The following is a 144179-nucleotide window of genomic DNA, read 5'->3' on the forward strand; positions in this document are numbered from 1 at the left end:
AGCTGGAATGGGGTAAAATAGATTAATGCTAATTTTCAGAGCGGGGTCTCAAAGAGACCATTTATCACCCTTGGGAGAGGCCCTGCTAGCAACACAGTGAGTGCTCCCAAGCATACCCAGGGGGTGTAGAGGAAAGGATAGTGTATGAGCAAGGAAGACACACTTGACAAGGTGTTACTCCAGTGACGGCTTGCTTTTTAAGTGGAGATTTACCAATTGGCAACGAAGGTGACAGCCCTTGGCCCATTAGCAGTCCTAATCTAGCTGTGCAACGCCATTGAAGGAATGACTACCCTTGACCTACTTGGGTGGTATCCATAAAATGCAGAAATATTGAAGATAATTCTGCAACTTTTGAGTGGCATCAAGCGTCTCTTTAGGCGCACAGCTTTCTGGTAGACAAAAGAGCATGCATTGCTTGTTTGTAATATATCTATTAAGTTAGTTGCCATATAGAACTACCTAAAGTAAAACTTATGTGTTCTTTTGGTAATTCCTGTTGGTAAACCTGCTGTAACATTCATTGTTTGGTCCCATTTTTTCAAAGGTTTCCTATATCCCTTCCGAAATGCTGCTATAATGTATGGCATTTTGAAACGTTTTAAAAAAGGAAATCATGCAGAAAATTAACCACTTTTTCTAAATATAATCAAAATCGTCTCAGGTGGAGAATTCAGGTGTTTCGCAAAACTCCCTGAGTGATAGTAAGGGTTTCTTGCAGAGTGCAATTGGGTGAGATTTACACCCCACCTCAACTAAAACATCCTCTACTACAGACCGGATAGGGCCACCACTGCTGTCCTTCTGGGGCCAAATGTTTAATTTTAATTTGATATTCCATTGGTCACATGAAAGTGGTCCAGGCTCCATGAACGTCCCTGCTACAAGAGCCTCTTCATGAATGTGTGAAACGTTGCCCACTCACTCGCTGAAATACAGAATGGAATTGAGAGGATGTTCTAAAAGTGAAGTAAAAAAAAAGCCACCACAAGATGTTAGCTTCTGTGACCTTCAAAAATTTAAATTACAAACGATAGCAGTAGCGGAGTAAAATGTCAGTGTAATGTTTTCATTTATTGATTTTTGTCAGTGAGTAAGTAGATGTGTGTAGGGATGATAGTCTTGCTTTTTGCTCCATCTTGTTTCGCCACATTCACTAACAAATGGTGTGCCATGATTCTTGTTAGAGTGACCAGTCTTTGTAACTTTATCAAGGACAGGCTGATGTCTTCACTTTTCAGGGATCACCTTAAATAAAACTACACTAGTGCAGCCTTAAGCAATATCTGACAATACATTATTGTCCCAACCACCTATGCGTATTCTACAGATGGAAGGAAACCGAAGGCTGTTAAAGTTCATACAACTAATGGAGTGGTTAGGCATGTATGGATGAAAAAGGCACTGAAGATGAAGAACTATGGAGTCAATGTGGACTAGCTAGGTGACCTACAAATGAGGTGCTTCAGGGAATGCTGAAAATAAGGTGAAGTGCAGCTTTTTGGACCCTCAAGAGTCTAGACAGAAGATGGTTCTCATATCAAGATACAATGAATTTCTGTAATCAATAAGGAAACTAATAATCGCAAGGATACCAGATTTGCAAGAGTCAAGAGGGGGCAATGGGATGAATTTGCTGAGCATCCGAAGAAAAAGCAATTGGCAGCAAAACAAATGAACTGAGACAAGAACAGATTGTTAACGTTTTATCCACCAGGATCACCCCAACCCTGATCCAATTCAAGAAACAGTTGAAGACATACTTCTTTAAGGAACACTAATCATTTTCCAGTAAAAGCCCATTAACCAGGAAACTCTTAAATCACTTGACTTTATCCTTGCCTTTGACCGGAGGTCCACTGTCTTTAGGTAGGTTTACAAATACCACATGCAAATATATACAGAGAAATCCCTAGTTCTTAAAAGATTTGGTCAGGGTAGGGGTACACCAGGATCAGTAGACTCGCAGTCGGAGGACCATAATGTGAGTGGTCCTCCACTGATAAGAACGTTAGCCATATTGGAGTTAAGCTTAAGAGTGTTCATGTCTGTCCATCTGGCTACTTTTGCAACACAGTTTCACAATTAGACTGGGTGGCCCCTTGGTTATCATCCATATTAAGGATCAGTTGGTTAACATCAGCATACATCATACGTGAAAGACAAGAAGTACAAAAGATTTGTGCGAGAGGGGTAACAGAGGCTAAAAACAGTGGGCTTTGTGAGGATCCATGGGAGACCCCACAGCTAAACGGTTTCTAGGTGATCTGAAAGTTGTAAATGAACTTAATGGGTATACTATTAACCAGAATAAGATGCAGTTGATCATACTGCTAATTTGGTCAGGATTGTGGAGTGAGCCACCATATCACACAATGCTGAGACGGCCAGGAGTATTGGGACGGCCCAGCCAACCTGATCTGCCCAAATGGCATATTCTGTGCTGTAAAGGGGGCAGCGGTATGTACTGAATCTTTTTTTTATTCCAAGATCCAGATTAAGCCAAATTACAGTATACCAAAAAAACACTAATTGATTTCGTACAATTTTATACAATATCACACAGTTCTATAAAGTATTCATAATATTTCATATGGTTACATACAATTTCGAATTCATCCATACAAAGTATCCATGAATGACCTACCTAAAGCTGCCTTTACAAAACATTATTCCACCATAAATTGGGCCCACAATTTATTAAAATTTACAATTACTCTACATAAAGTAGCATATAATATCCCTTTGCTTTTTCTTCATTTTCCCAATCCACTCTCCAATAGGGAGGATTCCTTTTATTTCACAACAACAAAGCTCTAAACACCAGCACAGTAACAAAAACCTGCTTTTGGTGTCTGGAAGTTAATTTCAAAGTGGTATCATAACCCAGTTATACCAGCGAAGCACTAGGTACAAAGTGTATTTGCAAAGCTCTCTTCGGATATGAGAAATTGCTATCCAGAAATCTCGAATAGCTGCACAATACCAGATTACATAAGACCAATTTGTACTTCAATTGATCCGCATCTAAAACAATGTTCCAACAACATTGGATTTATATCACAGAGAAGTTGTGGAGTTAAATACAAAAATCAACTACTTCGCAGAGAACTGCATTTTACACAAATTGTCTCAAACTAAGCATGTGAAGTTCAATTTATTAACTTTCCCCACACTTTCCTTGGCAGTACAAACCCATCATATTTTCCCATGTATTGAGAGCTTTTTGATAGGTATCAATCCCTCTACTTGGTGAGAGAAGTTATTTCCACCCCTCTGCTCGCTTCAGGGTTGAGGTTTCAGTTAGTGACCAATTTTTTGAAGCTCAATATCGATTGCCTTTAGTTGTAAAATTAAAATGCTATATGAGCACTACAGCCAATAATTCTCCCCTATGTGTGCCTTAATTTCAGGCCAGGTGTTCCACCTGTCCCCTGTAATAAAATATGTCACCTAGGAGAAACCCATTGTGCCCCTTTAGATACAGTTCTTTGATCAATCCTCTCCCTTACACCCCAGACTAAATTTGACAAGTGTGTGGCAACATTAATATAGATAATTGAATAATAATTATAAAAATCCATCTGTTTCTCTGTTTTTTTTTAAAGACAGTGTGAGATCTTGTAGAGAACCTTCTTAAGGGATTTAGTCAACCTTATAACATCGATTACATTATACTCACTTAAAATCAAATTCATCAGGTCATTCTTAAAAGTTTCAAATAACTCTAGTATTGTATGAAATCTAAGCATATTTTATACAAAATAAGCATAGTAATATTCCCACAGATTGGGAGCGGCTGGGCCATCTTCCTTCACATCTCTTTACCAGTTGCTAAGTGCTAATTTAGCACTTTTATTCTGCCAGACAAAAGATGAACACAAGCATTCAACATCTTTTAAAAAAAAGGCAACATTCAGCACACAAGGTAAAGCAGAAAAGAACAAATTAAACAGGGGTAGAATCTCCATTTTTATAAATGCCACCCTCCCCAAAAGAGAAAGGTGGAGCGCTTTCCATTGCATCAGCAGCGGTTTAACTTACAGTAGCAATGGGCAAAGGTTTAACTCAAATAAATCTTCAACGTTTAATGTATATCTAATACCCAAATTGGTTCTTAGATCAGTTATGCATGCAGCCTCGAAGGTCTGGAAGCAGAATGTCAGTCCCACTATTATATAAAATGACTTCAGTTTTATTGATTCTGTAACCTACCGTCCCTTAAAACATGGTAAATGTCTCAAAAACTCTTTTCTGTGTAATCGTCCTACTATCCAATAATAGCATTATATCGTTTGCATAGAGCTTTATCTTATCCATCCTTGTTATATAATGTCGAATCTCAAAATCTTTTCATATTGCAGTTGCCAATGGTTCGATGAAAAAGGCAAAGAGAAATGTATATAAGGGACGGTCCTGTCTAGTTTCTCTTTGCACCCATACCATTCCTTCCTCTGATGCACTGATAATTATTTTGCCTATGCGTTCTCATACATTTTCTGTATCAATCTTGCTATCTGGGAGGGTATCTTAAATCTCTGTAAGGTGCTAAAACGAGACTCCCAGGCCACGAGATCAAAGGCCTTCTTGACATGCAGTAAAAAGACTGCAGCAGGAATTTAACTTACAGATAGATAATCAAGCGCTTCTGCTCAATAGTGTGTGTTAGTTCCTAACTGACGCCCCACAAGGAAGCTGTTCTAATCATATTAAATCAAGTTAGATGCTATCTCGTTAAATCTATTTGCCAACAACTTCATGATTATGTTATAATCCAAATTCAATAATGCTATTGGATGATATGAATTTGGATCCTCCTCATTCGTCCCTTTAAAAAAAAAAAAAAAAAAGCTGGCCACATTACCTAAGTTAAAGGAAGATGCGTTAGGACCTCCTTCTAAAATAAAATTGGTTACAAAAAGCAGATATTTCCTTAAGACATCTAAGAACTCTTTAGAACTCTGACGGAAAGCTACTGGGGCACAGACCGTACACTTTAGCAGACTGCAAACCACTTCTATCACCTCTTCCTTAGAAAATGGGCTGATCATTTTTTTCCTATATTCCTCTGAGAATGTACGCTTGTCTAGTCCTCTAAAAAAATTGCCTTGAATGCCTCTTTATCAACTATCTGATTATGACTGTAGATCCGATTATAATGTTCAAGAAAGATTTCATTTATCTTTCCCTTCTCCTTACAGGGCAGCCCAGATACAGGACATTTTAATCCATGTATGGTGGCATTTTTGCTACTTTTTCCTCTGGTTTGGCAAGCCATAAACTTCCCAGCATAGTTTCTCTCATCATAAATCTTCTACATATAAGCAGTGTTATTTACATAACTTGGTATAAAAATAATCACTTCGGGCACGCTTGGTTTTATTGAGCACCCTTCTGGTCTCTTCCATGTACGGCCTGGACAGCTTATCATATGCTTCTTTCACAAGCTTTTCCAAAGCCAGTCTTTGCTCCTTAGCTTTCCTAATGGCAGCCGATTTAAATATGAACTGCCCTAGTTAGTAAGCCTTCAATGCATCCCATACTTTATTTGGTGGAGCTGTGCCATGGTTTCTAGTCAAGAACTCTCAAAAAATGATCTTGACATACTCTGCCCAATCCTCTTCCTGCAAATATCACTTATTAAAACTGCCCCTCTTGAATTGGGGCTTTTGCCTCTCACCAATAATGTCCAGCTCAAGAATCGAGTGATCTGAGAATCTGTTAGGAAGTGTCTGAAGACATTTAAAACCCAAGTTCTTCGAAACCAAGAATCAATCGATCTGGGAGGCAGTTTTAAATCTGCAGAAAAAGCATGCCTCCTTTCTGGGAATACTTCCCTCCATGGATCTACAAGAAATAGAACCCTTAGATAGTTTTGTATAGTTCTTATTACATTGGACTTCTGCTGCCTTTTACAATCTGATGAAGAGTCCACCCGGCAAAACCTTCAAATCGCCTCCTATAACAATTTCACCAGGAATTTGCATTAAGGATTGAAATAGTTTTTCATAAAATCTAGTATTGTCTTTATCAGGGGCATAAAAACCTATTATAGTAAACCACGCTGAAGAACCAGAGCAGTTAACACAACACCAGCGGCCCTGCGTGTCACTTGCCCAGCCATGAATCTCTACATTCAAATTTCTGGTTATAAACACGGCGACTCCAAGATTGGCCACCAGGGCTATTGAAAAACCTCTAAAACTGGCCCATCTCTTAAACATTGTAAATTTCACTGCTTTGCCGGTACAAAGTGGATCTCCTGTAATAACACAACAGATAGACTACACTCTACTTTCCAAGCTTCAATAACATACTTTCTTTTTATTGTTTAACCCATTAGGATTGAATGAAATAATCTTCAATATATTTCTTTGAATTCTTGCAGTACTCATGTTGCTACCAGTGAATTCCTCTTAAAGTGCTTAAATAAACCATAAAGTGTTTCAAGCTGCTAAAGTGCTCCTTGCACTTAGCGAAGGTCAACGACTCATGTAAGTAAAGCTACTGCCATATTTAGAAGCTCTCCCAACTAAAGTGCCTGCTTTGCTAGCTCCCACCCCCTTTAACGTGCATGAATAACACCTTAATGTGCTTAAAATGTTCCAGTGCTTTATGTATTTGGTAATAATTGAGAAGCTTGCATAGATCACACTCTCAAGTGAACCATCATAGTTTAGGTTGCTTCGCCTGCTAAAAAACCTATTCTGCTTTCTTACTTTCCTTGTTTAGCTGCTCTGGACCTCGTTTTACACTGTTCCTCAAAATCCCTCTTCCTCACCCTCCTCTGTCCACATGCCCTGGCGGGAGCCCCGTCCTTTCACCCAATCCTCGCATCCCTTCCTTCCCATAGACGTTTTGGCACTATATCTGAGTGCCAAGCTCTCCCATCTCTCCACCTTCTGGCCCCACCATCTACCTGAAGGTGAAGCCACAACCCAAATCACATTAACTCACTGATTTAAAAAATGTAGTGGTTTATTTGAGTGTACTAAGTGTTTGGGATACACCTTTTAACAGTACTTTAAGTTTTGAGACCTGTGGTATCGATGACTGTGTGCCAACCGCTTGAACCCTTGGGATCATGCTTTTAAACTATTTTTGTCTCCAAGCTGTTTCTGTCATCATTTCTGAAAAATTCGAAAGACAAAATGATTTTTTGCCCTAAATGACTGCTCCTTGATTGCCTTGGCCAGTATCATCTCCTTAACTCTGTAATCCAAAACGTTCACCAGCATGGTCTTACGATACTTAGCTTGACCAACAGCTTGAGCTGGGACTATATGAGCCCACATGATTGTCAGATCCTGGGTGTAATCTAAGATCACATATGGTTTAATTAGACTCTCCATCAAGGCTATATTGCCAGTGGCGCCCTCTTTATGTTCTGGGATTCCAAATATCTGTAGATTGGAACACCTTGCATGGTTCTCCATTTGTTCTTGCTTATCCTTAAGTCACAGTATGTCCTTTTACAGACTTTCATTGACTTCTTCAAGTAAGTGAACCTTATCATCGGACTCAGATACTCTTTGCTCCATTTCATTGAGTGTACTAGAGAGGTTAGGTTCCACAGGGGTATACACACATTATCCAGCTGTTCCTTTAATTCATTTGACATTTATTTTTGTGTGATTTTAATTGCTTTAACCTTTCTTAATACCTCCTGTGGCATACTCAGAAAACCTGAGGTGTCTTCACCTCCAGCTGAATTTTGTAATAGGATACTGATACACCTCCTCCCCCTGCAATATGTGGGGCTCAGTTGCTCTTCCTGAACTGTATTTGTCGCACACTGAATGCCAGGTAAGTGATTCGCCAGGCCATCAATATTGGGCGGGGGCTTGGTACCTGCGCCTGGAGCAGATTCTTCCAGCCTCCCCTAACTCCAACACTCAGTGACCTGCTCCAATTGTTCCAGTTGCTTTGCCTGTGCCAGTGCTTGTGGTGTTTGTATTGCAACCACTAAACTAGTTAATGCTGCTCGGCTATTCCCTGTACTCTGTCCCTAGTTCATTTCCAGCATTATCTCAGGGCCCGGTGGACGAGGCTGTGGCAATGCTTGACATATTAACAGATGTTCCCCCGTCTTCTTCCACAGAAGTATGAGCTACAAATGCAGCTGTTACTTCAGCATAACCCAGAGAAGCTTTCTGCATGCTCATTGAGTCACGCAGTGAGGTTTTCCTCTTCTTATTAGTGTTTTAATGCCTTCAATAATTTAGCTGGTTTTATTGGAATTGTAGTGGGGTAGGCTTGTCTTTGGTGCTAGAGGTGTATTGTGCAGTTCGGACTGGACTTTTCCCATGGGGAACAGGGTCAAGACTGATTTGCATATGGCCGGGCCCAAACTGGAATTGCATGGCAAGCAAAAAAACTGATGGAGTAAATCCAGATCTGTGACTGGGGGTGAATGTTTGATTTGCTCTGCATTCAATCCATCATCTTTTGTTTTTGCATTTGTTGCCCCGAGTGGGAAGGGTATGCCCAGACGTGTGTGTCCCGTGCTTGCTATGCCACCAGAAGCAAGCTAGCCTGGCTGATGAAGGGTGATACCCTTAAACTGGTCCCAGGATGCTTGTTTCTGGTCCAGGGAGGGCCTGGCAGTTCGGACTGGACTATTCCCATGAAGAACAGGGTCAAGACTGATTTGCACATGGCTGGGCCCAAACTTGAATGGCATGGCAAGCAAAAAAACTGATGGATTAAACCCAGATCTGTAACTGGGGGTGAAAGTTTGATTTGCTCTGAATTCCATCCATCATCTTTTGTTTTTGCAGAGGTGTATTGGTGGCATGAGGGGGGTGGGGGTTTGCTTGTTTATAAAATATAGTCACTGATCAAATGCAGAGACTAGAGGAGGGAGCACATCCACCCACCCAATTCTTGCCCACACTAGTGCCCCTTCTTCGGGAGAGCAAACAGTTCGATGCTCAATAGTACAAAGAAACATATTGCTCTCTACTTGGCTCTGACATGTTTTCACAGCGATGATTTCGCCCAAGGACGACACTGTCCTTGCCAGAAATATGCAGCTGTATCTTTAAGGTCAAAAGTTTCCAAAAGTGCTCCCTCAAAGCAAATGTTTCCCCCCTGATACCAGGTCACGGAGGTACGCCAAGATGCCGGCAGCTGAAAACGCTATGCTTAGATCTGCTGCTGGGGTACCATGACTCCTCCAATAGTGGCCAGCTCCCGCTGCAGGAAACACAAGATCAGGGTCGAAGCAGCAGAGAGGCAGGTATTAGGGGACGTGCTTAGGTGGAGAGGGGTATGTACTGAATCAAGACATTGGCTGGATTCAAGAAACTCAGTGTAACGGTTGTTAGCCTGCCTTTCAAGAATCCAAGAGACAAATGGCTGAAGAGAGGAGAGGCAATACTTGCTAAGAATGGCAAGGTCTAGGGAAAACTTTACATTTTCCACAAAGACACAATGCATTCTATCTTGAGGTACAAAACTTTAGTTAGGTAATTGTAAAATTCCTGTGAAGGAGGGACGGCACTGTTAAGGCAGTAGAGAATTATATAATGATTTTGAATATTTGATTGGCAGAAATATTGTGAATTGTACATACAAGAGATATACAATAGAGGTCAGTTTTGGATGTGGACATTTTAAATGAAACAAAACAACTGGCTTTAGTGTGACTGGTATAATCAGCTCACCATTTCCTTTCCATGAGCATTACATTGGTGTTTGCATGCTGTAACCTCTTTGCTGCACCATGGAGAGGAGGCAGTGCTTTAAATGGGCCCGTACTGTCGGGTACTGAGTACCTTCACTTATTTATTTTGGGAGGAAGAATACCTGCATTATCCAGAGGAGGTCCAATACCTTTAATTGGAAAGTGCTAGCACTTTTCAGGAGCAAGAGGGTACTTTTTGCAATGTCGATAACTTCACTTAAGGAAGGATTCTTACACCCCAATATTTGTTCCTGAATTTTTTTGTTATAACAATTGAAAACCAATTGATCATGTAAATACGTATCAAGATTCAAGCCAAATTCACATTTAGCAGCAAGTACTCTTAAAACTGCCAAATAATCTTCAATGATTTTGTCTATCAGTTGTTTTCTTTTGAAAAAATGGTGTCTTTCTAGCATAACTGATGGTTCATCAGAATATTGTTTGACCATACGTATAGTAGCTTCTATATACGTATCCCAGGATTCATCACCAAGTGGTGCAACAATAGGTGGTAAGTTATCAAAACCTTCTTTTCCAGTTTCTCCTAAAGGATTAAACAACAAAGCTTCTCTACGTGTAGCATTGTACTTAGAGGCATCAATAGCTACCAAATAATTTTCAAAGGTGCATAACCGCTTTCTCCACGAAACTGGAGGTCTTCCAGGCCTTTGCAGAAATGGTTGAGGTTGTATACAAGCTTGAGATGTAGCCATGGTAAATGTTAAAAAAAAAAATATATATATTATGTTTACAAATGTAATTGTTCTTATAAATAAAGGTTGTCATAATAAAGAACAAATGAAGGGGGTGTGCCTGTCACCGCGGTAACAGGCGAGTTGCTAGAGAAAGTGGTGTGCCTGTCACCATAAACTTATTGCAACCAATTCTCAATTAAAATATCTAAAACAGGTGTGCACATCACTGTGGAAATATGCACACAATAACGTGAAGATAGGATAATATTTAAAACAAGGTGTGCACATCACCGTGAATACATGCACTCAATAATGCAAGATTAATGCTGGTTCATGAAGATCTGCCCATGATCCAAAGATGGGTGCCAAAACATAAATGAATGTTTCTAGAGGTAGTGGAGCTTGGTACACGAGCATGAAAGTCATAGGTTTCTATAGATTGTGGAGCTTGATTTGTGAACGTGGACAATGTGTGTGCGTAGGAGATCCACACGAAGAGTGACGTAAGCAGGCACAAAGAGCTCATGGAGTAGAAAGAAAGCAGTTAGTACAAGAGGAATTCAACAGAGATTCAAAAGATACAGAGGCAAGCACGAATGTGGGTTCTGCAGCTTCTGAACATGACATTAACCTACAAGAAAGTGCTGAGTCTTGTGTCAACAGAAATCTTAGTAGGAGCTATAGAACTAGAAATACTCCTGTTAATTTCAAAGAATATATTAGATACTAATTATTTGTCTTTGTTGTTGTATTTAGAGGGAAGATGGTGTTATGTGGGTATTAGTGTCTATTAGTAGAACTGTGTACATGTCATTTGGTGTCATTGTGTGTGTCTTCTAGAATTCTCTAAGGGGACTTGGTCAGCTGGAACTTTGTAATCCTAGCTGTGAGTGGTGGGTCCTTTTACTGGAATAAACCTTTTTCCTGGACTATATCTTATTCCATTTGCTGTCTATTTCTGGTGACTACAACAGCTTCTTGCTCGGTTAAAGTGTTAAGAGGTTGAATCAGGACCATCCAGTCTTGGTATTTGGAACCCTTAATATTCATAGTGCTAGCCACAGAGTTCTGAGCAAAACTTTAGGCACCCACACTTATTAGTTTACAAATTAAGCACTGTTCAGGTGTGACATGTTTCAGCTCTGGGGAGCTTCGGGTATGAAGAGGGAACGTTGCACTTGAACACAGAGATGAGTAGAAAACTTGATAAATGGATGTGATTTCAAGAAACTGATACTTTACAAGTTCTACATCTTGCACACCCTCCTATAACCTTTTTCGTAAATCTCCCAGCATCCATGTCATAAGGTTTTAAGTCTGATATTCATCCTGGTAATTACCTGCTGATTCAGCCACTATGGTTAAAACCTTGACGCATTCCAGGAGGCATGACAAGGCCAAACAGAAATAATAACAAACCTTTTTTAATTTTCAATTAGAACTCGATTGGGTTTGCCTACTATTTCAGACCATTGCCACTTATTGGTGGTACGTGAGACCAAAATGTTAGCTTTACTGTTTTGATTAGTCAAACCACCTCATTTCACTAGTGTGATCACTGTGCACCGAGGTGTGTGCACCCACTGCAGTGGTCTGTCAGTTTAGTATATCATGGCTTGCAATACATTACATGTATTTTATTTTTGGGCCTGTGACAGTCTTCTTAACGTTATTGCTTCTTTTAAACATTTGTGGCAACTGTTGCCATACTTATAACTGAAAAGGTGTTTTGTTACAGCAAATCTACGGAACAAATGCCATTCTTTCATCTTATTGGCAAGGTTCTATTATGAATTTTAGGTTACATATTCATCTTTCTTGTCTTTGGCAGTTGTAAGACACTGGCATTTTAAAAATTTAAGGGACAAGGCAGTGAGCCCAGGAGATCAAATGATTTGCCCAGAACTGCATAGTTACAGGGAGTGCAGAATTATTAGGCAAATGAGTATTTTGACCACATCATCCTCTTTATGCATGTTGTCTTACTCCAAGCTGTATAGGCTCGAAAGCCTACTACCAATTAAGCATATTAGGTGATGTGCATCTCTGTAATGAGAAGGGGTGTGGTCTAATGACATCAACACCCTATATCAGGTGTGCATAATTATTAGGCAACTTCCTTTCCTTTGGCAAAATGGGTCAAAAGAAGGACTTGACAGGCTCAGAAAAGTCAAAAATAGTGAGATATCTTGCAGAGGGATGCAGCACTCTTAAAATTGCAAAGCTTCTGAAGCGTGATCATCGAACAATCAAGCGTTTCATTCAAAATAGTCAACAGGGTCGCAAGAAGCGTGTGGAAAAACCAAGGCGCAATATAACTGCCCATGAACTGAGAAAAGTCAAGCGTGCAGCTGCCACGATGCCACTTGCCACCAGTTTGGCCATATTTCAGAGCTGCAACATCACTGGAGTGCCCAAAAGCACAAGGTGTGCAATACTCAGAGACATGGCCAAGGTAAGAAAGGCTGAAAGACGACCACCACTGAACAAGACACACAAGCTGAAACGTCAAGACTGGGCCAAGAAATATCTCAAGACTGATTTTTCTAAGGTTTTATGGACTGATGAAATGAGAGTGAGTCTTGATGGGCCAGATGGATGGGCCCGTGGCTGGATTGGTAAAGGGCAGAGAGCTCCAGTCCGACTCAGACGCCAGCAAGGTGGAGGTGGAGTACTGGTTTGGGCTGGTATCATCAAAGATGAGCTTGTGGGGCCTTTTCGGGTTGAGGATGGAGTCAAGCTCAACTCCCAGTCCTACTGCCAGTTCCTGGAAGACACCTTCTTCAAGCAGTGGTACAGGAAGAAGTCTGCATCCTTCAAGAAAAACATGATTTTCATGCAGGACAATGCTCCATCACACGCGTCCAAGTACTCCACAGCGTGGCTGGCAAGAAAGGGTATAAAAGAAGGAAATCTAATGACATGGCCTCCTTGTTCACCTGATCTGAACCCCATTGAGAACCTGTGGTCCATCATCAAATGTGAGATTTACAAGGAGGGAAAACAGTACACCTCTCTGAACAGTGTCTGGGAGGCTGTGGTTGCTGCTGCACGCAATGTTGATGGTGAACAGATCAAAACACAGACAGAATCCATGGATGGCAGGCTTTTGAGTGTCCTTGCAAAGAAAGGTGGCTATATTGGTCACTGATTTGTTTTTGAATGTCAGAAATGTATATTTGTGAATGTTGAGATGTTATATTGGTTTCACTGGTAATAATAAATAATTGAAATGGGTATATATTCTTTTTTTGTTAAGTTGCCTAATAATTATGCACAGTAATAGTCACCTGCACACACAGATATCCCCCTAACATAGCTAAAACTAAAAACAAACTAAAAACTACTTCCAAAAATATTCAGCTTGATATTAATGAGTTTTTTGGGTTCATTGAGAACATGGTTGTTGTTCAATAATAAAATTAATCCTCAAAAATACAACTTGCCTAATAATTCTGCACTCCCTGTACATCAAGTGATGGAGATGGAATAAGAATTCTGGTATCTTGGCTCTACAGACAACACTGAATTGACTCTAGCCACATGGCCTCTGAAATGTGTGAAGCTGTATCAGAGACAACAGCACAACCTTTGTAAGAGGTCCTTGTTAGAAATGCCTGGACTGTTAACTACCCACTGGGGCCCCATGGGGTGAGACAGAGCAGATACTGCAGAACAAAACACAAAGCCTGCTCTTACTTGTGAATGCATGCTTAATGGAAAGCACCCTGTCAACTGCCGAATCTCCCAGTAATTCCCAAAACAACCAAACTGGGCCCAAGAGTTACACATCACTAAACGTTTACAGAGCTAAAGCGCTATGCAAACGCCCACAGAATGACAAAAAATAAAAGGTCCTCACCGGGAACAACTAACTTGTACGTGTACGGGCACTGACAAATCTAACTAGTTTCAAAATGCGTCTGCTCTTGGTGACCACCTGACTCTATGCCATAGCGGACAAGGTTTCTAGTCCTGGGCATTTCACATCACAAATTAGTGCATTTTAGGTATTGTAGTCTTGGACTGCTTCCATTTAATCAATTAGACCAATGACCGGACAGCAGTGATTTGTATGTAAGATATCCAAGACTGGAACTGGAATGAGAAAGAAACTCTGAGCGTCCAACAACAACTCCAACATTATAACAGAGCTTTGCTATCAGTTTCTCTCGCCCTCTTTTAGCTTTGTTTTGCTGCCTTTAAAAGGGTGTGTTGTATCTCCTAGTTAGGAACAGTGGCGTTAGGAAACTAGATATGCCCTCCTTGCAAAGTACAAGGAGAGGGCCCCCTTCAAGCTCACTGAGGAGCTCTCGGGCCACGGTACTGTGCTGCGGGTGCCTTTGTTAGGCCACTGGTTATGAAAGACATAACTTCTCGAGACTTTCTCCCTCTGGAGAAACCCTGCCGCTTCTCTCAACATCCCGGCCGGCCCCTCTTTCCCCGGCCCGCAAACAGCCAGCTCAGACCCCCGGACCGCTGATTACTCTGCAAGCGCGGGCCGCGACCCACACCGTCCCCCAACCAGCAAGATCTGACGCTTCGGCCAGCTCAGTGCAGAGGATGGAGGTTTCCGGGCCCGTCACGTGACCCTGACAGGTCCTGCCTATCGAGGGAGCCGGACCACCCACGTGGAGACGACGGGGCTGCTTAATAGGAACAGGCATGTAATTGTGCGCGCTCCCCGCACTCGGCGTGATGCCCGCAGCCCGGGAGGAGGCGGAGGATTAGCGCACGCTCGGCTCCCGATGGCCCTGCACTGCTGATACCGGAGAGCTGCGCACCGGAGCTCAGACCGCGCCGGCGGGACGCCCGCGCCCCGGGGGACATGGTAAGGGGCGCTGGCTGGGAGAGGGGGACGGGCCTGTGGATGCGGGGACACGGCGGATCCAGCCTCCCGGTACCTGCTGCTTGAGGTTCTGTGTTAAGCATAAGTGCCTCTGTACCTGCTCTGAGAGTTTGTCGTGCACCTCGGCGGAACGGTCTAAGATTGTGGCTGCTGGCTTTTCAGCGGTGTGATGCGCTCTGGGAGTTGATCAAAAGGATAAAATTGATACAAATGCTGGCTACTGAATCATGTTATTTTTATGGGTATGTAGTTGTGGACTGCGATTCCTTTTACAATATAAGGTACTTAATTTCCGTGCACCAAGGTTTTGCCGTGTAAATGTATGTATGTCTGCAAGATTGCAAGCGCTTTGATAACTCGTGTGCTTAGACACTACATAGATTGATTTGTCTTTGGTGGGTGCGCACAGCATACAAGGGCATCTCCCTAAGTGGGGATTGCAGTTAGTGCCCCTGTTGTGTTATGCACTAGCCTCCCTTGAAGACATGCAGACGTATGCTATGACTCCTCTGTGATTTCTGTTGAGTGTTAATCCTCCGGGGGCATTGCACAGGAAGGGCAAGGACGGGGTGAAACGGATGAATGCTAATTTTCAGACGAGGTCTCCCGGGTCCCATTCTTCACGCTTGGGGGATGCCCTCTTCGGTGAGGGCCCGAATCCCAGCTGTGCTGCAGGGAAGACACAGGAAATCTCACCCACACACCTCGGTCCGGTACAGTGATGCTGTCCCGGGGCCTATGGGAGGCGGGTTGGGTTCCACGGCAGGTAGGTGTGCTGCTGACACCACATGCAATCAGCCGATGTGCTTGTTGACTTTATTTCCATCTTTGGCCCGAGTAAAACCAGTCTTTAAGGTGGACGTTCCTGATGGGGTCTAACAGGAATGGGCCATCTGTCACTCAGCCTTAAAATGGTGGCGGGCTGTTTGGGTACAGTCGGCACCTGCTAAATGCTGGGATATCCTGTAAAAAAAAGTAGGGTGCTTATCTGCTAGTGAACCTCACATCCCAAACGAGTAATGCTTTGAAGGGAAATGAAATAAAAGATGTCATGGGCTTCTTATTGCGTCTTAAACAAAAGTGGCAGTCTAGCTTAAAACATAGGTCTGGGTTTGTCATCTTTAAACCTGGCAGAGAAGCGTACGGCTTAACTCTGCGCACGGCAGCTCTTGGCAAGGCTGCACCACTTGGCTTTAAAGTTGGCTCCCTGCTTTACAGAATATCCGATGCTTTGAGAAACGCCGACAGCCCTTAGCACCTGCCAGGAGGACGGCACGGGTCAGCCTTCGGTCACACAGTTTTAAGAAGACGATCCGCAGCCTCCCGGTTCCCCTTGGTTTCTGTGTACACCTCCTGTGAGGGCTAGATACATTTACCCTCTAACGCTTGTGAGATCCTGGGCGGTAGCATAGCTCGTGGCGAGCCCGGGCATCAACTGTCCCGTGCGGTGGATATCCCTCGATAGCCGTGGCTGTAAACCCGGGAGCGGAGAGCCCCCTTCCACTCTCTGCGCCCCCTCTCTCACGCACACCGGGTCCACTCCGCTGCCACACACCGCGCGGAGCCCCTCGGAGACGTGTAGGCGGGATGTGTAAACCGGATTAGCAGTGTGAAAGAGGGGCGCACAATGCGCCCCTATTGTTTTACCCCTTTCATTTCTCACGCCTGTATCTGACTGTGGTAACGTGTTGCGCGAGCAGTGGGTGAAGGGGAGGCGGCCGTGGCAGGGATCAATAATGTACTTCTTGATGCCAGGAGATGGGCTGTGTAAATCTTGCCCCCGCGTCGGATGGGATTTTGCAACCTGGCACAAGGTTGTGCGGGTCCGCAGCCCTGACGAAAACGAGTTTACCCCTCAGATTGACCCGCATTCTGGAACGAGACAGCTGGCTGCATGTTGTAGACGGGCACTCGAAATCATGTCTTGCTTTTGAGGTGTAGTAAACTCTTTATCTAGGAAAAACTATTAAATAATCCCTGTGACCGTCGGCGTTTCGCCAGTTTCCCAAAGGCCCCAGTTGATTTAGATGAGGAAACGGAAGGTCGGGTGATAGGGGTGGTCTGACCAGGATCACACAGCGGGAAATCCGGGATTAGAGCCCTTCACCCTTAGCGCCATGGTCGGTAACGCTTCTACAGGGCCACATCTGCTGGCTTCTACGTGTAACGTGCAGTGCCATGTTATGACCATCAGCTTATGAACAAGTATGCCCAAAAGAGTCTTAACATTTCCAAAATATTATCACCATTACTCCATTTTTTAACGCAGAGTACTCTACTCACGTCCTTGTTCTGGGGGTGGATGGTCGGCCAAGAAAGCCACACATCTGTCCAGCTCATCTCGCTGGACCCTCGCATTGGCCTTTTCATCGGCGGTCCCGTGAGACGGACCCTTCCCCAGAGACCCCTCTTCCTCTTCACTTCTTCCGCATCGTTTGAGTGTTTACCCGGAGAAGAGGGCACAGGAAGGCCTGATTTCGCTGGGCCTTGTGTTTGTGTTGAATGCTCTCCCTTGAGGCGGTCTGGAAGACCTCTGGTGCCCTGCTCAAAAACTGCAAAGGGAAAATAAGAAAATAGTACACCAATCGTACAAGAGAACGCACATCTTTTTATAGAGGATAATACGAGTGTTTTAGTTATTGTTTATTAAAAGCTGCAAACACACTTAGTGAACACCGAGATTGTAACATTGTTCAAACAAATTAAATTGTGTGTTTTTTGTACTATCTAACTGACTGACTTACTCTGCACTATGGCAGTGAATAGGATGTGCTTAAACGTACTGATGTGACACTTAAAGGAAGCTCGCCACCTGCCTGGCGCTTTATCTTTCTCTCACTTTGGCACTAGACTAGATACTGGATGGAGCTTCCCAAGTTCTTTACACGGCCTTCGGAGATGGTCTGTGCTGCCCCCATAACCCTCCTGAACTCTCGGAGATGGTAAATGCTGACCCCTGAGCTCTCAGGGATGGTACAAGTTGGACCCTAGCACCCCCCCCAAACCCCCCCGACTCCCGTGCTCAGGCCATGCATATCAGAAGCACAAAGGGCGCGAGTGTAAACAGCGCCAGGATTGATCGGATCGGCATTATAGTCAGCATTGTCGCGCACATGCATCAGCAATGAGGCAAATTGGGGGCAGGCTCGGCCGGGCCACCCAGGTCGCGGGCAGACTTTTTACACTGACACCTCTCCCCGCTCCCCCACCCCTCCAGTTCTCTTTAAACATTACAGAAACAAGGCCAATTAGATGCCAGCGGTAATTCATCTCCTGCGCGCGGAGCAGGCAGGACCACAGGGGGAGAGGCATTAGGACGGAGCCTGTTTGGTTTGAGGCTGCGCCTCGCGCCCCTGGAAGCAGCGGCAGGAATGCCCCATTGTTCCTCTGTTTGGGAGAATTAGACGTTATCCGCGGCGGGTGAGGGCGCTGGGAGTGGTTTGGGGTTGGCACAGCTCGGCGCACTTCCGCTGGAGTGAGCTCTGTACCACCAGCTCGGCGTGAGAGGGTCCGGGCCACAGCAAGTGACACGGGCTGCTGGCCCTCGCAGCCCCCGAGTACCAACCCGGCTCGAGGGGCCATGCTCGGTCACGGCCCCCTGCATAGTACCAGCCTGCAGTGAGGGGACGGGCCTGTGGGCACGGGGCACTAGGACCACACGCAAACCAGGTGTGCAGGGCGATACCACAGGGCCCCTTGGGGGGGGGGGGGGGGGCATGGCTGCACACGCACTACTGCGGGCCACGCAGCCTGCTTACAGTTGTGATTTTTAGGATCGAGTTACTCCAAGCCCCACACACAACAGTTCAATCATTTTGCAATCCTCGGGTCACGCAGACACCTTTAAAGAAGTATTGTGCCTGAATGGGACTTGCATGGACGACACTGACATTTGCTGGGCCAAGCAGCCACCGCTTAGAGTGCCTTCATGGGAATAGGGGCGGAGCCAGGGTTCCACCGACTGCTTCTGAGCCGCATAGATGTCTTTAAAATGCAAACATGCTGGCACGGGGACCTGGGGCACACTGATTAGTGTTCTTTATGCGTTGTTTGATTCTAGAGTACCAGCCTGGCGGGGGAGGGGATGCCTGGGCCTGTGTCATACCGATTCAAAAACGACAAGGTGATGGATGGAATGCTTGAATTAATCTCAGTCTCTGGCAATCGCTTGGGGCCGCATCACAATTCATCATTTTTTTCCCCCCACCATGCCACCCAAGTTTGTACCCAGCCTTATGCAAATCAGTCTTTACATGTTCCCCATGGGAACAGTCCAGACCAAGCCGCTAGGTCTCCCCTCGACCGACAACAAGCATCCTGGGACTAGTTTTATGGCATTTTGTGCATAATTAGGTCATGTGACAAATCCATATCATCTGTGTAGTCCCCACATTTTAGCCAAAGAATGTTTTCAGCTCAAATGTATCATAGGGTACTAAAACAGTAGTGACAATTGTTGCCATAGCGGAAGGCCTTTTGCATAGGTTGACTGGTTACATTTCAGTTGCTTATTGCTGTACCTACTTTTAATTGTATTTATATAGCTCTTATTACCTCTGATGAGGCATTGAAGCACTTTATGGTGAGTAGCATTACACTCCAGAACCTAAGGTTAGTGGTTAATCCATTGGGTTATTGTGATTATTCATATGCTCTCAAGAAAGAAAAAACAAAGTTTGCATCTATTTACTTCAGTTACTTTGTGATAGTTAATATTTATAGAAGTTAGGTGTGATTATTAGTGGAGACTGTGGTTTGAGGTGGATGGTTGGTGAGGTGGATGGTTGGTGAGATAGACTGGCTGATGGAGAGTAGATAATGTTGGGTTGTAGGGGTAGAGTTTTAACACAAGAGGCTGTGATCTATGAAATGAGTTGTCAGCATTTTGCAGAATTACAATAAGAGGGACTAAGGCAGGTAGGAATGAGATTGAGAGGAGACTTCGCTCAGAAAGGAAGCTTGTGGACGATGGACGGTAAGAAGAGGGCCACTCCGAAGAAAGAAAGGGAGGATTCCAACTGAAAGGAGTCGAGTTCAGTTTTTCATGCTGGGTTTTAGGAATATAGTGGGAGACAGCCTTATTTAGGTGATAAACGAGCTAATGAGGTGAAAGTTTTGCTCAAACACTGGTAACGTGTAAAAATGTCAAGATAATAAGTTAATACTATCACATATGTACTGCATTAAACATTTGTCTTTCTTGCCTCTTAATTTTAATCAGCCATGCCACAAAGTTTAGTCATCCCCTGCCATGTTCCAGTGGCCCGGGTCATAGTATGTCACAGTACTCAGTACAGATTTTTAAACCTCCCCTTGATCCTGAGAATCTTTGGTCAACTCTGTATAGAATGCCTTTCCAGTCCGACAAACTTCTTTTCTTCTCCCTGCTTGAAAGGTACGATGTGGGTTTTGTGTCCTCTTTCTGTGCGAGACCCAGCTTGATTTAGTCCACTAAACGCTTCTTCCCCTGCGTGCACAAGTTAAAACTCAATGAATTCCTAATAGGTTCATATTAAAAATGGTTAGCGACCATGTAAAGAGGGTGTTCCAGTGTTGTGTGTGTGTTTGTGTTTTTTTCTTTTTTTCTGAAACCGTTGAAACTCCAGGAGACAGCAAACGTCTTCTGCACAAACCTACACATAACTGGCCCTTCTTTTGGCAGTTGTGTTCATCTGATTGTGTTAAAGGGGTCATCCTCTAAATGATGGCACACTATATCTGAAAACCTAATCTGACGTCAGCCAACGAAGTAACATTCTGGAATGCCTATTGTTGGTCATTGTTAGCAATGCTTAACTGTGTAAAGAGAGCTGTCTTTTATCTTTCTTCACTTTGGATGGTACCTTTAAAGCCAGCAATGCGTTGGAATTGGTTGATGTACATATTATGTGATCCAGAACAAAGAACAGCCACTCGCACTACCCTGGTTAGTTTGGAGATGGATGAATGATTCCGAGGACCACCCACTGCAGTTCAATGGGCATTTCTTGGCTTTTGTCCAGCCTGCACCAAAGCTGCAAAACACAGTTGTTGCTGTAGGCAGATTAAAATACCACGACTTAGCTCTAAAAGCGAGCTAGTGTGTTGGATTGTTCAGGCTATGCGCGCCTCCCAATTCCAAACAAGCTTTCTTTAGTTGTAGGTTCAACATAGCCTTTGCGCAAATATGACGGGGGACTTTTTTTAAAATTGTTATTATAATTATTAAATGTTTCCTAAAGCGCCCATCATATCCAGTACATGCCCAGCTGCCGATGGTTTAAGTGCAGTGTCCCCTTTTCACCCAGCAAGTTTCACCTACCCTCAAATTTAGATTTGTGCCCTCAAGTGTAGGTTATGACCTCTGAATACATAAGAAGGCAAGGCCTTGTAACAACACAAGGCTACTATACATTTCTAACTACGTTAGCATTGCTCCACGCATTAGTGTCTATGTAAAGCCATGTTCCAAGTGGTAAACATTTGGATACACATATGAAGAGCCTTGGTTCATGTAAGGAGTGTTATTCTGAAAAGATGTACCTGCTATGTGGAAGTGCTTCTTCCATGGAAGGTCCCTACAGCATGTTAGAGATTTCATCTTAATAGGATACCGCTGCTCTTTACATATATTTCTTCTCTGTGAAATTGTAAATGGATCTGCTTGGTGTACAACAAGAGCGGTTCCACCTCAAATTCTCAGACTCGGACACACCAGTAGCAGAATGCGTGTTGTCTACATGCCAAGAACACTACACAGCCCTGCTCCACACAGAGCGCCCCGGGCCTACACGTGTGACCAGCACAGCTCCATCCTGGAAGAATCCAGATGGGTTCACAGTGTGATCTACAATTTAAGATGCCTAACCTTCCTTTTGAAGTGCAGGCTTCCTGTAGGAGGAGCCCTATGCCATGCTTGCAGAGGTGCAGTATATGGTTGACTTCCTATAGTGTGCACTGGTTGTTTTATGAAGAAATGCATTTCCTATGTCGAGCAACCTACTGCATGTGAGAGGAGACAATGTCAATGCAAGAGAGCTTCAGCTTGGTAGATGCCCCCTGCTCATCTAGGAATGAACTGGCTCTGTGTAGGAGACCTAAGTTCTAGTTAAGGATACCCATGTTCCATATATGAAGGGATCCCACCCAAAAGACTGCATCAATAATGGAGTTCTCTTGTTCTCCATGAACAAGGGGCATTAGTAGCTGCATGATTGAAGCAGTTCCATATGAGACTGCGTTGCATCACATGTGAAAAGTCCCATTGCACAAAGGAAGAGGACACCGAGGAGATCTGGCTCATGTAAGAGGAACATATATGTGTACATGAAGACCCCTGAACTGGGAGGAACCTCTGGAGCACTAATAGCAATAGCAGCCATACTAATAGTAGGCAGTGACCTATATAAATAATAAGGAAACTGTCAAGTACGTTATTCCCTGTAAGGGGAGACCTGGTCCATGTCAAAGTCCTGATCCATCTTACTAAGAACTCTCTTACTTCTCCCTCGAGGCGTCCTCCAGCTAACAGTTGTCCTTTTAAAGAAAAGGAACACAACTGTTGTAGGAACGTGAGTTGTACTGAAGGTTCTTCAGTCTAACACTCCTGCTCCTTACATTGGAAAAAATATTTAAGAAAATAAAAATTTCCCTTCAAGCTATGGAAGGCCTTCTGTGTTCGTGTTACAGCCATGCTTGAAGTCTCAATGTTCTTGTTTCTCAAAAAGGGGTCCAGTTGCAAACATGAATCCTTTTCTGATGTGTGAGGAGTCCCGTTGTGACAACACCACACCTCGCGCCATATGCTGTTGTGATTCCTCCCGGCAAAAAGAGCACTGTTCCAATTAAGGAGCTTTGCTCCAGGTAGAGGAACCTCGCTTGACCCAAGTCACTCAAGTTGGAGGAGCCCTGTTCAGTGCATTTAGGATCTGGCTTTGTTGCATGTAAGTACTTTGGTTTATGATTATCCATTGTTAGTTTTATTTAATTTTTTTCACACAGTGCCGTAAGTCCTTTTTTGTATCCTTAAGAAGCGTCCATAATGTAAGGCACTCATAGACCTAAAAACAAACAAGCATTTGCAATGCAGAGAGTCTCGCGTTTGCTCGAGTTAGAGCTGTTGGCGCCAACCGGACTTTTCTTGCCACACAAACTGAAAATTAAAACTATTTCACATAAGCGAGCGGACGGCCGCCATGAACACGAAGCAGACACACAAAAGGAAACAGAAGTTCGCTTTCAGTGAAATTTATCAGCAAAAGTGCAATTATCCATGTAACTGGCATACGTGCAATTATCCATGTAAGAGGATCGATGTCATGCAAAGCGCTTGACTACTGCCCAGCGAGATCACACTGGATACAAAAAAAAAAAAGAAGAAAAAGTAGTCCAGAAACCATACGGAAAACATAGAGCCTCGTATATTTTCAGTATTTGGCCGGTGCGCTCGAGGAGGGCTAAACACCGGAAAGGCATGATGTGTGCATGCCTTTCACTAATGAAATCAAGCAAATTTTAAAAGGCAAGCCCACGAACCAACCAAACTGATGGGTGTGGTTAAAAGCCAATAGAGAGATTACACCAGGAACAGAATGCTTTGCGCTCGACCCTAAAAAAAAACAGCAGTTCTAATTGAGAGCCATGCTGTATGTAGTTTGGGAATTTTCCCATGGTATGGATGGACCCATAGCTCCTTTGTTAGAATTCTCTCCAATGAACATCGGAAAACCTCAGGCATGCTTCTAGTTTCTTCCCACATGTGTACCCAGTGCTCCCGGACTTCTCCAAAGTACCTGTGTATCTCTTTCCACCCATCCAGTTTAAACTGGGATTTTAACCTGTTTGACCATTTGCCAATCATTTCTTCGGTTCTGCTTGTACAAGTATTCTCTGCAAGAGCCCGTGTTTGTTCCTCTTTCCCACACTGTACTGGAAAGCTCGCTCGTGCCCTCGGGTCTAGTTTGTGCTGTAGAAATAGATAAACAACATGCATGCTTCCTTTGTACAGAAAGCCTTTCTGGTTGGTGCTTGAATCATGCCTCCGATACAGTGGAAGTATGCTTCTTGAATACAAAAGCCCTTTTCTTCATGTTTTGTTTGCCGGAGCCGCTCGACATCTAAGTTTACTTTCGTGTGGGCGTTACAGCCCTGCTTCCTGAATCGAGAATCTGCCAGGTGGGCCCTTCCTAGTACATATTATAGCCTGCCCGCTATACGTTTAAGCTCCACTCCTTGAGAGTTGGATTTGTATACATTAGATCCCTTCCCCAGTATATCCGAGTCTTTGTCAAGCCTGCTGTGCCCCTGCTCCTTCCCTGGTTCAACAAAGGAAGAGTTGTGCATCTCTTTTGTAAGAGTCGTATCACGTACCTTGGCGTATGTGTGAAGGTGTCATCATATATTTTTCAAAAAAATTTGTGATCCGTCTGTGCACGAACCTGTGTACTGTGTTGCATCCCAGCATCATATGTTCGGCCCTTGCTGTGTTTTAAATCATATCCTTCCCAGTCAATGTCTCTAAGAATAAATCTGTGAAGTTATATTTTGGTTGGATGTGTGATCTAGGCTTTAAAGAGCACGTCTGGGACAGTGAGTTAATCTAATAAAGTTAACTAGGGATCGCTTAGATTCTGAAGAAAGCTGCTTGACCCACGGGGCAGGCGAAGGCCGCCTGAAACATGCAGACCTAGAAAGATGTTGGAGTATTTATGACCTCCATGAACATCAGATCATGTTTTTAACTTTCCAAAGCTCCCCTTGTAATAAAGTGAGCTCCAAAGGGTTTCTCTTTAGGCAATAGTATTCTAAGGCACGCTCCATATTGATACCATAGTGCTCCCTCCAGTAGTGAGGTAGAGCCTGCCCAGAGGTATTAGACTTTGTGGGTGCGGACTCTGTGATGAAGCTTGCCACAGGATTTATGTGGGTGAGAGCTCTATGAAAAATAGATCTGTCTCGGAGGGGTATAGGGACCTGTGTCTGCTGCGTTAGTAAATATACCCGTCTCGGGTGGGTAGATGGACCTGTGGGATTCGTAGGCAATCCCTTGGTTCACATGAGTATTTGTCTCTCACAACCATACCACCTGCATAGCTGAAAAGACAAGAAATACTTGAGTACCAAGGAGGCTTCTCTCTGAAAGGGCAACTGACCTCAAATGTTTTAATATTTCCACCAGCACTTTATAATCTTCATTACCTGGGAGCCAGAACGGACCTATTTGTATGTCACTAACTCCTAGATTTTTTTTTGTTGATTTTTTTATTACATGTCCTGGCTTGGACAATGTTCAGTTACCTGGTTCCGAACATAAATTAGTAAAGGCTAACTATGTGCAGACAATAAACCATGAAATATAATTCATAGGGAAACAATGGTGACTTATAAACACTGTTCCATGAGAAAAGAAACCCCTCCATAAACATTGTACCTGGAGAAAGAAAGCGCCCAATATCTCGTTCACATCACAGTGCTAGAGACCTGTGTGTGCAAAAGATATTTCCAAGTTATGTCAGGGAGTCAAAAATATACTATACTAGACTTTTCTCCCTGAATGGTGCTGTGCTTGACTCCTAGGAGATGTTATCAGAACACCGGAGATTCAGTGAATGAAGACTTTTAAAAAAACAACCTTTTCTAAGGACACATCTTGTAGGGCTTAGATAGCAATGTTTTAGGTTTTACAACACCTAAAAAACATATTGCTGTAGTCTGATCCTGTTTAGTGTGACATTCTGCTATGCTACAGAATGATTAAAATGTAGCATGCTACAGAACTGACAAAATATTGTAGGTGCCTAAGTGCTGATCCATAGTGCAATAGCCCGCTGCATCACGTAGTCATTAATGTCCCAAATTATATTGTTTAATAGAAGAAAGGTAACGATGTGCAGTGTTGGAACCCTGGATTTACTTTGGTAGCCATTCTCCTGCCTCTTGCCATATTACTTTTAATTAACTTGTTGAGTCATTATTGGTTATGCTGAGAAAAATATATTTTTGTTTTTTACTCAGACGTTTGTACATTTACATGGGCGTATGTGCATACTGATGCAAAAAGAACAAATGATGGACTGAATGCTGCACAATGTATTAACCTCCAGTCACAGATCTGGGCCAAAATCTTTTTTTTTTCTTTCTATTTTTTTTTTTTTTTTTTTTTTTTTCACCACGCAATTCCAGTTTGGACCCAGCCATATGCATATCGGTCTTGACTCTGCTCTCCATGGGAACAGCCCAGCCTGAAATGCCAAATCCTCCCTGGACCGCAAACAAGTGTCCTGGGACCGGTTTTGGGGTATCGGCCCTTATCAGCCAGGCTAGCTTAAATCCAGTGGCATAGAAAGCACAGCACCTACCATCACCTTCTGTGTATCACATACAGCTCTAAATTGCATGGGTGTGCCCAGACATGGGTCCCATGCTTACTGTGCTGGAACCAAGCTGTACCTGGCTGATAAGGCCCATAGCTATGGTAAAACCGATCCTGGGTTGCTTGTGCCCCGGTTCTGGGAGGACCTGGCTTGGCAGATTGGGCTGGACTGTTCCCATGAGGAGCAGGATCAAGACTGATTTGAATATAGCTGGGCTCAAGCTGAGGTGGCATGGTGAGCAAAAGAAAGATGGTTTGGAGTGGTACCTGAAGCAATTGCCAGTAGTCAGACTTAATGCAATCAGCCTATCACCTTTTGTGTGTTTCAGTTATGTGCATACCCTCACCAGCAGCTGTACTGTTTGCATTACATTTGTTGAATTACAGTAGTCTACATGATTAACTTACAATGCGCTGCGAATCTGTCATATCCGGATGGGTGAAGTTGATGCTTATACAACATAATTCCTAAACATTCCAAAGCGTACTGTTCTGACCTATATTGGTGGAAATGTATTAAGACTAAAGTACCTCTGTTGTACAGCATGAGGATATTGCAAAACGCAGAGGAGCTTGATGACCCTATTGAGGAACTAGGCCAAGTTCCTTTACGATGTCCTGGAACACTGAGGCAATTCATAATCACTTAAATATTTCATTACTCCTGCTTTAATATTAGAAAATATGGGTGTAGACTTAGAAATAATGTTGTGGAAAATGAAAAATCAATGTATAGCTAGTAAAGAGTTGCAAGACCATATTGTATGCTATTTAATGTAGGTCACTTTAAAAATTGTTGTGGCTCATAAGGTGTGGTGACTTGCAAAGAGATTCCTGCTTTTGTGTAGTGAACTGTAGTCATGCAAAACAAACAGCTTCCATAAATGGCTCCTTTCTGCCAAAGATTGCTCATTTCAGGAAAGAAGTTCAGAACAGCTGAATAGCTAGTTCTCGTTTTAATTGTTTAAACAGCAGTATTAATTCTGCTCCCTAACCTGCCTTCGAAACAAGCATTTGTAATGAAATAGGTCTCACGTTTGCTCGAGTTAGAGCTATTAGCGTTGTAAATTCCTAAATTGACTTTTCTTGCCACATAAATTGAAAATGAAAAGTAAAACAGTTGACATAAGTAAGCCAATTCAAAGCTCCACAGCCGCCATGAGCTCGAAGGAGAGACACAAAAGGAAAAAAGTTTGCTCGCAGTTAAACATATCGGCAATCGTACAATATTCATGTAATAGGGTTGATGGCTAAGGCGGCAACAAAACTGCCCCAAGGAGGGACAAACATAAAGCATTTACCAATGATGATAAAGGGAAGGCCATGAACGAGTAATAGTGATGGGCATGCGGTGGGTGTGGTTAAAAGCCCACAGATAGATAACAACACGTCAGACCGCTTGCACCCTCGACCTAAAAACGGGACCCGCAGGGAGTGGGTGATGCTCAATGACAGGGTGTCATTCGCTTGCTTTTTTTTTTTTTTTTTTTTTTTTTTTTTTTTTTTTTTTAATATATATATTTTTTTAAACTGTGCCGGGAGCAGGGGTGGATGGGAAAAGCCAGTGAAAACAGCTTCCATTTTAATTGGTCAAGGGTGGTGTTGGCAGGGGCACCAGACAACCAGCTTTTAAACTGGGATCAATACCACCTCCCTAGCTGGTCACCTGCTTGTGCTGACCATCATGGGCCTCAACCGCACTAAGCGTAGTCTGTACCCCCGAAAAATTCAGACCTATTTTTATTTTTTTTCTAATTTTGAAAAGTAGGGGACATACCTATATTTTCAAGAAAATCTTAAAATTTTTACAATACACATTTATTATTGATCATACTAATGGTATCCTAACATGGAAATATAAAGGGCTTAAACAAACCTCTTTCAAATGAAAAATATACATCCATTATATTCTGACCTAGTTGTAAAAGTTTGAATTTTGAGGCCAGTTTTGCTCCAGCTCAGAGCTCATCTCGCAGCTTCTAAATCAGCCAGGTCAACATTCTTGACCAGTTATCACTTGCATGACCCTTACATTTTTTTTAAATATATTGTAGATGGAAACACTATCCTTGTTTTTGACTGCCCATATTGACACCCATACTCTGGGTACAACCCTTGGAAAAGACCCAAAGAAGAGCCGTCACAGACCCTTCCCCTTGTTACCCTTAGGGATTCGTGAGCTGGAGACAGATGGGTCAAAGGCATGCTTCCACCCCCCCTAGATTTACTTTCCCTCCCCAAAAAGTACTCTTTCCCCCACACCCAGTGGCATATGAAAGGGGCAAAATTGTTCGTGCACGGCCTTATTGTGGTAAACTACAAGATGTAAAGTCTAACTGGAGCCATAGTAACCTAGCCATCCTTCTACAACTGAAAACTAAATTGGAACACTCAGACTATACCATCTTCCTACAGCTTAACTAACAAATATTTACCCCACTTTCTTCCCCAAATAGCAACTTAACCTTGGTAGGATAGGATGGATTTAACACTGTTGGGATCTGAGAAGTGTATAGGGAGGCAGGCGGAGAGACAATATCAACAAACTGCTAGGGCAGTGCTTCCCTAACCTTTCAGAACTACGACCCAATTTTTAGAACAACAAACTTTTTTTTTTGTTTAATATGTTTATTCAATTTTCAAAACAATAGAAAAACAGTGCAGCATAGTAACTTCAATCACATTATTGATGTGTGGCAAGCATAGTGTCTGTTTTTTCTCAGAGGTATGTACACAGGGGGAGGAGCGACCAAAAAACAGGAATCAACACACTGACATGCGTTTCATGTTGGGGGCCCACTTGAGTCTAATCTAGTCATGATCTCGAAGTGGACCCAGTCATGAAAGAGGGAGCAAACGAGCATGGATGTGAAAGAGGTGTCTGCTCATCTAGCTCTGGCCCAGTGTGTGCTACCGCAGCAGCGATTGCACCACTCCCTTTCGGTGTGTGGCTAAGCTGATTTGTTTCCCAGGGCATTGTGTTGTGTCAGCCTAATGTATCCAGCATGCTACCCCAGTCCTCCAGGTCTCTCTCTCTGTGACTATTGGTGCGTACTTTCCATAGCCGACACTCATCCACAGCCACCCACTCCAGGAAGTCAGTCCTCTACTTAATCCTTGTCGGCGATTGTGGGGCTGGCCCAGTGTATGGCTGTGTTCATTGTGCTAGCACAAAGCCTAATTGGGCAAATCTGTATCACATCATTTCCCTTTTTTGGGAATAGGCAACAGCCCCAATAGGCAATGTTGGGTGGTAAGTTCCACTGGCACCTTTGACACTCTGCGCACTTCCTGCAGTACCTCACCCCAACATGTCTGTAGATACAGGCAGTCCCATGCAACATGGCCGAAATCTGCTGGGATCACTGCACCTAGCAAAACCTGCCAGATAACACCTGTGTAGGTGCTGTGGAGTTAGTTACAGCCGAAAGAGAAAGTAATACTACACTAACTTGAATCGGGCTTTGCTGGCTACTTCCCGCACCAAAGCAAGAGCTCTGTTCCACACCTTATCCATAAGCGGGGGCTTCAATTTGCTGTCCCAGGTGGCTTGTTTGTCTATCACTTTTTAGGACTGTATGTAACTGGGATATGATTGCCTTAAAGTAGCTTGGATCTAAAACCAACTGGAGGACTTGGGACTGCTCGGTTCCTCAGGAAAGGTAGTCCAAATTTCAAGAGCAGTGCAGGACATGCTTGCATATTGTAAAAACTGCCTTCAGTCGATTCCGTAGTGAGCATCAACCTTCTCCACGGACATGAAGGTGCCATTTAGAAATAGATATCCTGCATTCTGGCAGACTCCTCTAGCCATTTAGTAACATCCATGGAACCACGGTTATGTATGAAGGCGTGCAGCTACCAGAATGGGAGAAGCTTAGCATAAAGCACCCGTTTTTAGGACCTTCGTAACTGCCTTTTGTCACACTTAGGCTACCTGGTGGATAATAAATGGGGTCCTCACTGGGAGCCTGCTGCTGCACATCAGCAGCTTAGGGAACTCGGGTGCCTCAGTGGAACCAAAAAGTAATTATTTTTCCCAGTTAGTGCCATCATCACACCACATTGCGACATATTATAATAGACCCTCTAAATAGTATAGTTGGAGATCTGGGAGCCCAAGGCCACCCCGACTGAGGTCCAATTTTCAAGATCTTCAGGTGCACCCTATTCCTCTTACCCGCCCAGATCAAGTTCACCAGCAGTGCATCAATCTGCCGGAACAATGTGAGTGGCAGTACACAGAATGAATTTTGCATCTTGTAGAGGCAGCAGGGTAAAAAGATCATTTTACTTAATGCCACCTTACCCATCGCCTACAGTGGCAGCTTGATCCAAAACAACCATGAGGCCTTCCAGTACTCTACCCATGTCCAGCTTGTACTGGAGTTGGCAGTTGGGAGTTATCTGTATGCTCAGGTATACCCACCATCTGGAGATCATTTTCATCCCGTTCGGCTATTGCTGCGTAGGGGTACAGTACCATCTTGTGGTGATTAACGTGGAGCCTTGACACTTCACCGAAGTTTGCCATTTAGCTGCAGAAGGAGAGGAGCAGAGCGCTCTAGATCCTTCACATAAATCAACATATCGTCAGCATACATGGACATGACGTGCCCTGTTTCTATCCCCCCACCTGCACACCCCAATCCTGCATCCGATCTCTGAGATACATTGCCAGTGGCTTCATAGCAAGGGTGAACAGGAGTTGCGTAACGCTCTCAATACAAAAGGCATTGGACACCTTACCAACAAAGCACACTCTTAGTAGGTGCCTTGTTTAGAAGTTGCACCTATTCCAGGAACCTGAACGTCCAAGCCGCGTCCGCTGGAGGACCTCCCAGGTATACGCCCAGAATAGGGTATCGAATGCCTTCTCTATGTATAAGGCTATCAGCGTCTCTGTAAGGTCAGTGGTTCACATTTCATGCATCACATTGTACAGGTGTTGCAGGTTTGTGTGTACCACTTCTCAGCATGAAACCGCATTGATCATCCTAAACCAAGTGCGCAATGACCTGGCTCAGCCGTAGCACCAGAACCTTGGTGAGTTGCTTAACATCCACATTTAGCATGGAAAGTGGTCTGTAAGACCCTGGGTCGGCAGGGTCTTTACCTGGTTTAGGGAGCATAATTATAGTTGCTTCCCTCATATGTGAGGAGAGTTCACCAGTTTCGTGTACCTCGAAGTGTCGGGAGAAGCTCAGGGAGCAAGGCAGATGAATTTGCCTGATAATATTAAACCAGGAGATCATCAGGTCCCGGATATTCCCCCCATGGCCATAACACGTAGGGCTTTGCCCAATTCCTCTAGAGATAAGACTTCACCAAGCCCTTCTGCCTGGGCATCCGTCAACCGGGTAATGGTCACCTGAGCCAGAAAATCCTCGACTCTGGATGTACCGAAGCAGTATACACTCAAGTGGTCTTGCAACAGTTTGCTGATAGCTGTCTGACCCATAATGACTGAGCCATCAGGCCTACAGAGGGCAAAAATAAGTAGTGGGGGACGTTCACATTTAAGCAGCCAGGCCAACGTGTGGCCCGACTACTTTGTGTAGGCGCTGCCTATAGTCCCTCCGGACATGGCATTCTAGTCTGTCCCAAATGGCCGCCACCTTCCTGTGTGCCTCTATCAATGACTTATTGCCTATCTGCTGCCCTATAGCCAATCACTGAAGCTCAGTTGTTGTTGTTCCTCATCTTCCACCAACTCCTGCTCTAGTTTCCTTCTGATGCCATGGGTCTTACCAAGGCTTAAGCTTCTAACCACATTTAGACCCCCCCTTCCCTCTGCCCCAATTCTGCACCTCTTGTTTGGGAGGTATTCCAATTTGTAGTGAAGAAGCCTTGGAGGGCTTCTTTCAGATCAATGTTATATTCAGGGTCTCTAAGTGCCTCGGGGTGCAACCTCCACACAGGGACCCAGGGCCTATGACCTCTCACTACAACATCAAGGAGGTATGGTCAGAGAGAAACTGCACTTGGTGGCTTACCTTCACAACCTTAAGAACGTCCTCATTGGTAAGAAGGAAATGATACAACCGACTATGTGCTGTGTGTGTGTGGGGTGGGGGGTGGGAATAGCAGGAATTACCACAGGGTAGAGTTCCCTCCACACTTCAACAAATTAAAGTCTATTCATAGCTTCGTGTAACCCTGCCACCATATGGGGCTTTGTGCCCATTCGGGGTGGGTGGAGATCTAATTGACCGTCCACAATACAGTTAAAATCCCTCACCCAGATGTTAGGCAATCCAACATAAGGTAATAATTCTGGTTCTAGAGCTCCAAAGAACTTGTCATTTGTCCGTGTTAGGAGCATATAGGTTAAGCATGCAAAGTTCCTGACCATCAAGTATACCATGCAATAGCACATATCGCCCAGACACGTCAGCCACCTGCCCCTGCGTCTTGAACGGGCACCCAGGGCCACCCATATCAACACCCCTCAGGCAGAGGAGGGGTAAGTGGAGGAATGCAGTTGCCCCTGACACTTTTTGTGAAGTTTCTGGGCTTTGGACTCCAAGAGGTGTGTTTCCTGGAGATACGTGATTTGTACTCTTGACTTTCTAAGATATTTTTGGGTCCTGTATATTAACAAATGAATTCAATCCCCTTACATTCCATGTGAGCATACGCATTGGTGAGATATCCTAGTGGTAACACCAGCCAAATGTATTAGCCTCTGTCCATCCGTCCTCCTCTCCCTGCCGTCCTCCTGGCCTCCACTTGATGTGATGTGTAGTTGCTGCTGCACTACCGTTAACTGTAATCTCTGAGCAGTTCATATTTGCTCACCGCAGGCAAACATTCCATAATGCAACCAGTATCTTCACAATCCTTGTAACTAGCCTACCCACCCAACTAGTAACCTCAATAAAACTTCAGTGTGTATAAATACAGTGTTAGGTGTTAGACTTGCAATATCGCTAAGGAAAGAGAACAGTCAGGCTAAAGACCTCTGGACAAGTGTCCTGTTCGCCGCTCCTATGTACCCTATGACCTCTATTAAACTACATACATTTACGCATACACTGTGAGAAAGGGCTAGGTAGAACAAATACGGGAGGGAGAATGTTATAGTGCAAGAAGAATCGGGGTGGGGGGTACTAAAGACCAAGAAATAGGGCGAAGGGGGGGATCAGGGCAATCGGCATGTCCAGGCCCTATGTACAGTGCCGCCCCAGTGACCCACTTCACCCTCGTCAGAAGGACCCAGCGATGCACCAGTGGCCCACTGGTTCTCCAACACCAGGCAGAAACCAAGTCTCCAGACTCAGTGACGCGACTTGAGGAGTGAGCACACCCAGCAAAGGACCTCAGTCATCAGCAGGTCCTTACTCTGTCCGTAAGAAGGGCGTCTGTGTGACAATGATCAGGTAGCCACAGGAGCACAGTCCGGACCAACAGTACTATATGAGGGAAAGCAAACACCACCAACCTCCGCTCACACTCGGCCTCAGATTAGGGTGGTTCATCCATGTCTCATCTGCTGGTTCCTCAGGGCCATCCAGTGCAGCGTCAGCAGAAGGCGAGCCAGTGAGGGTGCAAGCATGTGAGGCAGACAAACTACAAGGCCAGCAGCACAGATAAGCCTCCATTGTGGGGGGGGGGAGGGGGCCACCTCACTCCCTAACACAGTCGGTATTGGCAGCAGCGTGGAGGTCTGCCTGGGTCAGTCAGTGCTTCAGGTCCTCCATGCTGCCCCTGCAATTCTGTGCACCTCACCACCAGTTGGACTCCCCTTGGGGGCAGTCACCTTCTATGGCCACATCCAGGGAGGGAGTGTCCTACGACTGCACTTCACCGTCAAGTGGCTGTCACTATTCAATGACTCCAGTTAATTTGTGTTGGAAATGGCCTCTCTCGGGGTCACCCCCAAACTTTTTGCCTGCCTCCTTCTTTTTCTGACCTCATTGTTGCTGGCTTTAGGGCTCTGGACACTTTACCACTGCTAACCAGTACTAAAGTGCATGTGCTCTCTCTCCTTAAAAACATGGTAACATTGGCTCATATCCAATTGCCATATTTAATTTACTTGGAAGTCCCTAGTAAAGTGTACTACATGTACCCAGGGCCTGTAAATTAAATGCTACTAGTGGGTCTGCAGCACTGATTGTGCCATTCACATAAGTAGCCCCTAAACCATGTCTCAGGCCTGCCATTGAAAGGCCTGTGTGTGCAGTTTCACTTGGTATTTAAAAGTACTTGCCAAGCCTTAAACCCCTCTTTGTCTACATATGTCACCCCTAATGTAGGCCCTAGGTAACCCGTAGGGCAGGGTGCCATGTAGGTAAGAGGCAGGACATGTACATGTGTGTTTTATATGTCCTGTGGTGGAAAACTCCTAGATTTGTTTTCCACTACTGAGGCCCGCTCCTTTGATAGGAAAGCACTAGGGCTACCCTCACATATTGTTTGAGTGGTAGACTCTGATCAGAAAGGGGTAGCCAGGTCATATTTAGTATGTCCAGAATGGTAATAGCAAATCCTGCTCATTGGTGAGGTTGAATTTGATATTACTATTTTAGAAAGTGAGCATTTCTTTACATTTAATTCCTTCTGTGCCTTACAGCCTGACTCCAATCAACGTCTAGGTTGGGCTGGTTGACAGCTTCCTTGTGCATTTCACCCAGACCACCACAAACGCAGAATACTCAGTCACACCTGCACTCCTCTGCATACTGAATGGGTCCTCCTGGGCTGGAATGGTGGAGGGCCTGACACTTGCATTTCGAAGGCTAGTGGCCTGCCCTCACACAATGGACTGCCAAAAAAACCCTACTGGGACCCTGGCAGACAGACCTGTGTGGAAAGGGGACCTTGTGCACTTTAAAACCACTCTATGATGTCTCCTTCACTTGAAAAGCATTTTTGGGTATATAAACTGGGTCCCTGACCTCACCAACTAAGACACTTCTCGACCTGAAACTGCAACCTGTCGAGGAACTGCCTGGCTGCCCAAAGGACTCATCTGGACTGCTTTGCTGAGAAGGACTACTGCCCTGCTGTGTCCTGCTCTGGGACCATTATTGGGCATTGGTCGCGAGCTGACGTGCCGCCCTGGCTCCTCGGCGCAGCCTGCATTCACTCCTGGGCCCTTGTAGTCTTCCTGACCACGTTGTTCCCTGTAGGTGGTTACACAATATTATTGGGGGTCCTCTGCACACCTTACTTTCAGTGCAGGCTCTCCCATTTGCAGGGCCCAGCTGCAGCTCTTCACCTGCTGTGGGGGGGAAGAGGGGAGCCTGTCCCCAACGATGCTGCTAGGCCTGCAGCCTCTCAACAGGTGCAAAGGGCGGGCCCCCACTTGTAGTAGATGTCACAACGGGGTGCTCCCACACTTGGCGTCTCCTCCGCACACTAATCCCTATGGGGTATTGCATTGCGGTTCATCAGTCTCTCCCACCGCAGGGGTATCGGAGCTGCCAGTGGCAAGCTCATTGCATGCAAGCAGTTTCAGCACCGCTCACCTTTGTTTTGCAATCCAGGGTGGGTGAACATCTCTCTCCCCCAATGGGGGAAAAGCGAGAAGTAAGGGTCCCCTGGTGTTGTATTCCCTACAGGTTTCCCCAGAGCATCCCCTGGTTGAGTCCGGCAACCTCCAGTGGTGCTATGCAGGGTCTCTGGCACTGCGGCAGCTGACAACTCGCGATCAGGTGCCAAAATTAGGCCTGCGGTCTCTCCTGCTGTTTCTTTACCCATGCTAGGTGGGGGAAGGCAGCATTGGCTGCACTGCTCATGGTTCCATTTGCAGGAGCAGTTATCACCAGCGCTCCCCCCACCCCCTCCTCCCAGCAAGATTGTCATATAAACTGTTACTTATCTTTCTCTGACTGCAAAGTGAGGAATCTGTAAACACAATCCCTGTTATTTTTTATTTTTTTTAACTGTTTTTCAGAAGACATAGCCTGATATTTGACCTCTGTCTTTGAAGTGCAGCATTTGACAAGATAAACACAGAATTTAAATAAATCTTTATTTATTGTTTGGACTTTTGTGACCTACCAGTAATCTCCTCACAACACACTAGAAAATACTGTCCTAGGACACAAGAGCCTCCCAGGACAACTGTCTGCCCCAATACCAGTGCACAACATTGACCTGCTTCAAGCTGTCCCGCACCAATCATCTGCATGCAGAGGAAAGCCCAACAGTTCATAAGAGCAGAGGGATCTGGAAGCGCCTAAACCATTGCCGCATCCTTCTTGACACTGCTCTCTCTTCAGCCTAAAGGTGCCACCCTTTGTGTTATTTTTTTTTAAATACATTGTATTTGCTTTTAATAGTGGTAACACTGTTTTATTTTGTAACAGAGCTCCTTGTATTGAGTCCTGGCACCCCCCTTGCCCCCTTGCTTCCCTCCCCCCCGCCCCCACCCAACACCACCACCACCACCGTAAGTTAAACCACTTGACATGGCAAGGAATCCAATGTTTAGGTCAAACCATAATACTTCCACCATTTAACACAGATTATGGAGAATGTCGTAGGACATCCCCAGGCAATATAGATTGGCTCCTCCCGCTTGGCACACCAGTCCATACCAGCATGCCACTGCTTAAATTTTGGCAGGGAATGTTTCTTTCAATATCGGGCTACGTCTCTATTGGCCAGCAGGGCCGGCAATCCAACTAAAGCTCTGTCTCCTCTAGACACCCCTAACTCATCCAGTATACCTTCAGCGCCAATTGTATGGAGGTTTCCAGGACTGGTGATAGGGTAGCACCATCCCGGGACCAATAGGGAGCCATCTGCAGGCATTGCCATACCATGTGGAAGAAGTCTTGCCGCTGGAGACTAGCAGCAGTCACATCTGGGGTTGATGAGGATACACACATCCCAATCTCTGGGGAGTCCTATAGGTTTGGTGAAGATAATGCAATTGGATCAGACACAGATGGGCAGAGATCGCAAGCCTCCTGCCATTCAACTCCCTCTAGCTCCCCAATCTATTGTTTCCACTTCTGCCAAAGTGATTCCAGCATCCCTGGGCATTACCTAGAACAGCCGATATAGTTGGGGAAATACCACCCTTATCCAGTTTCCCCATCATTAATATGGCCTCCAGAGGATTGAATTTGGGTGCCACTCTTTATTTTGGTCATGGGGCAATGTGACCATGTTTACTCCACCTATCTCAAGGCAAGGGATTTAGGCCCTCACCCTACTAGCCACAGAGTGGGTAGGATGTGATTGGCTCTGCCTTAAAGCATCTATATAATAGCCAAGCCTTGGGTATTGCTGTGTGTTGTACTAGGTAGATTAATGGGCTGCACCAAATGTGCTAGAGGCATACTGCTCAAGTTATACAACACATGTATGCTCAAGCATTGCCACATGCATGAAGTGTAACTGTGTGCTTGAGGTCGATGGATACGTAGTAATTGTGGACTTCAAGACGACACTAACTTCCCTGCTTCTATAATAGTCATGTTTGCTGGAATTCTGCTCCCTACTTGTTGGTGTCTTTCTCCGTGAATACTGGTTTGAACTATGCCTGTCAGCACTGCATTCTTTACGATGGGCCTGCCTTTTATAATTGTGGTGGAGTAATAACGCACGTGGTGCTCTGTGGATGTGCATTGTAGAAACTGCATCATCCATTTAGAAATGTGCCAAAATCCCTGCCCACTGGCTATTAGCGCACTGCAGAAGCCTCACCCTGCCCCGTACACCATGCTGCACGCCACATGGATAAGACTTCACTGAGTTTCAAACTATGGGCAAAAATGTAAAGCAAATATTAAACAAATTTATGTTTATCGACATTAACCAGTAAAGTGATTCTGGGTGGCACACCTCATACTAGATCCGAGAGTCCAGAATTGTTGGTGGCCGGGCACCCAGGTCCATGGGAGCTGCTGCACTCCAATTATGGTGGCTTTTAGTACTCAGCTGGTGTAAAGGGGTCCCAATTTCTTTCTGTGCCCATGTCACCACCATCATGACACTACTAGGATTTGCCAAAAGAGTGGCCATGTAGCCACTTTATCCATGCAGCAATCAGCATACATAGACATCAAAAACATTCTTATCACTCCTTTCTCATGCCACATTTAGAAAAGAGATGGACAGCGCCAAAAACTTGCTCCCATAAGATTACTCCTTCATTTAGAGCAAAGTCCCGAGTTATGTAAGAATCCCAGGAGTGACCAAGGAAAACGACAATGGTTTTAGTTTTTAGGGGTACTTGCCAATGGAAAATTTGCACTTGCACAATGTCAGCCAGGTGAGAAATCCTGAATATGGCATTCAAAACACTTCTTACAAATCTGAATTTACCATTCATTGGGGAAATATTTTTCCAGTGGACAAAATCGTTTTCAAATACCTGTTAGGCTGCCTCTGGGAAGTAAACGTGTGATCATTGCTAAGATGGGAGAATATCAGCAAGAGGCTTGTGAATGACCAGAAACCCACGAGTTCATTGATGTTTATCGACTTTTCCTTCATAGCAAACAGCCTAGAAAAGAGTTGTATGCATGGGAAATCTCAGTTTTCAAACGTGTAAACATACCAATAAAGTGGTTCTATTGTATGTTTTGCCTCAAGCCTGTCTCTCCAGACTGCTGTGTGAAGCCGCGCTGTATTATGTCCTAGTTGGAATGATGCGTCCTGAATTGTAGTACTGAAGAATGCTAGAACGCAGGTCCTAGCAGTCCCTGCTGCTTTGTGTATAACAGAAAACCGCCTGCTCGTCAGGAGTTCGTCAGTGGTAGCACTGGCAACACGTGCTGCCATGGTTCTACCTTCTCTCTTGTGCCGCTGGTGAATTTGCCGATAGGTTTAGTTGCAGTGTGCTCCAGGTGCTGCGTGTCTCACAGCAGCACCCACAGACACTTTCGTCTGTGCTGAGTTACAGGATGAACTCTTCCTAGCACCCCCCTCCCCACTCTGAATGACTTATGGCTCTATATGCAAGAACATGTTTTAAGATTTTGCTTTTTTGTCCAATGTTTTGCCAGGAGCAAGTTGTAAACTCACAGGGTCAAGAGAGAAACCAAGGACAGGGTTTTGTATTTCAATTTTACAAATGGTCAGTGTGTTTGTGTAAACCAAGAACTGTCAATAATATGCGTTTTTTTAAAGAGTAAAATATAATATATTGTATGTAGATTGATTTATGAATTATACTAATACCCAACGTGATTGAATGGAAGATTGGGTTGGAACCTACAAGGATTCAAAGTCATTCTTTACAGATTACATTCGGGCATTTGCAGTGGATGCATATAACCTGGGAGCCTTTTTGGTCAGATTTAGACGTGTGACGGTCTGCAATGCTCACTGAGGAATCTTGACCTGCATGCGACATGCTGTGCATCAGGAATATTAACCCGGTTGACCACCTTATGATGATTCACCCTTTTGGCTATCAAACACAGATCATACAACACAGACCCCCATCCCAAACAAGAGCATTAACCACCTGTGCCAGCCTATCTCTTTAACGTAGACACTTATGTACATACATAGCTCTGCAACAGGTGCTTCGATTCGTAAACTACTTTCAAATGCGATTTGTTTTTACTAATTTGGGACGGATTTCAGAGGGTAGTCTGCTGTATGATACATTTGAGATTAAATGTGGGGAGTTGACTGCAGATTTCAGGAGAGCGGTATTCTGCACACTCACTGTGTGACACTTGCATTTGTTTTTGTCCCTTAATGTGTTTGGAATAAACATAGATGTGTGACAGTCACAAAGCCTGTATTAGTCATTACCAAGCCTGCGAAGTGAGAGATTATGGGGTTTATGTCCATATGACCCGCAAACAATCTTCATGACAAAGAAGCCTCAAACCCCCCACCCCCCAATTATCTTTCACTGTGTGGTATTTAGTGCTTTGGTGGCGGTAGTATGTTATATTAACGGTTGGCGAAGCTTATACTATCTCTCATAGTGGAAAAAAGTTTGCCGGTAAAGATTGGCCCCCACCCCATAACATCTTGAGAAAGCACACACATGCTAGAACGCTAGGCCGTGTTGCTGCCCCTGTTCAAAAGACCCCGGGTCTGCGGCGTGCTCCGGGTTTGCGCTGCATATCTGCGTGCTGGCGCTCTGTAGTGTGCTTGTGTACTGGCCCTGCCTGTTTCAGCAGTGCTGTGTTTTTGATAGGACCCCGCCCATGTAGAGTCTGCTCTGTGTGTGTGCAGAAGCCCCGCCCCCAGCGCGTCACGCCCTTCTGCATCTGGCCTCCTTCCTTCAGTCAGCGCTCGCGCTGTGTGCGGCTGCCCTCTGCGGTCAGCGGATTGGCCGGCTCTCCCTTCACCCCCCGGGCTGCGGCGCGGGATGAATGGAGGTGCCTCTTGCTTCGCCGCCATTGGCTTGCGGGTATCAGGGCCGAATGTCATTGGCTGAGCTGGAGGGGGCGAGCCCCGGCCTCAGGAATGTACTACGGCTCGCCCGGCATGTCCTCGTGCCTCGGCGGCCGCACACACACAAGGCCGCACAACCTCGCGAGCCACACTGGTACCGCGGCCCTGTCAGCATGCGGGGCGGGACGGCATTGCCTCCTCGCGGCAACTCCGCCCCTCGCGTCGTGTTCTGTTACAAATGAATACACACACGGTTGCCTGGTCTGCCACCTCAATACCGTACCTTAATCGGCTGTTCAATGCGTATCTTCAGGCATCTCTCATCTCTGCCACATGCTGATGGAATTGTTCACAAAACAGACGTCAGCGGTTAAAGTTTTTACTATTTGTGTGAACGTTTAATGCGTGTTCAGCACCACACACTGGTAAGGTGCTTGAATTATAAAAACGTAAACCATGTCATCTAGTTAGTTTAAAAAGGTGCCGGAGAAACGTTTAACAATTTGTCATTTTAGGGTATGCACCGTAGGGTGCATTTGGATGTCAACGTGTGCGTAGCCCACGTACCCTAGACCTGGGACCCTGGTTGGCACAAGAGCTCAAAATGTAGAGTAGTTTAGAACTTTGCTAGTTGGGTTAACATGAGTAATTTAGGTAATAAACCGCACCTTTTCTCAATAAGACAATTCAGGGTTTCATTAAAACGTTTGCCAGTGCGAACAGCAGAGAAAGAGGCAAAGAGCATGTTGCCACATTTATTCACACTTCCAATAGTGCACTTTAAAAAAAATATATCGTTTGACATTGGCTTGTAAGGTGTTCAGAAAAGTGGTCTCTGAAACACAGAGTAAATTCCTCTCACCCCTGTGTTAGCTCACCATATTGTTAGAAACACGTTTGCCGCTTTCTATTTTAGTGACTTGAAAGCATCCTGAAGCGGACTTAACTCTAATCAATGTCCTGTATATCGTTCATTACAAATCGGGTAGAGGTGTTAAGTATTTACACTAAACTGAAGGGCAAGCGTTTGAATCTGATGCAATTTGAAATGGTCCTAGAAGTTGCATGAATCAGTTGTTGACTGAATGAAATCAGTATGTCTTTTTTTAGTGTTAGATGTGCCCAAAGCTGACACTGGAGTTCGTAGGGGGTGCACAATCAAAGGCTACATATACACTAGAAAATCTGTGGAGATTGCCATATCGTTACAGGCTGCTTGAGGTGGAGACCAGAACTCAAAATGCTCTTGCCTGGTGATTTTGAACTCTCAATGATTTCACCCTTCGATAAATCTCAACTCCCAAAGTTTGCTCAAAATCTTATGCCACCACACTAGAAAATCTCACAAATATGGGTTTTGGTAAAGTAACTATCCGTCTAGGTGTGCTGCACTGCTCGATCTTCGTCTTCCATGCTGAAGGACTGAAAGAGAGGGAGCAGCGGCCTGCGCGCCCCCTCTGCCCGCCCCCGCACCCTGTCATTATGCGAGCCTGGGAATGGGAGCCGGACCTCCCAGCCTCTGCCGTCGCCTGGGGCCAGGGTGCCTCCCTCCCGAGACCGGGGGAGGCCGCTCCTCCGCGCAGAGCTCTGCACAGGCCCGCTCCCCTCCGCCTGCCTGCGGGCGGGTGTGGGTTTAAAGGGCTGGAGGCCGGGAGGGGGCTCCCCCGCGGCCGCAGAGGCTCGCACAGAGCGGCCGGCCTGGGTGGTCCTGCGCTCCGCCGAGCTGTTGCTAAGCAGCTAATAATAGTCGTGTTTGCCGAGTAATTTCGGGCCCGGCCAATGGCCGAGGCGCGGCCGGGGCATCTGACAGGCCCGGGGTGGGCCCCGGCCTGCGCCCGCCTCCCGCGGGCTCCGCCTCCTTCCCCGGCCGAGACAGAGAAGACTTTCCCCGCTGCTGCCCGCGGTTGCATCCCCTGCTCCTTGCACCGCGCGGAGGCTGCGGCAGGAAGACCGGACCCCCGCGCTCGGGCCAGGCACCCCGGCCCTCGAAGGAAAAACCCCGGCCTCCGCTAGCACCAGCCCGCCGAGGACGCGCCGCTGAGACCCCCGGACCCCGTCCTTTGTGCGCCCGCTTCGAGCCGCTCTCCCCAGCTGGACGCGCCCCGGGGGCAGGAGAGGCTGGAGCAGCCCCCGCGCCCTCTCCCCGCCGCCTCTGGATGTGGGACGCGGCGGAGCCCCCCGGAGCCCCGCGAAATGTGGCAATGGGAGGCGCGCAGCCCGCCCCGCCGGCAGCAGCATGAGGACCAGCAGCGCCAGCCCCGCCACCGCCAGCCCAGCCCGCCCGCCGCCCAGGCTTTGAAGCGCAGCCCCGCGCCCCCAGCATGGCTCTTCCCGAGCGGGAGAGAAGCGGGGCCGCCGCGCCTCCGGGGCTAAGCAGCCGCCGGAGGAACCGGGGCGGCCGCAGAAGAGCCGCCGCCTCCCGGCCGCCCCTGGACCCGGAGTACCTGCAGCGGCCGAGCTACTGCGACGCGGCGTTTGCCCTGGAGCAGATCTCCAAGGTGCGTCCCTGCGAAGGGTGTGGTGTCCCCCGAATCCGCCCGGTCCCTCGCTGCTGGTGGTCCCCGAGCCCCTCCTCCTCTGCCTCCCAGGTGGTCCGCGGCTTGCGGTTAGGATGTGGTGTGCGCCTTCAGGCTGTACGCGAGCAATCTGTGTCCTGACGCGGGGTGCAGCCCTCGGAGCCCAGACCCCCTCTAGGCACCGGTGCCCGCCGGCACTGCTCCTCCAGACATCCTGACACTGGGTCACTGCTCCCTGCCTCTCGGCTGACTTTACTCCACCCCCACCACGTGGACCTTCCTATTTACTACAGACGTCCGCGGGTTAGGCCGACCCGATCTCTCGCACACACATACAACCTTGCTGTTTATTGCTAAAAGCAGCGTGTTTCTGTTGTGGCAGTGGCCCAGCCCCGTTGTGGGGAGGGATGAGAAGTGCATGAATGTGTTACGGACTCAGCCTTCTTCGGGGGGGGGGGGAGAGAGAGAGAGTAATCCCCATGTATTTTGTTTTTTTCTTGTGTGTATTTGGCTTCACAGTGAGTTTCACCAGATGCGCGTGTTTTTCTCATCCGTCTTTGTACCCGTGCCTTGTGTACCTCTGACTACACCAGTCTTGCTGGCCTCCCTTAATAACGTTAGTCCTCACCCCCAGTTTGTTGATCCCGATTGTTCTCACCAGCCCCTGTTCAATCCCGCATCCCACCTCAGTGCTCCCCTTCTGTGCGAGGCAGCTCCGCACGCCCTCACCAGCCTTGTTTCTATCTCCCCTCTCCAGGGCAAAGCTTCGGGACGGAAAGCGCCTCTCTGGCTGCGAGCAAAGTTCCAGAGACTGCTCTTCCGACTGGGCTGCTACATTCAGAGGAACTGCGGCAAATTCCTGGCGGTGGGTCTGCTCATCTTTGGCGCTTTCGCCGTCGGATTACGGGCCGCCAACCTGGAGACCAACGTGGAGGAGCTCTGGGTGGAAGGTAAGAAGTGACCCTCCTCTTTCTAGCCACTCTCCACCCCTCAGTAGCCGTCGCCCCTTAGGCAGTAGCAGAGGCCTGCAGGCCTACAAAGGACCTCCACACACGCAGAGGGGTTGTTTTGCCGCTGAGGTTTGGGGTGCTCGGGGGCTCCCTTTTTTTGTACTTGTTTTGCTCTAAGACGCCATCTTGTCAGAGCCTGCACTGCCCCCAGCAGCCAGAACCGCTCTCTGCAGCCATCCTCCTGCCTGTGTGTGGTCCTGTTTTTTTGGACAGCTTTCAACTTTTAGAGCGAAGGGAAAAACATTTGTCTCAATGTACAAAAAAAGGCAAGCAGAAGCGAAGCAGTCAGACGTATGTTTTCTAAGTGGAATTAGGTTTCATTTCCTAGGGGGGGGGGTTTACTGGGTTTGCCATTTGTATGTGTACATTTGAGATGCTTGTTTAAGAAGTAAATTGCTTCAATACATTTGTATTTTCTGTTCTGATTTCCTATCACTCATGTATGGTCATTCTTAACAGCGCACAGTTGGTGTATTGGTTTATTTACATGTTGTAGTTTCTACTGGTGTTGTGGGGGAACATTCTTTAATTTCTTGATTAGATTTGTGAGCATGGTAGGCCTAACTTTGTACGCTCTTCTGGAGCTGTGTGGTAATGTATCAACGCATATATTGTGTGGTGCGTTAAAGCAACATGGACACTCTGTAACCATTTATCACTTTTTTTTCTGATGAGAATGTGTGCAAAACTTCCAATGGTGTTTCAGATAGCCAGTCCTCCCTACAAACTAAATCTAGTGATGACCAGCATACCGAAACTTTACTTAAGTTTAGTTTTATCTTGTCCAGATTAAATGTTTGCTACTGGAAACAAGCAATCCTGTTGGCCGAGTGGCTGGGTTAAGATCTTTATGTATTGCATGTTAACATGCAGTAAATTGACCTACTTGTCTGAAAGCCAGAAACAATTATATGGATTGTATGTAATACACCGTGTTGTGAACTTCCAGTGTGCACATCTCCCCCCCACCCCCCCTTTTCCTCAGGTATTCGTGCTACCCGTGAATAACTCAAAATGCACCTTCTCTTTATGCCATTGGTTATTTAATGTCGAAATAGGCTGTGATTGATAGACTGCATCTTGGGTTGTTTTTACAGGTAGCTCACATTAATACAATGGATGGGCTGTCAGTAAAGTTTTTGCTGCAGATGAATGGGTCCCTTCTGTGCAACCACTTCAAGGAAGCCACCGCTCTCTGCAGCCACTGGTACATCGTGCGTGGTTGCAGATGTCAATTATTGGGGGGGGGGGGGGGGGGGGCTTGTCCACAGGGGAGGAGCTGTTGGCATGGAGTATCCGCTTGCTGCAGCGTAATATCTACTCATTAGCCTGGCATATTTTTGTGTGACCCGAGCTGGGTTACTGCAGGTTGGAGTCTGCATTTTTCCCAAATAGTTCCCATATGTACAATTAATAAGGCTAAGTGTTTTAATTGCTTCATTCCTGTTACACCAGCCTCTTCACGTTTGGTGGGTTCTTTGTGGAGGCTGCATTTTTATGTAAGGTCTCGAACGGACTGCACACATTTACACGCACGAGCGTGAAGCCAAGTGTGATTTTACGAACTGTAAAAACTATTGGCTAGGCTAATGTCAGTCTTCCGGTGTCATAAATATGTCACTTTAAACATTTTTGTTGTTGTTGGTTTTTGTTTTAAACCCCCCCCCCCCCCCCCCCCCCCCCCCCGCCTCACTCAAGTAGCTGTTAACTTTTGTTAGCACATTGGAATGCTGGGAGCTTCATTGAAGACATTGGTTTGTGAGAGTGAATAGCAGTAGGCCTGGTCGGAAGTATCCTTGCTCTTTTCAGTTTAGAACCGTGTGCTCCCAGTGGGTGGCCTGTTGGATCGCAGTGTAACCCTTTTGACTTGGGCTATACTTGTCCTTTTAATTCCTTCTCACTCCTTTTAAGGCGTGCGTCTACTGCCTATAACTCGGACAGAAGACATTTGACACCGGTTTAGTTGTTGACAGTGAACTAGTTTATACAAGTACCTATGAAAGAAGTGTCCATATATCATTTTGTGGGCCTTTAGCTGTTGGCTTGGTGAAGTGGATTGATCAGTGTCAAAGGTCTCATACGCATTTACCATCCATGCGCTTCAAAGTGCCAGAGGTGGTGTAGGGGAGAAGCTTGCAGTGCAACCTTAAGTGAAAGGCCTCGGTTTAAAACAGTAGTTTGTTTGAAGCCCAGCACACTACTAATTCGTATGTGCCCCTCCTTACGTAGACAAACTTATTTATGCTTGTATGTTTTCTCAGACGTGTATAGGTTCTGGCCACATACATGGGCCACAGACAAATAAACCAGTGAATTGGCAGTCTCTGTATATTTCTGCCTTTCAGGGAGTACAGGGCGAGAAGCTAAATGGGAGTAAAATTAGGGGCCTGTGAGGGGAGAAACAATATTACTCTTGTGCAGGCGAAGATGAAGACACATGTCTGAGCGCAGAATGTGTATTTGTTTTGACAAATATGCTACATTTCTGTTTTTTCCTGGTTCAATGAAGTATAACAGTTAAAGCGATAATCTGCATGGAGGGCTGTAAAAGTGAGATTGTGTTGTGGTAACTTTACCCACTAGTTTTAATCCTTAGGCGTTTAGTGCTCTGCAGATCGGTTTTTACTTGATTTTGAGCAGTCCTGTGTGTTTAGTCATCAACGTTGTCACTACTCCGTACACCTAATTCACAAAACAATATTGTTTTCTAGGAGCACTCTAGCCTTCCTATTGGATAAAAGGGCTTTTTTAAGCTGTCGTCCCATGCTGGTTATTTTTGACATGCAGCAAGTTGCAGACACATCCGTCTGCATAACCCGGTATTACTTTAAGACACTTCTCAATATTTAATTGCACAAACGAAATTGTTTTGCCAAAATGTTTACTGTCGGACAATTGTACGAGATTGCAGGAAAGTGACTGAGGCATGCTACCCCCTTATTTATGTATTTCTTTTTTTTTTTAAAGAAAGTTTTGATACTGTACATGTTGGGTCACATTTAATTCTGCTGTCTTTTCATTCTCATTCAAAACGAGTCATGGTGTAAGCCATTTTGAAAGGATAATTAATTTATAACATTTTTGCTTTTTTTGGTGTGGAGCTTACATGGTGTGTTTTGGGGGTAATAAGGAAGTTAGGCTCTCAAAATTATCTCGTTTAACTTGGGATACCTGGAACAACATTGAAAGGGAGAACCTGGACGCTTTTTAGCCAACTTTTCTCTTGTGTGACCGACCACCCAAGCTTTCACATTTCCTTAATGCTGCCCTTCCTTTTAAACATGTGTGTTTAAGAACCAGAGTGTACACACACACACACACACCCCTTCCCCCCCTCCCCCTTCCCTCTGACAGCAGCCAGAAGTCTGATACGGTCAGTTTGTTTAATGCCGTTTATATTTTGTGGGCTTTTTTTTTTCCTTTGAATGTTGCTTGTGTGTCTACAAAGTCACTCTCTTGGCTAGTAGAAAATACCATGGATTTCTTAGCTTTCTATTTCACTCTAGCTGTGGCCTGTTTCTTGATTTTAAACAGAAGAACTAACTTGTAGTAACAGATGGCCATAATCTGATAGAAATGTGTCCCTCGCTCTATGGTAGATATAAAAAAGCTCTATGCCAGCAGTGGGATCCAATATAGACCACTTGTAACTGGCCAAGTTGCTACCAGACGAGTCTGGTCTAGTTTCCACCAGATGGTAATGGGCATAGAGTGAGCTTAGTAAGCCTTTCCCCTGAGGACAAGGACCCCAATCAGTCAGTGCTTGTAAAGCGCAGCTACTCACCTGTTAAGGTATCAAGGGGATTTGGGGGGGGTGGGTAGTGTAGCGTATTCCGGTGAGGTGATTTAAAAAAAAAAGCCATGTCTTCAGTTCCTTTGTGAAGCTGATGAGGGAGGTTGTTTGTCTGATGTGGATTGGTAGGGCGCTCCAGGCGGTGGCTGCGAGGTAGAAGGAGCGTCCTCCTGTTCTGGTTTTCCTGATGAGGGGGTACTTCTGCTATAGACAGCTGGGCTGTGTGTAGGACCCTGTGGGGTACGTGGAAGTTGAGTCGCTGGTTCAGGTAGGCTGGTCTGATGTTGTGAAGGGCTTTGTGTGTGTGGGTGAGGATCTTGAAAGTGATTCTTTTCTCTATGGGGAGCCAGTGCATTGTACGTAGGTGTTGCGAGATGTGGCAGTGCCGGAGTAGGTTGCAGACCAGTCTGGCAGCAGCGTTCTGGATGTTTCGCAATTTGTGGGTGTATTATTATTATTATTATTATTATTTTTTTTTTCTCTCATTCTGATGTAGTGCATTACCGTATTCTAGTCTGCTGGTGATGACTGCGTGTGTGACGGTCTTTCAGTATTTGAGGGGAATCAATTTGAAGGTCTTGTGTAGGAGGCGGAGAGTGCGGAAGCAGGTGGAGGTGACCGAGTTGATTTGATGGTTCATGCTGAGGTCTGGGTCCAGGATGATTCCGAGGTTGCAGGCTTGGCTGGTAGTGTGGGAGGATTTCCAAGGGTGGGTGGCCACCAGGCGTCGATCCATGCGTTGGGTTGAGGGCCCATGATGAGTACTTCCATCTTGTTTGTGTTGAGTTGAAGGCAGCTGTCGCTCATCCAGTTGGCGACTGCTTCCATGCCTTTGTGGAAGTTGTCTGGCTTCGTCGGGTTCATTGGAGAGGGAGAGGATGAGTTGTGTTGTCGGCGTAGGAGATGTTTATTCCTTAGCTTCTGATGAGGGTGGCTAGCTGGGCCATGTAGACGTTGAACAGCTTGGGGCTGAGGAAGGATCCCTGGGGCACTCTGGATGTGGGGTCTGCAAGGAAGGGGGTGAGTCTCGGTCATTGCATTCTGCTGGTGAGGACAGATTGGATCCAGGCGAGGGCCTTGTCTCTGATGCCGGCTTCGTGGAGTCTTCTTATCAGGGTGTGATGGGAGACTGTCGAAAGCCGCCAAGATGTCTAGTAGGATGAGTGCTGCTGCCTTTCCCTTGTCCAGAAGGGAGCAGATGTTGTCTGTTGCGGCCAGGAGGGCTGTTTCGGTGCTGTGGTTTGACCTGAATCCATATTAAGAGATGAGGATGTTGTGGTCTTCCATAAATGTGGTGAGTTGGCTGTTGACTGCTTTTTTCATGACTTTCGCAGGAAATGGGAGATGGGCCTGAAGTTTTTGTGGTCTGTGGGGTCTGCTGAGGGTTTCTTGAGGAGGGGGTTGATCTCTGTGTGTTTCCAGCCATCGGGAAATGTGTCAGCAGCTAGTGAGCGGTTGATGGTGAGGCGGAGCTCGAGGGAGATGGTGTCTGCAGCTCTGTTGAAGATGTGATGGGGCATGGGTCCGTGGAGCCCGGAGTGTATGGACTTCATTGTTTTCAGCATATCTTCAGTGGAGAGGGGTGTCCAGATGGAGATTGTTGGTATGTTGGTGTCGGTTTAGTAGAGGGGGGTTCTGCGCATAGGTTGTCCTTGTTGAAACTGTCGTAGATGGTCTTGATTTTGTGGTGGAAGTACATGTTCAGTCGGTCACAGAGGTCCTGAGGGTGGGATGTCTGTTGTTCACTGTCGGGTTGGGTGAACTCCTTGATAATGCTGAAGAGTTCCTTGCTGTTGTGTGCTTGTGAGGAGATTCTGTCTTGTATAGCCTTCTTGCTGGTGTTTCTGATGAGTTCATGGTGTGCGGTGGTGGCGACTCAGAAGTTTCTATAGGCTTCTGGGGATTTGGTGTTTCTCCAGATTTTCTCGAGGTGGCGACAAGACACCTGACCACCTCCCAACACGTTAGTTCAGTATTCTTTATCTGGTTTCCCCTGTACAGAACCTTCAATATAATTGTAATAGGTTCAACCAATGTTGGACTATTGGTATACCCATTAACTCTACAGATCACATATACACAAAGAAGACTACAGAGGGTGCAGAATATGGTAGCACATATCCTGCTGGAATACATCTTCCAGGTCAGAGCTCTGTTCTGGTTATCTGTTTACTGTCTATTTCTACGGAGCATCTTTGGTCCTGTACCAATGCTATGATTCCCTAGTTAATGCTCTAATGTTATATTATTTTCTGTTAACATGCTACCTACCCCTTGAAGTAGATGGCATGGCAGGTGGATTTCTGTTCATGTAGTTGCTCCTTGGTACTCACTGACTCTTTCGCTTCAGTGCCTGACAGTCAATACATTTAGCTAAATGATCTATAGTCTGCTAGTGTCCAGAGCCCAATTTTTGCGACTTTGCGTTCCGTGCTTCTCATTGGGTCTGCTGACACTGCGTGGGAATGGGGAAAAAAAAGTGACCTTTTCTATCATGGTTCTAGGAGTGTAGACTGCCTCAGATAGAAGGGGATGCTTTTTTTGTCCTTTGAAAAGGTGTTTGCACCAGTCTTCTCCTGCAGTGTAGGCTACAGGAAGTTAACAGAATGGGGTCGTATCTGAAGATAAGTAGAGGCCGTTTCTGTTGAATGTGTGAAGTAGGGGGTTTGACAGTTGATTATAGTGGTGCAGTTATTTATCCGTTGAACAATACTGGGGATGCTCCCAGTTTCGGCAGATGTGGAACCGAATAAGATGCATCTGTTACCCTCCAGGTGGGAGAAGCTACCACTTTGGGACTCCGTTATTGGGATTCCAGACTCCTTGTTCCAGTAAACAGTTAACCTACCAGCATTTGGTATCACTAATGTAGTCTCGCTGAAGACCAACATATATGTGGATGATTCCGGACTGAAATTAGCTGTCATCAAGTTGTCATAGTTAAAGTTCCCAGCAATACCACACACTGTGAAAGGCATCAGTTGAAAATGCTGCTTCTCCCTTCATCACAACGAAGCAATAAAATTAGATTAAGGAAATTACGCCCAATTACCTCCTGTGTACAGCAAAATGGGTAATATAGCTCGGAAGATGTTCTGAAAAGGGGAAGCAGCATTGACATTAGAAGGGAGTACAACCATTAGATATTCTGTCCTTCTGATGGTGTTCCCTCTCAATCATCATACGAAACGCCATATGATGTCCATGCTATGGTCTGCCCAGCCTCGACCCTATAAACCTCAGCATCACATACTGGTACAGTGCTAACTATATTCCTGCTCAGCCAGTCTTTGAGTTAACTATTACTACTGTCCTCTTTACTGTCTCTCCCAGACTAAGGCTTTCCAATAAACTAAATTGGCCATACATTCCCCTAGCTAAGTGAGTTCAGGAAACTTGCCTGTTTGCCATGGTCACAGCTGCCTACTTACAACAAAAAGAAATTGACACTGAATGATGCTTACATCATAAACCGGCTCAACAACTGATTTGCAATTCTTGTGCCAATTCCCATGATGGCGCTCTCCAAAGATGGCGACTATATGAAAACCGATGTCTATCGTTAGACTCTCCACACCAGAAGGGTATGGCTTGAAGTTCAGACCAAGATGCTTTCGCAGATTCATTACTGTGACCCATTTGCCAGTCCATGTAATTATAGCAGTTGGACCACTTGCACAGTACTTACAATGTCTTTCACCAAGCTTGTTATGAAGTAGGTGAGCCTACAGTGCTGATGTTGAATACTGCTGTGCTGTTTTTTTTTTTTTTTCTTTCTTTTTTTTTTGTTGGAAGTTTTCTATGCCTTAAGTGTGGTATATACTCCCTTTTGGTTGTTGCTGGAAGGGTTACATCCGGAAAATATGTTCCCTGCTGTGCTGGAAAGGTCACATCACCCATTTTAAGAGCCTTCACTGTTGCCTTTAGTTGTTTGTTGTGCCCATGAAAGACACCAAGTTTGCAGTCGAAACTCTAGCTCTGTTTAATTTCGAGGGTTAAAGAAGCAAGTATTTTTGTATTGTACTCTCCTTGCCTACCATCCTGTGGTGATGGAAAAAGGCTCTGCAATAACTAACTAGAAATACACTCGGGGTCAACTTGTGTATAATTTCTTTCCTCTCTTAAATTACTGCTTAAGGGCGTCTGGCCCCCAGCTCAGGAATCCAGCCCAAAAATGCCAGATGTATTACGCAGCCAAGCATCGCAGTGTAAACAGTGCTCATTGCCATGATTGCAGGGTGGTCCAACTCAGATTAAAAAAAAAAAAAAAAGAGGGGGGCTGTGGAGGGGAGAATTCCATGCTTTGAAAAGAGTACAGTAGATTTAGTGTTTGTGTTTAGGCTGAACAGACAAGTTTTTGTCCTGACAAAGGCTTGGGACTGACAGCAAAAAGCATGGATCGGATGCTTTAAAGGGAAATATGGCTTGACTCCTCCTGGTCAAGTTGTCCTATCTAAAATTCTAAATTAAATTGACTTGTGATTCTGCCTTCAAAACTAGCGTGCATGTGTCTTTGTGCAAGCATAAGAGTGAGGTTGAGCGTCTTGCAATGCGGTTGGTTTGCCAGTTTTGCAAACTGAACCATATTGAAGTTGGCAGGCCATCAAGCTTCTCCAGCTGTGAATGGAAATCGCTGTAGAAAATGGTTCCTTATAGCTTTGTGTTTTTCGCATGATTGTATTTTTAGGTTCACATATGCTTGGTTGTGTCTAGAGAGGTATTTCGAAGTGTACAGTTCTGTGTGCATAACCATTCATTCATTTTGTGGATTTTTTTGTTTTTTGTACTGGCCTTGGCCCGGCCAACACAATGGCTTGTGTTTTATTTTTTTTCTTTGCCCTGCATTTTGTGCAAACTTACATTTAGCATTGATCAAAGTTGACTTTGGGGGTGGGGGGGGTTAAAACAAGTGAGTGTGTATACCATAGGAACCTCCCTATAGTCTTGTTGACTACAGTGGGGTGGAACGTTAAACAGGCTTTTCTCTCTCTCTCTCGCTCTCTATACATGCTTCACATAAGATTCAAACGACGGCACTCTATGCAGTTTACTGTCCTTTTATTTATGTTAGGAATTCCATATAAATTCACCGTCGTTTGAATCTTATGTGAAGCATATTTAGACTGGGTCCTGTGCCCATTGTTTGAACCCCCACCTCGTCAGGCGAGCACAGGAAGAATAACAGGACACGCTTGGATATATATATATATATATATATATATATATATATATATATATATATATATACACACACATACAAAAAATTGTGTTAATATTAATGGCTTCGCACCAGTTGGGTGACCAAACTAGAGTCCACATTTTTACCTGGGAGATTAGGAATGTTGATGTCTAGCACGTTTGCAGTGAATGAGCACTGTAAATATTGTAAACCTTCTTTGAGATACTATGCAAAATCTAGTTATGTTTGCTTTTGGTAGGCCTTCGAAACGACCCGAGTTTCTCGAAACAAAGTTCAGTGGTGTTTGGTCGGCAATTTGCGGTACCTACACTTTGAGCCCCCTTATCAACTTGCCGTGTCCTGTTCCTGGTAGTCCCTGAGGCAGTGGTAAACCCTTTTTTTTCCTGGCACTTTAAGTAATGGCTTTGCACAAGAGCAGTGCTGAATGGCCGCTGTTTCTTGTACAATTGCAGCCCTCTTCCGTGTTCCAAGCAGTTGCAGTGCCGTGCAACCGTATACCTACCTGCGCTGTGCCTTGTGTCAAAGCAGCGCGGCCCATCTATTGCTTGTGTTCATGGGGCACATAGTGAAGTCTGTTGGTTACGCTGTAGCCAGATTGTTTTTTTTTCACGGAAACCCAACATAACCTTCCCTTTTGAAGACAAAAGCTGTAACATCAGAGAATTGTCACTGTCGCCATTCGCTGCTTCTTGCCGATATCTGGAGGGATGGGATGGGCCTCCCTTTTATCACAAGATACAGTTTCACATGGCTTGCAAAAGAAAAGCTCTCCGTTTTTTTTGTTTCCCACACCAATTGATTTATCATTTTGCTTGCAAGCAGACTTAGAATGTTAGGGCAGGAGCACGCTCACTTTTTTCTCGTAACTTTTTTGTTGCGGGCTGAAACCAGTTGACTTGAATAAATTTTTCTGTGGCTTGAATGAGGCCAGCAACGTGGAAAAATCTAGCCATTCAGTGCAGCCTGAATGTACATTTCAGCCACACAGTAAGCTGCATTGGTAGGCAGTGGACTGCTAAATACAACCATTTTTCGCAGCAGAGAGTTAGACAGGCGATTAGCATAATTAGCAGAGAGCCCGCTATACATATGGTAATGCTAAGTGTGTAAATGCCAGCTGCGGTGTAAAATTTATGTCAGGGGTCGACAGGGCTGTACGAAAGTATTGTGTTACAGCTGCAGGTCAAAGCCTCCACTGCAGTGCCCCCTTTTCTCTGGTGAATGCAGCAAACGGGAGAAAGCCGAAATATAACAGATAAGGCTTTGATTGAACAGCCAAGTTTGTGTGCTGGATGGGGCCTCTCGGAAAGAATCTCCCAAAAACACAATGCATACATCTACGTGTCCTTTTGGCCGTACATTTCTTTTTTTTTTTATTTATTTATTTTTAGTTTGAGTGAAATGGTGGTAAAAATGGAGAAAGCGAAATGTGAACTGTTCTTTGCTATGGGACAGGAAAGTCCTGGCGAGTTTAACCATGTTTAATAGCTTGCGTCCTGTGCCCCTTTATCGGACTGACCCAGCATTACGAGCAGAATTGACCACGCTTAAGTATCCGAGGCCTGTGCCTCAGTTGGTAACGGCGTTTATTCAGTGAGCAGGAGTACTGCCCTAGGACAGATAGTATTCTTTAAAAAAACAAACTTTGTTTGTATTGGCTGCTGGGTTTGGCCTAATATGGCGACAGTTTGACTGTTTTTCCTTAAGTAAAAGGTGAGACACTGTCGACCACCTTCCTCGGGTCGTTTTGCATCCGAAATCAGATAAGTGGTCACCTAACTATACGTGAAATTCCCATTATACCTACCCCAGATACTTAGAATTCATCTCTAGCACATTTTGGGCTGAATCGATGTGTGATTATTTGTATTCTAAACCGTCTTCCCAGCTCCTTTTTGTGTAGTCTCCCCCGATTGGTGTTGACGGACTATGTTTCGAACTATGCTGACCCCGTGATGAAACTTCCTCGCAGCTGCAGGGGGTCCTTACGAACAGTCCCTTAATCCAGCTAATCCCGAACTCAACAAAATCATGAAAAGTGGCCCCCACTGATGTTTCCCCTGCACGGATGCACAGGCGCGGCAGTGCCCGCAATGAATCGGGGAGGGAGGCTGTGTGAAGAGAGGGGCTGCCATTGTCCCGGGCCCCGTGTGGCCTCCAGACGGGCAGCCAATGGGAAGCCGGCGCGCCGGAGAATGGGGCCGAGGTGATGTCAGCTCCGCAGAAGGCAGCGGGGTTAATGTTATGCAACACGCTGAATGCGGAGAGGTTGGCCGCTGCAGCCGCTCCACTTGGTTTTTAAGAAGGTTTAAACTGATTAGATGGGGGAGGGGGTGTTTGCATTTGGCTCTCTGTGGATGCTGCTGGCTCACATTTGGATCCTGAAATTGCGCGTATACTGTGCCAGGTCCCCATGCTCCCATATTCTGTATATCATTGCAGGTTGGGGCAGTGGCTCGGAGAGCAGAGCAGCTTCTGTGGACACGTTTGGGTTGCTTAACTGGGGGCGGGGCATAGTTGCTTTTGGCCCTCTGCATCAGGAGGCCTGCGCTTCGTGCAGGCAGATGGCAGTAGCGCGGCCATAGGCGTCACTTCTGGTGCGTGTGGTAAGGCAAGTGTGGAAAGATTGGCCTTGGGACAGATTCTGCGCCCTCCGGCAGTTTGGTGGCCATGGAGCGGTACCGAGCTGGTGGCAGTTGTGACTCGGTTCCAGGGAGTGCTGACCTGACCCGATTGTGTCCTAGCGGGAAGCAGTTATGCTTCAGTGCAGCGCCATTCATAGGAAAGTTACTCAGGCAGCACATGGCACAGAAAGCGGCCGGGAGAGGCACTTGACAGAGGTCGCATTCGGCTTTTCGATATTTTCACAGCTTTTCATTTTTCTACGTCTCAGTGCTAGTGGCAGCTGCGGGACTGACTTGCTTTTTAAAGTACTGCACACCATTTTAAGCCATTTCTCCCCCCCCCCCTTTTTTGTAGTTTGTATTTGCACAGTGTAGTAGGTGGAATGTTCACGAGAGCTGTAAATGTGTTTTTAACATCTTACAAATATTTGAAGCTGTAAGGAGCGGGCTTAAAAGGGTAATCGAGGAGCTGATCCCTTGCAGAGAAGGCAGCTGAGGCAACAGAAAGCGCCCCTATAAATGTTCTCAAACAAGCAGCAGAGCTACTCCCAAGTTGACGTATTTTCTCCCAGCATTGAAGGCTAATACATTGGTAAAGGTCGTCCTTGGCTTGCGCTTTCTATAGAATCTATTTGGATTGTCTGATAGTCATGACCAGCAACTGCATCTTTTTGTAGTTAATAAATATGCAAGGAAAATGGTCTTGACTTCAAAGTGGTTAATTAGAGCAAAGTCTGTTTTCAGTGTCCTTACGTTGCATACAGCACAATTATAACCTTGACAGAGTCTTAAAATTGTCCTAGAAAGTTGGTTGGGAGGGGAACTAAAGCCAGTACTCTGGACCAACAGAATGCTGATTTAAACGAATCCAACAGTAATTTGATGAGTGTCCCAAATAACACAGCCTGCAAATTCTGTGGTCCACCCATATTAAAGTTCTACTATAACTTTTTTCTGAAATTAAGGACATATGTTTTCTCGCTTGGTTTGTATGGTGTGACTTCAAAATGTCAGCAGTGAACCAAAGATTTGCTAGTGTCCTTTGCCCACAAATGTGTAGTTTTAGCCATCTTTAGTGTGACATAATTATTTGTCACCACGGTCTAAGCTTTGCCCCATTGCTTGAAAGAGCTTCTGTGTTTGGGTTGATGGTGTCTTTACAATTAATCTTCATCTTTCTTTCAGTAATCTTTCTCTGCTTATTCAAATTATCAATCAGGTGTTATGAGGAATGAATTGCTTTTTAAGCAGCAATTCTGCTAATTTCTGTCAGTGCTGAGGGTTTTCGAAAGTATTGTTTCTGCTGGGCTGTACGTTCTTAGAAAACCAGGCCAGACTTGCATTAAGGTATAGGAGTATTGTTCTGTTCAAACACCACCTCACCTTCTGTTTACTTCCTGTTGACGTTTGAAGAGCGTCCTCGTTTATATCTCCAGTATGTGGGTACCTTTGTTTTGTGACCCGTGGTTTAAAACCATGCCCCATGTTGGCTGCCCATTTCTGGACCTTTTCAAACTTTTTTTTTTCTCCTTCGTTTTTAGTATGGAGCAGTGGTCTCCGGCATGGAGTCCGCACTCAAGACCTGTGTATGTGCTAACTAACTGTATTAGTGCAACTACTGACCATTACTATTAAGTCCAACAGTTTATTACCTGTGTCTTGTGAAAACACTTACTCAAAAGGAATTGAAATCTACTTAGTATGCAAATCTGCTCTGGGCCTTTCATTCACAACAGTTTTCTAATTAATTGATTATGCAGTAAAAAGCTTAACAAATGCATGTAAAATACAAATGGGGATGGACATTAAAACCATGAGAAAGGTGGTGTGGGTCAACCAAGGTGACCAAGTTCCAAGGCCAAAGTCGCAAGTAGACCTGCTGCTAGACTGCAAACTTGAGTGATATTCTTTTGTGGATGGTAGATAGAATTCAACAGTTTGGGCAATGAAATTAGACATGACTGTTCGGTAGTCCAGACAAAACAAAAATCCTTAACTGGTTAGCAGGCTCATTTGGAAAGATTGCTGTGGTGGTTCTTGATTTTCTTACTCTGCCTTATACATTTCTGATGTTATCAGGTCGTCCAGTTTCGTTTTTAATTGATGGGCATAATTTGCTGATGGCTGTCCATGATCCTATGAAAGTTGAACACTATTCAGTGTTTGTTCCTGGGTACAATTTATTTTAAGCCTCCTTTTCTGAAATCATCCATAGTTAAGTTACGTTCTAGGCAGTTATTAATGTTTCATGCACTGCTCCTTAATCGTGAGGTCTTTATAGAAACAAGGTTTTTTTTTTTTTTGTCCTATGGACGTAGTGTGTGTGGTGTTTGTTGTGTTCTCTTTCTCGCCAGGAATTTTCTTCACTCATGTTTGGCTAACTCTACAATGATCATGTAGTAGCCTGGTGGTGAACAAATCAGTTGTGCATGTCTTGGAGGCTGCAGAGCAGAAAAAAAATCTTATCTCCACATAATTACTGTAAAACAATTATGTACCCTCTTCCGAGTGCAGGCTTCATTACCACGTATGGTTTTTATCTGTCAACTCGTAGGGTCGGTTAGAAAGAGCTCCTGTGAGGAGTTTAGAGCTCTAGGCATCAGCTAGCCAGAAAGAAGAAATCCATTGTCACTTGTTTAGTCCTTTTACATTCAGTGAGACGCCCGCTTTTGCCATTGATTTACCTGTGTGTCTTTTCCTGGTAAAATGGTTTGATGGCCATCCCCTCCCAGACAAGCCTTTGCATTTCTAACCGTGCTGTGTGGTGGGGATGCTGTTATATTTCTTAGAAAGGGAATGTCTTGCCTCGGTGTTCACTGTGTCTTGAGGTAGAGTACTTAGGCCTTTCTCTCTGGATTGTATGCCACTAGGTACTAATACTGACTTTTACAAATTGTCAGTCTTTGTTTCACTGTGCTGACTTGGCTAGTCACGGAGTTTCAGCCTCCGTTTGCTGGTAGGACTGTAACCGACTGGTCTGCTCACTGCATGTTGAGTTCACATGTATTCAGTCATTCTGCTCAGGATGGTCTCCTGGCCAACCCTGTCTGCTTGAATTTACCTTTTGATCCTTACATTTTCTTGGCCTGCGGCATTCTTTTTCCCACCCTAAACCCCTGTTGCATGCATTTAATTAGGCTTCTTTTTTGGTAGTAGATCTCATACTCTTTTCCTTGAATGGCAGAGTGGTCATCCAAAAGCTATGGTCTCCGGAAAGCAAGAATATATCTGAAATATTCTGGTCCTTATGAAGTCCTATTAGTTTTGTCTAGACAAGCTGGCTGAGCACCTCTGTGTTCTCTTTTACAGCACCATAGGCCCTCATCCATCCTGTTTAGAGAAACACATGCAGCTCTTGTATTGCACTTAGTTACAATAGATTTACAATCGTTTGTGTTTTGAACTGTGCTTACAGTGATAGCGGGCGAACCATGTTAAAAGCCAATGGTGCAGCTTATACAATGTGTTCCCAGCAACTTGCCTTCTTCCTAGATATATAACAATCAACAGTTTTATCCATTTTAACCTAACAGAAGGTGTAATGCTTCCTGTTAGAAATGGGGTCTTTGGTTGGCAGTCAGGTTACCCCCTGTCCAAGCAACGACCCTCTCTCTAGTCAGGGTAAGTCACACACAATCCAAATTATCCTGTGCCTGCCCTCTGGTAGCTTTGCACTGAGCAGTCAGGCTTAAATTAGAAGGTAATGTATAAAGTATTTGTGCAATAAATCATGCAATAACAGTATAAACACCACAAAAATACACCACACGGGTTTAGAAAAATATAGAATATTTATCTGGTTAAAAGAAGGTCAAAGCAATTAAGATTTGATAAGTACAAGTCGAAATATCACTTTTATAATGAGATGAGGTTTAAGTTCTTAAAAGTAATAAGTGTCTCTTGCAAGCACAAAGTACCTGGTGTGCGTCTAAATAATCTGCACGGGACCGCAGAGGAGGAGATGCGTGGAAAACGGGGAGGTGTGTCTGTGTTTCTACGGGAGCACACAGACGATGCGTCAATGCTTTTCCACACAGCAAGGGCTTTGTGCTGATTTCCGGTGTGCAGACTTGGATCCTCTTCGGGTTGTGGGGTATTTGGACGGCCCGGGGATGATGCAGAGAAATCCTGGCCATGCAGGGCGAAGTCACAGGAGCTGCATAGATTCGGTGGGCGATGATAGGCAATTTATTGCACGGCAGGCGCTGCGTTGATTCCTCTTGCAGGAAGTTGGGCTGCGTCGTTCCAGCTCGGCTATGCGTTGATCCAGTGGGCCGTGCGTCGAAGTTCCAGTCACAACGCTGGCGCTGCATCGATCTCCGGGAGCTGGGCTGCATTGTTCCGGTTTGGTGTTGCAGTGATTTTTTTCACTGCAGGGCATACTGTGCATTGATTTTCGCCGCACAAGGAGTTCTTTGCAGACATGAAGTCTTTATGGCCTGAGACGTCAAACAGGAGGCAAGCTCAATCCAAGCCCTTGGAGAGAACTTCTCAGCAGAGCCAAAGAGCAGCAGGGCGGCAGGGCAACAGTCCTTTACAGCAAAGCAGTCAGGTGACTCCTTCGGGCAGCCAGGCAGCTTCTCTTAGCAGGTTGCAGGTTCTTGTTCAGAGTTCCTTTCCCAGTAGGTATCTTGTCAAGAAGTGTCTGAGTTGGTAGGGTCAGGGACCCAGTTTATATACCCAAATGTGCCTTTGAAGTGGGGAAGACTTCAATGAGAGGCTTAGAAGTGCACATTGCCCCCTTTCAGTTCCATCCTGTCTGCTTGAGTCCCAGTAGGGGGTTTGGCAGATCATTATGTGAGGGCAGGCCACTGTCCTTTCAAATGTAAGTGTCGGGCCCTCCAACCTCCCAGTCCAGGAAGACCCATTCAGTATGCAGATGTGTGCAGGTGTGACTGAGCATCCTGTGTTTGGGGTTGTCTGAGTGAAATGCACAAGGGAGCTGTCAACTAACCTAACCAGACGTGGATTGCAAGGCACAGAAGGATTTAAGTGCAGAGAAATGCTCGCATACTAAAAGTGGCATTTCTAAAATAGTAATATTAAATCCAACTTCGCCAGTCAGCAGGATTTTGTATTACCATTCTGGCCATGATAAAGTTGACCCAGTTACTCCTTTCAGATTAGGATATAACACTCAAACAGTATATGAGGGTAGCCCTAATGTTAGCTTATGAAAGGAACAGGCCTCACAGCAGTGAAAAACGATTTGGGGAGTTTTACACTATCAGGACTTATAAACTACACAGGTGTATGTCCTGCCTTTAATCTACACTGCACCCTGCCCTGTGGATTACCTAGGGCCTACCTTAGGGGTGACTTGTATGTAGAAAAAGGACAGTTTAAGGCCTGGCAAGTACTGTTTAATGCCAAGTCGAAGTGGCAGTGAAACGCATACACAGGCCTTGCAGTGGCAGGCCTGAGGCATGGTTAAAGGGCTACTTATGTGGGTAGCACAACCAGTGCTGCAGGCTGACTAGTAGCATTTAATCTACAGGCCCTGGGCACATGTAGTGCACTTTACTGGGGACTTAAAAGTAAATTAAATAGGCTAATGTCTCCATGTTTTAAGGGAGACAGCATATGCACTTTAGCACTGGTTAGCAGTGGTAAAGTGCGCAGAGTCCTAAAACCAGTAAAAACAGTGTCAAAAAGTGGAGGGAGGCAGGCAAAAAGTTAGGGGTGACCACCCTAAGGCTGTCTGGTCTAACACTTCCTTATGTTTTTACTAACTTTCGAGAGGTGGAATGAACTTCCTCTTTTTATGTTATCTGCCTTAAATCTCTTACCAAAAACGTCTTATAGAGCATCTGTTACCACCTAATCAAGTAAACCTGGTTGTCTTTTATCATAATTTCACTCTAATATTGTACTGTTTGCCTTTGTACGGCTCCTTGGATACAAGCACTGTAATGGATGACATGATCATCTGTGTTTGGGGTAGTCCAACCTGGGTTACATGTGTTGCAGGTCTTCGTTCTGATGGTCTACACATTTTGTAACATTGGCTTAAGTTCTCTTGTTTAGTTTTTGTCATAACTAACCTACACAGAAGGTGATTCTCAAGCTTTTATCCAGGAGGCTGCTGCTAGCTTACAGTCCCATGCAAAATCAGTTTGATTGTACTGTATTAAATGATGTGGATGGGATCCGCTCCATACAGTTTAACATGTATTATTCATTATTCCTGCATTTGCTATTTTTAATTATTGATTAATGGTTCACTCTATACTGTTATAGCGGATGAAAATAAGATTGGCCTTAGATTAATAAAGATGTGTGCGTTCATTTTTTTGACAATCTGCCTTTTCTTCTATGGTTTGGAATACAATTCCCTACTCATTGTGCCTTGTTGGGCAATATCCGCATGCAGAAACGCATGAAACATCTGAGCATTGGGGCTCAAGAGACGATTCAAATAAGGTGGCCAGCAGCTTCGTTTTACAGTGCAAAGTGTGGATGCACTAGACAAGCCTTCCTCTCAGTCTTTCCTAGGGCCGTTCTTTGAAACGGGTCCTAAAGTCCACCCAAACAACACTCTGGCAGGCCATGCTTTTAATTTCGTTTTGAGAGACTGAGCTAGTTGGGGATATTAGTGTATTCTTAAAGTACACGGTCAATAGAAGATGAGGCTTACTGAACCCTTGTCCAAGTCCAATCACGGCTGAAGTTTCTTATGGTCTTGTAGTGTACACGTTTCTCTCGATTTTAGAACACCCCTCCAACATTCAGCATCCTACTAGTTGAATCGGGAGGCATCCAGAACCAAGTTGTTACTTTACCTTCAAAGTACAGGATGATTTCATGGTCAGAATTAAAAGCTCACCCCACACTAGGGTTTTGTATGGCCTAGCACTGCGCTTATGGCTACTTTAGGCTGGATCCTAAAAAAAGAAAATGAATAAAACTCTGGAAACTTGCATTATTTTCAACTCTATATTCCTTTATTGCTCAATTAGCGATTCGTGTTTTGAAAAAGATGTTGCGCATCTATTTTGTTCACACCGTTCCTTCACTGCACAGATATATTGTTGCCTATAAGATAACTGCAAAAATAGACTGGAGTATTTTTCTCATGACTCATACCATGAGTTGTTAAACTGAACAATTACAAATGGGATTTATCAAAAGAAAGGATAGAAGAGGTTGATAGTCAAAAACGTGAAGTTGATATTCACAAGTAACCTAACCTGAATAAATCGATCGTTAAAAATAAGATTAATATCAGCTGGTGCATTAGTAAAGTTTAATACATATACTGCGGATACTCTTTTGCCCCCACCTCACCTTTCTGACCGCACTTTCCATAAAAATTCCACCATTTGATGCTCTATGGAGCAGAAATCTTAAATCTGAATACCAATCTATGTTGAGAAAATCTGGAAAATGTCATACTAGTTGCTTGTTAATTGAAATTTAGATTGGGTTATAACCCCCCTTTTTTTTTTTTTTTTTTTTTTTTTTTTTTTTTTTTTTTTTACGAAGCCAAAATGTAATTGGAAAAATACATGAGAAATAATGGTAAATCTGTACGGTCACGTAATAACAAACGCACTTCAATATACATTTTAATGTACTTGTTTTAGTTATAGCTTTTTTTTTATTTTTTATTGTGGTACATTAACATGAACATATGTTGATTTTGGCTGTTGATATTATCTAGATGTGACTTTAGCCATAAGAAAGTGTATGTATGGTGTTCAAGATATGATGAATTGAATGACCTTTTTTTAAAATGAGTGATGCACTTAATCTGTTCAGATTTTTTTGAAGGTATTTTATAGTTTTGTATAATTATTTGTATTTTATGAATCAATCTGTCTAAACTTTGAGTTGAACTTAATAGCTGGTCAATACTTTTTCCAAAACCATAATATGTAAACGGGAGATATAGCGTTGAAAACATGCAAATATATGTATTTTTATTTTTCCGAGAGTGATCAAGCCATGAGTACCGTGGCAGGCCATCCAATACCTTAGTCTGGGTGGAGTTCAAGTAGGATTTATGTATGCACATATCTGACTAGTAATGTATGGCTGTTGGCATGCTACAGTTCAAGAACCTATGCCTCATGTACAGTGACATGACAGTCTGATAAGCCTAAGGCGTCCTAGTAACTAAGAAGGGTTCTTTTATATAACCTATACCATGGCAATCTATTCATACCACCTTTTGGTGTGTTTTTATAGAACTTAAGCACCGAACAGTCACCCAAAAACTTGAAATATTTTCTTGACTAATCCTCAAAGAATAAGTACTGTTTTTAAATTTCATTTTCAGTAAAGGGTTTGATTGGAATGTCTTTTAGATTGCTTTCATATTTTGAGGTAAACTAAAACTGGAAAATTCCCAGACTGTGTTGGAGGCCAGTTGCTGCTTGATGGAGTAGGCATATCCTCGCCTGGTTTAAAAAAAAAAAAAAAAAATGGACCGCCTTGGGAAGTCATACACGTAAAAGATGCAACCCTTCTCCTTCCAGATCCTGCAGCAGATTTATAGAGGATGGGTGGGGTGCAAGCATACAGCTCTATCTCATGCCTATCGGAGGGCTCATTCAAGGGTAACCCAGCTTTAGTTAATTTGAGCCAACATATCGCGGGGATTAAACGTTGGTGCTGAACTGTAATCGCACACCACCTTCCAATGTGTGCTGCCTAGCTAGCTGCCTGGTTTATTTTTCCTTTTCAAAGAGGAGGCCCCCCCAACCACCACGTAAACAACCATGCCGCCTTTCCCTTTGCCTCACAATCATCTTGCTCTACCTTGTGCCTAAATTATGCTTGTTTCTTCCTTTCAGTTCACTTGCTGTACTTAGTCCTATCTATTAGGCGCTGAGTGTCACCTTCTATTCAGCTTGGTTGTAGTGACAGTTCTACATACTTGAGTTGTCCCTGTGCAAACCTCTCACGTCCTCACCACAGAAGTGTTTATTACTTTTTCCTACTCAAAATGGAAAACGGTACAACTCAGAATAGAATGTGCATGTTACGATTGGTTCCTGGGAAGTATTACTTTCAAAGTTGCATCTTGGTGTGACAGTTTAAAAATGTTGAAATACCTTAAGCAAACTTTTGCTGGCCTAATAGTTTCTATCCTGGTTGGATAGATGTTGGCTACTGGGAAGGCCTGCTCTTCTATCTTGTGGACTTCCAGCCTTCTCAAAAGCCTCATTAGGCACAATTAATGGTGATCCTATTTTGCAGTTTCCCCCTAGTCAGAAGAATTTTGCGGTGTCGGAAATGCTGGGAAACCTTGGTTCTCTGCTTAACAAATTGAGCCTTATTCCAATCTTGATTGTAGTCCCAAGTTACCCAGCTCACCATCACGTGGTTTTTCTGTGTATGCCAGTCATCTTTCTTGCCTTTGCGAACAAATTTCCAGAGATCGAGGCAGTCGTAGGCTCAAGATCAAACTAATGGAACCAACTATGCCCTATGTTCCCAAAATATGCTTTATGCCATCTCCAAATGTTTCAATAACAACAGTAAGAGTTGTATTGAATTCTTCCAAGAGATCCTCACTAGCGGCATCTTGATACTCTTCACGGGCTACCAGTAGACAAAAGAATCCAATTCAAAGTGCTCACCAGTTGTCACAAAGCCATATGAGTCTTTTCCTCCCTTCATAAAAGACGTGATCCAGTTCCACAATCTAAACCGCTATCTACTGTCGCCCAACGCATGCTTGCTGAAAGTCCAGAAAATGTGCAAACTCGGACGAGAAGGGCGCTCCTTCTCTAGTGCAGTCTGTGGTGGAATTCGCTTCCTGGTTATCTAAGGACAACAAATCATCGGACTTTCAGAAAACTGCTTGAGGTTGCTGTATTACCAGTGGACACGTTCACTTATTTAGTCATGAAAGCATTCTACTCCGTTTACTTACATTAATTAGGTTTACCTCTTATGCAGCTCTTGCACCAGGACATCATTTTTTGAGCTGTCATCATTTTTACAGACTACAATAATGTCACACATTCGTGGGCACTCTCTTGAGGGGTTTTGTGACCTTATGGAAAACGTACTGTGTTGCATTGTTTTCATATTGGGGGGGTCGCTGGGGGGAAAAGGACGAAGATCTTCTTCAGTTCAGTTATCTGGTGTCCTTTTTCACTGTCTACGCGGACATGGTCCCAACTTCATTGTAACTTAACATGCTTGAGATCAAAACCTCACAAGCAGGGATTCCTAATTCACCTTCCCTCGATAAACTGGGGTCGTCACCAAAGGATGCACCAGTAGTTAGTCGTTGTCCAGGGTTGAAGTCTTGTTAGTGGAAACCATATTACTCTCCATTTTTGTGTCTGTACAGCAACGATCTTCACCTCCAAGACACTTGTTCGCTAATAGAGAATGTCTAGATTGCTTGATGCACTTACTAGTGGTACAACATCCTTCTAGCTAAGTGTGGGTAGTCAGTGTAGAGTGTGTATGTGTTTTTTTTTTTTTTTTTTTTTTTTTTTTTTTGTGCCCACCTTCTGCAACATTGTTATAATCCTAGATGCTGATTTAAGGGATATATATATCATTTTTTTTATTTATTTTTTTAGGTTTGACGTGTTATATCACTTGTACCCTTCATGGCTAATTGTATTCTATGCATACCGTAAGCAGCTTTGTTTCAACATCTTTCATTCATTTAATTATTTGGCCCTGGAACCTTCACCAATGGCTTAGGCCTTTGTTGGTCACATCTTGTATGAGCACACTGGTGTCAATCTCACCTTCTTACTATTGGTGGTTTGTTTGGCTGTATCCTGCTTGCACTAGAATGCACAGGGGGGACTGTTTTACATCTGTGTAAACTTGTCACACATTTATGTTTGAGCCATGCATTGTGATTCTCTTTCAGGGGCTCTGTAGTCAATACGCACCCTCAATTTGTTTTGCATAACAAAGTATATCTATCATGCCTACTTGATAAACCTACCTCCATTTCTGTGGCTGCATATATTTATCACATACCATTAGGTCGCTGTTTTCTGTAAAAAGAGGCAAGTTAGTCTTTTTGGACCTCTAGTATCTGTTTACGGTATTGTTGCCTTGGAAAAGGGTCGATGGGACATTCTGATGGGGATAAAATTGCGAATGCTGTTGTGTTTTGTTTTGTACCTCTTGGCTTTGCCACTGCTTGTTTTGCTTAGTTTTGTTGCTGCATGACTATCAAATTTATAGGCAATAGATGTCTCTCCCTCCCCCCCCCCCCCCCCCCCCCCCCCCCCCCCCGTGAGGTCCTAAAGGGGACTGTGCCAGGAATGAAACCAAAATACAATACTTTCCGGTTTGGTGTTTTTTTTTTAAATGGTTGGGGTGATTTGCTGTAGCCAGGTTAGTTCTGATGCCCTCTTTTGCTCTTTCGTTAGATGTACGTTTTAGTATCCAGTGTTAATGTTTCTAAGCTTTGGATTGATACTCTTATCAGCATTTGCTTGGAATCTGGCGTGGTCACTTTTTGACTTCCTAATGGCCTCACTGCATATGTTCGTATGGCATAATAATGGCCCCTTGCGACTATTTAGGTTTTTGGGATAAGTTTTTCCATACCTCTGCCTACTAATGATGCCTATAGGCCTGGAGCATAAAAACGTGTTTTGAAATGCACTCTTGAGTCCAGTGGCAGATGAGACGGACATCAACCACCTCATTGACTGGATGGTCTTAGTTCGGTGCATGTTAAAACATCCCAAGTACGAGATGGGTTCACCTATTTACATCCTGCCTCACTGGTGCAGATAAACCTTTCTACAAAAAAACAAAAAAAAGAACCTCACATGTAGCATATTGGACGCTTCTCTAACCTGTGGTGCGCTGTGCCAGCCCACTATTTAATGCGGAGCTTTGCAGCTAGAAAGTTATGTACTAAATACTGCTAAGTATCGAAATGACTTCAAGACTGTCATGCTGCACCCCCAACATTAAGTTTCAGGGATTTGTAAAGCAGGCATTCTCTCCTCCTCACGCCCCCTCTTTTTTTTCTGCGCTCCTGACACTGTTTTTGGCGATATGTTGCCATATAAGGTTTGAGAATTCCTTAGATTATATTTCCTTGCTCATGCACTATTGCCCCTTAAACCAAAGGAAACTTTCTTTTGTTTAAAAATGCTGCTATTAACGGCCTAGGTGTGGGAGCATCAACGAACTAGTAGCTGCTTACAGTGGAAGAAAAAATTGACAACTATATATGGAAAAAGTAATTGGCATGTGCTCACTTATCGGTGTGTTTGTGGCGGTGGACACATGACCAGCTAATAATTTGAGCCGAGCACTAAACAAGCTATTAATATAAACCCATATGTGGATTGTTTGATGCATGTGTACATGTCCAGGCAGCCACTTTGAATATTTGAAGTCATGAAAGTATAGTATTTTACTTGGTGCACTGTTGCACCAGAAATGTGATTTGTCCAGCGCCTTGTTGCAGAACGGATGGACCATGCTGTGTAGCAGGAGCCCTGTGCACTGTGACACAAGTGTTGAACCTCCGGGCTGTTCTTATACGTTAGGAAATAGGAATGATCTATTTTGAACGACTTAACTCGTAGGACTCGCGTCTGTAGTGATCATCCCATTACAGCTTCAGTGAGAAGGTTCTGACCGGGAACGATCTTTATTGGCATTAGCATTATTCTAATCATTTAAATGAATGATATCACTATTTTGGGTTTGCCAACATCTCTGAACTTCAGTAGTTGATGGGTGGAAAAGCTCGTAAGCCTAACGAGGTTCTGAGGCCCATTTCAAGGGTTCTGGAAAAATTCAGTTCTGTAGTAAAACTATTTAATAGGTGACACTTTACTTTTGCTGCTTTCCACTCCAGGACCTAGGAGTGATGTTCCATGGGATACCTGCTTTTATGGGCTACCACCCCCCAAACAAAGTGGAAAACATGGTTCTTAGAAAATGTTGAGCAGTGTTCCATTGATACATTTTTTTATACCCTTGGCACGAAGATTTTATAAGTTTTTGTATTAGACTCTGTTGATTGTCAAACTAGCAATTATGCATGTGCACAAGTATCCTTCTAGATGTCGTTGGAGTTTAGACGGTGGGCAGAGTAGTGTCGTGACGGAATCTGCGTACCTCTGTACTCATTTTTAAGAGCTTCTGAGATCATACTTAAAGACCTTTTAGAAAATGGCCTGTGTACTTGAGGTGTTTTCTAATTCAATCGTACATTCTTCATGAATGCAATTAAATAAGTTGTTTCTTGCTGTGACGGTTACTATGCTTGTTAAGACATTCGAGATAAATGGCATCTAATAAAATAGATAATTTTATCAGACCAGCAAAGAGTACAAACTTGATTAAACCGATTTCAGGAGTGTGATTGCTGCTCCTGCAGTTCTAGCATCTTGGGTTGACTGTGTGTTTGTTGAAATCGCTTAAGGACAATTGTCTATATAATGGCTTAGTTTACTGAAGATGGTCTACCAAAAGCCTCATGGTTGAAATTTCACTTTCACTAGGAGAGCATTTTTTTGGAATGTGGTTTGATACTATGATGTGGAAACTCCTCATATATGGTTTTGTCGGTTTTAAGAACAGCCTCTCTAAGTTGACTATAAAATCGTTTGTTTTTCCAATAGTTGGTGGACGAGTGAGTCGGGAATTAAACTACACACGCCAGAAGATAGGAGAGGAGGCCATGTTTAATCCCCAGCTCATGATTCAAACACCGCAAGAAGATGGTGCTAATGTACTAACCTCTGAAGCGCTTCGACAACACCTCCAGTCTGCACTTGAAGCCAGTAGGGTCCAAGTCTACATGTATAACAGGTAAATCATGGTAGTGTGGATTGTCGTGTGTGCTATACTAAGAGCAGGTATGATGTTAAGAGACTGTGCTGCTATAATGCGTGTCTGGGTTGCGGAAGACGAGAGACCACAATTTTGAAGAGTGTTTTGTAAATATTTACTTTAATGTCTGATGGAAAGAAGGCATTAAGACCAAATGGCGTTGATAAAGGGGCGGCAGACAGGTGTATAGAGCAGATGCAGGAGGCCTAATTTGTTATTTCCTGTTGTTCCACTTGCAGCTCTAATTTAATATATGCAGATCATTTGTGTGGAATTAATTTGTGATTGTGTGTCTCAAAGATGGCTTGATTGAATTTTATTAAACCGCTGTCAGTTATTCATGAAAGCAGTGTTCCGGCAAAACAGTTAAGCTTTTCTGTTTTTTCTGATTTGTATTTAAAAAAAAATATATATATTCTTCAGGTGACGTGCTGTTTAAATAGAGGGTGTTGTTATTCCTCATCATTGCTAGGTCATTGTACTGCTTGTGGGTGCATTGGTAGTGGGATGGGTCAGAGTAGGAGGGTAACTGCTTTTAAAAGGGCAGCCAATAAGTCTGTTTTTTTGTGGTTTTAGGCAATGGAAATTGGAACAGTTATGCTATAAATCCGGAGAACTTATCACAGAAGCTGGCTACATGGTGAACAACGTATGTATGCAGTCTTCTCCAATACTCGCTTTCCATTCTGTGTTACCTTTGTAACTTCTGTAATGTTTCTTAAGTTCTTCTCTCCTTGGGTTCCTACTGGGGTGTCTTATTCGTGTTCCTCTACTTTCCTGTTTGGTGTCAAGGCACCTGATTAGTTTTTTTGTTTTTTGTGTGTGCAGATCATTGAATCTCTGTATCCGTGTTTGGTGATCACACCTTTGGACTGTTTCTGGGAGGGTGCTAAACTACAAACTGGAACAGCATATCTACCGTAAGTTCTCACTTTCCTCTCTTTATGGACCTAGGTCTCTTGTTTCACTGCGAACATGACCTGGGGCATGTGAGATTTGTTTTTATCTTGGTCTTAAAAGTGTAGTCGTTTAAAAAGAAAAAAAAGCTCGTCACCTGAAAGGCCACCCAAAGAGTAGTCTCAACCCATAGTTTTTACTTCTAAATAATGTGCCCTGCTTGTTACCTTCAGGCGCTTTTTACCCTGGCGTACCGCAGTGCAGCAAAGAACATACTCTGTGGGGATGGAGCCATCTCTTGCTGGTCGTCTTTGGCGCTGATGTATATTTCAGCGCATACATTGCACCACGTTAACAAACCGGGCGATCGGAGCAGGGGGTAGAGACGGCTTCCCCTCCCTTTTAGCAAGATTTTCCAAACTATGGACTGTAGAAGCCTCCATCTCTCACACCTGGGCTTGTTTTCTCCTCCCTCCACCACTTGCTCAGCTGAGCCTCTACGCCCCCCCCCCCCCGACCCCGCCCACGCCCAAAAAAAAAGCCGCCTGCTGCTCTAACACTACGGAGCAAACGCCACCTCATAGTCTGCGTCAGAATATGTCCTGCGGCGAAATATCCGCAGATCTCTTCATTGAATGTGGATTCTTCGTCCTCGTGCTGGTCGCTGCTTGTGCTTTGGGCAGGATGTGCACCAGCGCCTCTGTCCGTGTTAGGGAGAGTGAGCTAGCTGCGCTTGTAGGGCAGGTCAACAAAAATCTGGTAAAGCTGTGCTGTGCGCTTCGAAAGCTGGAGCAAGGATTGGATGCATATCTGATGAGCAGATAACAGGGAGAGCAGAGGGGAGGTTTTAGGAGAACTGACAGCGACGCTGGTTGTTGCAGAAGCAAGATCGCTGGGTATTTGCCAAGCTGTCAATGGGTGTGGAGTAAGGTATCATTAGTGTGGCAACCAAGATCTTATTTTTCTGTCCATGTACATATTAATTATTATCCTGTGCGAACTGCATTTCGAGCTTTCAACTCCTCCTCCGGGTATGTATAGCTGGAGAGCGGTTTATGCCCTAAAATAGTGATCCTTACTGCAACACTTTTGTAGGTTGTAAAAGTTACCATTTGTCATTGGATACATCATTCACCCTCCCAAGTATGCCAGTGGAATGATGTTTGACTCCCTTCCAAGGCTGTATAATTTCACAATTAAACTTTGAGTCCTCGGGGTGATTGCACAATATGCCGTTTTTTATTAATTTGGCCGACCCGACGTGATGATAAAACGTGCACTTTCTCCAGTTCTAAACTCGGCCTCAGCTTGCCCCCTGGAGCCTGCTCCGCCTGCAGACGTCCCTTCGGTTCCCCCTCTCGTGAGCTTCAGTGCTGGTGCTTTCCATGAACCGGCTTCTGCTGAGGTGGAACTTCTGAGCGCCGCAGCGACGGTGGCTGGTTTCCTTCTGGCCGGCTGCATGTGGTTGACTCTGCTGCCGCGTGTGTGTTCGTTTTCTTTTTAAGTCGTTTACTGTATGCTCGCTTCATTTTGGAAGGTACCCCTCAGCTAAGGTTTGAGTAAAGGTTTTAAAATGTTGAAAAACAGATCTGTGCAGGGCCGCTTGCGGTTCTGCGTTCGACCGCAAAACGACCTCCTTACTGATAGTGCGCGGATCGGTTATCCACAGCTGCGGAAAAGAGACTTCTTGGATTCAAAGTAATACAAAGCTCATCTATCTTGAGGTGTCAAAGAATATGCTATACATATATATAATTTGTTTGATTTTTAAGATTTTCTTGATCAGGTTCTTTAAATGTTTTGTTTTACAGAGGAAAGCATGCTCCTTTGCAGTGGACACAGTTCGACCCTTTGGAATTCCTGGAGGATTTAAAGAAAATAAATTACCAGACGGACAGCTGGGAGGAAATGCTTAACAAGGCGGAGGTCGGCCAGGGTTATATGAACCGGCCATGCCTGAATCCCACAGATCCCGAATGTCCTGTGACTGCCCCCAACAAAAATTCAACCATAGTAAGTTTGCAGGTCTCGCGTGTGTGGCGTTATAAGAAACACAAACAAGGAAAAAAAAAAAAACACGGATTTTGGGCTATATGCAGAATTGTTCTGAATGAAGTAGGCCGTGGCATTGAGATTTCTGAACACGTTTATATTTGGGCCTTAGCAGCACTGCGGCCTCACACATAATGTTAATTGTATAGTAAATGTCGAACAGGCTTTGGGTCCACCACGTTCAGTAATTGGCTTTCTTCAAGCAGCCTCTTCCTTCCCCTCACTGGAGACTTTGTCAAGTATTGCCTTAGGCCAGTGGGATATTCCTGTCACCTAATGTCCCTGGCTGTGCAGCTATATCGTTCCTGCTGCACTCCAATCAAACCGAACTAGGAACTTTACAACTCTAGTCCGCTTTCCACCTTTGATGGCGGCTTCTCATTTGTCATGCTTTGATGTTCTAATGTTACATGAGAGAGCACATTAAACACAGATATTTGCTATGCCAGGGTTTGTTTGAAATAGGTGTATATTTGAAATCAGTGCATAAAACTCCAAGTAGCTTGTATCTTGTCCCTCCAACCCCCACAGTGTATGGGGTTGCCGATTGCCCACCTCATAGAAACATTACGATTCTTGTCAGGGTAGACCCTCAAATTCTTTACATTAACCTGAACTCAATCCCTGGAGCAATGGTACAGAGCAGACATGCTCAACTTAGGGCATTGTGTAAAGTATTTATGCAGTACAACACAGTAAGTAAAAATGCAAAACAATAAATCCCAAACCAAATTAGGAAAGTTGAGTGAAATGTAGTGAAGAAAATTACAAAAATCCAATAAGGCCAACTGGAGATATGAATGTCGAATTTTAGATTGAAATGGTGTGTTGGAGCGCAGTTCAGATAGACCAAACAGGTTTGTTTCGGTCAAATATTTTACCTTCTGGCTTAGTCTTTTAAGTCTCACCGGTTGGAAGAAAGTTTTCAGGTTTCCAAACATTCTTCTGGTGCCCAAACAGCCACAGGAGTACACTTCAGAAGTTCCCCAGGACCTCATGTTAGGTACTTGGAGACTGCCGGGGTGTCGGGCAGAGGCCAGCAGAAGGGGCATGTCCAGGTGCCAGTGGTTAGCTTGGTATTTCCTTGAAAAAAGGCTTTTGCAGTTTGTTGGAGCCAAACAGAATGCCATCCAACTGACCCTTGCAATCTACTTTTCGTGGTTACAAGCGGGAGCAGGTCCAGCCCTTGGGGACTTCTTTTGGGTCACAGACAGCAGCTCCAATTCTCTTCTGATCTTCACACAGGCTCAGAGTGTTCTGAAGAGAGTGTCTCTGGCTGCAGTATTTATGCCTTACACAAGCTAGTGGGTGGGTCGGAGGGGGGTGGGATCTGAAGTTCCTGAGGTCAACCTTTCCCACTTTATCGGTCCTTGTTGGCCTTACTGCAAGAAGGCTCTCAATGCTGTCAGGGCATTTTCAGCATGGTGAAAGTCCTTAGCTACGCTAAACTTGGGTTGTGTGTGTGTGTGTGTATGGAAATGTAAATGTTATAACACAGGGCTTTACCCAGCGGGCACAATGATTTTACAACACATGCAATACAGTTGTTTTGTCATATACCATTTGTGTGTTTTTTTTTTTTTTTTTTTTTTTAAATATATATAATATACTCCTTACCTCACTTTACATCTTCCCAGCTCTAAGCCCCTTATCTCCTTTTACCTTCACTGAACCCTAAAATCACTTACTTCTATCCACCTTGAACCCTAAAAGCTCTTTATCTCCCTTTACTTGCTACTAAACCCTAAAAAAAAAAAAACCTCCTCCATTACTCCCTGAACCCTTGCCTATCCCTTAAATTATTTTTAAATTCCCTAATTATGACATAAAAAATATACTTATCTGTGTGGTAAAGTACCAAAAAAGGACCTGTATTGTACCTTCCTCCGTGGTACAGGCTGAATAATGCATATGTCAGAAGGAAGTCATCAGTGCCCCCCCCCCCCCCAACAGACCCACACACACACCTAAAATTAAAATCCTGTCTTGTAGGACAAAAGCAGGGACCTTCGGAAACCAAACAGGGTGGGGAAGGGGGTTCACAAGAATTGTCTTGGCATCCTGTTCCATTCCTTTAAAATGTGTCCCAAGTATTAGATATGGTTCAACAGACTTGTCAAGGAGTATTTGACAGTGCTGTCACAGGATGTCCACAGCACCCGTGCTGAATATTCAGGTGAGTTCAGAGGAGTAACCTCTGCCCATTCAGGTCAGCCTATTTACCCTGGGAAGCGTTTCACCTCACCTGTTCAAGGCTGAATATAGGCAGGGAGCTAGCAGAGGTTTACACTAATTAGCCTTCTGACAATTCAGACAGGTAAAGGGTAACTTTCTAAAAGTTAATTTTCCTTAATCTTTATCAGAAATCTGAGTATACCACTGAATTGGATTGTAATAATTATTAGAAATATTGGTTTAATTCATCTTCTTGCTGATCCCATTCCTGAGATGCAGTATTAGATTTCCAGTCTGTATTTTAATTTTCTACACCTGCCAGAGTTAAAATCGCTTTTAGGGCCTGATCACTGTAGGGTCACGGTTAGCATTTATTTTCTACATGTCCCTCAAATGGTAGGCCATGTTTCATTTTGTCCCACTAGTGGGTGGATCAAAAAGTGCTGCAGTCCACAGGTGACAACTTTATACCATATACTATAGCCTTACAGACAAGTTAAAAATGCCAATGTAGGATTAGCCACTTTCTTCAGGTTTCACAGTAGCAGTGCCCTAGTGTGCAAAAAATAACAATAAAATAGAGTCCAAAAAGGTGAAAAATCGGTGATTTCATAAATCCGTAATTTTATTATTTTTCTTTTTCTTTACTTTTGTGGCCTTTAGCCTCCTGACGTGGCACTTATTTTGAGTGGTGGATGCTATGGACTGTCGAAAAAGTACATGCGCTGGCAAGAAGAACTGATTGTGGGTGGTACTGTCAAGAACACCAATGGAACACTCCTCAGGTATATGGTTTTAAAGTTGCTTTTTATGTACTTTAGTAGACCTTTTAACAAAACCTTGGTCGATGGTGTACAGTCTAGCTTGCGCCACTACGTTCTATTATTGCTTCAGACAGTACTTAATGCACTCCTAAATCGGTGCAAGTGGCAGACTCTAAATGGAAGTAGCTAGAACGCTTTATACTATTTAAAAGCTATTTGCTAAACAGAATTTTTTGCTTCCTGGTTAATGTTCAAGTTGTTGCTGACTACATTTATTATAATCAAGTTGCAGTGAGTTAAAGCTTCCAAAAGGGGTGGGTTTGGTGATGGCATGTATGTTAGGCTCTTCCATTAGTAATGATCTCAAAATCCTGAGTGAGTCAGGTCCAGTGTTTTTTGCTTCAAGCGCTTATTTTTATTACTTCTGAAGGTGCTTTTAGCTAGCATCCAGTTGGAAACTACAGAAATGCTTGTTGGAATATAGACATTTGGTCTAAAGTTTCTTATGTTACCGAAACCTGTGTAAGGGTTTTTCTACCTTATTTAATTTCCTGGCCATGTCTCCATCTCTGTGCACCTTTTTTTTCTGGGAGATTTGAGTATCAAAGTATTGTCACGGTTGGTTGTATTCCATATAATAGGTATAATCTTTGCGGTGTCTCCTGTATACGAGTGTGTATTTCATTGTACAAGGTGAATTGTTGTCCGGTGTATGGCCTGTAATGCCTGTCTAATCAAAAGTTTTAGATCTGGTTTGCAACAATGCTCTGCTGCTTTCAGTGTGTCACCTCGTGTATGAATAGGCCTATGTTGATTTAGTGTGTGCGGGGTCATCATGTGTAAAGTTAATTGTATTTTTGGGTGTTTACTCCTAAGTAACCATCATTAACTGTGTGTATGCATTGTACGTGCATGTGCTGGGTGGTTTTGAATAAGTGTTCTTTTTTGCTGTGTGGAAGATGAACGTGTAAGAAGGAGAGGCAAATATTTTTTGGGCGGAAACCCTTTCCAAGATATATGGCATTAATAGTGTTCTTGGGATCTCGGAGTAGATAAGTTTGTCCCGGTGTCTTTACGCAAGCTTGTTGTGGGTAGAAACTTAAGCTGCTGTTGAGGTTGCTTTGCTTTGTTGTTGTGCTCATGAGTTCCTGAATGAATGATTGACTAAGAGGTCAAGTTGTATTTAGTTATTCCCTGATAGCCATTCTGAATTTTAATCCGATGATCCAATGTATGAGAGGCTTTTATTTTTAATCTTGATAAGCAGTACATTGTAATTTCTGTCATTTTTGTGTTTGCAGTTTTATGAAGCGTTCTTGGCCCAGGGCATAAGAGCACTTTACGCAAAAAAACAGATTACATTCTACATTTTTGGGGGTGGGATGGGGCATTGAGCTACTTGCCCAGAAACGTAGGATGTTGAGCCTGGATCTGGACTCGGACCTGGTTTCCTAGTTCCAAGGTCGGCAATGCTGGCCAAATTTATCCCTTTATCTTTCTGTAACAATAGTCTTAACAGGAATAACTTATTACCTTTTTGTCCTGGCATTACTTCTGTGATATATAAAAAAAAATTTAATACACCATTAAGATTCTGAGGATGCACTTAACTTGAATTAAAGAATGTTAAGGTGTTTTAACTTTATTACGATCCATCCATACGTTAAAACCAAGTCACTCTACTCTTTCCATATTCAAAGGTGCTTGCAATTTGAGTCCATAGTTCTTTCTGATGTGTGTGTGTGTGTGTGTGTGTGTGTGTGTGTATATATATATATATATACCTAGCCGAACAGTTGTGAAGCACTGTACAGGGTACCCTCAAAGGGAAAAATACAGTGAACGAATGACTGGAAGGGGACCTGGGTTTGGGAAGTCGAGGACTGTCACTGCATCAAGTAGTGTTGATTCAAAGCGTGGTTTCAGACATTTTCTAAATTAGAACACTGTTGCTCTGGCCCTGATGACTATGGGAATGTTGTTCCAGATCCTGGGTGCATGGTTGGAGAAGCCTCGACCCCCCCCCCCCCCCCCCCCCAGTCTGATGGTGCCTTGGTTGCCGGTGTGCAGCACTGATTCGCATCTGTCTTTTTAAATCTATTTAGGTGCGTGATCATGCTGTAATGTAAATTGTCTCTTTCTCACGTATTGCCCTCAAGAGCAACAGAATCATTCACTGTTGTCCCCGTCTTCCACCAAGTGGCGTGTCCACTCTCCCCAGTTATCCCATATTAAGAGTTTTCCTGTTTCGAGGTTGTGTGGACTCAGCCTGTTGTGATCAGTAGATCCGCAGCTCGTGCCCTGCATTTGCTGCTCACATTAGGATAGGCAGCGTATAGGCCTTCCAGCCACATTCACGTTTCTCGAGAACTTTATTTGGTGCTCCACTTGTCTCCCTGACACCCCGCACACTGCTTATTTAGGAGTTAAGCACAGTTTTTGATTGGTCGAATTGCGTTACACAATGTTTTGGGTTGCTGCCTTTCTCGCCGACCTCCAGTTCCTTCAGGTGCATACATGGGCGTCCTGGAAAGGGCGGGGCTTGCCTGTCGGTGGCCTGCGGGCCTAGAACATGCAGTTCTGTGCAGACCGTGATTGTATAACCTGGGAGAGGGGTGCAATGCGTTTCAGTTAAACAATAATTATCCTTTGTTTACTTTACTGATTCTGCAGCGTGTCCGGTGTACGTCTGGTAATTCTCTTCAGGCGGAGCCAAGCGCTTCGCAGTCCTAGACTAGCCTTTTGCGCCTGGCCCTGCGAAAGTCAATCTACTTTAAGTATCTGTTCTTCGCTTCCTGTTTAATAGGGAGAAAAGGAAATGGGTTATTTCATTTGTATGGAAGTGCTTTAGCACCTGGCCTACGTGACCTTCTTTATAAGTGATAAAGTTCCGCTTGTACGGTTGGCCCAGGTTGCTTTCCGATCTCCATTCATAGATGTTTGATACTTCTTATTAAATGTTTTCAAAGTGCTCCTTTCTGGCTTGGCGGGAAAAAAAAGCCGCCTGCTCATGTGTTTCTACTCTTCTCTCCCCATGGTGACTTACAGTGCCCAAGCTTTGCAGACCATGTTCCAGTTAATGACCCCCAAACAAATGTATGAGCACTTCAGGGAATACGAGGAGGCTTCACACAGCAACTGGAATGAAGACAAGGCCGCAGCCATTCTTGAGGCCTGGCAGAGGATGTATGTTGAGGTAATAACCATTTCTCTTTGGCTCTGTTCAGTTTCGTTCTGGCTGCCTTGGAAAGATAGTCTGCTCTTTTTCCCCACCATTCACCTCTGTAACTAAGAAAGCAGTGACTATTTGGTTTGCGAGTTAATAACTTGAGATTGCTGATGATTATACAAATACGTTTTAGCGGTCGCTCTAACAACTCAAGTGATCCAACTTGCATTATTTTTTTCAACCACCTTTTTTCTGCTTCTGTCACCATTTTAGGCTGCCTCGATAATAAAACGCATTTCATTTTCTCTCAAATTGAGATCCTCTGATAGATTGAAACAACTCAGGCTATCCTTTTGTCCCAAACTTTAGAAGGGCCCAGAGATGTTTTTCCTTGAACCAGAAAGTTGAATGAATCCTTTAAATGCAAGGGTTAATGCAGCTCGGTCCAGTCTATTATAGTTGGCCCATCTTGTAGGGCGCAGCTCGATGCTCTCATCTGTAGATCTGTGGTTATGTATAGTTTTCACTTAAGGTGTTGGGCTACCCAATAAGCATCTTCTGTTTTCTCCTACATAAAACCTGGCTCGTGCTGTCTTGGTAGCTTACTAATAAACTGCAAGGGCCTACTTATTTTATTTTCTGATCTCTTGGCGTTCTGAATCAAGTTAAATGGTGTGACCTGTAAACTCAGTCTCCTTCTGTGCTTTCCCTTTGTGTTCTAAACAAAAGTATAACTCGAACAACTAAATGTCTTGTGCATATGAAGTATATTGAGCCACATGGAATGCGAAAGTAACATTTTGCATTAAAACGTACATTCAGTCCAGCAGTGATAACTAATTTTTAAATTACTCATTCATAACTATTTTTAGTTTATTTTAATCAGTAGCCGTATTAAGTTGAAATGTGCTCAGATTTGGCTCTATAAAACCTGCACTCTATGATGCAAAGTGATGTTAAGCAACACAGAGGTGGATGCTCTTTGTGCAGTGCTTGTTTCCCCGCTTGTTATCCTTCCTAGTGAGTTCCCCAGGGAGCGGTGATTCCTCTCCTTCACTCAGTGCTGCCCTGCGGATAGGCTGTGGCTACGAAAACGTTGTTTTCCCCTCTAGGGAGGTGCTGATTTCATGCACCTACTTTACATTATTAATCTTCGAGTACATGTAGTGTACTTAAAGGGGTGCTGATAAACGAATGAGGTTTTCCATACTTGTAAAGTCCCAAAACGAATTTTTAAAATCATGAGGTTTGCCAAATCAGTTTAGTATTCATTTTCACCGAGAAGTTGCCAGTAGTTCAGTGCTGTGCTGGGGCAGAGTAATTTTTTTTTTTTATTTTTTTTAGGAAGGTGTCTGGAAAACATTAGTGAGGCCCAGAATCTGTTCACAGCTGCAGTCCCCTTGGTGAGGTCATGTGACAAGATCTGGCCTTTGTTTCCCAGGCAGTGACCTTTTCAGGGCCGCTTGCGACCCCCACTGAACTCTCCAGTCACTTAAAAATCGAGAAAGGGAGAGCAGTGCTGCTCTGAAGAATATTTGTTGCATCATTCAGGGGGACATCTAATATAAGTACCGGCCTTCTGTAGGGTTGTTTGACAACAAAAGCATAAGTCTTGTTTTTCAAGAGTCCGAATACTCTACCAACAGACTTAAAACCACACTCTGTAACCTGCCAACCAGCAGTGCGCTATGCGTCTTTTGCAGTGCCTGGGGGCTTCTCCGCCATTTTTGTTTCACATGCGTCCCCTTTGTGGGCGGGCAGAGGTTGGGGTGGCGCACCCAAACCAGCATTGGCAAAGCCAATAGACTTGTATTCTGAGTCCTGATTAAAATATTTACTCCAACGCTTGGTGCAGTGAAAATTTAGAACAAACCATTTCTTCCTATATGCAATGCTTATATGAAATACATATTTGAATGTGTCACGATTAGGTGTGTTTTTTAAACATAAAGTACCCCCTCCTACTTTTAACATGCAAGCAGTCCCTGGGAGGAGGAACAAGGCACCAAACGTCAAATTGCAATACTACTGGGCAAAGCCAGAGCAGGCTGTATTGAAAGAATTGGTAACGGATCAAGCCCGACCTGAGCATTTTTGTTGCACATATTCACGGTCATTCATTAGGAGATGTGGTCTTGTACTCTACGTGCTTGGAGCTTTAATGACGTTTGTATTGTTTTCTCCTTCAGGTTGTTCAAAAAAGTGTTCCACAAAATTCTACTCAGAAGGTGCTCTCCTTCACTACGACTACGCTGGACGATATACTAAAGTCATTTTCTGACATCAGTGTTATCCGTGTTGCAAGTGGCTACTTATTAATGGTAAAATAAACTTTTATTTCAAGTGACTATCATTCTGTTACATTTTATAACCTTTGGGTCCGGGTTGTGTTGTGTGAAATTTTTTTGAATGGTAAATCAAGAGTACGTGTGTGTTTTGTGTGATGTTTTACGTTTATGTATTTTGTTTCTCTTCTGTCCACAGCTTGCCTATGCCTGCTTAACCATGCTGCGGTGGGACTGTGCCAAGTCTCAGGGTGCTGTGGGTCTGGCTGGAGTGTTGCTGGTTGCACTGTCTGTGGCTGCAGGATTGGGCCTGTGCTCACTGATAGGAATTTCCTTTAATGCAGCCACAACTCAGGTACTTAAGCCATTGATTCACGGGGGACACTCAAGTAGCCCTTTATTTTGGAACTGAGTCTTCGAAGGGATGCTTACCCATGACTGCCCTGATCTGGAAGTTAAAATACAAGCTTAAAGTCCTTGCTTGTATGTAATTGACCAAGGACTTGTATCCCCTAATGCAAACTATGGTCTTCCTTCACGCAGTTGTTAAAAGAATATATATGAAACCATTTTCTACATGTTTTTATACGGTGCATGAAGAGCAAATCTGTGCACCCTGGAGAATTTTTGTTTACAGTTTCACTCAAGCTTTGTAAACTGTTTTACACAGTGACTTCTTAAAATAGTTGGATGTGTGTCAAAGCGTATCTCTGGAATTCCCCAAAATGTTTGCAGCAGGTACACCTTGAATCTTAGCCCTTGGGTTGATGGCCTTTGTGGATAATCCATGCATTTGTCTAAGAACTTCTTGCTAGAATTGCCCATGTTTGGCAAAAAACTATACAGTGTGGACTAGCAGCCACTTTACAACAAAATGTGTTGGTGAAAATGACTTGTGTAAGAAAGCAGCACCCATTGTGCATTTCAATGAGCTCCGCAACAAGACTATAAGCCTCCTCCTAACATGGCTGTTTGTTGTTCTAGGTTTTGCCTTTCCTTGCGCTTGGAGTTGGGGTGGATGATGTTTTCCTACTGGCACATGCATTCAGCGAAACTGGGCAGAACAAACGAATTCCATTTGAGGTGATTATTAAATATAATCTTTAAATCACAAAGTGAAGCCATCAATGAACCTAAATATTTGTGCCTGAACCTTACTGTTTGTAGAACCTTTTTCCTGCCACAAAAGTGTGGCTGTGAGTGGCTGTTCGTAGTCCACTCACAATGTTGTATTTTAATCTACTATAGTTATTTTTTTTTATTTTTTTTTTTTACTTAACATCTCCGGAAAAGCTTCTTATTTTCGTGTTAACCCATATTCATTGCAAAGCATTTATCACTTGGAATGCAGGCATCCTGATCTGATGGAACTCGAGCTTTCGGGCACCGCTCCCTCTTCACCTCAGTCTTTCATCTTGGCATCTTCAGAGTGTGAAGTTTCAGAGCTGAATGACATGTCTGTTTTTTAAAAGCAACATGTACTTGCCTGCTTTTTTTTTGTTTTCTACAGACAAGATCTACCGCATGCTTCTTTGTTCAGACGTAGCCGCCAGTTAGTGCAATCTCAACTTTTGTGGTAACCACTTTGTATTGAGCAAGAGTCTCGCTAGACTGTGAACAAAGACTAAAGATCTGTGTGGTCTCTATTTTTATTTCATCACTTTATTTTGTAATGGTCTTATAAATAATGTAGTTGTGCCACGTAATGTATTTCTTGGCAAAACAGTATCGTACAGTCGCGGAGAGTCTATGCAAACGTGATACCCGGGAGTTGTTTTGTTACTTGGGTATAAGACTTAACCCTGTTGTTCAAACACTACGTGATCTGACCTGTTACAGTCTGAAATGTAATTTCAATAACATGCTTTACCCAGAATTGTTTTTTTCAAAGTCTTTTCTAATTGTATTTTGCAGGATCGGACCGGTGAATGTCTAAAACGCACTGGGGCCAGTGTGGCTCTGACCTCCATCAGCAACGTAACTGCCTTCTTCATGGCTGCCTTAATACCCATTCCAGCCTTGCGGGCGTTTTCACTCCAAGTAAGTGTGGTTTAAAGGCTAGTTTGGCAACCGCCCCTGCGAGTATTTTGTTCATTTCTTTAACTCTATAGTAGTGACCTGTTACAAATGAGATGAAGTCTTTCTACCTTTGAGGAAAGCATGGTGGCTAACTTTGATCGCATGTGGTCAAAAGTGGCATGTGAAGAAACCAGAAATGTGCGAGGCTGCAAGTGGCATTTGGTGGGTGGTGGTGGGGGGGGGGGGGGGGAAAGGGGGTTTAAATATTTCTGCCTTGTGTAATGCTATTTGACATGGTATTTGGTCAGGCCGCAGTGTGTGCTACGTTCCCTAACTTTGAAAAAACTCTAGAAAGCCTTTGTGTTTCGTGTATGTCGCTTGTGGTGGCTTAGAGGTCAGACGCAGTGGTAGTCTGTGAGGGGAAACTAGCAAAGCAGTCTAAAAATCTTGAGAAATGTGGTCTCTTGCTTTTATCACTAAGCCTGCTCTCACCACTCCTGTCTGCACCGCTCACACAAATAAACATAAATAAAACTGATGGCCGCATGAATTCCATTACCCACCTCACAAGAATTTGCATCGCAAGTCCATGCTATAGGTTGTAGGTTTATCCTATGCTCAAAGAAGTGAGGCAAACTTAAGTGGTAGTAAGACCCGAGGTTGGGTTCCATTAATGACACCTCCCGGTCTGTAGCTCTGCCCCGTTGTTGGACTGTGTAATGGTCGATAGATGCCTAAAAGGGGTTCTGTATTTGTCTGAAGCACTGTGCTTTTTTTTGCTGTTACACTTTAATTTATTGCCCTGCTCTTTTGCGGTTCTCTGAAGGATGATATCCTCTTTATCGAGGCGTTACCTTGCTGACAAATCATTTCTGCATGAAGGCCTTTTTACGTGTTACCATGTTCTTTGCATCAGTATGTTGGGGAAATTGTTCATGGTTTTTGGATTGTTCCACTGATTGGTAGAGAATTCGCAGTGGAGTGACACTTCTAATCAACCCTTTAAGATTGACAGTGTGAATCCCAGTATCCAATAAGGGGCATTAAATGTCCCATGTTTACCCAATTGGTTGGAGTACGTTCTGGGCTGCAGCTATTATTGGTGTTCAGTTTGATGACAAACCATGTTTTCAGACCGAATACCTTGAGGGGTTACAGCGAGATCAATCCAGTATGCAATAAAGAGGAAGTAAAAACTATCTTTAAAGTTGTTAATTTTAATGTTCCACTTCCCAGTTTGAAATTCCAATCACTTTGATGTCTGATGTCTTTAGTTTCACCTGTTAAACCCATGTCAGCATTTTTTTGCTGTTTTTGTCTGCTTCAGAGTTGTGTTTTTTTTAATTTTATTTTTTAAACCCCTCATTTGTGCCTGTTTTTTCCGTCTGCCTTTTTATATTTACGTTGACCTGGGACAAAACAGGCTTGACTGTATCCACCAAAGTTGCCAGTGTTGGCATATGAACACTGCTGTGAGGCTTTTTGTGATATTATTTTAACACCATATTTACTAAAGGAAAGACAGTGTATATGTACTCTAGCAGTAAACACTAACTGCACAGTGTGCCTTAGCTAAATAAGGTGGTTAAAATGTCAGGGACTGTAGTCGTACACTAAACTTTTTTTCCATAGCTTGGTATGAGGCAGTCTTCTAAAAGATTATCATATTGCATTTTCTTCTTTGGTCGTAGAAAAGTTGACTTCCCATTTCAGATCCTCATTGACAGCACACACAACTAAGTGTTCAAAGTTCAGAATGTGAATCACTTCGTAATTCCAGCCCTTTGAAAGAAAGAAAAAAGTGCCTTTTTTTTTTTTTGGCCTATTGCTCTAATACCGGTTCAGTCCAGCTGTTGCAAAAAAAACTTGGGGCTGGTTTAGTGATCCAGGGCTTATGTGCCAAAATGGCCAAAAAACACTCGCCAGAGCACACAATCGTGGAGTTAGTATACGCACAGGCAGGAGCTCTGGAAGGAAATGCATTAAGGCTTCGAACTAAAGTGTTACTGTGTGAAGAGCCTCGCTCTCCTGCATTGTCAGTGCATTTGCAGGGCAACCATCAACCTGACTGCAGAAGGGTGGAGATGGGGGGGATCCCCCAACAGAGGAACGAGTTTGACGCAGTAAGCTGGTCCTGTGGGAAATGTCCTGAGCTGGAGGTGCGGCATGACCCTTCTCGTCCCCTCTTTCTGCTGCCTTTCGTTTCAGCGGGGCAATGGGGAGGGAACACAGTATGTGTACACCACCTTTTTCCTGTACAGTCAGCACATCAACCAGAGGCCTCTTTGTCTCTATCGCTTCATCAGTAATATGGCACAGATGCATGGGCAAAGACACTTCTCATCGACTGCACTCGGATGTGGCCACGTGATGTCCATTTTGCTTTGCACAGGTGTGTGGAGCGTGCATTCACACCCTCTTTGCTACAGGAGAGCATGGCAGTCATAAACCTGGCTTTGTTCGCAGGGACGCTTGAGAATGGGCCTGGCAGTTTGGGCTGGACTGTTCTCATGGGGAACAGGGTCAAGACTGATTTGCATATGGCTGGGTCCAGACTGGAATGGCATGGAACGCAAAACAATGCAATGGGTCTCGCACTTGCTCGAATGAGTAGCGTTGTAAACTCCTAACCTGACTTTTCTTGCCACATAAATTGAGAATGAAAAGTAAAACAGTTACTCATAAGTGAGCCGATTCACAGCATCACAGCCACTATGAGCATCAGCATGAAGAGACGCACAAAAGGAAAAAAAAAGTTTGCTTGCAGTCAAACTTATCGGCAAAAGTGCAATTGGCCATGTAACAGTGGTGATGGCCAAGGCGTTAACAAGACCTCCCCAAAGAGGGGCAAATGTAAACCATTTACCAATGTCATCAAAGGATTTTTGAAGGGCAAACCCACGGACAAGTGGTAGTGATGGGTGTTAGGTGGGCGTTGTTAAAAGCCCAGACACATACCAACATGTTGGGAAAGCAGCGCTTGTGCACTGCTATGCTCGACCTAAAATCTGATGAATTAAAGAGATCTATACCTGGGGGTGAATGTTTTGATTTGTTCTGCATTCCGTCCATCATGAGTTGTTTTTATACAGGAGAGCATGGCAGTCACAAACCCAGCTGTGTTCGCGACGACGCTTCAGAAATACGCCTCCCCTGGTCTCAGTGCAAATATCCGAATTGCAGTTTTGTGTTTATCACCTCTCCTCTCCCGCGCAATTGGTGACAAACGTAACTGTTTCTGTTAAACTCCAGTGCACTCCTCAACCCGGTTCGCTTATTCTCAAAGATAATTGTTAAATCCGCAATGCCCTTGGATGAATTGTAGGCATACTACAGATGTGATTGTCGGTGAAGTATTAATGCAAAGGTCGTATCGGTAATTATTAGTCTCCTCATCTGGCACACCAGTTAATCAGAAATGTTTGACCCCTTCAATGTCAGTTAAACGAGTATTTTGTTATGCTATTCTTTACCCTACCTAATTAAAACGGACAACTACTGGCCCAGGTTGATTATTGAAGTCCTGTTTTGAAAACATGCTTTAGTATTTGAAGGTTGATGCTTCTGAATCTTTCCTCTGTGCTAAAAAGCACGCGTGTTTGCTTACAAGGAAGCTGCCAGTGCCAGGGGGCAAATCGCTGGTCCCAGACTCGGGTATTAAATGGCGCCCTCTTGGAGCCCTTCTTTTAAATCGCCCTCAGTAGAGAGTCACGTGTCCGAAACCCACAAGCCCCTGGTAATGGCCTGAAAAGCTTCCCCACAAAAGAAGGCGGGTTTCTAGCAGCTAGGCCGCGGCCGCGAGGTGCAGCTCCGGCTGACAGGCCCTCTCATCTGCTCCTCGCCCGCGGCCGTGAGGTAAACCCGGCTCGCTGTGTGGTCCGCCCGGAATGGCAGGCGAGCGCATATACCTTGGGCAGGGCCCCAGCCGCGCGGCCTCGCTAGCTGCGCCCTCCCCGGATCAGCACAGAGTCCCCATTCTTCTCCACATCAGTCAGCGGCAGCCGCCAGCTTTACAAGCCGGGGATTACTGATACCTTGCAGATGCCTCGGCGCAGGCTCCCACTATAGGGGCGCTCTGGCGGCCGGAGGGGGGCAGTGAACCGGCAGCACCGGCACACGGTGCTAATGTGGGACCTCCAAAATATGCATTGCTTTATGAAAGCTGAGGGAAGCTGCATCGGACACACAAAGGGTTGCACATTGATACGAGTTCCTGACATCTCACTACTTAGTCATTTGTATATTTCTTTTTTTGTCAGTCCCCTTAATGACAAGCGAGTCAAGCTGCCTATGAAGATGCACCCAGAGAATCGGGCTGTTCATGGTATGTTTTTGCTTTACAGGCAGCAGTTGTGGTGGTGTTCAACTTTGCAATGGTCTTGCTGATTTTCCCCGCCATCCTCAGCATGGATCTCTACCGACGCGAAGACAGCAGACTTGATATTTTCTGCTGTTTCACCAGGTAAGGCTGAGCAGCATTGATGGTGTGTTAACCTAGTTTTTGAAGTTGTTTTCACTAGTCTTCCCGGCGCCCACAAAGCCTTAATATTTAAATTCGTGCTCCCACCGACCAGTGTTTATGGCAGCGCGATGTTTATGGCTTTCGTTAGATGTCAGAACACCACTGAGATGTGTGTTGAATGAGGATGCTCATACTTTTGAAATAAGCGGCGTATACAGCACTCTGCTTCCTTGAAATGTGCAGCCTGTTAGGTTTGAGTAGATGTTCCTCGCTTTTGTACACAGGGCACCTTTGCTGCTTCTTCTTCCAACTGTAGCTATACGTTGTAAAAGGGGAAAAAAGGTGCCTTTCAGACTCGTCAGGCTGAACGTGCACATCTCCCCATTTTACTCCGCTGTATTTCAAGCCCTGAGGCTTCTTGACGGGATTAGTAATCTGCACCTCTCAACCTTAAAAGCAGCTTTTGAGTCGCAAACCTCACCGTTTTTTGTCATAACATAGAAAGGAAGCTCCATTTGAGGTAACAAGCAGCTGCGGTCTGTCCTTTGCCCCCCCCCCACCCAAACACACACATTTTGCCCCTCAAGAAGAGTGTCCGCCAGGCTGAGCAAAGGTCAGCTTGACAGACCCTCTTCATTTTCCAGTCAGGCAGCCAGGAGCTAGACATGCGCTATTTGAGCATGCTCCCAGCTGACTGAGCTGAACTTTGCTGGGCTGAAGAAGTCACAGCCCTGTGGATGTGACTTCTTCAGCCTAGCAGAGGTGCCTCAAGGCCCTCCCCCCCCCACATGACGAGGGGGGATGTCACTGATTGCTTCAGACCTGAGAGCTTCAGTTTTAAGCCCTGAAGCGCCCAGGGCCGAGTGTCAATCAGTGACACCTCAACACAGAGGGGGATGGGGGTCAGCAGTCTCGCTGACCCCTTCCCACTCTGTGACGAGTTGGGACTGCTGCCTTCCCTCATTGTCTGACCTTAGGTTAGGTCCCCACCCTCCAAAGCAGAGCTGAAGGGGCGTTTTTTTTTTTTTTTTTTTTTAATGAATGGTGCATGTACGTTTGAATATTTGATAGTGTGTGTGGGCACGCACCTGTGAATGAAGGAGTGTGTCCCACCAGCCCCCCTCCCTCCTAAAATTACCAGCCTCCACTGGCATAGTAGAATCGCGTTACAGCATTTTGATGAAACTGTTTCAGTGCCATTTTCATAGACAGAGGTTAGTGTTAGAGTAAACTGCTGAGGTACAAAGTTTGGAAGTTAATCAATAATTTGGGCTTTGCCATTACCACCACTGTTCTAAAGCTCACTAAAATAAGCAGACGATATTTTGTATGAATGTCATTTTGGAAATAATTGTGAGAACAGAGATTTTACTTAAGACTTAAAGTTTCTTGGGATCAGTGAAGATAAAAACTGGATGTTGCCGTACCAGTGTGTGTGTGTGTGTGTGTGTGTGTTCCTTCTGGAATGAAATGTTACTCATGGTCCACAGAACCTCCTGATAGGGGAAGCTATCTTTTCTAGAAACCAAAGTGCCCAGCTGGACGTTTACTTTAAATTGTCTGTTCCTTTCCAGGCCCTGTGCCAGTCGGGTGATCCAGGTGGAACCTCAAGCATATGGAGACCACAGCAACCGCTGTCAGTACAGCCCGCCGCCACCCTACAGCAGCCATAGCTTTGCACACGAAACTCAGATCACGATGCAGTCAACGGTACAGTTGCGCACGGAGTACGATCCTCGTACCCAGGCATATTACACAACGGCTGAGCCAGTCTCTGAAATATCTGTACAGCCAGCAGTTGCTGTGCCGCAGGAGAACCTCCATTGCAATAGCCCGGAAAGTACAAGTTCCACAAGGGATTTGCTCTCCCACTTATCTGACTCCGGAATGCAGTGCCTTGAGCCACCATGTACCAAGTGGACACTTTCCTGCTTTGCTGAGAAACATTACGCCCCGTTCCTTTTAAAGCCAAAAACAAAGGTAACTTTATGCACAGTTGAAGGTTTTTATTAGTTGATTTCACAGTGTTTGACATCTGCTTGTTATGTTGCTATCTTACTCCCTTCTCGTTGGCCCACTTCTAAAATACTCTTAGACTGCCATCCAGTAGTGCCAGTGCTCTGCGTCTTCTTATATAGTGGTCTTTACTCACGAACTTGAAGTCTTTTCCTGACACTTAAGTAAGAAGATTTCTGCTCTGTTACAAAAATAGTATAGAATCCAGGCATTTGCACGCCCTTTTTCAAACCATCACACCCAAAATAATGGAAAGCTATTCACTCACAAATTGTAAAATCGTAATAGACACGTAACCTTTTTGTTGTGCATCAGGTTAAGGTTTGCCCACACTTGACGACAAATTGTGAAGTTCAGGCATTTCCCAGTGAATTAAATAGTAAGCGTTCTCTCCATAGTGCTAATTAGCAAACGCGCCCTCCTATTACCAAGCTCTAAGCAGCATCTAACTTCTCCCTGAAAATAATGGGATGTTAAGTTCCGGTTACGTGTGAATGTCTGGAGTTGTGCTTTGTTAGTTCTGTTGACATCTGACATTGTTTTCTAACACAAACATTCTTTCCATTTCAGATTATGGTAATTTTCCTGTTTTTGGGTTTGCTTGGAGTCAGCCTTTACGGAACTACCTGTGTGCGGGATGGATTGGACCTTACAGACATTGTGCCCCGCGAAACTAGGGAATATGACTTCATTGCCGCACAATTCAAATACTTTTCATTCTACAACATGTATGTGGTGACACAAAAAGTGGACTATGCCCATGCGCAGCACTTACTCTATGATCTGCACCAAAGCTTCAGCAGCGTGAAATACATACTTTTGGAAGAAGACCAACAGCTTCCCAAAATGTGGTTGCACTACTTTCGAGACTGGCTGAAAGGTAGGCCATCACTACAATTTTCATCCTTTTCTTCCCCGTAGGCCCTTGTGTAAGTAGTCTTGTGTTGACATGACAAGGCATATTTAGAGGCGAGTGGGTGCTCAGATGTAATTGACTAGTGTTTTTCCATGACATTAGTGCTTGCGATTTTTACGGTGAACCCTAGAAAGGTAAATTATCTTTTGTACTGCCCATGCCTGTTATGGTTACACAGCTAACTTGGTTTCCACCAAGCCAGGGGGATCTTACACCAGACATGCAAAACAGGTGCACCTCTTTGTAATACTTGGCTATCTTAACGATGTGTAAACTTTTTGAAATGTTGTGTGGTAGTTTCTCTTGTTTTCCTGCGGTGGTTACTCTGACCTCCTCAAGGCCCAAGCCTTTTATCACTCATTACAAACAGTTGAAGGGCTTTCGTTTTATGTTCTCCTTTTTCTTCTCCCATTGTTTAATTGCTCCAAAACACAAGTTGGTTGGGATTTATGACTAAGAGGCAAACATACATTTCCAAGACCGATCTTGGAACAAGAAGGTTTCAAGACCGATCTTTCAGTGAATAGTGCGTTTAGCAGAGCACCGTATTTCCAAGGTAGATCTATTTTCTGGTTTGAGTTGACAAGCAAACATTGTTGACGAACTTGACATAGGTCAAGCCTCTTTCACATATGCCTCCTTCCTGAACCTTTGAATGTTAGTTCCCATAAATATGAGGATATTGGTTTGATTTAAATGCTGCAGTGTGTTCCTTTACCATGGCTTAGCGTTTAAAAAGTGGGATATGAGAGCAGGCCTTTCGAGAAGAGCTGAGAGGCCACACATTATCCTAAAGGTCACCAGGTGGCTGATTTATAGTGAACTTGCACTTTAAGAGTGGTATTGCGGATGCGGACACAAGGCATGGATATTCAGTTTTTTAATGGTACCCACGAGATACTGTTGTGGCATTTGCATAAAACTGCACCACATAAGATAAGTATTATTGGTATTGAATATATAAGAGGCGTAGTAATTTAGAGTGCTAGATTTGATGTGTAAGATCAGCGACCTCCCAGCTATGTAGTTACATTTCTGGTTAAATAATAATGCTCCTTTTAGATTAGGGTGCCTCTTAAAAGAATTGGCACAAACTGACCTTCAACATTTGTTAGGGGTTGATGTGCATTGCCATATGTATGTGAACAAAGAAAATACAGGGGAATATTTGTTTCTTTGAGAACCATACTGTTCGATGGCATCTGTCGCTGTAGATACGCATGTTCTGCAATAGCTCGCCATCTGGTGTTGGGCCGGAGTGTTACAAGTTGTTTTTCTTCGAAGAAGTCTTTGGAGTCACGGGACCGAGTGACTCCTCCTTTTGTCTCCATTGCGCATGGGCGTCGACTCCATCTTCGATTGTTTTTTTTCCGCCATCGGGTTCGGACGTGTTCCTGTCGCTCCGAGTTTCGGAACGGAAAATTAGCTAATTTCGGAAGATTTTCGTCGGTATTGTTGCGTTCGGGATCGGCGTACTTAGATTCCACACCGCATCGAAGATCGAAGAGCTCCGGTGCCCTTCGGGGTAGTTTTTCGATCCTCCGTCGGGGCCTGGTCGGCCCGACCGCGTGCTGAAGAACGCCGATGGAACGGACCCCGTTCCGTTTCTGCCCCAAATGCCACAATAAATACCCCTACACAGACCAACACTTGGTCTGCAACCTGTGCCTGTCACCTGAGCACAGCGAAGACACCTGCGAGGCCTGTCGTGCGTTCCGGTCCCGAAAAACACTCCGAGACCGTCGAGCCAGAAGACTTCAGATGGCGTCCGCACCGACAGCCCAACGAGAGTTCGAGGAAGAGGAAGGTACCTTCTCGATCCAAGACTCAGACTCCGAAGGATTCGACGATACACAAACCGTGAGTAAGACGTCGAAATCCACTCAGAAGAACATTTACAAGGCCCAGGGGACGCCACTGCCACCAGGCCATGGCTCGACCCATAAATTCGGTGACCGACCGTCGGCACCGAAAAAGGCCCAAACAGTGCCGAGATCGTCCGACTCCGGTCGAGACACCGGCACGCAGCCTTCTCGGGACCGAGAAAGTGCTGGAGACAAGCCTCGACACAGAGATGCCGGTGTGGACACGGCTCGACGCCGAGACAGCGGCACCGAAACAGATCGACGCCGAGAGGTTTCGGCCTCGAAAAAGAAAAGAATCACCTCGGAGCCGAAAAAACACGCAGACAGTGTTTCGATGCCGAAACAAACTGCAAGCGACCCAGCTTCAGGCTCTTATACAGAAGAGCACTCGCTAACCTCCCAAATGCAGAAGCATAGGTTTGAGGAAGAGCTACAAGCAACTGATGTGGACCATACGCAAAAGCGTATCTTCATACAGCAGGGACAGGAAAAATAAGCACCCTTCCCCCCATTAGGAGAAAGAGAAGGTTGGAGTTCCAGACGGAACAGACACCACAACCAAAAGTGGTGAAAAGAGTTACCCCACCACCCTCTCCTCCGCCCGTGATTAACGTCTCACCAGCACAAACTCCATCACACTCCCCAGCTCACACCACCATGAGCCAGGGTGACCAAGATCAGGACGCATGGGACCTATACGACGCCCCAGTGTCAGATAACAGTCCGGAGGCATACCCTACAAAGCCATCTCCACCAGAAGACAGCACCGCGTATTCTCAAGTGGTGGCTAGAGCAGCACAATTTCACAACGTAAGCCTCCACTCAGAACAGGTCGAGGATGATTTCTTATTCAACACACTCTCCTCCACCCACAGCTCCTACCAAAGCCTGCCTATGCTCCCTGGTATGCTCCGGCACGCAAAAGACATCTTTAAGGAGCCGGTCAAAAGTAGGGCAATCACACCAAGGGTGGAAAAAAAGTATAAGGCGCCTCCTACAGACCCGGCTTTCATCACTACACAGCTGCCACCAGACTCTGTTGTTGTAGGAGCAGCTAGGAAAAGGGCCAACTCTCACACATCTGGAGATGCACCACCCCCAGATAAAGAAAGCCGCAAGTTCGATGCAGCTGGTAAAAGAGTCGCAGCACAAGCTGCAAACCAGTGGCGCATCGCGAACTCCCAGGCACTACTTGCGCGCTATGACAGAGCCCACTGGGACGAGATGCAACATCTCATTGAACATCTGCCCAAGGACTTACAAAATAGGGCAAAACAAGTGGTTGAGGAGGGACAGACCATCTCCAACAACCAGATACGCTCCTCCATGGACGCTGCAGATACAGCTGCACGGACAATGAATACATCTGTAACTATCAGAAGGCATGCATGGCTCCGAACGTCTGGATTTAAACCAGAGATTCAACAAGCAGTTCTCAATATGCCTTTTAATGAAAAAGAACTGTTCGGTCCAGAAGTGGACACAGCGATTGAGAAACTCAAAAAAGATACGGACACTGCCAAAGCCATGGGCGCACTCTACTCCCCGCAGAGCAGAGGGAATTACAGCACATTCTGTAAAACGCCCTTTCGAGGGGGGTTTCGAGGTCAAAGCACACAAGCCAGCACCTCACAAGCCACACCGTCCAGTTACCAGGGACAGTATAGAGGAGGTTTTCGGGGACAATATAGAGGAGGGCAATTCCCTAGAAATAGAGGAAGATTTCAAAGCCCCAAAGCCCCTACTACTAAACAGTGACTCACAGGTCTCTCACCCCCTCCACACAACACCAGTGGGGGGAAGAATAGGTCATTATTACAAAGCATGGGAGGAAATCACTACAGACACTTGGGTTCTAGCAATTATCCAACATGGTTATTGCATAGAATTTCTACAATTCCCTCCAAACATACCACCAAAAGCACAAAATTTAACAACACACCATTCCAATCTCCTGGAGATAGAAGTGCAGGCCCTATTGCAAAAGAATGCAATCGAATTAGTGCCAAACACACAAATAAACACAGGAGTTTACTCACTGTACTTTCTGATACCAAAGAAGGACAAAACACTGAGACCAATCCTAGACCTCAGAGTAGTGAACACTTTCATCAAATCAGACCACTTCCACATGGTCACACTACAAGAAGTATTGCCATTGCTAAAACTACACGACTACATGGCAACTTTAGACCTCAAGGATGCTTATTTCCATATACCAATACACCCATCGCACAGGAAATACCTAAGGTTTGTATTCAAAGGAATACATTACCAATTCAAGGTACTGCCTTTCGGATTAACAACCGCACCAAGAGTCTTTACCAAATGTCTAGCGGTAGTCGCTGCACACATAAGAAGGCAGCAAATACATGTGTTCCCATATTTGGACGACTGGCTAATCAAGGCCCATTCGTTCATACAGTGCTCAAATCACACAAATCAGATCATACAAACCCTCTTCAAACTCGGGTTCACCGTCAACTTTACAAAATCCAACATTCTGCCGCGCAAGGTACAACAATACCTAGGAGCCATAATAGACACATCAAAGGGAGTAGCCACTCCAAGTCCACAAAGAATTCTAAATTTCAACACCATCATACAACGCATGTATCCAACACAAAAGATACAGGCAAAGATGGTATTACAACTCCTAGGCATGATGTCATCATGCATAGCCATTGTCCCAAACGCAAGACTGCACATGAGGCCCTTACAACAATGCCTAGCATCACAGTGGTCTCAAGCACAGGGTCACCTTCTAGATCTGGTGTTAATAGACCGCCAAACTTACCTCTCGCTTCTGTGGTGGAACAACATAAATTTAAACAAGGGGCGGCCTTTCCAAGACCCAGTGCCACAATACGTAATAACAACAGATGCTTCCATGACAGGGTGGGGAGCACACCTCGATCAACACAGCATACAAGGACAATGGAACGTACATCAAACAAAACTGCATATCAATCACCTAGAACTTCTAGCAGTTTTTCAAGCACTAAAAGCTTTCCAACCAATAATAGTTCACAAATACATTCTCGTCAAAACAGACAACATGACAACAATGTATTATCTAAACAAGCAGGGGGGGACGCACTCCACGCAGTTAAGCCTGCTAGCACAAAAAATTTGGCATTGGGCAATTCACAACCAAATTCGTCTAATTGCACAGTTTATACCAGGGATCCAAAATCAACTCGCAGACCATCTCTCTCGAGATCACCAACAGGTCCACGAATGGGAAATTCACCCCCAAATTCTGAACACTTATTTCAAACTCTGGGGAACACCTCAGATAGACTTGTTTGCGACAAGGAAGAACGCAAAATGCCAAAACTTCGCATCCAGATACCCACACAAACAATCCCAAGGCAATGCCCTATGGATGAACTGGTCAGGGATATTTGCTTACGCTTTTCCTCCTCTCCCTCTCCTTCCTTACCTGGTAAACAAACTCAGTCAAAGCAAACTCAAACTCATATTGATAGCACCAACTTGGGCAAGGCAACCCTGGTACACAACGCTGCTAGACCTATCAGTGGTACCCTGCATCAAATTGCCCAACAGGCCAGATCTGTTGACACAGCACAACCAAAAGATCAGACACCCAGATCCAGCATCGCTGAATCTAGCAATCTGGCTCCTGAAATCCTAGAATTCGGGCACTTACAACTTACCCAAGAATGTATGGAAGTCATAAAACAAGCCAGAAGGCCATCCACCAGGCACTGCTATGCAAGTAAATGGAAGAGGTTTGTTTGCTACTGCCATATTAATCAAATACAACCATTACACACAACTCCAGAACATGTAGTGGGTTACTTGCTTCACTTACAAAAATCTAACCTAGCTTTCTTTTCCATTAAGATTCACCTCGCAGCAATATCTGCATACCTGCAGACTACCTATTCAACTTCCCTATATAAGATACCAGTCATTAAAGCATTCATGGAGGGCCTTAGGAGAATTATACCACCAAGAACACTACCTGTTCCTTCATGGAACCTAAATGTTGTCCTAACTAGACTTATGGGTCCACCTTTTGAACCCATGCACTCCTGCGACATACAGTTCCTAACCTGGAAGGTGGCATTTCTCATCGCCATTACTTCCCTAAGAAGAGTAAGCGAGATTCAGGCGTTTACAATACAGGAACCTTTTATACAACTACACAAAAATAAAGTCGTCCTAAGGACCAATCCTAAATTTTTGCCAAAGGTTATTTCACCGTTCCATCTAAATCAAACAGTGGAACTTCCAGTGTTCTTTCCACAGCCAGATACCGTAGCTGAAAGGGCACTACATACATTAGATGTCAAAAGAGCATTGATGTATTACATTGACAGAACAAAAAACATCAGAAAGACTAAACAACTCTTTATTGCATTTCAAAAACCTCATGCAGGAAACCCAATTTCAAAACAAGGTATAGCCAGATGGATAGTTAAATGCATCCAAATCTGCTACCTTAAAGCTAAACGACAGCTGCCCATTACACCAAGGGCACACTCAACCAGAAAGAAAGGTGCTACCATGGCCTTTCTAGGAAACATCCCAATGCAAGAAATATGTAAGGCAGCCACATGGTCTACGCCTCACACATTCACCAAGCACTACTGTGTAGACGTGTTATCCGCACAACAAGCCACAGTAGGTCAAGCTGTATTAAGGACATTATTTCAGACTACTTCCACTCCTACAGGCTGATCCACCGCTTTTGGGGGAAATAACTGCTTACTAGTCTATGCAGAACATGCGTATCTACAGCGACAGATGCCATCGAACTGAAAATGTCACTTACCCAGTGTACATCTGTTCGTGGCATCAGTCGCAGTAGATTCGCATGTGCCCACCCGCCTCCCCGGGAGCCTGTAGCAGTTTGGAAGTTACCTTCAATTATTTATATATGTATCATCTCAACCTTAAATAGGTGCATACTTAGTCACTCCATTGCATGGGCACTATTACTACAATTCAACTCCTACCTCACCCTCTGCGGGGAAAAACAATCGAAGATGGAGTCGACGCCCATGCGCAATGGAGACAAAAGGAGGAGTCACTCGGTCCCGTGACTCCAAAGACTTCTTCGAAGAAAAACAACTTGTAACACTCCGGCCCAACACCAGATGGCGAGCTATTGCAGAACATGCGAATCTACTGCGACTGATGCCACGAACAGATGTACACTGGGTAAGTGACATTTTCATTTGCTGCTGTGTAAGCAAGGACTCGGGGGCTTAGCCAGAAGTAGAGGTAAACTGGTCTTGATGGTATGCCAGATATGAAGTCCTATGGCTAGACCATACCTTGCCTAAAAGGCGACAATGGTGGGATGGCAATAAGTATACAGGCAAGCTGCAATCTCTGGAAAGGTTATGTCCAAATGAAAGAGGGCGGTATAATCTTGCAAAATAAATGTTGTAACTCTATTGTGTGCGGTAGGAAATGCTACATACCGTAAAAGTAACAATCTGAAACCAATTTTTCAAAAGCATAAGGGTCCTTCCCAACCCCCACCAAACCACACACACACACCTGCGTGCTCTCTCTCTCTCTCTCGGTCTCTCTCTCTCTCTCGGTCTCTCTCTCTCTCTCGGTCTCTCTCTCTCTCGGTCTCTCTCTCTCGGTCTCTCTCTCTCTCTCTCGGTCTCTCTCTCTCTCTCTCTCTCGGTCTCTCTCTCTCTCTCTCGGTCTCTCTCTCTCTCTCTCTCGGTCTCTCTCTCTCTCTCTCTCGGTCTCTCTCTCGGTCTCTCTCTCTCTCTCTCTCGGTCTCTCTCTCTCTCTCGGTCTCTCTCTCTCTCTCTCGGTCTCTCTCTCTCTCGGTCTCTCTCTCTCTCGGTCTCTCTCTCGTTCGGATTTGCTCCTCGCTTCCCCCTGATGAACCAGCGCAGGGTGATTGATCTATTGGATGACAGCTCTGTAATGGAAAAGCCACAGATGTAATTGGGTCTTTGTTCGACAGCTGTAAGTGCTATCTCTAGACGTGATTCTTGCCTATCTTTTTTTTCTGGAGAGATGACTTGAGTTCTGCTCTGAGGGTAGTTGAAAGTTTGCACACACCGGGCAGCTCTTCGTTTCTGCAAGTCGTGCAGTCCATTCTCTCTTCCCAGAGGCTACTTGTATAAGGCTGCTCTGGCTTCCTGGCTCAAATGACACCTTTCAGCAGCACGTGCTGCTCTTCACTCCGGATCTTCCATAACCCCCTCAAGCCCTGGAAGGGTTGCACGGGGGAAATCAGTAGGAGTGAGCACCTAGGTGTTGGCTGTGATCTTTACACATGCTGGCAGCGAACCCCAGAACTTGCATTAGCTGCACAAGTTGAACAGATGGAATAAATTGACAAACTCGTGTTAGCTCACGCTGGGCTTGAAGCAGCTGAGGTTGTTTGAAGTCAAGAATTTGCGTTTTTTTCGTCCTTGCAATGGAATTTCAAGTTCGGTCTAAAAACCTGTGGCTTTGGCTCCCCTCAGTAGCATCAGCTAGTTAATGAGTGTTGTGCACATCCTCCTCCCACAAACTGTGCTATTGGCCTGCTTGGCTGCTGTCCGTTTGCTCTTCTGTTTTGGCATGGATCTGTTCTTCTGCGGCTGTGCTCTGCGCTTTGGTTCGCCAACCACTTATGCAGGATGCAAGCATTATTGGGATGATGCAGGTAAAACGGTTACCAGATTGCATTGTGTTGGGGCCTTCTAGCATACACTTTCATTGACTGCGGTTGATCTCTCCGCTTCTAGAGTGTGTATACAGAAATTTGGCAATTCAGCCAATGCAATCTGCTGCCTAAAAATACTTTTTTTCATGCCCTTGACACACATGGATGTGTTAGTTCATGTTGCAACTGGAAGTTTTTAGTACTAGTCCGTAGTAGAACTATTACATTTTAAGAAGCTAAATTTCTTACCTAGTATAGGTTAGGATTGCGGCAAGCAGGCTACTCAATAGCAAGAGAGTGGAAATCTCATTCAGAGGCTAGCAGGTTGTGGTGGTGATGCTATTATTACTCATTGTTTTTTTTTTTAAGGCTTTTTTTATTTTTTTAATAGGTCTGCAGGATGCTTTTGACCAGGAATGGGAAGCTGGAAGGATCACTGAAGAGGACTACAGTAATGGCTCTGATGACGCAGTTCTTGCCTATAATCTTTTGGTACAAACTGGAAACCGAGACAAAGAAATCGACATCAACCAGGTATTTTATCACAGTTTTCTTTCGTCGCTTAAGATGGCACTAGTGAAAATCACCAGTGTTTGCATGGCCATGTGTGTTTGGTTTTTTTTTTTTTTTTTGTTGACTCCTGTGACGTGCGCCATTTAAACTCGAGGGTAGCTTAGGTTATTACTTTCTCCACATCCTTGGTACTGGTGGATCGTGGTGCCCAAGAAGTGACCAGCGCTCGGTATTTAAGGAGATGAAGTTGTGAATTAGTGACATTGTCTTATGATCCGATGCTGCAACTCCGAATGCAGAGGAACTACAACGAGTAGACACTTCCGCCAGTTATTCATTGTATTCATGTTTGGCCTGTGTCTGAAAGCCTGAGGCTCCACGTGCCCTCTGATAGCTTACCCTCCAGTGAAAGAGGGCTGATGAAATAAGCGGGAGAGATAGCAGGACCGCCCGCCAGGCATCAAGTAGCACGAGCTGTTGACAATGTGTGCTTCATAACTGCGTCCGGTTCCAAAAATGTGCCTTAACGAGCTGTGGCAAGTGCGAGAAGAAGCAGTTACTCGCGAAGATTTCCTGGCACAGGGACCTAGCTATCAATGGTGCAGCAAGTAAAATGGCTCCGGGGCCCACTTCACCCGAATTCGTGCCAGTATCTTTTTACCATTCAACCACAGTGTACCCAATGTCATTGTTTTTATTAGAGGTCATAGCGCCTATGCTATGCTGCTGATAACCACGTCAGTGATGGGGCTTGAGAAGCAATGTAAGGACAGATAAGCCAGCTGTATTTGTACAGTGCCTAAAGGTCTGCCAAGTTCTGCTTGTGTGATGCACTATGCGGCGTCCCACTTTAAACAATTCCCTAAAGCTTTTGATGTTGTAGCTGCACTGCATCCAGCAGCATGGAAAACCCTTTATTTAACTTGAACCTAGATCTTTAAAATATGGAAGTCTAAAATCACTTTTTAATTTACTAACCTTGGAAACCAAGCGAATGTCTCATCTGAACCAAACGGGTTTAATTCTTCTTCAACTGAAACGTGTTTTTTTTTTTTTTTTTTTTTTTTTTTTTTTTTTTTTGAGCACTTTATCGCCACACATTTTAGCCCCTCTGTTAAATGGCGCCTGCAAACATGTTTCCCTGGACTCTGGCCGCAAGTAATTTTTCAAAGGTCGTGCTAGTCTAGTTTGCAGTTGAAGGTCAGAGGAGGTGTCCGTGTTTACAGATGTTTCCTTAGCTCTCCTGTGAGCTGGCAGTTCACAGAGCACATCCATGAATACCTTGCCTCTTCTTCCTGCCCCCATGAACGTAATATTGATTATTTAAACAATTATTGCTTTATTGAATACGTTTTACATTACCCTTGTTTGTCTCTTTTCTGTAAACCCTGGTTTAAAGGTCAACTAATTGCCTTTGAAGCTCATGTGTCTGTAATGGTAGAAGTTGAATAGTTGAACTTTTTAAGCTTTTTCATTGTCTACATCACTGGTTGTGAAAATTTCCTGCCTAGGTGATGTCATGTCCTGAAATAGAATATCAAAACATTTTCCGAAAATTGAACTGTTGTGACATATCAGGGGTGGCATGTGTTAACTGTGTTCCCCTTAGTGCAGAACTGTTAACTTTGACTTCTTGTGCTTTGTGGAAATCTGAAAGCAGAGTCGACCTCTGAACGCAACCCCTTCTCATTTTCACAGTTGACCAAACAACGTCTGGTAGACGTGGATGGAATCATCAATCCCAACCTGTTCTATGTCTATTTGACGGCATGGGTGAGCAATGACCCTGTGGCCTATGCTGCCTCTCAGGCCAGTTTCAGACCAGGCCCCTCCGAATGGATCTATGATAAAGCAGACCAAACCAGGAAGACAAGTAAGTACATGTATTGTGAAGTTTACTAAACATTTGCCTTAACAATGCGTGCATGGCTTGCTCGGCCTAAGTTGAAAGAGTTTGGGACACTCATAGGCCTTTACATCAGTGTAGGTTTTAGATTGTGTCTTGAGTTAAAATGGCCCTTTTTAAAAAAAAAAATCTTTAATGGGTTCCTATCAATGCTGTCTTAATTTGCAGTGACAACCATATCCAATATTCTATAGACGTCTTGTGGGATTCATGCTCGCATGACCGGTGACTTAATATAGCCAGGTGGTAGTGCCAGCCTTGGAATTAAGTGTGGTTGTTATTGTGAAGGTAGAGCTCTCTGGCTTTGTCCTATTACCTGCAACTGTTTAGTTGTGCAATAGAATTTTATTCCACTTCTCTTAAAAGTTGGACTGAAATGTCTGTACCCACCTCTCCTGTGTTTTTCTTTAAACCAACCCATCCTCAAACACTTAATTGAGGAATTGTTTTGATTTGGCAGCTCAAATTGCTTTCACGATTGACCTAGCAATCCTGTATGCATGGTGGGTGTTTTTGGGGGAGATGTTTGATTCCCAGGTTGACTTGGCACTGAAAGTATCGGACTGCCTACTGGCTGTAGTTCCTGTGTGCTGGATGGTGGCAAGAGAGAGCAGGGTAACGCACAAGAAGTGCCTAAATGAGGAGGCTTAGTTTGAGGTTAGTGCCTGGAAATAATAGTGGCTAAGTTGTACTGTATCAGATCCCTAGAGCTTCGTGGCAGTCGGCCAAGACTTGTCTTAATGAAAATTTATAGTTGAGATTATAATAGCCAAATCATGTTTAGCAAGTCAACAGAATGACCCTGCCTCGCCGAGAACACATAGACCGTAACTTAATGCTTGTCGTTTGAATTATTGCCGCCCACCACCACCACCCACCCGAGCATTTTTTTTTTTTTTTTTTTTTTTTTTCGTTCTTTCCGTAATCCTTGTTTTACTTTGAACTTGAAACGTTTCAGGATCATATGCCTTCTTTTAGGTTTTTTTTTTAATGCTCATTTGTTTGCCGTTGTGAATCTAACCCTGCACTGCTCACTATATAATATAGAAAAGAAAACGTGCGGTTCTGGTATTTGGTGCAGTGATTTTGGGGGCTCACTTAGCCGGGTTGTTAAAATGGGACCAAGACCGCACGGTAGTACTACCAACTGAACGTGGCATCGGAGCCATTATGCCAAGTCCGCGGTTTTTCACACAGCTGATTCCCGCCCCCCACCCCAAATCCAAAAAAATCTGCCGTTTGATTAGTGGCTCCGTATCTTAAATGTGTTTGTATGTTAACTGAAATTTACAGTGTTAAACTCCTGTGTGCCTGCTTTTTCAATATATATATTTTTTTAGTTCCAGCATCGCCACCCATTGAATATGCCCAGTTTCCCTTCTACCTCAATGGACTGCGTGAAACGTCCGACTTCGTGGAAGCGATTGAGAAGGTGCGGGTGATCTGCAACAACTTCTCCAGCCTGGGGGTGGCCAGCTACCCCAACGGCTACCCCTTCCTCTTCTGGGAGCAGTACATCGGCCTGCGCCACTGGCTCCTGCTGTCGATCAGCGTGGTTTTGGCCTGCACGTTCCTGGTGTGCGCCCTGTTCCTGCTGAACCCCTGGACAGCTGGAATCATTGTAAGTTTGTAAGGGCCTCTGTGGCAGTCGAATTCCTTTCAGCATAGCTCTTGCTATAGTCGGCGAGAGTTTGTTTATGTCTGGGCCTCTGGTGCAGTGTGGCTCTTACATCATTCATGAAATGTTTATTCGACCTTGGATGAGGCAGGGAGGGGCCAGGAAAAGAAGAAATGGGTTGAGCTTAAGCGCTGAAGTAACTGGGCCCTGAGCGGGGTACTCTGATGAGAAGTGTTGACCCCGTGGGCCCGATGAGCAGCGCCTTTCTAAAAGGAGCCTTCTAGCAGCTTTATTTTATATTGCCGTGCATAGTTAACCTTGATTTGAAGCCCCGCCTCCTTCTTACTAGATCTGCTTGTCTCGCTAGGGAGGAGTTGAAGAGCTATTCTTCTCGGTAACGCACTTAGGCTAATGAAGGAACAAAGGGTTATTTGTTGGCTAAATACCCATCCTAATGCGGAAATTGATAATCGACGCCCAAAGACATTAAGAGGACGTAGAATCTACATGTACTTTCTGTGTGCTCATAAGATGTCATAAATAAAGAATTGCTTAGAAGCAATAGTTGCATGGCAATGTTTATAACACTAGCATATTTAGCCTCGAGGTGTCGACATGCGCCCAGAATACGAGCTTTTGTTAAAATTGTCTTCACGTTCTCCTCATCCCGAACTATTTTTAAATGCATAACAGAGAAACGGCAAATGTCAAACTATCAAATGAATGGATTTGTGCTTGATACCAGTTCAAGCGCTTCTTTCTTAGCATCTCTCAAGCACACAACTTGAATTTTTAAATAGCACTACAGAGGTGTTTTTCATTCCAACTCATTCACTATATGCTGGCGTTACTGTTCCCTTTGGGCCTTGACTGTATGGCCAAGCTGCTCCAGACAGGAATCTTCTTGTGAGATTGACCAATCGGATTCGCTGAAACATCAAGCAACTTTTTCTGGCTGACTTGGTCAAGGGGTGCCCCGTGGGTGGTATGGATGTGACGTCTGTTGAGCAGGCAAAACAAGAGCGTAAAAAGTTTGTCCGACATGCAGAATGTTTAAATGGGCAGAATCTGCCTGCCTCGAATTCTAGCATGCTTTCACCTATTCCTTCTAGTAACATGCTCTGGTTAGGATTTCACTCTCTCACAGTAACTTTGTACTTTTTAAACTCTGATAGGCCAGGCCTTTGTTAAACTGATCCACATTGTTTGAAGAAGCAAAGCAAATTACTGCTGTATACGCTGTTCCACGCAATGAAGGGAGCAGACCCCATTCGGTGTGGGCAAACTTGGCATTTTTATTTGAAACACTGGTCAATTTAGAAAGTGTTTAAATGCACTACTTGCACGTGTTAGCTTGCATTTCTGGTAGCATGCACAGGCTAACTTGAGTAGAACATTGGATCACCATTATCCACTTTCAAATAAAACCTCTGGTGCTTTTTGGAATGTGTCATTCTCCCCTTTATGCAACACATTCTCTGCCTAATCACTATATTGTGCTGCAGGTACTGATGGCAATTCTTACAAAAGGGATGCCTAGGTGGATATGCCTCAGTATGCTTGTGGCAAAGATTGTTGGCACATGCTAACTGGTGTGTGCCCATTGGAGACTACTTATGCGGTTATTTAACTTTTTGGACCATTTATTGGCTTTTGGTGGTTTGACCAAACAGTTTTAAGTGTGTTTTCGCTTCCTTTCAGGTGATGGTGCTTGCTCTGATGACGGTGGAACTGTTTGGGATGATGGGACTGATCGGCATAAAGCTGAGTGCTGTGCCTGTTGTCATCCTTATTGCATCTGTCGGTATTGGAGTGGAATTCACTGTCCACGTTGCTTTGGTAGGTAGTTTCCAGTACTCCTGCACTGGATGTGAATTTGCCAATACAGGGTGAAAATCTTGTAAGACCTTGGGTGGTGTGCTGTAGGAAGATTGGAGACAGTCTTTATGTGCAGTAGTGGTAGCAAATAACGTCTGTTATTTTTTGGGAGCTACGTTCAATCCTCAGTCTGCTTAACCGGGATGTTATTGCAGCTGTAATCTTTTGTAACTGTCTGAATACAATGCAGAATTTCTATAGTTTCTTAAATGGTGGTCCGTTCAAGAGTAAAATATTCTGTAAAACTGTCGACCTGTCTCCTGTGACCAGTTGCATGCTAGTCCCGCATTCTGGGCTCCGCACTAATCTCAGCCGTTTCTATTAATTATGGATGTCACTTTGCAGCTCCTAATACAGCTCACCACAGGGCCTCTTAAAATGATGCAATGTGCCTACTGTTGTACCTCAGCCCGATCTACCAAGCAAGGTTTTTTTTTTGTAGTGCTACAGCCACTCCCAAAGGTAATAAATATAGTGTCACTAGTGTTAATCTTTATGTGGTACACTTCAAATGTTTTGTACATTAGGGACTTGTACTTTAGTCGTGATTAATACTTAAACAAAGAGAGTTGCTTTGGAAAAGTTTGAGATTTGTTCTAAACACATGGGGACTCCCTGCCCCATTTCTGGCCCTGCAGTTAATGAATATATTCTCAAACACCCTCTCCTCATCCGGATGTCTTTAGAAAGCAACCCGTACTCCTTATCCTAGAACAGCACGATTTGTATCAACTTTTGCCAACAGCATTTGCTGTTGATCAAGCATTTTTCACCTTCTAGCGATTCATTAAAATAATATGCTTGAAAATCTAGAGTAAATGTAGATTTACAGGCTTTTCCACAAATCTCTAGAATTGGTCCTATAGATTATTTACACTGTGAGGAGTCCACAGGTCTGAGTAGAGTGGGTGTGTATTGAAGAATACATGTTACTTACAATTGCTATATATTTTTTCTGTGCCTGGTGTTTATTCTAGAGGACTAAATCGTTTCCACCCTCAGTTGTGCCACTCATTTTTGACAGTGGCAATTTATACGTATTTACAAAACTTATGAATGGTTTCACAAACCCGAAATGTGGTTTTCTGGGTCTTAGTACGTTTCCAGTTACCTTCCCGTAGCCCTTCCCCCCCCCCCCCCCCCCCCAATAAAAGCCCTTCTTAACCCCTAGCCCCCGCACTTGATTTCCCCTAGTTGTTTGGTGGAATTTATAGTCTGAAAATCCACAATTCAGCCTCCCTTAATCAGGAATACTTCTGCTGTGACTGCTTTTGAGAGACAATCCCGTTTTATGTACCCAGGGGAGAATAAAGGGTTAAAGGGTGTTGGTGGTTGCGTGGCTGCCAAGATCGGGACATCTAAGGCCTTTTGCTGTTGGTGTACATTCTAAACTGGGGGACAGTTGAGTTGGGATCTCCTTTAACTTGAACACCAAGGACTAATTACTGTGACTTTTAATCTTACAGGCTTTTTTAACTGCCATTGGTGACAAGAACCGGAGAGCTGTTCTGGCACTGGAACACATGTTCGCACCAGTGTTGGATGGAGCCGTATCCACACTTCTTGGGGTGTTGATGCTTGCAGGATCTGAATTTGATTTCATTGTCAGGTACAAATTGGGGTGTGGTGGTGGTAGTGTGTGTTTTTTATATTATTTATACTATAGTATGAGTGCTGTTCACTCCAACAGTGCCTTCTTTATATTCTGGCCGTTTCCAGTCGCCTGCTGTTTAACGGCGTGCGTGATACGTTGGCATGTTTGCAGAGCGCACGTGCTACTGCCCTCTCTAACATGTGCCTCTGGCGCCAAGTGTTTTCCTGACCGTGTCTACGCTAGTATGTGCAGCGTAGATGCCTATGCATTCATGCTAGCGCTAGGAAAGCCCTACAGTTGTAGCCCATTACAATAAAATACACCGCCCTCAAAGCCGGGAGGTAGAAATGAAAACATCCCCCATGCCATCGTGGGAATCTCAGGCAACAAATTGGTGTTTGGCTAAGCCTCGTTACTGAGGTCTGTCCGGGTGCTGGAACTGAAAAGGCAAGTTTTTTTGGATGAAAATCACGTCAGCCAAATTCCACATTTCGGAAGAAAGGGGCTGTTACTTGTGGATTTAATTAAGACTCTGTGTTCGGCAGCGAGAGTGGTGCAGTTTTTTTTTTTCCAAGGAGAACTTGAGAACTGTAGTGAAACTGATCCTTTCTTCTTAAAACGAACAGTGTAGCTCTGGGTGAGCTGAGCAGTAACACTGTTTCTTTGTAGCTGAATTTATGGGCAGAAAACCCCTAAACAAACAGGGGGGAGCTGCGAAACACAAAGGGGATGGCACATACCATGGTTACCGCACAGGGCTTGCCCGCGCCCGCCCCCCGACCTCCGTGCAGAGGTTTGTCGAAGTGCTCTTGTGGCAAAGGGTGTTCAAGGGTTGGCTCTCTAAAATTACGTAAAACCTGGGATGTCTATGCTGGCATGCAGTAAAGTCCAGCTTTACCCGAGGAAGCCTCAAAACATGTTTTGTTGCAGAAATTCAAGATGGCTGATTTGTTTGAAAATCTGCGAATAAATGGACATGGTTCACTCAGCCTTTTCATAAAAGCGGGTTGTGACCGCTTCCATCATGCACCATGATTTGGATTAGTTCCGTCATTACTTACGTAAAATCTCGTTTCTCTAACTGAAGATATTTTGCTCGTTTAGGTCTGAGTTCAGTGACATTCTGTATCACTTAAATCAGTCTGGTTTCTGTATTGCCTAGTTTCTCCAGGCTGTATCCCGAGCAAGCAGTATGCACATAATTGTTTTAGGGGTTCACAAGCATATTACACACTTCTGGCAAGGGATGGCGGGCCTAGACATGTGCAGCGGGATTGCAGAAATTAACCTACACAGTTTACAGGAGTGGACAGATGTACTCGGCCTTGTTTATTCTAAGGCTGGAAGGAAGCGCTGCGAATGTTTCTTGATTTATGGAGCGGTCTCGAGTTCTACAGAGTTTACATTTGTCTAGGACAAAAACTCGCTGGGCTTGCTAAAGTAGTTCAGAGGTTTCAAGATGTTTAGAATAGCGGATATTTGTATTTTTACGAGGGTATGTTCTCTGAGCTGAACCAGAGCAGTAGGAGGAACGTGTAGGGGAAATAGGTGCGGAGGTTGCAAGCCAATTCATATCCCCCCTTGTCACAATCAGACCTTTGGCCCTTTTAAAATCTGGCGTATAACACTTATTAGCCAGATATTTTACCATTAGCGGGAAGATCTTGCATCCGAATAGGAATAGACTGAGATGAGCCCGTAGAGTGAGACATCCTGACTTTCCGAGGCCCATGTTTCAGGCCCTACGTGAGAACTTTGGTTCGAAATAGAGCCTTTATTTGAGACCTCTGCACCAGCTATCTAGTCAGCAAAGAAAAGGCCTCGCCACTCTTACCTTGGTATTCATGGAGAGTCCCTGCCACTGGCCTGCAATGGTGGGAAAAGGACAGCCCTTTTCCTCCTCCTGCCATGCTCCTCTGGCCTTTGTTTTCAATTGGCGGCTGCAAAACAAGAGTATTCAGAGATGCTAAATTGTCCAACAAAAGATTAGCCTGCAATGCCGCCCAGCTTTTGTGCCGCTCTCCCGCTCCACACAATACCGAAGCTTACCACAGAATGGGCTTCGTTTTCTTTTGCCCGAATGCTGGTTCCTGTGTTTCATAAAGAAAAAAGTTCAATTTGAGCTATTTAGTAAAACTAGAGTGTGCAGAACTCTAGGCGTAAAGTTGTAATTAATGATCAGAAGCAAAGCCTTATCGGATACACGAGAGATTTAACTAAGTTTCTGCTGTAAAATGCTGGCGTGTTTTTTCAATGGTTTAGCTTCAGGGAGACAAGTTTGCTCCTATAGTAAAGTGTGTGCTTTTTCCGTCCTCTGCTTCTTTTGTTTGTTTCTGCTTGGCTTTCAATAATACATCCTCCCTTCTTTGTTGTATTGTTTGTGCACTCGCTATCTTCAGCTCTTCAGTTCACATGCCCATATGGTGCTCGTTACACATCCGTGGAAACTGCCACATAGAGCGCGAGGTTTGATTGTTTAACTTACCAACTAATAATTTCTCTCTTCCCTCCAACTAACACTTGGGGTTGTGGAATGTAGCATCCAAGGTAAAAACCTGTAATACTAGTGTCTGTAGTTGTGTTTTCAGTAAACTGTTCAACTTGAGGCTGCTGTGCTGCAGGCTAATATTTAATTTTTCAAAACTTTTCAGGTACTTCTTTGCTGTTTTGGCCATCTTAACCATTCTTGGTGTCTTGAATGGATTGGTGCTACTTCCGGTTCTGCTGTCCATCCTTGGTCCCTGTCCCGAGGTCAGTGTGCGTTCCAAAAAGAATTGCAATTTTTTTTAATAAAGAGGGATTGCTTTCAAGTGTGTGACCTTGTTTGATTTCCTGCTGATGGTATCTGGTCTTGCACATCAAACACACAAAATATGATGAGAGGAATGCTTGCAATTGGTCTGACCACTTGCAATCGTTTGGGAAGTATTCCAACTCATTGTTCCTTTGCCCACCGTGCTGCCTCAGTTTTGATCCAGCCATCTGTAAATCACTCTTGAGCCTGCTCAGTAGGAACAGTCCAGACTGCCAGGTCAGGTGCTTCCAGAACCAGACCACAAGCAACTCAAAACAAGTTTCGCCTTGGTTAGGGTTTATCAGTCAGGTATATAGTCCAGTGGCACAGTGTGCACGGGACCCATATCTGGGCATACCCATGCCACCAGAGGCGGACATAAACACCTAAAGAATGATGGGATAAAAGCTTGCAATTCGTCTAACCACTGGCAGTTTGGGGTAGCATTCCAGTTTTGCTGACCATACTATCTCAGTCATATATGGCTGGGTTTAAGCTAACATGGCATGATGGGCAAAATAATGGGTAGGTACGCTACCTCGAGCGATTGCCAGAGGTTAGACTTACTGCAATCATTGCTTTCATCACATTTTGTGTTCTTTATCTGTTCTAACCGGATTATAAAGTAATTGCACTCCCACGTTCAATATGCCAGCACAAAGATGAAATGTTGGCAGTGGTAGGAAAGTCTTTGACCTAAACTTTAGCTTGGCATTCACTACATTTGCCAGCTTGTGTGTGCTGATGTGAAGTACTATGATTGGTGCCTTTGAGCACAAACAGCTACCAAATACCAACAAGTAACATGCAACATTTTCTATCAGCTTGCCGGCTTTGTAGCTGACACAATATTGCTTGCTGGAGTTTAGTTTCACTGTAACCTTCGTTTAGGACCCTGCATATAGAGTGCCATAAATGGGTTCAAGGCAATTGACTGAAGCCATTATCACAGCCTAGGCTGTTTCTCGGTCCCTTTGGTTGCATAATGTTATGGGTTACGTCAGTGACCTGCAGGTTACGAATGTGTAAAGTGAATCTGTTTAGCCAATAGTCACTTCAGTCTTGTGAGTAAATACTGATTCTGGAGTATTTTGGTTTAATTGAATAACCCTATAGTGGTTTTTGCAGACTAATTAACACAGTGGCAGGGAATTTAAAAAATATGTCCTCTTCGGTTTCCATTTAAATAAGGCAACCATCAGAAGAACGTCCTCCATTCAGAAGATGACTACTTGACTGTGCAGACGTTTGCCGTCATTTTGAGCGAGTGTCCCGCATTGCTCAGGAATCTGATGTCCTAGCTTAGTTCTCACTACCGTGATTGACTCCAAGTGCTTACAGTACCGCTCTTTCCCCCGTCTGTGCTAATGGTTACTTCCATTATATTCATAGAAATACAATGGTTGGCTGTAGCATCTACACTGTCACCTATCCATTTCCACGGTTTGACCTATTTTTATCCACACGTGTGACTTGCCCGTTCCTGGTCCATCTGATTGCCATTATTGTGGTAAATAACATACCAAGTGTGTGTCCTGTGTTTTAGAAACACATTTGTGTCAAAGGCACCCCTCCCACTACAGTGGTAGGATTGGGGTATCTTTAAAAGCCAGAGGCCAAGAATGCCCATACAAAATAGGCATACCCGCAATAAGTTTGCCACAGTGCTGATTCGTGGCTTCTCAAGAATGCACGATCCAAACACTTTGCTGCTTGTAAAAACAATTGTCCATTTCACGATATTTCGTGAGGGAGAATGCTGAACAGTCTTAGATAGCCAAATTGTGTCAACAGTAAAGATGACTTTTCCCGTTTAAACAGTCCTGTACAAATGGGCATTTTGGCAAGCGAGACAAAGGTGTTAGTGTACCCACTTTTTAAGTGTCAGTTTCTTTAGGTCCAGTGATTTAAGCACATATATTGAATGTGCTCTAAATTACACTGTATTCCTGTTATACATTCTAGTAGGATTTTAAACAGCGTAACCCATTTTAAGTCTTGGTGTTTGCTATGCATTGAATCCTAGATTACCTGTAATGGTAGCTCTTATAAAAACAAATATTTGTCTTTCAGGTTTCAGTGGCCAATGGAGAAAACAGATTGCCGATGCCCTCGCCAGAGCCACCACCCAACGTGGTGAGGTTTACTGTGCCACCAGGTCATCCCAACAATGGATCAGACACTTCAGACTCCGAGTACAGCTCTCAAACCACTGTGTCTGGAATCAGTGAAGAGTTCCAGCAGTATGATGCTCATCCACGCACTGGGCCATCTCCCCATCACATCATAGTGGAAGCAACTGGGAATCCCATCTTTCCTAGATCTTCCGTACGTTCTACATGTTTACCTCTGTTGGTCGATGCTTATTAATCCTCCTGAACAAAGGGGAGTGGGGTTGGGGGTGCGGGGGGGTGGGGCAGAGTTTGGCTCTCGCAATCAGTTTTCCTACTTGCACCCGGTCAGACTCCCCTGGATTTCTAATTGACACAATATTTTCGGGTGGGGGTGATTCAACTTTTCCCAAAATCTTCTTGACGAGGAATTGAAATAGTAAATTGGCCTTGATGATAGTTTAATCTCCCGGATTAAGAAGGAAGGTTAAGAAAAATTGTAATTTGTTCTGTAAGTAGTGTTTGAATGCACCGATTATGAATTTACTTGTAAAAGGCAAAAGCTTTTTTGTTTGTACGCAAAGTAACTAGGTTTGTTCACTTTCAGGTGGTCCACCCAGATGCTGCAAGGGGTCACCCATCCAGTGCGAGACCACCTTCTAATCCAGCTGCTAGAACCCAGCTGCCATTGCATCAAAATATCCAGTATCCCAGGCTGGAAGGGAGGGAAGGACTGCATATGCCACCTCCGAGACCACGCAGGGATGCTTTTGAAATGTCTACTGAAGGTCGTTCTGTGCCCAGCAGCCGGGAGCGCTCTGGGCATACAACCCATTCGCAGAACATTAGAAGTCCAGCATTCAGTGCCTTGGGGGCCTGCGGACAAGCATACTGCCAGCCTATCACTACTGTGACTGCCTCTGCTTCAGTTACTGTCACTGTACACCCATCCGTGCACAGCCATAACTCTTGTGGGGGCTTCCCATCCTACGAGGGTTATCATGAAACGGACCCTAAGGCTTTTCACGATCCCCATGTGCCTTTTAATGTGCGCCATGAGCGAAGGAACTCTAAGGTGGAAGTGATCGAACTACAGGACGTTGAATGTGAAGAAAAGACACACCGGAGCAATTGTAGATAACGTAAGTGTCCGGTCAGCACAGTTGTTGATTTAGACTTTTTCTTGCCTCAAGTAAGAAGTGGGTTCCCAGTATGGGTTACATTCTGAACACAAGCCCAGGAAATCTTGGAAGCTTTCATCAACCAAATTAGTCTTCCATGTCAAAGTGAAATCAAATGTGATCATTCTGACACGTTTTCGAAGCATCACCAACCTTCACCTGCAATAAGCTGAACATGATGAAGGTATTGGAGGTAGTTCCAGTTATAAAGACAGTCCTCCCAAGCATTGAGCCTCTGTGTATGGGTGAACCACGCCGGTCTTCATAGGGGTGCTTAGTTTGTGTGTGTTGATGGGATTGTGCCTGCCTCAGTTGGCTTAAGATTTAGATCTTTCCACGCACCCGGAATAGCAAAAGGGTTTATTTTACGTACATAGTATATTGAATAGTTATGTGAACCTCCTTCTTGGCATATATTAGACAGTAGGCCAGTATTTGGTGGCAAAAATTTTATTTTGTTAAAAGATTATATGACAAAAGCGTCTTATGTATTTTTAGGTGAATGAAGAAAGCGTAAAAGGCCAAAGATGGGAACCCCCTTCTCTCCAGATTCTTAACAAGAACTTCTTGAAGATATGGAAGAGAACATGCTGCATCAGGGCAACAGTTTACTATTACTGTAACCTATTGTAATATTTTGTTAAATATTTCTATAAATATTTAAAAGATGTACACATGTATTATACAAATGAACATTGTAAAATAGTATAATTTGAGATTGTACAACTCTTTAAAGTGTATTGTATGCGTGTGTGGGTGGTCTGTACTTGTCATACATGGCTCTCGAGCCACAAACAAGCTTAATCTAGTCATAGATTTCAGCATATCTTGCTGCTGCTTAAATATTGTATAATTTACTTGTGTAATTCTATGCAAATATTGCTCATGTTATTGGATTTTGTTTTGTAATGGTATGTCTTTTTTTTATATTGGTATTATTTTTATTTTGCATATCACAACCCTGTGGTAGTATGAAATGTTACGGTTCATTGTCTAACACGCTATGCGTGATATATAAATATATATAAATATATAAATATATTTTAAATGCGCAAATATGAAGAAGAGCACGGTAATCCTGGTGTCTAACGTAGGTTTGGATGTGTGCAGGTTCTGTAGTTGTTCCTGTCTCCTGTTTTGTCAGCCATTTTTTTATTTTATTTTAATGTTACTTTAGGCTTGCCTTTAGTGTGCTTATAGAACTCTTGTTGCTGGGAGTTAAATTCCGTCCCCGCGCACCCCCTCCCGTGACACTAGCATCGAGCACTTAACAGAAGCCCCAGACTTCAGCTACCGATTCATTTCTTTCCTGCTCCCTGTTAGTAGCTGTGCGCGCTCACTTGTTGCACCCTGGGCATCTCTACAAAGTTCCCTTCCCCCTTCTTGACGAAGCAACATTGTGTATCTTATGTTGAGCGGTCCGTGATAGCTACAGATTTAAAGAACTTTGCATTTCCATCGCTTCTTTATAATGTTCTGTTTGGCTGCTTATTCAACACACACGGCTTCTTGCAGGCCGCACCATATGTGCCAACTTAGTAGCCCAACACATCTGAATACTTTTCACATTAGCGTCATTTTAGATACATTTAACGTATTAACGTTGGTCTAGTGTCGCTCTTTTGTTGGTTGCTCAGATTAAACACGTTATGGTTGACATTCAGAAAAGAACGATTCTTAGCTATTTGAATAACCTCATATTTGAGAAACTAAACAAGTTAGGCACTTGCTTAAAAATGTCAGCGAGTAAATAGCTGGGCCGTGTTCTGGAGCGTAAGCACGCTCCCTGTGAGCACACTAGCAGGCCGTACACTTTTGAGCAGCCAGCCCTCTTCCCTGCGTGAAAGTTCTGCTGACAGCAAGCGTGTACTGCCACTGCGAGCAGCACGCTTCTGAGGCTGCTAGTTATACACTGCTATTGCATTTGCCTGTTGCCCACCTTTGCAAAATCAGGGAAAGTAGTTGTATCTGGTCTTGTAATGCTAGTGCTCCTGGTCTTGTAGTGGACTCTTGTCTTCCGTTTTGTATGTTTGTTTCTTTTTTTTTTTTTTGGGCTGCTTCCCGCACACGAGATCTACTCTCCTGTAGTCACATTGGCGTGGGAGATTTCAATTTGGTAGCAATTTTTGAAATGTTTTAATTTGTTTTTTATCTTTCTGTGATATTTATATTTTTCTATTATGTGTTTTTTCACAGTATTTGTTATGCCAGTTTAATACGAACAAAATGCAGGGATTTATAGTTCTGTTGGAAACTCTATTACAGCTACGTTCTACATTCTAATGGAATTTTATTTGTATAGAGTGCTTACTAATGTTAAATAGGAAAGAGTATATAACACTTACAATAAGGACTCATTGTAACTTTTTAGTGTGAGGAGTTAAAAGGAAACATTTTAAACTGGGTCTCATTGCTTACCTATTGCGGTAGGCATGGGTTTGTGTCATTTCAATTACAAAGATAAAAGTATGCCATATAATTTATTTATATGAAAATTTATTTTTGTAGTGTACATAGTAGTCAAGTCTTTTGAAAGAAGTATATTTTTAAAGAGTTTATATGTAATGATGCCATTATGTTAAGACGAGGAACGTGAATACGGTGCACACTTTCATTGTAAACTCCGTTGGGGAAAAGAAATGTTCAGCAGTGTTCAAGAGAGTAAATCTTGCGACCATTCTAAAATGTTTTTTTCCATTAGTGATCTAGTCTGATTTCTCATATTGGATCTTGAGGCAATGGAAATTGTACGAAAACTCTCTAAACATTAACATTCAAAACACTGATAGAAATTCTAACATGAATAAAAATATAACTTATTACTTATGATGTTGTCCAGTTATTATTTTAGTTACACACACTTGCACATAATAGTGTTACCAATCTGGGTAAGCTCTAGTGCGTCCCCAGCATCAGTTTCTTTTGCACATAAGTTTTTTTTTGTGCAAGCCACAACTCCTCGGGGACGTCCTTCAGGGGTCGCAGCTGAGACCCCTTGCGACCCCTGGCACTGTCTTTGCGACCCCTGGCCTCAGAGGTGGCAAAGGCAGTTCATTATTCACTATCAGTGTAATAAAAAAATGGAGTACAATTAGCTAGAGTATGACCTTCCTCGGCAGCTAAGGTACGTATAATAAATTCTTTTAAATGTATGCTGTGTGCATGCTTGTGGGTGTGTGTGAAACTGTATGTGTAAGCATGTGTGGGTGAGTGAAATTGCAGGTCAAAGGGTATGTGATGTCACTTCCGCTACCCCTGGCATTTTGGTAAAATGGCGTTCATGCCATCACCTCTCCCATATTGTGGATTGTGACCATGAGCATGAAAAAGCTGGTATTTCCCACCCAAACAATGTAACAAGAGAAATAGGAGGTGGTGGGGGAAGATGGACAGAGGGTTTTTAGCAATTATATTGCTTGTGCACCATTATCAATGATGGACTTGATCTGCATACTTCTGATGTGGAGTACTTGGTTGGATATATGCATCCTGTTTTAAGCAAAATGTTCAGCAAGTCTTGGTGCGCAGCTTACAGGGAATACAAGCCAAGGGTTCCAGAGTTTCAGAAGCATAAATGTGACTCATTTGTACCATGGTCTTTTGATAATGGTTCTGAGTTGAGTACCATAGAAAAGATGACTCCATACATTCAAGAAGGTTGCGGCTGCAGGATTGGACCTGACATTGGACTTTGAACTTGAACCGCAAGACTCTAAAAAAGGGCAAAGTTCTACAGGTGCCAGTACCAAAAACTGCTACAGCTGCACCAGTGGTGAAGATCACCATACTCAGATTATTATTATTTATTTCTTTGAAGTCTCGTATAGGTGTAATAAACAGAGGTGGACAAACATGAGTAGCAACTGACTATCAAAGCATACAACACTAACAAAGCTATGCAGCCTTTAGCCTCGAAAGACGAAAAGCACTTTCACCCAAAACCTGCACACTTCTGCATTGAAATTGCAAGAATGTTTGGTACAAAGACTCATAACAGAAGTATGCATTGATGTAGAAATCTCAAGTTTACTTGAAGTCTAAGTTGATTGCTACAAAATTCAGTAATCTGTGAGTAACGGAATTGAGCGATAAGGGGTCCCACCTGCACCCATTGAGCTATGCTTATCGACGTTTTAACCCAAGACACTGATACACAGGCATTTGGTTTTACTTGCACACTAAGCATCCACAGGCATGGCAGAGCTCTTTCAGCTAGAAAAGTGTATGAGAAATATGCAGTCTATGGAGGAAATGCATTTCTTTTAGCATGAAGAGGAGACTGAGAAGGTCCAGGGAGAACATGAGTAAGAACCAGACCTCAAAAGAAGTTATTCCAGTGGTTCCTTACATGGGAAAGACTACATGCCAGTACCACAAGGTAGAAAACACTAGAAGCTATCAAGAGGAAGGGCACCCAGGTTGCTGGTAAAAATGGCAGAACTAAAATCTTTGAGCAAAAAAATCTGACCTCCACAAATAAGATCTGCGCTCCAAAAAAACGGGCAGGGGAGCTTCAGATGCTTCCCATCCCACTGGGTCAAAAGAAGGAAAAAAACTCAGCCCAGTGATGGATCACACTTTAGAGGCAATAAAGTAGGTGAAAGATACAACCAAAGCTAAAGTGGCCTTGCAGGTTTACAAACCCTCTTTTAAAAGATAAGATGAATCTGAAAGGAGGGGACAAGGAAGGCCAATCTACACCCTCTGTATATAGAGGGAAACAAGGAGTCATTTCCTCAACCAACAGTGGCAGCAACAACAGCCAAAGTCCTTTATTAAAGACATAGGAAAGATAAAAAGCAGCAGCTGCTCCATAAGTTCTACCCAAAGCTCTTCTTCACACAAGCAACACATGTAAGAGGCAGGATAAATTGGCTTGCTAAACATCTGGGAGTCCATTACAACAGACAGATGGGTGCTAAACCTCATAAGACATGGTTATTGTATTGAATTTGAACAAACGCTTCCCACAACACGACCAAAACAACAAGGTTACAAGAAAGATCAATTACAAGTACTGCAAGCAGAGATCCAAGTACAATGTGACACACTTCCCCCTAAAGGAGAGAAACAGTGGTGTCTTGAATATTTTCTGTTTCCAAAACAAGAGTATGCAACCTATTCTAGGCCTAAGGATTGTAATCCGGTTCATAAAAACATGAAGTCCAGATGACAAATTTGCAAGAGTCCATTCTATTACCGATCAAGGGAGATTACCTGGCAACTATAGATTTGAAAGGCACCTACTTTCACACCCGGATACATCCTACCTATAGGAAATTTCTCAGGTTTATGAAGAAGGGAGTTCATTATCAATCAAAAGTGTTACCTTGTGGAATAAAGCCTGCACCCACAGTCTTTATCTGAACACTAGTAGAGGTAGCAGCATGTCTAAAGAAAAATTAAGTCATACATGAGTATCCCTGCCTAGATGGTTGGCTGGTAAAGGAAAGCACATTACAACATACAAAAGGTGGTAACTTGTACACCAGCAGAGGTTCTTGGTGAATCCTTCCTGATAACAAACAAAGCATTCCTTGGAGCGGATTTGAACAAAGAGAAGGCAACGGTCTACCCAACCCTAAAGAGACTGCAGGCAACGCTGAACCAGGCTTACCTTTACCAGACGTCTGTGTCTGACAGGGAGAACAGGAATCAATCCGTTGGCGATTATAGCCTCCTGCATTCACCCAATTACCAAACACAACACTTCTATAAGACCTGTCTAAACAACCAATGGCCGCAAACAAAGGGAAATTGGGACCGTCTAATGATTGTAGCTAACCACGTCAACAAGGAAATAAAATGGTGGAAAGCAGGAGAATATGTTGAATGTTGGAGACTGTTCAGTAAACACCTTCTGCAGGCCGTCATAACCGATGCATTACATGTGAGCTGGATGCACACCAAGGTAATCTGAAGTTAAGGGGATTGTTCAGCAAGCACCCAGATATTTCAACTATATGGGGGCCTTAGCCTTGAAAGCTTTTCAAAGCCAAATTTTGAACAAGAGAACAAATACTATCTGGCAACAAAACTGCAATGTTCTGCCTGAACAAGGGTGGAGGAACAGTCTCTCACCCATTATCAAAATTGGCACAAATCATCGGCAGGCGAGCCATCACAAGAAACATTCTCTTTCCAGCAGGCCAAGTCCCAGGGATAGAAAACACACACAGATGAGCTAGGTAGGCAAAGAAGCAGTTCTCACTAGTGGTAGTTAAAAAAAAATCTTTAGCAAACACAATTTTCTCCCTCGAAGAAACACTACAAGTAGATCAGAAAATGCAAAATGCTAGTCCTCGTGTCCAGGCATCAGCCTCCCGCTGTCACTAGGGAATGCTCTGTTGATTAACTGGTATGGGTTTATTTGTGCATGTTATTTTCGCCCAGTACCACTAATTCCAGTGGTCCTGGAAAACCTCACAGCTTCCATCATAACCTCCATTTTGATTGCCTCCAGGAGGCCATAACACCTCTGGTTCTCGCAGCTGTCAAAACTAAATTTTGTAGAGCTACCGCTGCACAAGGATATCCTCATAATGCAGGTAGGGAAAGTATTCATCCAAATCCAGTGTAACTCCTGCCATTGACTTGGTTCATGAGATGTCAAGAAATCATTCAACCAGAGCTGCTAGAGAAGCCCATCTAAGAAGCATGGTGGCCTTCCACTAGGCGTGTTATGCCCAAAAGTAGAGAAGACCCTTGTCATGGTGCCAGGCTAATAAGGTTCAGAAGTGCATACACAACTATGCAATCATAATTAGTCTAACTGACTTGTAACCTGACTTACACTTAATGAAGGGCTCATTTGTCCACTAAGCAGCACATCTGAAGGGTTTACATGCTAAACAAGTCTAATCACTTCCACTCAAAAGATTTATGGAGAGAGCTAAGGGAATCTGCATGCAGGAAGGAGTCCATTAAACCAGATGGGACTATGCACTGGTCTAATGAAGCCACTATTTACAACCCACGCATAAAACCTTACTTAAGCACTCTTACTAAAGACAGCCTTTCTAGTGGCAAGCACATCATTAAGGAAGAGTGAGTGAGCTATAGGCACTCAGTGCATGAACCATGCATAACCAAAAATAAGGATAAGGTGATGATGAGAACATACCCCAAATTCCTACCAAAGGTAATGTCATTTTGTTTACTTCAACCAATGCATAACACTACTAGCTTTTCCCCAAAAGACTTCCAATGCTGCAGAATGTGCTTTGCAAAACCCAGGCACAAGGGAGGCAGTCATGTACTACATGCAAGTTGCACGTGAATCTTGAAAATCCAAGCATTTCTTTGTGCAACACTCACCACAGGCCCTGGGCACAACAGTAAGAATATCCTTGTTAGAAGGATAGTAAAAACTACTGAGCTGTGATATTGACTGGCAAACAGGACACTGATAGCTAAGCCAGAGAGCACATTTAACCAGGAAACGAGCATTTGCAATGTAATGGGTCCCGCATTTGCTGGAGTTAGGTTGCTCCTGGATCTTAGGTACCAGACCCTGAGCAAAAGCAGCACCTACTGCTTCTTGTACTTTCTCAAAAGGTTGTGTAATACCACAATCTCTCTCAAACGGGTCTCCTAATCAATCTAAATACCAAGTTCGATGGCATCTGTCGCTGTAGATACGCATGTTCTGCAATAGCTCGCCATCTGGTGTTGGGCCGGAGTGTTACAAGTTGTTTTTCTTCGAAGAAGTCTTTCGAGTCACGGGACCGAGTGACTCCTCCTTTTGTCTCCATTGCGCATGGGCGTCGACTCCATCTTCGATTGTTTTTTTTCCGCCATCGGGTTCGGACGTGTTCCTGTCGCTCCGAGTTTCGGAACGGAAAATTAGCTAATTTCGGAAGATTTTCGTCGGTATTGTTGCGTTCGGGATCGGCGTACTTTGATTCCACACCGCATCGAAGATCGAAGAGCTCCGGTGCCCTTCGGGGTAGTTTTTCGATCCTCCGTCGGGGCCTGGTCGGCCCGACCGCGTGCTGAAGAACGCCGATGGAACGGACCCCGTTCCGTTTCTGCCCCAAATGCCACAATAAGTACCCTTACACAGACCAACACTTGGTCTGCAACCTGTGCCTGTCACCTGAGCACAGCGAAGACACCTGCGAGGCCTGTCGTGCGTTCCGGTCCCGAAAAACACTCAGAGACCGTCGAGCCAGAAGACTTCAGATGGCGTCCGCACCGACAGCCCAACGGGAGTTCGAGGAACAGGAAGAAGGTACCTTCTCGATCCAAGACTCAGACTCCGAAGGATTCGACGATACACAAACCGTGAGTAAGACGTCGAAAACCACACAGAGAAACATTTACAAGGCCCAGGGGACGCCACTGCCACCAGGCCATGGCTCCACCCATAAATTCGGTGACCGCCCGTCGGCACCGAAAAAGGCCCAAACAGTGCCGAGATCGTCCGACTCCGGTCGAGACACCGGCACGCAGCCATCTCGGGACCGAGAAAGTGCTGGAGACAAGCCTCGACACCGAGATGCCGGTGCCGACACGGCTCGACGCCGAGACAGCGGCACCGAAACAGATCGACGCCGAGAGGTTTCGGCCCCGAAAAAGAAAAGAGTCACCTCGGAGCCGAAAAAACACGCAGACAGGGTTTCGATGCCGAAACAAACTGCAAGCGACCCAGCTTCAGGCTCTTATACAGAAGAGCACTCGCTAACCTCCCAAATGCAGAAGCATAGGTTTGAGGAAGAGCTGCAAGCAACTGATGTGGACCATACGCAAAAGCGTATCTTCATACAGCAGGGGACAGGAAAAATAAGCACCCTTCCCCCCATTAGGAGAAAGAGAAGGTTGGAGTTCCAGACGGAACAGACACCACAACCAAAAGTGGTGAAAAGAGTTACCCCACCACCCTCTCCTCCGCCTGTGATTAACGTCTCACCAGCACAAACTCCATCACACTCCCCAGCTCACACCACCATGAGCCAGGGTGACCAAGATCAGGACGCATGGGACCTATACGACGCCCCAGTGTCAGATAACAGTCCGGAGGCATACCCTACAAAGCCATCTCCACCAGAAGACAGCACCGCGTATTCTCAAGTGGTGGCTAGAGCAGCACAATTTCACAACGTAAGCCTCCACTCAGAACAGGTCGAGGATGATTTCTTATTCAACACCCTCTCCTCCACCCACAGCTCCTACCAAAGCCTGCCTATGCTCCCTGGTATGCTCCGGCACGCAAAAGACATCTTTAAGGAGCCGGTCAAAAGTAGGGCAATCACACCAAGGGTGGAAAAAAAGTATAAGGCGCCTCCTACAGACCCGGCTTTCATCACTACACAGCTGCCACCAGACTCTGTCGTTGTAGGAGCAGCTAGGAAAAGGGCCAACTCTCACACATCTGGAGATGCACCACCCCCAGATAAAGAAAGCCGCAAGTTCGATGCAGCTGGTAAAAGAGTCGCAGCACAAGCTGCAAACCAGTGGCGCATCGCGAACTCCCAGGCACTACTTGCGCGCTATGACAGAGCCCACTGGGACGAGATGCAACATCTCATTGAACATCTGCCCAAGGACTTACAAAATAGGGCAAAACAAGTGGTTGAGGAGGGACAGACCATTTCCAACAACCAGATCCGCTCCTCCATGGACGCTGCAGATACAGCTGCACGGACAATTAATACATCTGTAACTATCAGAAGGCATGCATGGCTCCGAACGTCTGGATTTAAACCAGAGATTCAACAAGCAGTTCTCAATATGCCTTTTAATGAAAAAGAACTGTTCGGTCCAGAAGTGGACACAGCGATTGAGAAACTCAAAAAAGATACGGACACTGCCAAAGCCATGGGCGCACTCTACTCCCCGCAGAGCAGAGGGAATTACAGCACATTCCGTAAAACGCCCTTTCGAGGGGGGTTTCGAGGTCAAAGCACACAAGCCAGCACCTCACAAGCCACACCGTCCAGTTACCAGGGACAGTATAGAGGAGGTTTTCGGGGACAATATAGAGGAGGGCAATTCCCTAGAAATAGAGGAAGATTTCAAAGCCCCAAAGCCCCTACTACTAAACAGTGACTCACAGGTCACTCACCCCCTCCACACAACACCAGTGGGGGGAAGAATAGGCCATTATTACAAAGCATGGGAGGAAATCACTACAGACACTTGGGTTCTAGCAATTATCCAACATGGTTATTGCATAGAATTTCTACAATTCCCTCCAAACATACCACCAAAAGCACAGAATTTAACAACACACCATTCCAATCTCCTGGAGATAGAAGTGCAGGCACTATTGCAAAAGAATGCAATCGAATTAGTGCCAAACACACAAATAAACACAGGAGTTTACTCACTGTACTTTCTGATACCAAAGAAGGACAAAACACTGAGACCAATCCTAGACCTCAGAGTAGTGAACACTTTCATCAAATCAGACCACTTCCACATGGTCACACTACAAGAAGTATTGCCATTGCTAAAACTACACGACTACATGGCAACTTTAGACCTCAAGGATGCTTATTTCCATATACCAATACACCCATCGCACAGGAAATACCTAAGGTTTGTATTCAAAGGAATACATTACCAATTCAAGGTACTGCCTTTCGGATTAACAACCGCACCAAGAGTCTTTACCAAATGTCTAGCGGTAGTCGCTGCACACATAAGAAGGCAGCAAATACATGTGTTCCCATATTTGGACGACTGGCTAATCAAGGCCCATTCGTTCAAACAGTGCTCAAATCACACAAATCAGATCATACAAACCCTCTTCAAACTAGGGTTCACCGTCAATTTCACAAAATCCAAAATTCTGCCACGCAAGGTACAACAATACCTGGGAGCCATAATAAACACATCAAAAGGAGTAGCCACTCCAAGTCCACAAAGAATTCAAAATTTCAACACCATCATACAACGCATGTATCCAACACAAAAGATACAGGCAAAGATGGTATTACAACTCCTAGGCATGATGTCATCATGCATAGCCATTGTCCCAAACGCAAGACTGCACATGAGGCCCTTACAACAATGCCTAGCATCACAGTGGTCTCAAGCACAGGGTCAACTTTTAGATCTGGTGTTAATAGACCGCCAAACTTACCTCTCGCTTCTGTGGTGGAACAACATAAATTTAAACAAGGGGCGGCCTTTCCAAGACCCAGTGCCACAATACGTAATAACAGATGCTTCCATGACAGGGTGGGGAGCACACCTCGATCAACACAGCATACAAGGACAATGGAACGTACATCAAACAAAACTGCATATCAATCACCTAGAACTTCTAGCAGTTTTTCAAGCACTAAAGGCTTTCCAACCAATAATAGTTCACAAATACATTCTCGTCAAAACAGACAACATGACAACAATGTATTATCTAAACAAGCAGGGGGGGACGCACTCCACGCAGTTAAGCCTGCTAGCACAAAAAATTTGGCATTGGGCAATTCACAACCAAATTCGCCTAATTGCACAGTTTATACCAGGGATACAAAATCAACTCGCAGACAATCTCTCTCGAGATCACCAACAGGTCCACGAATGGGAAATTCACCCCCAAATTCTGAACACTTATTTCAAACTCTGGGGAACACCTCAGATAGACTTGTTTGCGACAAGGGAGAACGCAAAATGCCAAAACTTCGCATCCAGATACCCACACAAACAATCCCAAGGCAATGCCCTATGGATGAACTGGTCAGGGATATTTGCTTACGCTTTTCCTCCTCTCCCTCTCCTTCCTTACCTGGTAAACAAACTCAGTCAAAGCAAACTCAAACTCATATTGATAGCACCAACTTGGGCAAGGCAACCCTGGTACACAACGCTACTAGACCTATCAGTGGTACCCTGCATCAAATTGCCCAACAGGCCAGATCTGTTGACACAGCACAACCAAAAGATCAGACACCCAGATCCAGCATCGCTGAATCTAGCAATCTGGCTCCTGAAATCCTAGAATTCGGGCACTTACAACTTACCCAAGAATGTATGGAAGTCATAAAACAAGCAAGAAGGCCATCCACCAGGCACTGCTATGCAAGTAAATGGAAGAGGTTTGTTTGCTACTGCCATATTAATCAAATACAACCATTACACACAACTCCAGAACATGTAGTGGGTTACTTGCTTCACTTACAAAAATCTAACCTAGCTTTCTCTTCCATTAAGATTCACCTTGCAGCAATATCTGCATACCTGCAGACTACCTATTCAACTTCCCTATATAAAATACCAGTCATTAAAGCATTCATGGAGGGCCTTAGGAGAATTATACCACCAAGAACACTACCTGTTCCTTCATGGAACCTAAATGTTGTCCTAACTAGACTTATGGGTCCACCTTTTGAACCCATGCACTCCTGCGACATACAGTTCCTAACCTGGAAGGTGGCATTTCTCATCGCCATTACTTCCCTGAGAAGAGTAAGCGAGATTCAGGCGTTTACTATACAGGAACCTTTTATACAACTACACAAAAATAAAGTCGTCCTAAGGACCAATCCTAAATTTTTGCCAAAGGTTATTTCACCGTTCCATCTAAATCAAACAGTGGAACTTCCAGTGTTCTTTCCACAGCCAGATACCGTAGCTGAAAGGGCACTACATACATTATATGTCAAAAGAGCATTGATGTATTACATTGACAGAACAAAAAACATCAGAAAGACTAAACAACTCTTTATTGCATTTCAAAAACCTCATGCAGGAAACCCAATTTCAAAACAAGGTATAGCCAGATGGATAGTTAAATGCATCCAAATCTGCTACCTTAAAGCTAAACGACAGCTGCCCATTACACCAAGGGCACACTCAACCAGAAAGAAAGGTGCTACCATGGCCTTTCTAGGAAACATCCCAATGCAAGAAATATGTAAGGCAGCCACATGGTCTACGCCTCACACATTCACCAAGCACTACTGTGTAGACGTGTTATCCGCACAACAAGCCACAGTAGGTCAAGCCGTATTAAGGACATTATTTCAGACTACTTCCACTCCTACAGGCTGATCCACCGCTTTTGGGGAAATAACTGCTTACTAGTCTATGCAGAACATGCGTATCTACAGCGACAGATGCCATCGAACTGAAAATGTCACTTACCCAGTGTACATCTGTTCGTGGCATCAGTCGCAGTAGATTCGCATGTGCCCACCCGCCTCCCCGGAAGCCTGTAGCAGTTTGGAAGTTACCTTCAATTATTTATATATGTATCATCTCAACCTTAAATAGGTGCATACTTAGTCACTCCATTGCATGGGCACTATTACTACAATTCAACTCCTACCTCACCCTCTGCGGGGAAAAACAATCGAAGATGGAGTCGACGCCCATGCGCAATGGAGACAAAAGGAGGAGTCACTCGGTCCCGTGACTCGAAAGACTTCTTCGAAGAAAAACAACTTGTAACACTCCGGCCCAACACCAGATGGCGAGCTATTGCAGAACATGCGAATCTACTGCGACTGATGCCACGAACAGATGTACACTGGGTAAGTGACATTTTCATTATGGGATTCCCCTTTGTTTTCTTACAAGTTGAAATTTTGGTCCACTCAGTCTTAACTGGACACACCTTAATTACAGCACTTTATTAACACATTGCTTGTGACTGCAAGGGCAGCAGTCTCATCCAGGGCATATTGTGGCCCTCCACCCTTTTCCATTAATCAATTTTAAGTAGGTACCATAAATCACAACAGTTGGTTCACATTGGCCCAGTTAGGCTTATAACACACACATACATTCTGAAGCAATAAATAGATACTCCTTGGATTTTCACAGATGCTAGGTAATTTTTTGTAATACTGACAAGGTCCAAAGGGGACCTGGGAACATGAATGGTAACCCTTCCTCTCCTGGTACCAAGAACTCCCTCAAAGGCAAAAAGACATATTGGGAATTATCAGCAACTATATAGGTCCTCGATGGCATGCTGCAAATGCTTGATAAAGGAGATAACAGCATTTAATTCTACTTGACCTGATGGTAGCATTCAGCAATTGAGCATAACATTCTCCTGCAAAGGTCTGACTGCAGAGTGGGCTTACAGGATACAGTGTTCTGCTCATTTAAAACATTTCTCTCTGACTAATCCTGTATGTCCAGACTTTAATAATTATTAATTGGGGTCCCTCTGGGTTCCATTTTAGCCTAATCTTTATGTGGAACCACAAAATCAAATCTTAGAGAAACCTGGGCACCAAACGTCATTATTATGTGGGCGATACCCCCCAGTAGAGTACGTTATAACTCTCAAAAGAAACATGGAAAAGATTTTCTTCTGGGCATCTGAAAACTTCTCAAAACTGAATCCTCAGAAAACGGAATTCTTATTAATATCATGCAACTCCATCAAATGCATTGATTCGGCCTTCATTACAATGACAGACTACGTATGCTAAGCCAATCCCTCCACGACAGCAACGTCATTGGGCTTCATCATTCATAGAACACTGTCATTTAAAACACCAGTTAACAAGCTAGCCCAAATTACTGTCTGTCAATGAAAATGTATATGCTCACAAATGATCAGCTCAACGCTGAGCCTCATAATGTTCAATGTAGATTTGCAATGCCATCCTATGTGATCACTATTGAAAGCCTTCCTGCCCCTTCAGGCTGCCCTGCACAGCCCATTTGATCACCGACAAACATAAAATTGACCACATTACCCATATCCTGAGGTATCTACATGTGCTTTCACTCGAGGCAGGAATCCAATTCGAAACATGCTGCATTTCATTCAAAACGTTTCATATTGGCAGAGCTAGCTATCTAACGAATTTGCTGAAATCTCTGGTGGCTCTAGAAATTAAAGCATTTAGCAATCGCTCATTATCAAGCACTCAAAAGTCAGACACTCCCTAGCTCAAAGACAATACTTGGGCTCAGCTCCTGCAAACTCCCCTTTCACAATCCAATCAAGGATGTCATGAGATATCCTCTCATTCAGATAGTGACTCAATATCTCCCTGTTTACAAAATACCTAAAACAGCACCACCCCTGATCCCGTAACTATTCACACATGAGTTACCAGTGGCTGAGATTAAAACGTTCTATCTATTGCTGTTTTGTTAACTTCGCCACAACTGAAGTGGATGGAAAGAAATGGGCACTATGCCACCTGAACCAAGCTACACCATACTGATGAGCCCTAGTCAAGGTGAAACCAATCTAGGGTTGCTTGTGTTCAGGTCCAGACAGGGCCTCGCTTGGAAATTAGGGTTGGACTGATCCTATAGGAGGAGGAGCACAGTTGATTTGCATATAACTGGATCTAATCTGAGGTGGCATGGCAAGCAACATAATGATTGACTGGCATGTGGCCAGAGTAATTACCAGTGGCTGAGATTAATTCAAGCATTTCATCCTTTTCTGTTTTGTTTACTTCAGTGTGATGTCCTATATGGGATGGGTATGCCCAAACATGCTCCCTGTGCAATCAAGCTGCACCTGAATGAAGAGGCCCAAACTGGTCAGAACTGGTCTGGGGTTAGGTTGTTTGTGTTCCACTTCAAAGACGGCTTGGTAGTTTGGGCTGGACTGCTCCTATAGTAGCAGGACCAAGACCGATTTACGTAGAGCTGGGTCTAATCTGGGACAAAATAATGATTGGCTGTGATGCGGCCCAAGTAATTACCAGTGCCTGAGATTAATTCAAGTATTTCATCATGGCTGTTTTGTTTACTTCACTCACACGAAGTCTATGACACCTAACACTTGCAAATCAATTTGAGGCACACGTTCTTACTGCACCTTATACCTTTTATCCTTAAAAGATGCTGTCATGCTGATTTATCCACTTCTAATTCCTGCCTACTCTATCCATCCTTCCCTCCCCCACATTTGCTTCACAAAGAACCCCCCCTTCAAATTCAATAGTTTTCATTTTGTTAAACCTTCATATTACTACATAAGTATATCTTGCATATGTAGTTATGGTTATGTGTAAAGCTCTGTAATACGATTTGGAGAAGAGGAGCTATAGAAAAACAATGCAAATAAAAATGTAAATATATATCACTATCTACATGACGGGCCAAGGGAGTATGTCCGTCCTTTCAATGGTTTCTCCCAAGTTCTCTTGGTCATTGTCGAGCAGTATGACTTAGACTATCAAGGGTTATAGTCAGGCTGCGTGCCCCGCAAGGCTGATGCCTAGCTTCAGTCTTTTATGGTGCACAGCAGTTCCCAGGGGAAGTGTGTGTTACGATGGAGTCTCTTGCTGCATGTAGGCTGCGCTGTCCTCTAGCACTTCGCCATCAGCCACTTGTCTCACTGCACTCACCACATTCACTGTATACACTGTGCTGGCATGTGCGTTTTTTGCTGGGCCCCTCCTGCTGGAGGGCCTGCTAGCAAGGCCCTGCTTCTAGGTACTGGTGCTGGAGCACCTCTGGTGTCTGCCGTCAGCAGGGAGAAACCTAAGATATCTAGCATATCCTCCTCCTTGTCTGTCTGTTCTAAGTTTTCGAAAGGGATTTAGGGGTATAAATATGGGGAGGCGAGGTATTAGTGGTTTTATCCCTAACCCTGTCCCTGAGCTGGGTAACTTAGAATTTGAGCCTCTCTTGCATCATGAGACTCATGTTTATGTTTACTAGCTTCCTCTTACCAATTTAGGAAGACTGGCCATCGCTCTTATCTATCTTACACTTAGACGTTCAGTCTTTTCCCTGATTATTTTGACTTTTTGGTTTAAAGGTACTTTCCTTTCAGTAGATCTTTTCTGTTTTAAATCTTGAAGGCGGATTAGGAAAGTAGCTTTAACATTTGTCCGCTGACTTCTTGCTTGCAAAAATGTCCACTAGGCTTGGTGCTAGGTTCCTGGCGTCTTGCCTCTCTCCCCTTTCCACATTATTCTAGAACCACCTGCTCTATACAATGGATTGCATTCACACGTCTATTTCCAGGGAATCACCTGTACCCACCTAAACCTAACTTCCCTATTATTATATGCCCAGATGACAATCTCTAGTCTTCTTTAAAAAAAAAAAAAAAAAAACTGATAAACATGCTCAGGCTTCAAAATTCTTAAAGTACCTTTAGTTGTTAATGCTGCTTGACTTGATTGGAAGGTAGAGTGCAGGGCCACACTCAACCCTGTTCTCCGTTGGAAAATCTCTCCTCGCCTTGGGCCCTTGAAGTGATCATGTCGATCCCGGTCTAACCCAAGTCCCTGTCTTCAGCCGAGCCTAGCACCGAGTAAATATTGAAGACAAATCCGATCTCACGCCTACTTGAAGCCTCAACAAGTTTATTAAAAAAAAATCAATAGTCTGTGAGTCACAGAATACAGTGACAAGAGGATCCACGTTATTAATAGAAAAGTGCATATGCACCAAATTAATTGGTTTTTCATTTAGAGACACCAATGAAACCGCTACTTCATGACTATTGTTTGGGCTTCAGGAGACATGCACATTTGACGTTACAAAAAAGCGAGTGAGATTCGGACCATCATTCTGGAGAACAGTGCACCTCCTATACAACACCCCCATGGCTCAGGTCTGAGTCAAAGGAGTTATGTCCCCCCCATTTCTAATCCACAGAGGTACACACCAGGGATATCGCTGTCCCCGCCGCTGTTATTCCTGGCCATTGAGCCCCTGGTACACCTGATATATTGCTGCGTTCAGATCTCGGGCTGGCAATCTGAGAGTGGGTTTGAGGACCGGATAGCCCTGTATGCTGACAATATACTTGTCTTCCTCAGCGACCCCCAAGCCACTGGCCCTCGATGTCTGGAGATCATCCTTTAGTACAGGGAGGCCTCTTTTTTACAGGTCAATGCACGTAAATCCCTGCTGGTGGAGGTAGCCGGGGAGACTGCAGGGCAATACTGGTGCCTCGACATACCAGTCCGTCGAAATTCCTTTGTCTACCTGGGGGTTCATATCTCATGATCCCAGACTTGACCTGATCCCGTAACTTTTGACCCCTGGTTTTGACACTGGATATGGAACTGCACAGGTGGAGCGGATTGCCTCTTAACCCAATGGGACATATCACAGTCTTTAAAATGATGTGCCTCCCGCAGTATTTATGCATTCTAACAAACTATCCTTATCCAATTCCCTGGGGATGGTTCCACTACTTGACCTCGAAGCTGACATCTTTTGCATGGGCAGGTGGGTGAAATCTAGTGACATTTAATTCAGCACAGAAGTCTCCTTTTGACTGTGGCCTTGGTATGACTGACATTTATGGCTGTTATCTGGCGGCCCACCTTGTGCCCATAAATGATTGGTTCAGGAGAGGTGAGGGGGACAATCCTGCTTACCGCTTGGAACTTCATTTATTGGGGTTTGAGGGACTTCTTGACTTGCTCTATGGGAGCCGAATGCCCCTAACACCACCATCCTGTACTTGGATGGCGGTGCTCTGCTGGAGGGTGGCATTTCACCTAATCCGGTGGGACCTCCACCTGACAGAGTTGACTCCCTTGTGGCGGGGCACTTGGCTTCAACAGGTCTCCAGCCTTAAGGGCTTTGCTCAATGGGACCAGATAGGAATTACATACCTATTGGATGTTCACCGAGGAGGAACCCTCATGTTCTTTCAGGTATTAAGGGACCACTACATCCTATCCCATACAAAAGTATGACTTCTCCAGTTGCAGCATGCCTTGTGAGTTCACCTCCCACAAGACACCCGAATCCCTGAACATAACCTGCTCAAGGCAAAAATCTTTATGGGCGTCTGGGTAAAGGAGCCATATCAGTGTTCTATCATTCACTGTTTATCAACACCCCAGATGGTTTTCCTGCTCTTCAGCAGAAGTGGGAAAGTTGGTCGAGCGAGGTCAATGAAGATGATTGGAGGGAGGCATGACTGGCACCAAGGGTATTGGCGATATCATTGTGGGTGTGAATTATCTAAATTGACTACCTTCATGCAAGCTATTTGACTCCGCATCTCATACAACATATGAGGTGATCAACACAGGCCGTATGTACACGCTGCTCTTTCCCTGATGCTGACTTCTACCAAGTGGCCTGGGATTGCTCAGCTTTATGCTCCTTTTGGGGCTGGGTGGGTCGTGAGATCTCAGTGAAGTTAGATCACCCGATTGATTTGGATCCCCAGGTGGAAGTGCTGGGCCTACTGAAGGAACTTGGGGGACCATGCTCTGAAAGAAATTTCATTGGGGTAGCTTGTTTGATGGCGAAGAGAGACGTCACTTGCCAGTGGAGAGAGACAACCCACCTCACTGATGTCATGGCAAAGAGGGGTTGAGTGGTGTGCACACCAGGAAAGGCCAATATATGAGACATAGGGATGCCCCTAAAAATAATTTAAATATGGGGGAGCAGAGGGGCATACCGTGGGCCAATCACAATGTTACAGAAATGTAAACTTTCCTTTGCTAAGCAACCTATTTGCAAACTCTCATTTGCTAATGCCAAGTATGAAAATGAGACTTAATACGTCAGAAGCAGTACAGCTTGGTTAGCATTGGTAAATAAAATGGTATCAGTGACCACGTCAATTCCCATGCAAATTGGGACGATTTCCCTCTATTGAAGAAAGCACAAGGACTATTTGTGCAGAAATTCTTCTGCCTGGAGGTTGAATATACAAGTCTACTTTAGAATTATGATGGAGAGAAAAGGGACTTTTGTTACCCAAGTTATGCTTTAAGACACCAATTACAACCGGAAATGTTGTGCCGGTTTTAATGGCAACAGATATTGCCAAAGCCACTAGGCCTGGTCTTATATGCTATTGCATGCAAATATAGGCATGTTCCGTTGCTCAGACTATTTATACTGTCTCACGGTTGCTGCAGGGCACTGCAAACCCAAGGAATAAAAAACATTGCACAGAGAAAGAAGGCACAGAAAGAGGTTGCACAGAGGTGATGCACAAATAGTCTGCACATTTTGTATGCATTTGTTTTAACGAAGAGGCACATTAAAGCCAGAACTATTGGCGTTGCCAATGTTTGTTAGTGCTTCTCAGTGAGGCGCCTTAAGTGTTGTAGGTAAGAGAATTTGTAGACCATATGCTTTTCAACAGGACCTGAGCTGTACCTCAATGATGTGAGCCAAGACTGGTGTGGGGATGCTGATGTTTTAATTCAAAGGGTACTCAGCTTAGAAGTTGGAACTGAGCTGTTCATGCTGGAGCAGGACCAAGACTGATATGCATATGACTGGTCCCTGTCTGTAATGGCTCAGTGTATAAAAAGATGGATGATAATGTGGCTGAGATGAATTCAAGCATTTCACTTACCACTTTTTTGATCAGTGCTTACACTTGCAGTCCCTGCTGTTTTCCCTCAATTGCGGGCAGATGCTGTTGTGGGGACTGCTGCTGTGGTCCGTGATGCTGTGGCAGATGTCGCTACCAATGTGACATCTGTGGTCTTGTTGTGTTAACTGCTGATGTGATAACTGTTTCTTCTGTTCCTGCTGTGTTGGCAGATGTGGATGCTGTCGTGGTCCCTACCATTGTGGCAGCTGTAGTTGCTGCTGTTGCCCTTAGTGTTGCAGCAGCTGTGATCTCTACTGCTGGGAGGTGTTGCTGCTGTTGTCACTGGTGTGGTGACACATAGTTTCTGCTGTGGTCACAACTGTGGTTGCTACCATGGTCCTTTTAGTTGATGTAGCTGTTGTCAGTCATGTTGTGAGTGCTATGCTAGCAGCTGTTGCTCTTCTTGACCTACTGTGATGGAAACTGCGATCCATAGCTTTGATCACTACTGCTTCCCTTCTTGTGGTGGCTACTTGTGGATCCTGATGTGTGTAAGACATTGCTACAGTCTCTTCTGTGCTTGCAACTTTTGTTACAGTGGATGTTGCTACTGTGATAGTGGCTACAGTTGTAGCTGCTGTCTGTGGTCCCTTCTGTGATAAATGCTATTATTGCTGTTGTACTGGCAGCTCTGGTTGATGCTGGTATCTGCTGTGCTTGCAGCAACGGTCCCTGCCACAGCGGCAGCTGACAACACTTCTATGGTAACAGATATTGTTGCTACTGTGGTTCCTGCGGTTGTGGCAATGGTTGTCAATGCTGTATTGCCTGCTGTTGTGGCAGTAGATGCTGCTGTTGTCCTTGTTATGGTGGTAGATGTGGTCTTTCCTGTGGTCACATCTGTGCTCACTGCCATTGGTCCTGCCTTGCTGGCAACTGCTGTTGCACCTGTCTCAGTGACAAGTGAGATTGCCAATGAAGTCCCTCTTGTGGTGACAGCTGTGTGTATTGCTGTGATAGCTGTTGTCACTGATGTGCTTGCAGCTGTTCCTGCTGTGGGGTCAAAATGGGTTCACCACAACTGCCTCTCAGTATATTTCTTTTTGATAATCAAATGACCTCTGGAAAACAGCCTAGAAAGTCATTTCTAGGGACTGGAGATCTATCCCGCTTTGTCACTTCAAACAGTTACTGGCCAGTCAATTGGTCAGATCCCATAAAAAAGCGATTCAACATTTTAAAGTCAAGCTCCATTTACATTTTACTTTCCTTTAGTTTGTTTTTTATTGTTACATTATCCTAGCTGACAGCTAAACCTGTCTCGAGCAAGACCTAAAAAAAAAAAGGTTATAGCAGACATTGTGTGAAGAGACGAAAATTACTTTTGAAGAATCTCACATCCACATCAGACCACAGCCTATTGTCACTAGAGCTATAAAGAGGAAGCACCTTATCAAAACATCATGCCCTGTAAGGTCTTAAATGGATAATGCATTCCCTGAAATACATCCAAGGAAAATATCCAGAGGAACAGAAGTATAAATCTTATTTGTATGAGGAAAATACACAAATCATGGATGAAATAGAGTGTATGGGATCCCTCAAGTGCTGAATCCTCAGAAGAAATGGAACAATCCCAAAAATATTCACAACAGGTGACTTGGATATCATTTGCAACTGTTCTACAAAGCATGCAATAGACCTTCTGCGGTCATGACATAAAGTGCTCTTCTAAAATCAAATCTTAAATTGACAGCAGACGTTTGGTATATATCTGCTAATGCTGAAACAAATTGTAAAAAAGAATAAAAATGCCCTTTCTGTGATGCACATTTGTAAATCTGTAAAGCCAAAACGTGAAAAGAAATATAAATGCCTGCTTCTAGACTTACAAGGATGGTTGCCCTTAATATCATCCATTGATAGCAACCAAGGCTAGAAAAACCCCTTTAATCTAAGACCTACCCCCAATTCTTTCCCTGAGAAGAACACAACAATTGAAGATATTGGTTGTAAGCTTGCTACTGCTGCTTACAATGTAAGATTATTACTTCTTCCTACAATATAAGACTGCTAACAGAACTACACTTTTGACTCATTATGATCTATCACATTGGTATGAGGTATACGAACTACTATAATACCTTTCTGAAGAAAACTGTAAGAGTATAAAGGAGCGTGTCAAAGATGTGGTGAATTATGTATATGGTTTAATAAGCACACAGAGTGGAATGTGGGACGCTGGTCAGTCAATTGGAATGCTGACTTTGCTGGCTATATTTAACAATACAGGCCTACAAAGGGAGCAGTCTGTAGCTGGCTGGCTCCTAACATTTGTGGTGCACGCAAATAGGGAGTGCTGTGGGAGCATGAGCATTCTCTTACCTAAATGTTTGGGTGAGAAAAAACATCTCCATCCTTCAGCTGCGCTAACCCCTACCTCTTTTATGACAACTACCAGTGCACATGCCGTCGTTCAAGATCCTCCCTTTGCTTTTGATGAGAGGAAAACCCAATCAGCAAAGAACATTAATAAACAAAAACAATGATTTAAACAATTTCTGTGACTCATTGGGCTTGTCTTCAAAGGGGAGGAGCCACAAATAGTCACCTGTGTACCCGCAATTCCAATACAAAAGGCTGTAGGACTGTTGCGTGAAAAACATGCAGATGAGAGCGGGATCATGGTCCCCTAAAGCTCCCTATGTTGCGTATGTGTGAATGGGGAGATGCCAATAGCTCACTGCCCTCATCCACAGGCCAATAGCTGCTGTTAATGACCTTCCCTCCTCTATGCACTCTTGTCCACAACTTGGCCCATAGCTACATGGAAGGTAATTAGCAGATGCATGAAATAACACTTAACTAGGACTTTATTTTGATTTTGAGAGGTTACAGGATTGCAATCCTTCGACAACAGGCAGGACATTGCATAATCAGCAGAACACTTTGTCAAATGGCCATTCGACCAGAAGAAATCCAAAGCGTGGGCTCAAACACATCTAGCAGCAGTAGCACACTTCGCGAAGCTGGCCACTGGAGAGGACCCATCATCTCATTACCTAAAAACAGTGATGAAGGGCTGGCAACGCCTGGAGGGGGCGAACGTGAACAAGAGGAGGCACAAGTGCAGCATCTTAGCCCGCAAAGTCAAGGTCTTGCCTGTAGTTTGTAAGGACACATCAGAGGTCACGTTATTCAAGGAAGTATTCACATTGGCATTCTTCGGGCCCTTCATAGTAAGGGAGCTGGTGGCCTCTGCAAAGCAGGAGACTGAGGGATCCTGTATACAGGTACAGGATGTGCAACTTGGCATGGGGAGTATGGAGGTGACACTAAGGAGGTCCAAAACAGACAAGCAAGGGAAAGACGTTCTGGTGAGGCTAATGCGGCTGTCGAGCAGCAAAGTGTGCCCAGTCCACTGGATGAAGGAATACTGGGCGATCCGCCCACCAGGTGAGGGTCCACTCTACAAACACAGGAATGCGGACTGTCTTAGCAAGTTTCAATCTGAATCAGTGTTGAGGATGGCTCTCATAAAGGCGGGGCTGCCAGCAGTTGATTTCAGAACACACTCATTCCGCATTGGGGCAGCGACTACGATGGCTAGGTGGGGGCTGTCAGAGGACGGCAACAAAGGAATAGGAAGGTGGCGCTCAGCAGCCTACTAGCATTACGGAAGGCTGTAACAGGAAGGTGAAGCTTAGCAAGCAAAACCACCCCCGCCCAAAAAAAAGAAAGGGGAGAGGTGCCCACCAAATCTATCATTGTTTGATTTGGCAGGTGAACTGAGAAATATGGTATGGATGATAGGACATTCATTTGTGTGGAGAACTGAAGGTTGGTGGACTAAGGGAGGAGGGCGCCCGAAGGCCCAGGCCAACCAGCACTGTTATAGGATGTGCAGGAATACCAGGGATGCGCTGGGACTAGGTGGAAGATGTCTTGGGCAGGCTGTGCCAGCCGTACCTGGGGAGAGCCTGATGTGCTGATAGTACACCTCAGGGGGAATGAACTGGCACAGCTGAGTAGGAAATAGCTGCTGGAGAGCATCAAGGGGGTCCCGATTGGAGTGGCCAGTTTAGTGGGCAGCACCAGCCTAGTATGGCCTGAAATTGTGCCCAGGCAAACACGGAGAGGGCCCCAGTCTACCGGCACCCTTGAAAGATCCAGAAAGAAGCTCAACGTGGTGGTGGCAAAATTATGTAGGGTGAATGGTTGGGACGCCATCAGGCATGGCCTGATCAACTTGAAACGCCCAGAGTGTTTCGTAATGGATGGGGTGCACCTAACTGACACAGGACTGGAAGTATTCTTGTCCAACCTCTGGGCAGCATGGCTTTAGCTGGTTGTCATTAGAAGAATCTTGGGCTGGCAGGGAGGGCTGCTAGAGGATGTAAGCCCACAGGCAGCCTGGCGGTGAATGATTCAGATGAGCGAGCTTAAGGAGTCGTGAAAGGCCACCACCAGGTGGCAGACCGGGCACTTACCTTTGGATGCCTCATATCAGGGTAAGGTGGTCAGAGGGGAAAGAGGAGGCATGACACGGCAGAGCCCAACAGACAATATAAGGTAGCGAGCTGGGCCTAAAGTAATGAGAAGGTGCAATTCCCCTCCTCCCCGCACAAACAGTAAAGCTCCAGCTAGAGGACCCAAACATCAGCAATAAAACGCCAGACTGATACAGGCGCTAAGTTGACTATAAATCATCATACAAGTGTCTAGCCAGTGGATTTACAGCTTAATGACATGTTGGAATGATTTATGACTTGATTTATGATCATGTGTCAATGTTGTAATTGATTTATGGCCCAATAGATCTGCCAGAATAATTTTGGTTTTGATTTATGACCTCTGTCAGTACCGTATTCCTTCAGTCGAGCCACAGAAAAAGTTGGAATGTGTAATATCTGAAATAAAGCTGCGGCCAAAATCTTCCAGAAGTAGCAAGAGTAAACTGCGTTTTTGATTGGGAGTGGCCGTGTGCGAAGTTTATTAACAGGTGCATGAAATAACACTTAACTATGACTTCATTTCGGTAAAAGCCCAAAGCAGATATAACAGAGTGGGGCAACGTGCAGCATTCATAATGAGGACCACAAAAACACTTTGACTAAACAGAATGCATTTTTCCCTCCAACTTCTAGATGATGGAAGTATGCAAAGCATGATAATCTTTAACTACTTCAAGTTTTAAAATTATTGCTACAGGTAAATAACGTTTCATTTTTGCTCTAATGTAATCCCTTTAAGTTGTTTTGCGCGGCAAGCCTTGTTACTTCCTACTGTTGGAAGACGACATAAAGCTTCAGAGTTTTTGTTTCAGAGCAGCTCACAGAGCAATTTCTTTCTTTTGGCATTAGTACTTTGCCTTATTCTTATTTAGTTTCCCTTGCTTTAAAATGTATAAAGTATCTGGATTATCGAGCACATCGACTCTGGGAGGACTTGATTTGAATTTGGCTACCTTTGAAAGCTACCCATAAGCCTAAGAAATTCAGAAGAATGCCCCCCTTTCCAGCGTTACAAAATATGATTTCATTGATGCATCAGTGTGAACCTATATTAGGTTCTCATGCTGTGCATTATTCCACCATCTAGTGGTGGTCTAGAAAAAACATACTTGTCAAAAATAAATCTTTCACACATTGACCACAGAAGGAGTCTGTGTGACTCCTTATGAGGATTGTAAGCCCATCATTTCATGCTACACGTTCTCCAATTTCAGATTCATGTCCACCACCAGGTCGGAAGCAAGCAAGAGTCCAGAGCATCGAACTTAAAGTGTTTGGTAGTTTTCTGGCAGTGTTACTGGAGACGGTTCGGTGTCAGGAGGACTACAGATCCAGGCTCACTGTGAACGACTGCCAAAAGTTTAAGATGTGTTTTTTCTTCAGCGTTCTTAAACCTTAGAAGGTTTAGGGTTTGCAAGAACATGTTTGAGGCGATAACGGTGTAGTACTGTGCTCTTAATTGTCAGTGCTCTTGGGTATGGAAGGGAATAGTTTGGTTTTAGACATTTGAGCCAATGAGCCCATGAAAGATGACTCATCTTGTGTGCAGTGTGTCTTCCACTCAATAAAACATACTGCAGTGTTTAACTGATGTGGTTCTCGAACGGAAACTATGGTAAACTAATGAAGAGAACTAGTGGGCACTACACGTTTTGGCAGCAAGATCACGTCCTGCTACAATGCTGTTGGATGAAAGTTTAGAATTCTGACTGCGAACCACACTATGACTTGGATGTGGAATGCACTATCTTTGCCCAAGCAGATTTCGTCTCCAAGAATGACGAGGAGACTGGAATTGTGACTCATTTGCTTTTGGTACTGTAAGTGCTGTTAGTGGTCCCTAAAACAACTAAGCATACAGTGTGTTAAGGTAAAAATTCAAAGCCCAGTACTTCAACTCTGGACTACTACAAACGTGTCTGCTTCAAGAATTGTTGAGACTGAAAAGCAAAACTGATACCCAAAGTATTAAAATCAGACAAAAGACACAGAAAAATATATAAGCCCATCTCAGCTTCCAAATAGATGATTGAAGTTGTTATGAAAAACAGTTATTGTGCCTGCACCTACACAAGTCATAAGATTAGAATTAGGAAAGTAACCAAAAGTCTGAGCATCGAAAAAGGCTACTTGCACGAAGTTTAAAAGTCAATGACACCAGAGAGTAAACAAAAATGCTTTTCCCGGGGCCGTAAAATCTAATGTAACTCTAAAGGGGAAAAGAAAAGGCACTGAGAAGAAGCAGAACATAAGAATGTTCAAGAAGATTATGATCCTTTAAAGGACACCTCACCTTTTATACTTCAGGGGCAAGAGCAAAAGAAACTTCCTCCTTGAAGAGGGTGAATGGTATGATGAGCTTGCATAACATAGCAAGGCCAAGGAGTCTTTTAAGATGTTAGCTACAGCTAAGGTAGTGACACCGAGAGTTGATTGTAAGAAGATATCTTCACCTCAGGATCCATTGTACATAATCTATGTCCTCACCAAATGTATCCATCTCTAGAAAAACTGTTTTAAGTCCAACTTTTATTGATGGGCACTCCCACAGACAAAGCAAGAGAAGGAATGCAGTTGGTGATCAGATTGAGGGGTCAACTCCTGCTTAGCTGAGAATAGCCAACTTCATGGCACTACTGGGTGAGTTATCAACAACAGTAGTATATAGACAATAATATAGAGCATATCCCTGAAGAACACAAGAAAAAGACAGCAACAGTGGTGCTAGGAGGCCAGACTAAAGTCTGCATTTGATGGGGCAGTACAGCTATCTTTCAACGAAGTACTGGATACTACGAATATATGTTTTTGTTGACTGCAAGCCTGGCACTTCAGGCCTTAAGATCAGGTACATATAATAAATACACCATTGGATAGAGAGCATTTATTTGGATACCGATCTGGCTTGTCTGAACGAATGACGGACAACGGAAAAGTGATGGGTACCTTACAACATTGAGGTTCATACAAAGATAATGCTCCAAGTCGAATAAATCAACTGCGGAGGTAAATTTATTTGCAACAGGGTGACCGTCACACTATTATATGCCACTCTCCTCCTTTTCGTGGCAACAAAATCCCAAGCCCAACAGCACTGTTGTGCAAAGGGGAGGGGACAAAGCTGAGGAGACTCTGCCTCCACCAATAAACAACACTCTATGCCGTCCCTTGATCATGTCACCCTAATCTGAAGACCTCTTAGGTCCTTTCAGTCATCATGGACTACATATCCTCAGGCATATCAGTTCTGGATATGATCAACAAATGGCATTGGGCACAATTTATAACAACTGCTAAATATGAGACAAAATAGAAAAGCTTCAACACTGCTTTTGGAAGAGGTGGAGTGTCATTAACAGACAGACTCGGCATCATCAACATTGTGTTACTCATGGTTGAAACATCCAGGAATGTTGTCCAAAGTTTCCTCGCTGTACATGCCAGCTTAGCATGTTGAACAAACTGGTCGCAGGTCACCCTGAATGCTTCCTGCTTTTCAGTGAAGGTGAAGAATTTGTTATCTAGACATGAATCTCCCACAGTCTCACATCGTCCCTCTCACCAACAAGCTCAAATCATTGTATTCCTGAATTCCTGACACATCATACAGGCATATCTGGTGCAAACAATGGAAGCCTCGGGACTGTTTTATATACCTTCTCCCATATGTTCCCTATTGGCCGAACCACATATGGGTAGTTGCAGCGTACCCAATCGGTAAGTTCTTGTCAACAGTACTTTTCCCAAATAGGTCCATTGTCAAACCAGCTCACTGTGTGTTGCATCTGGGATGCAGCACATTATAGAAAAAGACTGGGGAGCCCCAGTCCTCCACACAACTAAGGCAGTTTCAGTTTGGACAGTTTAACTCTACTTTGTTTGTCCATTCAAACAACGGAGCATAGGAGCACATCCAGTTTCTTACATAGTTTTTGTGGAAGGGAAACATGGAGTTCTGGTATATGAGGAGATAGCTAGATAAGAAGACCATTTTAGCAAGTGAAATCCTGCTCGTGAAGGACAAGGGCAGTGCATTCCAAAACTAGACTGGATGCAGTAGTCCCACCTGTATTCTGTCCATGTTGAGCAAGTATAGTGCCTGCACTTCATGTAAGACCTGGATGCTCAGATACTGGAAGCTCCATGCTCCACACTTCATACCCATCTCAGGCAGGGTGAGCACCGAGAGCCCCTTAGGGCATTCTAGCAGTTATAACAGTGACTTGCCCCAGTTGGTGATTAAAGGAGATGCTTCTCAAGTTTATGGAGCTCCTGAAGGAGTGAAACTAAACACTACGAATCCTTCAAATAGACTAGTGTGTCATTGACATTTATTGGACAACATGCATCCTATCCTCTACCACAATGCCCCGTTTGGTCAGCCTGGCATGCTATCTGCATGCACGTGGCTCTATGACTAATGCAAACAATAGAGATAAAGGGAACTCATGTTGAATGACGCTTTCTAGTATCCTGCTGTCTGATATTAACCATCCCTAGGTCTAGTGGTATAGTAATTTGAATTAGCTCAGGAATTGTGGTGCAGATCTCTCTACTTCTTCACCAGTCATACAAAGAGCCATACATACTCCCAGCCCACCGTATCGAACGCACATTCAATATCCAGTGTAGCAGGGCATAGGCATCACCAGACACAGACAGAGAATGCAGCATAATCGTGAGAAAGCTTATATTTTGTATGGTGCTTCTACCATGAATAAACTCTGATTGGTCTTTGTGGGCCAGCGTGTATACCACTCTCAAGGCATTGTTTACCAATGTATTGCATAATATCTTTATATCTGTGTTCAAAACAATGACAGATAGTGACAAGAGTTCTCGGCTGGGTCCCTATCTGGCTTGACAATCAGCATTATCAATGATTTTCTTATAGTGGGTGGTAAGGTGCTATCCAGCTGCCCATCCTCATGAACTTTGATCAACTTGTGCACAAATGTTCTAGGAGGTCACTGATACACATTTACTGGGATGCCGTCACTACCCATCATTTTACCTTTTTGCATGTCCTTCATTGTGTCTGTGGGCTTCTAATCTGTCACGTTATTTGTTCATCAGTTTGGGCATCTTTATTGGCTCCAATTAGTCTAATGTTTTCTTCCTATTCATGACTTGTAGCTGTCTCTACCCTTCAGACGGATATTCTTTATGTCATTTATTCCACAACTGAGTGATTATGTCAGGACCAGCTCCATTCCTCAACCGCATAATGCTGGATTAAGGCTTCACCCTTTTTAACAGCCATGCAGATAAGCATCTTGTTTCCTTCCCTGTGTTGTATCTGTCTGTATGTTTTGCATGTGTGTTTTTGTTTAATTTTGTGCTCTCTCCATCTGTGTCTTTTTACATTCACCAATTGCTGCATTTTGACTGGAGCCAGTACAATCCCTTTTTTCAGTCCCAGTAGTGTCACATCCTTCTGCTCAAGTGTATGCTCCAATTGCATCATAGTACTGTAGACTTGTGCAATGCATTACCTTCTAATCACAAACTTGTGCAATGCAGTACCTCCTAATCACAGTCTTGAAGGCCTCCCATTCATAAGCCATGCTCTGAGTTGATTCCTCATTACGCTTGAAGAACTGATATATAAACTTGCACACATGTGCTAGCACAAGTGTTTTAATAAAAATTCTTAATGAGTGCTTATGTATTTTGAATAATACGTTTATGTAGAAAATGTACTAATATAGAAAAATGATGCACGCATTTGAAAATGTGATTACGAAGAATGGCCACCAATGTTAACGAAATGTAGTAATCAATGATTAAATAATAAGAAATGTTGAATATACATTAGACTAATGCAGTAATATGTCATATTAAGGGTTATGAATTAAGCTTTAGCTTTATTAATTGTAGGCCCTAACTTAGCAAGAGTCTTGGCCACTTGCCAGGCCTCATGTAGAAGCTGTATTTCTTAGCATTTAATAAAAATGCTGACCAAGTGAGTTAACACTGTGAATCCCTATTGTATTGTTTAAATGTGCTCATAACGGAAGCTTTCCGTGTGAACCGACTGCTAGGAGATGATGTTCTTGCTAATGCAACATTTTTTGTATAATGTGTGTGAGACGGAATTTCCCAGGACATGAACAATGAAGATACTGACTAGAGTAGAAGCTGCAACAATATTGTTACCTGACAAGATAGATGATGAGGACATCGCAAGATATGAGAATGGAGTAATATTAGAGTTCATAGATTTGGGATAGTAGTTTTATTGGACGTAGTGTGAACATACGATTAACTGACCAATAGGGATTTGGGGGATAGTTTAGGTGACTTTAACTTAACAACACTGCACAGTGAGAAGACGGACATTCTGCCCTTGCCTTCATGCAGTCATTACTGCCCATATTTTCCCTGACCGAGAGGTTACTACTTTCTTATGCGTCTTGATTTGAGACATGCTTAACTTTAATGCCTAAATACTTTGCCCTTTTAATTTCTGATGCTGAAGCCTGATGCTTTGCTGATCGACTGATGTCCTGCAGACAAAGACTGATTCTGCTTTACTGATCCACCCTGAGGATACATATATTCCGAATTGTGATTACCATACATATTTGCTTTTTCTTTCTAGGTACCAACTGTGCTATTTTGATAGAGCCATAGCTAAATGATTTTCCAAATTTGTGTTACTAAGTTGCTTTGCATGAAGCCCAACATGCTGATGCTAATTTGATGTTAGTTAATGATTCTCACTAATGACTTATGATAACAGGGACTAATGCTT

At 44.3% G+C, this 144179-nt stretch overlaps 1 protein-coding gene across 2 annotated transcripts; it reads left to right on the top strand.

Annotated features, from left to right (window-relative positions):
* The first annotated feature begins 15046 nt into the window (after positions 1-15046).
* Positions 15047-115543, top strand: PTCH1 (patched 1). Of its 2 annotated transcripts, none has more exons than XM_069227945.1 (24): positions 15047-15217; positions 44184-44376; positions 69637-69826; positions 70424-70496; positions 70676-70767; positions 72556-72757; positions 75635-75756; positions 78784-78931; positions 81094-81225; positions 81389-81544; positions 82174-82272; positions 83104-83229; positions 87552-87670; positions 89245-89650; positions 90257-90566; positions 99514-99656; positions 101334-101508; positions 102882-103162; positions 104861-104998; positions 106504-106646; positions 109283-109382; positions 111499-111753; positions 112144-112678; positions 113216-115543. In XM_069227945.1, exons 1-23 carry the CDS (start codon positions 15215-15217, stop codon positions 112675-112677), a joined length of 4140 nt encoding a protein of 1379 aa, XP_069084046.1. In that variant the 5' UTR covers positions 15047-15214; the 3' UTR covers position 112678; positions 113216-115543. The 2 variants fall into 2 exon arrangements, with proteins under 2 accessions (XP_069084046.1, XP_069084038.1); XM_069227937.1 differs by lacking the exon at positions 15047-15217 and adding an exon at positions 42923-43408.
* Positions 115544-144179: the final 28636 nt, after the last annotated feature.

Source organism: Pleurodeles waltl, chromosome 1_1, assembly GCF_031143425.1.
Source record: "Pleurodeles waltl isolate 20211129_DDA chromosome 1_1, aPleWal1.hap1.20221129, whole genome shotgun sequence".
Lineage (NCBI taxonomy): Eukaryota > Metazoa > Chordata > Amphibia > Caudata > Salamandridae > Pleurodeles > Pleurodeles waltl.

Excerpts from the sequence above, each read along its gene's own strand:
- PTCH1 (XM_069227937.1), top strand. The coding sequence starts at position 43,232 with ATGGCTCTTCCCGAGCGGGAGAGAAGCGGGGCCGCCGCGCCTCCGGGG. Across the intron at positions 99,657-101,333 it reads AAGAAATCGACATCAACCAG|TTGACCAAACAACGTCTGGT; the intron begins GTATTTTATCAC and ends TCATTTTCACAG. Across the intron at positions 103,163-104,860 it reads CCTGGACAGCTGGAATCATT|GTGATGGTGCTTGCTCTGAT; the intron begins GTAAGTTTGTAA and ends GCTTCCTTTCAG.